This window comes from Urocampus carinirostris, chromosome 5 (assembly GCF_059441175.1).
Source record: "Urocampus carinirostris isolate Australia breed hairy pipefish chromosome 5, RoL_Ucar_1.0, whole genome shotgun sequence".
Lineage (NCBI taxonomy): Eukaryota > Metazoa > Chordata > Actinopteri > Syngnathiformes > Syngnathidae > Urocampus > Urocampus carinirostris.
The window spans coordinates 16,192,619-16,336,797 of NC_142353.1; the positions used below are offsets into that span (position 1 = coordinate 16,192,619).

The 144,179-nt window shown below is 40.1% G+C and overlaps 4 protein-coding genes and 5 pseudogenes across 9 annotated transcripts; 8 read left to right on the plus strand and 1 right to left on the minus strand.

The window, feature by feature from the left end:
- Nucleotides 1-3,883: 3,883 nt before the first annotated feature.
- Nucleotides 3,884-31,004, plus strand: rgmb (repulsive guidance molecule BMP co-receptor b). Its single transcript, XM_088335970.1, has 3 exons — nt 3,884-4,397; nt 19,452-19,969; nt 27,772-31,004. Exons 1-3 carry the CDS (start codon nt 4,280-4,282, stop codon nt 28,513-28,515), a joined length of 1,380 nt encoding a protein of 459 aa, XP_088192096.1. The 5' UTR covers nt 3,884-4,279; the 3' UTR covers nt 28,516-31,004.
- Nucleotides 31,005-33,556: 2,552 nt separating this feature from the next.
- erap2 (endoplasmic reticulum aminopeptidase 2) lies at nt 33,557-56,714 on the plus strand. 5 transcript variants are annotated; one of them, XM_088335971.1, is made up of 21 exons: nt 33,559-33,846; nt 38,718-39,025; nt 39,108-39,294; nt 40,210-40,379; nt 40,444-40,582; nt 42,689-42,823; nt 42,896-43,016; nt 43,083-43,237; nt 44,616-44,729; nt 46,345-46,476; nt 49,369-49,500; nt 49,623-49,691; nt 49,762-49,937; nt 51,097-51,176; nt 51,378-51,561; nt 53,040-53,196; nt 53,283-53,467; nt 53,546-53,707; nt 55,750-55,890; nt 55,966-56,047; nt 56,126-56,714. In XM_088335971.1, exons 2-21 carry the CDS (start codon nt 38,862-38,864, stop codon nt 56,270-56,272), a joined length of 2,832 nt encoding a protein of 943 aa, XP_088192097.1. In that variant the 5' UTR covers nt 33,559-33,846; nt 38,718-38,861; the 3' UTR covers nt 56,273-56,714. The 5 variants fall into 5 exon arrangements, 4 of the variants coding, with proteins under 4 accessions (XP_088192099.1, XP_088192100.1, XP_088192097.1 ...); XM_088335972.1 differs by having other exon boundaries at nt 33,559-33,817; XR_015850494.1 differs by lacking the exons at nt 55,750-55,890; nt 55,966-56,047; nt 56,126-56,714 and adding exons at nt 53,942-54,157; nt 54,243-55,723 and having other exon boundaries at nt 33,557-33,846.
- On the plus strand, nt 35,944-36,112 carry LOC148365588 (U2 spliceosomal RNA; annotated as a pseudogene).
- Nucleotides 56,715-63,249: 6,535 nt separating the features above from the next.
- lnpep (leucyl/cystinyl aminopeptidase) lies at nt 63,250-84,454 on the plus strand. Of its 2 annotated transcripts, none has more exons than XM_088335975.1 (22): nt 63,250-63,629; nt 66,877-66,992; nt 69,553-69,755; nt 69,854-69,965; nt 71,192-71,428; nt 71,754-71,944; nt 72,369-72,507; nt 75,393-75,527; nt 76,571-76,691; nt 76,763-76,914; nt 77,002-77,115; nt 78,392-78,523; nt 78,609-78,743; nt 78,855-79,015; nt 79,104-79,192; nt 79,300-79,483; nt 79,560-79,716; nt 81,592-81,776; nt 81,878-82,039; nt 83,019-83,159; nt 83,243-83,324; nt 83,393-84,454. In XM_088335975.1, exons 1-22 carry the CDS (start codon nt 63,602-63,604, stop codon nt 83,522-83,524), a joined length of 3,108 nt encoding a protein of 1,035 aa, XP_088192101.1. In that variant the 5' UTR covers nt 63,250-63,601; the 3' UTR covers nt 83,525-84,454. The 2 variants fall into 2 exon arrangements, with proteins under 2 accessions (XP_088192101.1, XP_088192102.1); XM_088335976.1 differs by having other exon boundaries at nt 66,877-66,971.
- Nucleotides 65,611-65,699, plus strand: LOC148365590 (U2 spliceosomal RNA; annotated as a pseudogene).
- Nucleotides 84,455-91,630: 7,176 nt separating the features above from the next.
- LOC148365591 (U2 spliceosomal RNA) lies at nt 91,631-91,802 on the plus strand (annotated as a pseudogene).
- A 208-nt stretch (nt 91,803-92,010) lies between these two features.
- LOC148365592 (U2 spliceosomal RNA) lies at nt 92,011-92,212 on the plus strand (annotated as a pseudogene).
- A 252-nt stretch (nt 92,213-92,464) lies between these two features.
- LOC148365593 (U2 spliceosomal RNA) lies at nt 92,465-92,633 on the plus strand (annotated as a pseudogene).
- Nucleotides 92,634-100,234: 7,601 nt separating this feature from the next.
- Nucleotides 100,235-115,341, minus strand: slc14a2 (solute carrier family 14 member 2). Its single transcript, XM_088335061.1, has 9 exons — nt 115,270-115,341; nt 111,754-111,919; nt 110,238-110,427; nt 110,022-110,150; nt 107,596-107,788; nt 105,955-106,102; nt 101,749-101,883; nt 101,630-101,679; nt 100,235-101,179 (listed from the first exon to the last, which is right to left on the minus strand). Exons 1-9 carry the CDS (start codon nt 115,291-115,293, stop codon nt 100,796-100,798), a joined length of 1,419 nt encoding a protein of 472 aa, XP_088191187.1. The 5' UTR covers nt 115,294-115,341; the 3' UTR covers nt 100,235-100,795.
- Nucleotides 115,342-144,179: the final 28,838 nt, after the last annotated feature.

The window sequence follows — 144,179 nt, forward strand, 5'->3', positions numbered from 1 at the left end:
CATGTAGGTTTTAGATAGGGGATGGTGTAATAATAGTCTTTATTTTGCAATAGCCTGTGGTCTATGCAGCCCTTTGAGACTCCTTGTGATTAAAGGCTATACAAATAAACATGACTTGACTTGACTTGACTAAGAACACATGTTTATTGCACTCACACAAGCAGCCACACATGAGAGTTCTGAGCTGAGCAGCTAAACCTGACTCCAGCCAAGCGATTGTGTACGCATAGTTGAGTCATGTTAGGGCAACACTACCTTGAAGAAACACATACGCTCATGATGCATGAAACATTTATGGCATAAATCTGTCAGTTGCACACACAAATGCAAACTACACGGTGAAGCTGAGAAAGAACTCTCGCCACAGGTACAAGGCGACGTGATGCAAATTAAACGTGATATAAAACAATTTTTAAAAATCGAAGCTTTGATTTGAAGCATCAAAATGTTCTAAGAAAAAATAAAACAGGTCTGACTTAGAATAAATTGTACTGTTCAGCGTGTCAGAACCCGAACAGACGGTAGACCCAAATGCTAACGTTTTGACGCGATTTGGCGATCGCTGGGCAGAAGAAGCGGGGCAGCCGAGTGTGATACCAGACAGGACGGGACAGACGGTGTCGATACCGGAAACAGGATACACGAGCAGGATACCGGACAGGACGGGACAGGCAGGATCGATACCCGATACAGCATACACGAGCAAGATACAGGTGAGGACGGGACAGGCGGGATCGATACCAGATACTGGATACATGAGCGGGATACCGGACAGGACAAGACAGACAAAGGATACATGATGCTCGAGCAAGATACCAGACAGGACGGGATCTATACCGGATACTGGATACACGAGCAGGATACCGGACAGGACGGGACAGGCAGGATCGATACCCGATACAGCATACACGAGCAAGATACAGGTGAGGACGGGACAGACGGGATCGATACCAGATACTGGATACATGAGCGGGATACCGTACAGGACAAGACAGACAAAGGATACATGATGCTCGAGCAAGATACCAGACAGGACGGGATCTATACCGGATACTGGATACATGAGGAGGATACCGGACAGGACGGGATGGACGGTATCGATACAGAATACTGGATACACGAGCAGGATATCGGACAGGACGGGACAGAGTCAAAATTCTTGCCTTGTAAGTGCAGAGGTTTGTGCCTACTCAATTGCTTCCTAATTTTGACTTGGTTAATTTTGGTTAATAAACATGAATATATTATTTTTGACTATTTGTATATATTTTTCCTTTTTTTTTTTTTACAAATAACTTCTGTACTGTAAAATATTAGTGAATAGACTGTTTGGCCAATCTGAGTGCAGAAAACAATGCACGATGCAAAGCCACGGAGTAGTGAAAGTAAAGATGTGCTCCTCGGTTCAAATCCCTGATGCCTGTGCTGAGTATTTTAGATGAGTGCTTCATGAAGCGCGGGTCGAAATGTGTGTTGATGACATAAGCGGTGACGTTTTATGCCACGCCAAGCAGATGGACCCAAGACATATCCAGGAAATAATTAGTTAGCTTCGTGTGAGGTCCGAAATAAAGGCATCGAAGAAATGCCCTCAGAGTAGAAAGTCTCCTTCGCAAATCACACAAAAATGCGGTTACATTTCTTTACAAACTTTCTGTCGCACATGTATGCTTCATATGTATGTTGTGAAAGAGTTATTGTGAAAGCAGGGGAATTTTTTTGCAAAAACTATTGTTTTATCTGACCGCCCTTTTTCACAAAGTAACACAGAAGACTTCATGATACACTCTTATTTTGTTACTCTCTTACACAAGCATTTTATATATTTTTCTGTCCACGTGATGGCGTAGTCAGGTATTGAATCATCTTGAAGTGGCACGTGTGTGTGTGGAGCATTTCCCTTGAGGGCTTTACTGCTTTATGGGGCTTCATTTTGCCATCACTAATTGAAACTGGCAGGGTCCGGCATAGCTCCCACCACCAGAGGGCCCCAACTGGCGTTTTGAACTGAGCAATGGTTTGTCCAATTATCACACACCTGTGCCCACTTACCCTGAACCATTAAAAATATTTTTTTTGTTCAGCTAACTTTGTAGCGTCCATTTTGTCACAGTCTGGCTGTCAGGTCTGGTTCTCTCTCTCTTCCCCTCTCATCTACCCTTGCCCTTTTTGGTCACTTCCTATTTTATTTGAAATGTTCATAACAATTCCCATGTTTCTCATGTATTCATTTGTGGTTCTGTGAAACTCAAGCATCAAGTATATATTTCTCTCAGCCCAGGTTTTCACCATGAACACAACATCCAGACAACTGTGAAAACATTGTTTAATGGGACATTGTTAGTCTAAGCCATAGGTCAGATCTTGGGCCCGAAATCGGCCCAAAGTGCATGTGTTGGCCTGGAGAGGGATGGGCGCCACTAGGATGTACTTTCCCAAGACACACCACAGGAAATGGTGCTCCTACGACCCTAGTGCTTAAGGGATCCACTCACCCACCACCCCGACTCTTGAGAAAATATGTATAATTGAAGGAAAGTAAACAATGTAACATGTTTTGTGAAGCCTCTCAAATTTGAATGGACTAGGTGTTGTTTTTAGGATATTGCAGGGGTGGGGAAACATTTTGAGTGGCGGGCTGCATTGGGTTAAAAATATGGCCATGGGACTGTACTAGAGACCTATCCATTTTTTCTCGTTTATAAATAAATATACATACAGGCAGGTTGAATTTATTTTTGTATTTGTTTTAATTAGACTGGTCTCATCATATTGGTTTTGAAACAGTTATAATGAAAGTGCAATAATACACCAGATCCCTGTTTTAAGCACTAAATTCCATATTTAGTTTTGTAGTATTACTGTTGTTGTGAAAGGATAGTGGGATTGCGGACGCATTCTAAAGGATGGGCTGGGCACCCGTATGTTGTGGCAGGGGGTGCAGTATTGTGCACTGATTAGGGTCAAACGTCTATCTATCTATCTATCTATCTATCTATCTATCTATCTATCTATCTATCTATCTATCTATCTATCTATCTATCTATCTATCTATCTATCTATCTATCTGTCTGTCTGTCTGTCTGTCTGTCTGTCTGTCTGTCTGTCTGTCTGTCTGTCTGTCTGTCTGTCTGTCTGTCTGTCTGTCTGTCTGTCTATCTATCTATCTATCTATCTATCTATCTGTCTGTCTGTCTGTCTGTCTGTCTGTCTGTCTGTCTGTCATCGACAGATAGATAGATCTTTCTCAGTTCTCTCTCTCTTTTTTCACCTTTTCTCTATCTATCTATCTGTCTATCTATCTATCTATCTATCTATCTATCTATCTATCTATCTATCTGTCTGTCTGTCTGTCTGTCTGTCTGTCTGTCTGTCTGTCTGTCTGTCATCGACAGATAGATAGATCTTTCTCAGTTCTCCCTCTCTTTTTTCACCTTTTCTCTATCTATCTATCTATCTATCTATCTATCTATCTATCTATCTATCTATCTATCTATCTATCTATCTATCTATCTATCTATCTATCTATCTATCTATCTATCTATCTATCTATCTATCTATCTATCTATCTATCTATCTATCTATCTATCTATCTATCTATCTATCTATCTATCTATCTATCTATCTCCCCATCTCCCCACCCTCTTTCTCTCCCCTCCCTCTTTCTCTCCCCTCCCTCTTTCCCTCTTTCTCTCCCTTCCCTCTTTCTCTCAATATTTCTTTTTTCTTCTGTTTTCTCTCTCTCTCTCTCTCTCTCACTCTCTCTCTCTCTCTCTCTCTCTCTCTCTCTCTCTCTCTCTCTCTCTCTCTCTCTCTCCCCCGCCTTCTATACCCCCTCACCTTCCCCCCTTCTCTCCCCCTCGTGCAATCACTGTGGGCGTGATTCCCGCCAGCAAGGTACACTCAAAGCTCTATTGATTTGTCGGAGGAGAAGGTGAGAGAACAGGAGGACAGATCTCGCCGAGCGAAAGACTTTCGAGCGCTCAAAGTGCGAAAAAGCCTACTCAACGCGCGCGCGCGGAGAACCTCAAAGTGTCGACGCGGAAACAAGTGAAAGCGAGAGTGCAGATCGCTCTCAAGAGTACTTTCACCCATTCGTCGAATCCGCGCGCTCACCTCCGCCCCGCGCCCGTGTATTAATGCTTCTGCTCATACAAGGAGGGTCACAAGGAGAAAAGAGCGAGAAGGAACCAAGTCGCCATCCCGACACCTTGCTCACGCTCCTCTTCGGCTTTTGGAGCTCGGCCCTCTCCCCCTTCCTGGCCCTGCATGGACGGGGATGGGGAGAGCCGGATGCTGCTGCAGCGGGGCTGAGCGCCTCGCCTCGTCGTCGCTGCTTCGCCGCTCCCGGGCGCTGCTCCTGCTCATCATCGCTCTCACCTCCGTCACACGCATAGGTAAGCACGCCTAAGGCACTTTTTCGGAATCTGCATAAAAACACAGCGTGCTTTTATCGCTTTTGAGACCCTTTTAATGGATTTTGTTGCACTCCTCCTTGACATTGGCGACAGCGCAAGCAGTCCCAGCCCGGATCGAGTTTCTCTGTGCATGCTCCTCTCTTGGTCTGTGTTCCTACTGCCTGCCCCGCGATGGCTTCTAGGCAAGATCGTTGCTAACGTTTATATTATTACATAACTGTCAACCTCCACGGCTCCATGCCCTTACAAAATCTTGTATTTTCCCTTACAAAATACAAAATAATCTTACACCATATTTTTTTCAAACGTTTTTATTTATGTAGTTTAACATGTTATATGGTACATGTGTTTCGTTATATCATAGATATTGTTAATTAACATTTTGTTGTGAGATACTGAGTTGCTCGACATGAATGAGGTTTATTATAAAAAAAGGTTAAAAAATTAAGTAGCTTGGACGTTCACCGTAGAAGGAAAAAATACATGCAAATATAATTAAGTAGAATTTTCTTATTTGAATGATGAATTCATTTTCTGCATTAAATTATTGATTAATATACTGATTAAAGGGATAACCACAAACCTGTCTTTTTTCATTTTCTCATAGTATAAACTAAGTATAAACTTCCTTTTTTTTCTCAACTTCTTTATACAACATAATAATTCGTAAAATAATGCATCAAACGGACTTCCTTTCACTACATAACTACCACATGAAATCCGAGGCTGCAGACGCATGCGCACAGTAGGATCAAACCGCTCGCTTCGTTTGCAACGAAAAAAAAATGATACCGAGACAGAGGGTACCGCGGCGAACTCGTTTGACTTGATCAATTTGCCGTTACATGATAGTCGGTGTATACCGGATGGTACCCATCATTGACAAATTTGCGTTTTCCGTACAGATTTTCTTGTTCGTCGTACACGTCTTAAAATGCATAATAAATGTACTTTGTACGGCAAAAACGTACAGGTTGACAGGTATGTTATTAGTTTATATAATTTTATATAACTTTTTAAATCATACCACTCAGCCAATTGCTCTCCTTATTAATGATTGCAATTCCCGATAATAAACCCTATAAATAGCCTACAAAAGGGCACACGCAAGAATCACTATATAGGGTAAAAACAAAGATAATTTGTGTCAACAAGATGGTTTTATTGACCAAACAAGCAACACAAACAATTATTTTAGCATATTTCTTAGTTCTTTCCCCATTTGGTGTTGCTTTTGTTCGTTCTTAGCATTATAGGATTTCACAGAAGTCATATGTTCTAGGGATGGTATGTAACAGAAACTGTCACAATTTAGTTTAAAATAAATACTTGATTAAGGATAAGATTTTCTAGTGTACCACGACAATACACGCAATCTACGATGGCGTTGTCGTCTGCTATAGTGACCAAACCAAATGGATTAGTCCAACAAAAAAAAACAAAAAAACATTTTCGTATGCAATAATTGTACACAATTTAAAACGGTCAAAAAACATAAAATACATGGAAAACGTACGGTATACGTTGACATGTATGCTAAATGCAAATACAAGTATCTACCAATACGGATATCAGGTGGTGATCGATGTAGTATTTTTGACCCAAAATAACCGTTAACATAGACCTAAAATATATGTGCCTTTTCTGATTATTTTTCGAGTGTATTCCTATTATTTTACTAAAACATAATTGTTTATTACACAATATATTTTTCAATTGTTTAATTGTTAACTGTCAGCATTTGGTTTCCAATCATATGGCCGGAAGTAAGGTTTCTTTTACCGGTTTTGATAGATTTTGTGAGTTCTGTGACATATGGCCTGGTATTAACTCAGTCCTTGTGCCTGCTATTGGTACTCACCCATTCAATAAGTAGAGATAGAGTAGTACCTGGGGGTAGGTTTGGCATGGAGGGAGGGGGACATGTCCCCACCAAAATCGAGCAATCATTGTTTTGTGCCCACCAATATTATGTCATCACTTAATTATAAAATCTGCTATGTCCCCACCAACGCCAAGACCAAACCTATGCCCATTGTATCGGTGCCAACACTGGCATTAATGTACTCTACTTGTGACGGTGGATTATACCTGCTTCCTGTGACCTCTAGCGGCCAGTTTCCAATAAGGAATTACAAAAATAATATTAGTATTGTCATTGATTTCACATTACTTAATGAAAATATGTTTGATTTATAGGCATTTATGGATATTTCTTTAACATTAACAATCTTTCTTTATGTATCCATACTAGGGCTGCACCAACGAATCGATAAAATCGATTTAAATTGATCATTGAAATTGCTAGCAAATTATGTATTCGTCGATTTTTTGTGTTGTGCGATTTTTGAGCCATTAAGCACATCAAATGAATGTAAATAAGTGCATTTAATTTCGTTGTGAAGTTATAGGGTTGTAGTACAGTTTAGGTCCGGCAGAGAGTGTGCTAAGACTGTTGAACATTACATCATTCCAAAACAAATTGACATGAAACAGTCACACACTATAATTTTAACAATTTTCAGGGGAACAGAATGTGCTGCAGAAATACAGAGAAAAAAACAGGAAATAAATTCATCCATCTGCACCGCTTATCCTCGGTAGGGTCGCGGGGGTGCTGGAGCCCATCCCAGCTATCTCTGGGCAGTGGGCAGGGGACACCCTGAACTGGTAGCCAGCCAGTCACAGGGCACACAGAGACAGACAACTCACTTGCTCAGTCACACCTAGGGACAATTTGGACCGGCCAATTGACCTGACGTGCATGTTTTTGGAATGTAGGAGGAAACCGGAGTGTCCGGAGGAAACCCGCGCAAGCACGGGGAGAACATGCAAACTCCTCACAGGTAGGCTGGTAGCTGGATTTGAACCCATGACCTCAGAACTGTGCCGCCCAGGAAATAAATTAATAAAATAAAAATAATAATGATGACATGTTTAACTACAGTAAACACAAGGGGCAGATACCTATGCTTATCATATATATTTTGCATCATATTCAACGATTAATCGGGGGTGTAAAAACGACCGATTCATCGAAAATAATCGTTAGTTGCGGCCTTACTCTGTACCAATGACTGCTCATGCATTCAGTGTCTAAAATGTAGAGGCAATGGAACAATCCCTGGCGGCACGGGGTCTGGGCAGTCAACGCGCAGCCCCACGGTGCAGAGGTTCAGGGTTCGAGTCCATCTACTGCAGCTTCCCCGTGAGGAGTTTGCATGTTCTCCCTGTGCTTGCATGGGCACTCCGGTTTCCTCCCACGATACAAAAGCATGCATGTCGGGTTAATTGTCCATATGTGTGATTGAGTGAGTTGTCTGTCTTTGTGAGCAACCAGTTAAGGGTGTCCCCTGCCCACTGACCGAAAATGGCTGGGATCGGCTCCAGCTACTGAGAATAAGCGGTGCAAATAATGGATGGATGGTACAATCCCTGAATATCAGTAGATATGGGTTCTTTAGAGAAGTAAAACCTTATTATATAGGGGCTACTTTGTAATGAAAACTCTGAAACAGCAAAACTAATGTTAAGAAAGAAGAAATCATAAACTCCAATCAGGACAAATAAAAGGTATTTCGATTAAATTGAAGTTGAAACTGTATGGAAAAAAAAACAATTTACGATCGCATAGATACGACAACATTATATTATTAAGTTAAGTTGAGGCACGTTAGCTCTAAATTAATTTTCGGACGCAAACAATGTATAGACAGGCTGTCACACGCATGCTCCCAATGTATACTGTTTGTCTTTTTTTTACAGCAGGAGAAACACATCCGTGTCTGAATAAGGACTTTAGTGAAAAGCACTTTCGTGCTTCCTGGGAGATTCAGGAGGTGTTTAAAATATATCATCTTGAACTTCAACACATGCCACCTAGCTTAAACCTGTTTGAGGTGGATTGTTTCATTCTGACAAACAAATGCATGCTTATTATGGTACAAAAAGCAGACTGTTTATGTAGGCACCATTCCTCTCTTTGAGAAGTGAGTGTGTGTGTGTTTTGCATGTGCAGGGGGTTGGCGGTCTGTGGAGCAGTCGCACCTTCTGTAATTAGTTTAACACAACTGAGGCAGCGGGACAAAAGCACTTTTGCACACAGCCTGGCAAAGGGGGGGACGCTTGCCTTTAAATGGAACCACTAGCCCCCCACCCCCTCGGCTTCACCTCAAAAAAATGAAAGCGTGTCATTCATTTGGCTAACAGAGCCTTGAGTTTTATTAACTTGTTCCTTCCATTTTGGTTCCTGAAATGCAGTTCTCATCGCCTCGCCAACCCAGGTTTCCTTTAAAAAGGAATGCCGAAGTCTTGTCTTCACTCTTCTGACTTTCCATGTTGCTAGTTCCTATAAAGCAGGGTTGCCAAATTATTTTTAGTTCAGGGGCCACATGGTCGAAAAAGCACTCTCGCTGGGGCAAGATTTGTAAATTTAAGGAATAAAAATGTGCCTTAGCTGTAGGGTTAGGGATCATTCAGAGGCTCACAATTTCATTACGATTCGTAGGTATGAGATTCACTTTAAAACAATTATTAAGGTGGGGTTTTTCCCTCAATGATTTTCCCTTCAATGTTTATCAACTGTGCATTTGAAAAAAAAAGGAAAATGTCAATTGAATTACTTTCCACTACAGTTCATCTAACTCAGGGAAACTCATGCAAACTGAAAAAAGTCAAAATTGCCTTAAAAAGTCTAATTTATGTGCAAATTATTTAATGTTTTAGAAGTGTTTTTTTTCCTGTTTTGATGTGCATTGATGCACACACGTGTGTACGCCAGGTCTTAAAGGGTTAATACGTTTACTTGAATTGGGTAACCTGCTTCTAATGTTCTCTGGTTGATAAATGGTAGTCAGCAAATGTAGCTACTGCAGTTGGATTATTTTGGCAACATCCATTTCAGGACATTGTTTGCAGCTCGTTTTCTCTAGAGCTTCTCTTAGCACTGTCTCGCAGGCCTGATATGGCACGTAAACCATAGTTCGGCTACCTCTGCTGTTAAGTTTCACAGCCCACAATCGGAAGCGATCCGGAGCTCAGGGTGAGAGATGGAGAGTGCACAACGAGGTGATCAATAAGCACTTGGGCTGCAAGAGGATGATGCCCGGAGATCCATGTTGGATCTCTGGGGAGTTCCAAACCGGCAGACAAAAGAAAAGTCTGAACCGATCTGGGGGGAGCGAATCGTTGGACCTCAGTGTGTTAGCTGCCAGCTGAGATATATTTTTTGGGTGATGGCAGCTATCCAGGAAAATCCATTGAAGATCTGAGGTCATACAAGGAACTCGAGGCTCAGAAAATTAGAAACATATTGATATTGTGTAAGATAGTTTTATTTGTTGTACTCAATATGTTGTGTATGTAGTAGGGTTGTAGTAAGATTCAGAGACAGGCACGGACGGTACATTCATAGAGTCTTTACTTAACTTCTTCCTCGGTAGTTCTCAAGCACAAGTACAAGGCTGCACATTAGTATACAGCGACATCGCAGGAAGGGGAGTGTATTACACGACACCACAAACCCTTACTTATTTCCTCTTCGCCATATTTATCCAAATCATATTCGGCAAGTTCATCCCCCTCATCATTTGTTGCTTTGTTCACATCCTCTGTTTCGTCGTCTGCTACAATACCGCCATCCTCATCTTGGTCGTCTTCTACTTGTTCACCCAATTCTTCCTTTGCCTCGTTTATAATACGTTGCAGTTCCTCTTCGCTTAGCTGAACTTTATCCGGCGTTCCCTTAGCAGCTCCCTGCTTCACCCACCCGACACAAGTAACCTGAGCGCTCATGATGTACGAAAATAACACTCTTTCTGCCTTACTCCACAAAAATGCGAAGTTATTCACCAACTGCGCAAGGATCTATCGTCCAATAAACCATGTAACTTTAAGCATTGGTGGGACTAGAAATACCTGAATCATATAATGTTGATTATTATTAATATTATTATTATTTTGTTCATAAATATCTATTAAATAATTCTAACTCAGCTTCCATTCATTGTTTTTCCCTGGTTCTGCTGCTGGCTATGGGGCTGTACTGGAAGTATCACAACAAAAATGTGAAGAAAAAAAATCTCTGTCCACTGATTTGGTCCAATGGACTTTTTCGGTCCTAAATCAAAAAAAAAAGAATCCTTTGCCAGATATATAACCTGACAGGTTTTACTTTCAGCATTAGCTTCTTAATGGAACAGAACCGCACAGAGAATTTGTATGACAGAGTAATTTAAATCTGCTTGAGGAAAGATAGGAGGATGGATTTTTTTGCATAAAAAAGGGGATTTTTGGTTGAAAAAATGTGGCCACATTTATAAATAATAGTGCAATTTTACGAGGATATTTATTACTGATGTTTTTAATGTGTGTTGCAGCTGTAGCTGCTGTGAATGTGTTAAAGATTAAAAATACTTATTAAGGGTAGGATTAAATCAGATGTAGCAATACTGAAGGCCTAGGTTTGCCATGCACATCCCGCCACAGACTTAAAGGAATGAAGAAAATCAGATTCAGAACGTAGTAAATAGGCAGTCTCCACCCAATTAAGGTGAAAGAAAGAAACACACAGTACGATTAATTGTATTGTGTTTTGCAACATGCAAAAATTACTTTGACTTAAAATAAAATGTCATATACGGAAAAAAGAAAACTACAAGTACTTCGTTGCCCTTTGTTTAGTGAGCCACAGTCAAATTTATTGATATTCGCTTAAAACATAACAGATGCTGTGTCAAAGAGGAAGGTCTAATACTCCGCATGGATTATAAAACAAAAGCAAATGAAAGAACACAAGATAAGCTTTAACATTATTAGAAAGCAATCGGCGGGTACCGATACTAACTTAGTAAGTCATTTCAACCAAGCAGGAAAAATAAATGAGAGGCCATTGTCAATAGTTTGATTCGAATTTCAAATTAACCACCATTTTCTGAGGGAAGGATTCGATTTACTGGTGGTCAGTGTTTCCTCTAAGCTGCGCGCGTGGGCAGTTGCGCACTGCTCGCACATTCTCAGCGCACAAGAAAATCTAGCCAGCGCACAAAAATGAGGGCTCAAAATGACTAATTAAGAAGCGACTTAAGTCAAAGTTACAGTGCATGAAGGTAAAAATACACGGGTTTCCCTGACGTCGTGTCCTAAATGCGGTATTTTGAAGTCGAACGAAGTTGAGTAAAGTTAGTAGAGTATGTCGAGAACCGGCTTCTTCGGCTCGGCTCACTAAAAGGAACCGGCTCTTTCGGGCCCCAAACGGCTCTTTGGGTAGTTTTTCCTTCTTTAATCCCAACATGACCAAATATTAAGTAAAATTATGCACAAAATGACTTAAAGGAAGGGGGGAATAGAACAAAAAAGAAAAAAATACCAAAATGAAAAAGTAGTGAAAAGCTGAGGAAATAAAGAAACAAAAGGAAGAGAAAAAAAGAAGGACAAATTTAGAAAAAAGCCAGAAAAAAAGAAAAGAATGAAATGTAGGAAAAAAGTAAATAGAGAACAAAAAGAAAAAAGTAACAGCTCGGAAAAAAATAAACACAATGAGATTTTTTAAAGGAATTAAAAAAAAAAGTAGAAAAAAACACAGAAAAAAGAAGAAAAGTTTGTGTTGCATTCAAATAATTTCCAATTATATCAAGTGAATCTTGTTGCCAACATTGTACTTCCACTAAAAATGTGATTAAGTACAGTTCTGTATCTTACAACCGACTAAATAAGCCCCCAAAAATGTTAATATTATGCGAAAAAATATATCAGGAAATAAAAAGAAATGGATATCTTGTGAAAGAATTGTAAGAACAAACGACGTTTGTAGGCCGTACAACCTTTGCAATAGTACATGAGTCAATTCATTAAAAAGAGAAAAATAATTTTGCATTGCCGGAAACTCTTGATGTCAAGTTTTGGACATGTTTGATAATTAACTATCTTGCCACACTTGGGATTATGGTTGCTGACTGTTGTTTCAAGCGTTGCTCACCGACTTTGTGTTAACGCTCACACCCGTGGAAAATTAGAGGGAACATTGCTGGTGGTATTGGTATACAATATCGGTTTCTTTTATTTCATAACAGTTGGGTATTGTTATCGATATCAGAACAAAAAAAGTGGTATCGTGGTTTCCTAATACATGCAGTAAATCAAAAGATTCTTGCTATTGCATGGGACTTAATGACCATCAAATTTGTTGTCTGTATCATTCTTAGACTCAGGTCCTCTACCAGAGGCCAGGGAGTTTGAGGATTATTAGCTGTTCCTTGCGCTCTTCTAGATTTTGGTTTACTGCCCCGAGTGCCCAAACCATTAAAATCTGCTCCAGCTGCTCTTTCAACCATTGATATTTCTTCAGTTTCTCGTATTCCTTCTTCCTGATGTCAGCATCAGCTGCGATCACCACATCTATTATCACCACTCTCTTTTGCTCTTTGTTCAACACCACTATGTCCGGTTGGTTAGCCAGGAGCTGCTTGTCAGTCTGGAAGCTGAAGTCCCACAGGATCTTGGCCCTTTTGTTCTCTGTGACCTTCTGTGGGATGCCCAACGGGATTAGGGTACTTCTATTCCATACTGGTTGCAGATGTTTCTGTATACTATCCCAGCTACTTGGATGTGCCTCTCATGTACGCTGATCCAGCTATCATCTTACACTCTGCCAGGATGTGCTGGACTGTTTCAGGGGCATCTTTGCACAGTCTGCATCTTGGCGTTGATCTACTCTGGTAGATTCTGGCCTCTGTGTCTCTTGTGCTTATGGCCTGTTTTTAGGGGTAAGATCGCAGGCCCTGGTCTGTATCTGGCATAAAATTCGGGCTCGGGCCGGGCTTCTCTCGAGCTGACTTTTTTTTTTAATTATCCACTCGCCGTGTGTCATGTGTTTCCTTTTCCTCGTGGAGGATTCGCATAGCAACATGGCACGCTAGTTGCGCGTGCTAATCCGCCCTCCTCTTCTCTGTGACAAACAGTGTTGTCGTGCTCATCAATACATGTGCACGGCACGTGTGTTCGTTGGCCAAAATTACACATTCTTCCTCCTGAGTCTTCAAAATTCAAATATGAAAATTCGGGTTTGTTTCGGGCGCTGTCCCTCAAATCAAGTTAATTTGGCTCAGACTGGGTTGGGCTTTGATACCTCCGGGCCAGGCCAGTCTGGATTCTGAGGCCCAATCTCTTCTTGTGCAGCCATGATGCTTGTCCTTCCAGGATGTCTGCTCCTCCTCTACACTCTCATCAGTGTTCTGATGCCTGAGACGTTCACTCAGCACGTCATCTTTTGTGACCATTTTTCACTGACCTACCAAGTGTGCCGTATTCCCGTAATTGTATACCATTACAATAGAAATGGGCAAATACTTATATTGTATTAGTATTGCTTTCTTTACTATTACATATGGTTATTAGAATTACCTCAATTCCAAGCATTTGTTCTTGCTAGTTTCTGAACAAGAAACAAATATGATTAGAATTAAAAATGTCCAATCATTTCATGATTTATTTTTTAAGAAAAAGTGAATGTAAAAGCGAAAAAATATGAAATAAATCAAATGCCATTTTTTTTTTCAAAGGAAGGTAGTTTTAACAATAATGTATAGGTAAGTTGTATTTGTATTATTGACTTCTCTTGAGTTCAGAACTCACTATCAACATCCTTGGAAAAAAAATAGAATCGAACATATTTACTGTACTTCTATTGTATTTAATCAATGACGCTTAACCATCAGTGTTGTCGGGGTATCACGTGCTGTAGTGTGTCTTGGGAAAGTATGGCCTGGCGGTCGCAGCCCACTTCAGACCATTTTTTTGGCTAGGGGTTTGCTTCCCCACATGAAACAGATAGTACTGGTTTCTATGGCTACCAGTAACAGGAGACACCTCCTGATCTGATTCAGATATAGCACCTTCATCATCTCGTCGCTGTTGTTTTTCAGTGTCAAGACACATCCCGCTCTTGGCTATCGTGGAATTATTGCTAATGATACATTTCAAGTTTATACTGTGTACAATTTGCATCTCTCTTTATTTTAAAATCATTTCAATTAATATTTACTTTAGAATGAATCTACATCTAAAAAACTAAACTAAAATTGGAACCTGTGTTTTCTGTCACACATTTGAATGGACACATTTTGTTTGGTGGTTTTCTATGTCAAAAACAAATAACAAAATACAGCAGACAGCCAAGTGGTCACATCCAAGGATCAACCACAGCAGAATTTATATTCCAAGTGTATTAGAATAGTTGCTAATCATGATGGCATCTACCTTTGTCCTTTGAATATAATCCTCATCGGAGTCCACTCTCGTGTTGCTCCATCACTCGACTTAATTCTAGTGCTGAAAGGCTGCTTTGTTAGTGTTACTACTGCTCCTGATAGTGATTCCTTCTCAAAGGGAATAAACCCACATTGATAAGATATGGCTATGAGGCTGTATTTTAACACCGCCTGCACACGGGAACCCGAGTCAGGTTGATTGGGCTTGGAACAATGTGTCCTCAGTACTCACTGTGCAGGACAGCTGTGTGTTTATGAGACCGTGTTTTAAGTACAGAGATCCCTAGGTTTTCGCAGTCAATGGGGTGCAGAAAAAAAAGTGAAAATCTGCAAAGCAGTGTCGCCCTTTTTTAGAGCAGACTTGCTGACGTACCGACTGAGAATCAGAGAGCTAGAGAGAAAAAGAGAAAGAGAGAGAGGACAAATTGAAACTCCTCGATCATTGACCGGTCCCAATTAGGCCCTGTCAGCTCTCCGTGTGTTATTTTTGCCATTGAGATCCTTTTTGGCTGCTCGCCCTTTGTTGTCCCATTAATGCATCCACCCGTGACCCAACATTTAGGAATTCTCCACAAAAACTACCAAAACTTAAAACGCATAACCTCTTGGTTTAATACAACGTAAACCAATATAAAGACATGCTGTCTTCAAAATGCATTATCTTGGAAAATACTGTAATTACTGATTTACTGATGAAATATATATAGATTTTGTACAAAATACATGTATGATTTCCTCACATTTTGCATGTTTTAGAGTTTGAGAATACCTTTAAGATATTTCAGAATGAGGTATAAGCAGTAGGGGGGCGTTCAGAGTGCCGTCCAAGTACTGGCCTCACCCCATAACAAACATGCATGAAGGCGTGATTGTGTGCCTGTTTCGTGAAGCCCAGATTGTTAACTGTTGGTGTGACATCCAAGGAAGTTGTGAATTTCAGCGTAAACAACTTTTTTCCTGAAGGTCCTTTAGGGGATCTATCCATCCATTTTATGTACAGCTTATCCTCAATAGGGTCACAGGGTGGCTTGAGCCCATCTTAGCTATCTTCAGGGCAGTGGGCAGGGAACACCCTGAAGTGGTTGCCAGGCAGTCACACGACCCTTTAGGAGATCATACCACTAAATGAATCTGTAAGCGTGCATCATTTTGTTCTTGTTCTTGCCTCTTACTGTGTGCATGGAGCTCCTCATTGACTGCAGAGCCCCTCTCCAATCAGACCTAATCTAATTGAGGCATGCTTTAACTGATGCATTCGATCGAGTCTCCGTCCCCCTTTCCTTTCTCCAATTGATGGCTTGAAAACAACATTCCAGATTTGACCTCAAACAAAATGTCATGCTGTATGGACAATTTTTTTGAGGCAAAAATAAGACAAAAATAACCTTCTTGTCTTCATGAGAAAATGAGGACAAACACATTTTTTTTTTCTGAGCAAATAAGATAATAATTTCAATGAATGCCAAATTGTTTTGATCCTTAAGTTACAACTTTTTTTTTTTAATAGGAAACAAAAGAATGCCACTAAAAACACAGACCGAAAAGGAATAGGCTGAAACTCATGCTTGTTTTTGTCTAGCCTTTTTCACAACATGGAAGATAGAAAATGTATTTAAACTTAAATAATAAACGGAAACCAATGAACAATGAAAGGTTAATTTTAATTCTCATATTTTCCAAAAACTTGTCTCTTGAAAATTGTTTGCCACACTTTCAATTCGTCATCGAGATCCTTACATAATTTCACTCCACTTACAGTGGAGCAATAGTTTTATTTTTGTTCTGAAATTTATTTTAACAGACTTTTTCTATACTCAAAAGGCCTATTTACATCCTTTTTTCTTTAACATATTCTGTTAATTTAAATATGTACCTTGTCCTGAAGAGAAAAAGAATACTAATCATAGTTTTCTTTATGCATTGATAAACCTTTTCATTTTCATGAGATTTTTTGGATTAAAATGATCATTATGTATTATTTATCACATCTCAAGCACGGCGGCATAGTGGTTAGAGCGTGTGCGGCACAGTTCTGAGGTCATAAGATTGAACCTCCCTGTGTGGAGTTTGCTTGTTCTCCCCGTGCTTGCGTGAGTTTCCTCCGGGCACTCAGGTTTCCTCCCACATTCCAAAATCATGGATGTCAGGTTAATTGGTCGGTCCAAACTGTCCCTAGGTGTGAATGAGCGAGTGTGTTGTCTGTCTCTGTCTGGCAACCGGTTCAGAGTGTCCACTGCCCAAAGACAGCTGGGATGGGCTCCAGCACCCCCGCGACCCTACTGAGGATAAGCGGTGCAGATAAAGAATGAATGAATGAATACCACATCTCGGTGATAAAAAAAAAAAAATCCTCAGCAAACAATTTTTATTTGAATAATTAGCAAAAAAAACATAATCTGTCATATAATGAGCATTTTCATTTAATACTTGCAAGTCGAAAAATTTGTATTTATTTTACATAACATGATTGATTGGCATCTTGCTGCTTTAGACACCTAAAAATCTCAGAAATTCTGGGCAAAAAAACAAGAAGAAGAATGTTTTTTTGATCAATTTGAGTCACCATAGTTTGTATTCTTCCTTGGGCCTTGTAGCACTCGTTTTCGATTCGACTAAACAATACAGCAAAGTGAGAAATGTACTGCTTTTGTTTTTGACTACTGTGCAAGTGTAAGTGTGTTATAAAAGTACACGCTGCAAATGTAAGACTACTTGTGCTTGTATAATGTGGCAATGACCTCAATTTTTATGGTACCTGTGGCCTTATCTTTTACAGTCCTAAGTAGTCCTAACAATTCTTCATTCTTTTCTTTCCGGTGCTCTTTGGTTTATTACACTTTGTCTTTATTACCCTCCCATGGCGGTCTGCGTGATTGATCAAAACGCTCTGAGCAGCCGGTGAGCGGCACGTTTCTTCTTTTATTATATTGCAACCAGGCGGTAGTTAGTGCATTTCAGAACAAAGCCAATTCCAAATCAATCATCCGAGTGGAGTTTTGCGCTTTAGCAAACTTTCCATTTCTGCTTCGGGACAGCCCGCCAACATTCTCAAGATCATCCCTCAGGAACCTTTTTCCTAGGATTGCAACTATAGTCGTCTTGTCACAGACTATGGCAACGATAGGTTAAATCAATGGTTCTCAAACTTTTGCAGATTGGCGCCCCCTTGGCTCCTCAGTGTATTACTAGTGCTTTGATGGGGGGGATTTTGTAATGTTTATTGTTCTATATTCGTTATCAATTATCCATTATCGGTCAATTCATAATTCACTACAAAGCCACAGGCCGAGACACTTGTTCTCAGCCAATAGGCCGAGTCAAGGTCCTAGCCACAGAGCCATGCAGCGATCAGTGCGAGGTTTGTTTACCTCCCAGTCCAATCGTAGATGCACCTTCTTCGTCTTTTACCTGTAATCCTTTTACATGCCGTGAAATTTTTTAAAGTAATGGTACAAATTACTTGTTTCCTCTGGACCTAGCGACGAAAGTAAATTCTGCAACGGGCGTTTTCTGTTCCACGTCCGCTTTGTCGAAACCAAAATAGGTCCAAACAAGTGATGTACCGCCCTTCTTCGGTACAAGCTTTGTTTCCTTCACGTTCGTTGACTCTGTCGAGTCCGCCATGACACTCAATGAGCTCACACGGTGGGTGTGGCATAGTGTGGTGCTTGCAAACTGAATCGCGTTTATTGGCTTGTGCTATTATTAAAACTTGCCTCTGATTGGTTGGCGCTTTTAAAACTCGAACAGTAACAATTGTGGTTGGCCAAAACTCCATCACTCACTAGAAGTGCATTGCGGTTTCACAACCGCACTACGTTCAAACTTCTGACTTACACTTCGGACTCCTGCCCCCCTACCACCCCCCTACCGCCTTCTTCTTCCTCAGCGCCCCCGTAGACCTTTAAACCGCCCCAAAGGGGGGCGGTACCACCCACTTTGAGAACCACTGGGTTAAATAATCCAATGATTATTCATTTTCTCATAAATTGAACATGAATGTGATTTAATTATGTGGAGAATGATAATTAACACAAGAAAAATAGCTACAATGAAAAATATATCTTTTATTGAACATACTGCGGATTCTTGCAAAAAAAAATAAAATAAAACCAATTAGGCACAGTGCGTGGTCATTAGAGAAATACAGGTACGTCCATAAATAAACCTCTGTCCATTTTTAGGACAAATAATTGGTAAAGTAAAAGAAGATAAACATGTTTATCCCTGTATACCAAGAACAGGTTCATTAGCAGCAGGGGAACAGTTAAGAAAACAAATATTATATGCATTTTGTGAAGTACATCCAGTGGCCAACTGCAAAATCTGTAATAAGAGTTCTTCATGATTCTCAACAGTTTGAAATTAATGCTCAAACTCTTTTTTATAGCAAAATATACATATACAAATAAAATGTACAATGCATGTCATCCATACTGTGTTGGCTTAAATGTTACTTACAGAGGCAAGTCAGACTCTGTTATGTTTAACTGTCTGACATGCTCTTTAAATGTTCGTGCCTCATTGATCTACCGCCATGAGCAAAACTTTGATGTTGATGCCGCTATTTCTGTATGTTTATGTTACTGCTCAAGACAGAGACACTATTGCGCACGAGGGACCCTCAGCAGAGATTATACTTATGATTCTCTTTGGGTAAAACAATTGAAATCACTGTCCACTTTTTCTATTAATTTTTTCTCAAAAACATTGAGTAATCGTTGAGCCTTACTAGGTCCCTGAATGTATTTTTGTGATTTCTCCATAGGTCATTGCCAGGTAATGTCCCCTCAGTGTCGCATCCAGAAGTGCACCACCGACTTTGTCTCCTTGACTTCTCACCTCACGCTGGTGGTGGACGATTTCCACACGGAATTCTGCAAAGCTCTGCGGGCTTACTGGGCCTGCACGCAGAGAACAGCCAAATCCTGCAGGGGCAACCTGGTCTTCCACTCTGCTGTGTTAGGCATCTCTGACTTGATGAGCCAGAGGAACTGCTCGCGTGATGGCCCCACTTCCACCACGCACCCCGAGATCCATCACGAGCCGTGCAACTATTACAGTCGTACTCAGCTTGTGCACGCCCACACTCACAGCCACGCCCAAGCCAGGCCCGGGTTCCTTTTCTGCGGGCTGTTCGGGGACCCCCACTTGAGGACGTTCAAGGACAGCTTCCAGACTTGCAAAGTGGAGGGGGCGTGGCCTCTCATTGATAACGATTATATCTCAGTCCAGGTCACCAATGTTCCGGTGGTATCAGGCTCCTTTGCCACGGCCACCAATAAGGTAAGAAAACTGCTTTTGTTAATTTTTTACTTGGGCGGAATGGTGCAATCCACTAGCTCACATGCGTGCGTCAAACTCAAGGCTCACAGGCCAAATGTGGCCCACCACTAGAGGTAAGATTGGGCCTGAAAAAGTCCATTCTGACGCTGGTCCTCGGGCATTAAAGCTGAGTCTTTTTGACCTTTTCAGGAGTCCTTCTTGATAACTTTATTATAACAATACTGTTTAGTGTATTCTATAAACGGACAGTGTCAGACTCCTTTCCTACCTTACTGCTTTTTTTTTTTTTTATGACGACTCCACCTTCTACTTTTACCCCCCAGACACACTATCAACAACATAGTGCTGGTAGACCCAGCATGTCAAACATACGGCCCATGAGCCGGACCTTGGATAATTCCATCTGGCCCGCTAAAAATGTCTTGAGTATGACGAAAAACAGGCACTAGGTCATCTCTATCAAGTCATGATTTTTAAAATAAATTCAATCCAAATTCTCACTCTGGCTGCTAGAGGGCAGTATAGGATAGATTCTCAGCTTTTGTAGGTCCAGCCTAGTAGTTGATCTGATAGAGCAGGGGTCGGGAACCTATGGCTCGCGAGCCATATATGGCTCTTTCTATGAATATCTATGGCTCAGAGACAAATTTGATTGCATGCAAAATTTCTCCATTCTATTCGAAATTTGAGTAGTTCGTCCTATACAGGTACACGCAAAGCCAATCCAGAACTAAGTCTTATGGCATTACTTCGCAGTATATATAGGGCACGTTTTTCACTACAATTTACAGTCAAGGTGTCACACAAAAAAGGTGGGAAAAAAACTCGTTTTGGCTGTACAACGCTAAAGAATCCTTTATATAAAAGTTCACTATATAATCTGTGTACAGTGTTCAGATACCTTATGATGAATCCACAGAACACACTGTAAATACGCCAAAACACCGGAAGAGAACTTAGTCTTTTGATTGGGTGAGTGGGAGGGATGGGTGGAGCCATGCAAAAAGCGCAAGCACTCCCTCCCATCTCTCGCCCTACGCCATCTGCGCCAAAAGTGAGCTCATCAGGCTCCCTATTTGCAGAATGTTGTGACGTTTTTACACAATAACAGCTTGCATCTGGTTTTGAAACCAATATGTATGAAAAAAAGGGTCAAAAGGAGTTTAACCGATCTTGAGTAATTGCAAGAAAGAGACAAGTTTAAAGTGGTATGTTTGTTGATTTTGGGACAGGGGCTCTGGCATTATTCTCTTTTCATAATTTTTATCAAATCATCAAAAATAAATGTGCTGAAGACTAAGCTTTTGTCTGGGGTGCGGGTTTAGCAATTTTGTAAATTTGTCTCATAATATATGGTGTGGCTCTTTCCCAAAATAAAATTAATATTTTTTGCTTTTATGGCTCTTTGAGTCAAAAAGGTTCCCGACCCCTGTGATAGAGTATTGCCCATGCTCTGCTAAAACTTCTTTTTTGTATTTATTTTTTATTTTCAAACCAGTACTACAATTCAGGCAACAATTTAATGTATCTCGTAGCTCCCACTTGAGTTTGTCTTGCGTAGTGAGTTGGTTCAGGCGTAAAAATGCATTCACCCAACAGTTGGCATTCAATGCCAAAACAAGGAAATATTTTTTTCCATTGTTTGTGAATAAATGTATTATGCTGAAAAAGGATCCTTTGTCATGCATGCTAACAATATGTATAGTAGGCTATAAAGTAGGCTGAATGATAAAGCATAATACTAGAAAACTATGATAAGCTAAACATTTCAAGACATTATTTTACTGATCCAGCCTGCCTGAGAACACAAAGTCTGGATCCTCCCCGGGAGCCAAACTGAGTTTGACATCCCTGCATTAGATGATTTTTTTTTTCTAAAATGTTCTTTCAACCTCTCAATGTGTCCTAGTTTTGTTGAAGTATGTTTTTGTGGATTTTGGGCGCCCGCCTCACAGGTGCACGTCCTACAGCTCGGTCTTGTGACTTTCACTTGTGACTGTTGTGAAACTTAACATGGTTAACGGCTCAGCATAGCCTGACCTCTAATAACACGGAGTGATATGTGTGAAAGGACCCACTGTTTACTGCTGTGCGTCATCTTCTCATTCTCAATGTGTATTTGTGAGTTGTAGAATAATAAAAAAGTTGCCCAAATGAAGCTTGGGACTTTGAAAAGGATACAGTTATGTGTCTTATTGCTTCTTTAATTTAGCCGTCACACATTTTTGTCTTCTTTAAACTACTTATACAGTGGTACCTATTTAAACGAGCTTCATTCGTTCCATGATCGTGCTGAAAGCTCGGAATTGCTCGAGGAACAAGCGAATTTTCCCCCTCAAAAATAATTAACTAAGTGTTCTGCTCCCGTCCTCCCAAAAGCATCCAAGTAAACCCTAAATAGCAATGAGACACATCTTACTCATCAGTAAAAACACATTCCAACAGCAAATAAACATAAAAAATTGCAGTTAATAAAATAAATAAGATGATGTCAACAAAATGAAAATGCGAGTTCATTATGAGCGCTGTAACGAATGTATGCGCGGGGTTACGGGGAAAGGAAAAGGGGGAATGGTACAAGAAACATTCACGGCAATCACATAACTGTCAACTTGTACCTTTTCCCTGTGTTTTATGTTTTTTGATTGTTTTAATTTTTGTACGCTTACAACAATTAAAAAAAAAAAAAAAAAGACTGATTATGTTTAGCCCAACTTTGTTTTAATCCAGATCACCTCGGTCACTGGTAGCGGACTACAACACTATCGTAGAATTCTAATATTGTCAAAAAATTCTACGTAGTATGTCTTGCTGTGAGTAAACAGGCGCCATGTTATGGTTGTCAAATTTACTATCGCCTAATAAGGATGATTTGCAAGCATTAATAAGGGGGGAACTTCACAGAAATTGACAGCTATGAGATCGAGAGACTGTTGATGATACGTATGCACTTACTATGGACTTAAAATGAAGGTTAACATACCCACAAAAATACAGCACAAGTTTAGTTTTTTTGCCTGTAGTAGTTTGCATCCGCAAACTGGACGAGTTTATGCAACTTATTGTAGTAAGCAGTCACGAGCGGGAAGCGGTCTCTAATTGTAGCCTCTGGTACTGCTCATGAACTGAATTTACCTTTGTATAGCAAACAGGATATTGTTTCAAATAAAACTCCTATACCGAAATCCTCATGTTTAGAGGTGCTCGTATAAAGAGGTTAGGACTGCAACAAATGGCTATTTTAATAGTTGAATTGAAACAATTAGTCGAATAATCGGATATTCATTATTTTTTTCTTAAGTTTAGCATAAAGTTGATTTAATTATGCAGCAAATGATAATTAACACAAGAATAATGGGTAAAATGAAAAATACATTTTTTATTAAACGTACTCCGAAATGGTACAAAAATTAAATACAAATGCACTAAACCAATTATGCAAGCTGTTTGATCAGTAGAGACATAAACACATCAATTAACCTTTTTCCATTTTTAGGGACAGTCAAATAAATAATACATTTAAATCAACTCAACAATTTTCATCCCTGTAAACAAAAAAAGGCAATTTTGCAGTGGTAGAACAGTATATAAAACTAATATGCCCATTTTGTGAAGTACATTCAGTGGTCAACTGCATAGTCCATAAGAAAAGTACTTAACAATTCTCAACAGTTTTACCAACCAACATATTTTTTTTTTTACATTTTAACAACTGACGTTTGTTCTTCAGAATGCATGCAATTAATTTTAAACCGTCACAGTGCGCTTAAGTTCTCTTTTATATCCAAATATCTATGTTAGAGGTAAGCCCAACTGGGCCTGCGGGCAATAAAGCCCAGCCCAAGCCTGACTTATTAACCTGATTAGATGGACCGAGCCCAAAGCATTTTATGAATGAGGGGGGCGATGTAGGAGAAAGAAAGCGTGACTTTGGCCGCATGCACGCGCCAACACCGGAACTGTCACACACAGTAGCGGGAAGGAAGGAACGAGGACCAGGCAGAGGAAGAAAGCGTGATTTTCGCCGACAAGTACACGTTGCACACGCAATCACTGTCTGACGCAGAGTAGTGGTAGAGGGCGAGGGTCGGACGAACACGTGGGCACTGTCGGAGAGTAGCAGGGGTATTAGCACGTGTTTGTATATTGCTGAACAAATCCACAGAACACATGACGAGTGGATAATTGGAAAAAGAATGCAAGAGAGAAGCCCGTTCCAGCCCAAGCCCAAATTTATGATTGACATCTGTGGCCCGACCCGAATTTCAGGTCAGGTTCAGGCCGGGTTCGGGCCCGGGCCTAGGACCTTACCCCTACACGCGTATAAAATGCTTAATGCATACCATCAAAACTGTATTGGCTTGAACATTACTTGAGTTGAGGCGAGTCAAACTCTGTTTTGTTTAACTGTCCGATAAGCTTTTTAGATGTTTGTGTGGCACCAATCTACTGCAATGATATGCAAGCTCTGCTTTGCAAACGTTACCAGTAGTCTTTTTATCAGCCTTATCCAGGCTAAAATTCTCCGGTACAACGATGTTGATGCCGCCATTTCTGTTTGTTACCGCTCAATACAGAGATACTTGTGCGCATGTTTGACTCTCAGCAGAGACTATATTTATGTAGAATAGAGGTAAGATATTAAGCCACAACTCGACCTGGGCTTCTCTCTCCCTGCCTTTTATTTTTCAATTATCCACCTGTAATTGTTCTTAGATTTTTTGTTGTTGTTGTGGATCCATGTGATCGATTCCATTCCCCTTTAGATCAGCGCGTCTGTGGGCTCGGCGCGTCAAATCGGCGGGGCGTCGACTAATTGTTGCTACTCTATAAGGGGTTCCACTGTACAGTGGAACCTCGGTTCTCAACCATAATCCGTTCCAGAACTCTGTTCGAGAACTGATTTGTTCAATCACCGAAATCATTTTTCCCATTAAAAATAATGTAAATTGTTTTAATCTGTTCCAACACCTTGAATGTTTACCATGAATGTTTAACGTAAACATGAAGCTAACCCAGGCTAATCGTACGTTCGCATTATCGTAATCTTCCGTACGAAGGATTACGCTAACATGAACGTGTAAAAATAAAAAAATCAGGTAGTTTACAAGTCATTTAGCACCACAAGTGGCTAGCGCTTTATTGGAAAGGGGGCTACGTTCCAACACCCTGAATTTTGGGCTCAATTCCAACACCCTGAATGTTTACCTCGAATCATAAAGCTAACCCAGGCTAATCGTACGTTCGCGTTATCGTAATCTTCCTTACAAAAGATTACGCTAACACGAACGTGTTAAAAAAAAAAGATAAAGAAAAGAATTATGAATAGGATTTCTTACCTTTGTGGTGGTCAGCAGAAGGCGCATGCTGTATTCCCCCTAGCAAGATCGGAAACTCGCACACCTCTTTCATATTTAGCTATTATGTCTTTCTTAAAGGCAATAGTTGTACGAACAACTTTTCTTCTTTCACCTGTCCTGCTTGCACCGACCTTCTTCGGAGGCATAGTTAGGGGCTAAAACACTCCGTTCACTGATATTAAAAGCGAAAGCAAAGAGGCAAGTGCGCACGTGATAACAGTTGGAGGGGTGGGGGCGATCTACACAATCTACACCCGTACGCCGCTCAGCATCGCACTCTAGCATACGCACTCACGCATTACCGGCGTTCGAACTCCGAGTTTTTGACCAAACGGCGAAGCAAGAATTTCTCGAAATTTTTGGTCGAACGCCGATTTGTTCGAACTGAGAGGCGTTCGAAAACCGAGGTTCCGCTGTATTAGTGATTCGTAGAATGGGAACAAAGTTGCACAAATGAAGTTGGGTATTTGAAAAATCCATTTTTGTGCCTTTTTCCCTCTTTAATTTAGTCCTTATACATGTTTGTCTTCTTTTAAACTCTTCTACTTCCACACAAGCAAATACACTTGCACACACGTGAGCACCAAAGCACAAAGAAAATAGTATGTATGCTTGCTGCAGCGTGGAGATGAAGGTTTGACCTTGTGTCAGAGGTGGGCCATGTTATTAGTCACAATTATTAGTAACACAGACACACATGCATGCTTGCAAACACACACAAGCAGAGTTGCAGCCCTCCAGGGTTAATGGGCCGACTGGGCTCATGCCTCATGGCTGTCATGTGAACAAAGACGCCATTCACCGGAACTAGCGATCACTGCAGCGCTCACGCCACACCCTTGTAGACACACCACCACTTCCACAATCCTGTGTGTATTGAGTTTGTATGTGAGTGTGCGTCTGTGTATGTGTGGCGGCATGTTTACATAGCTGTGTCGAATTGCAACTTGTTAAAAACTCATTTCGGCATTTCTTAAATGTTACTGTGTCAATATTGTGTTTTGAAAGAGTCTTGGTATGGAAACCTGGTGAGTTGAAATATGTATGAGAGGACTTTTGTAAGGCAAATCATACTTGCTCTTAGATATAAGATCGTACTCTCACTCATGCACAACTATGCTCTCATTACAGACACAGTCATACCCATGAACAAACACTACTATACTCTCTTATCGACCCTGCTATACTCAAACACAGACTACTATACACTCACACATATTACTATACTCTCATACACACAGTACTTTACTCGCTCACACATACCAATCCGTTCTCATGCACACATTACTATACCCTCTCACACATACCACTATACGCTCATACACACTAGCATACCCTATTACTATGCTGTCACACACATACATACACTATACTTTCTCACAGGTACTACTATAATGGGAGCAGTTTTAGGTTGACGTCTAACTGTACAACATATACAGTCCACACAGATCAGAGGGCATCGCAATGGCTACCAAACGTACCCAAAGTAAAACAACACAAATGTAAAACGCTAGGTGTGAAAAAAACCTTTAATACTAGCAATTTTAATGGTGTGTGAAAGAATATTCGTGCATAAGAGAGAGTAAAATAGGGTGTGTGAAAGTCTATAGTATTATGTTTTTGAGAGTACAGTATTATCACTGTGGGAGTATAGTAGTCTGTATGAGAGAATGTGTGTGAAAGCATACTAGTGCGTGTGTATAATAATATAATAGTATGTGTAAGAGAGTATAGTAGTGTGTATAAAATAGTGGTGTTTGTGCATTGCCGTCTGTATGATAGTATAGTTGTGCATATGTGAGAGTATGATATTAAATGTGAGAGCAGGTATTATTTACTTCACAAACAGATTGTCGAGACAAATACATTTGATGTAATATTTCTAAAGAATAGTCAGTATTATAGGTAATAATGTGGCGATCCTACTTAACTGTTTCTTTTTAAGATTAGTAATTTAAATCTGAATGGCATAAAAGAGCCAAATCATGATCCATTCAAAAAGAGGCTTGCTTGTATGACGTTAACATAAAAAGTAATTTTACCAGAGTTTCACCGATTAAAGGCATGTACATTCAAGCAGACACTGCAGTACACATCATATATTTACAAGTATGATTCTGTGTAGACTTGAAGATTTATTTTTTACCAAGTCACGGGTGTCAAAATCATTTTAGCTCTGGAGCCACATGCTAGAAAAACGAATCACACAGGGGCCAGACTAGTAAATTAATAAGGCATTTTTTTTTTTGGGAGACTCAAAAATGATTATTCAAGGATGTAAGATTGTATCTAACAACGCACGGCCCAGTACTGCTCAATGGTTGCCGACCACTTTTCTAAGATTCGTAACACCTGTGAAATGTTTTGCACCACGTCGTCTTCCCCATTTAAATACCGGTAGATTTGTTTAGTAAATGTCAGTCTCTCTCTCTGTCTTTCCAGATCACAGTAATCTTTAAGCCCTATGAGGGTTGCACCGAGCAAAGGGTTTACCAGGCAGTGACAGACAACCTACCAGCCGCCTTTGACGATGGCACGGTAAGCAGCGGTGACCCCATCCATGTCTCGACAGGGGCCGCCGGTGCTGCCGGCAAAGTGAGGGCCCTTTGGATCTCCGAACGCAGCCCGGGCCACCACGTGGAACTGCACGCCGGCTACATTGGCGTCATAGTGGTTGTCCGACAGCTCGGTCGCTACCTGACACTCGCGGTACGCATCCCCGAGGAGCTGGCTCAGGCCTACGACGCCACCCAGGACCTGCAACTTTGCCTGAACGGATGCCCTAGTGCGGAGCGCATCGACCGGAGCGGCCGCCTGCCCCTGTCGCCGCCCTCGGTGGGCCTTCAGTTCCAGCATCCGTACAGGCCCCGATACTCCTCACAGATACAGTTACAGAACTATGGCGACAGGCAGGTGTTCACCGTGGAGGGCGCCAAGGACCGCTGCCAGGAGCACCTGAAAGAGCGAGACATTTACTTCCACTCCTGCGTGTTTGATCTCCTCACCACTGGGGACGCTAACTTTACTGTGGCTGCTTACAGCGCCCAGAAAGACATGGAGAATCTTCACCCACACAGAGACAAATGGAGGATTTACCCAACAGGATCGGCCCAGCCCATCTTGATCTCCCAACCTTTTTTCCTCTTTTTCACCATGATTCTGCTTTGTACATTTAGCTTTGTGTAAAAGTGATAGCCGTGCATGTATTGATAGTTCCTATCACGTAATCTACATTCAGGCAACCTGGGTAATGGCTGCCATATTAGATGGGTACAGGTTTACCTCATTATTATTGCGATTGACCTTAGAAATAAAAGCAAAATGGCCCAGCATTGCCAGCCAATAGAGTGGTCGGTAGTCAAGACTGCAGTATCCAATTTGGCCACCAGAGAGTGTTAGAGACCCCAAGGAAGCAGACCACATAAAAATAGTTTCGCTAATTCAGGGTGTCTCTCTCTCCCCTCCACTCACCTGAAAGGGAACTCTCGTTTTGGCCAGGCTTTTAGGGTTTCTCTCTAGAATTCATTTCACCTGGGAAACATTGCTCTATTTTCTGCTAGGCTATACGGCGAACGCCAGAAGTCACATTGACTGTGATTGTCTCTTTGCCCTCCACTCACCGGGTAACTGGTTTATTAAAAAAAATAGTTACGTCTCAAAAAAATGACATATTACACCTTCCACTTTCATTTGAACATCCAACAAAATAGTGTAGTCCCGTGCCAACATCAAACCGCTTCATTTTGGACCCATCCAATATGGCTGAATGTTTACATTCAGGGATGTGCGTGATTTCACACAAAAACTATCGGAAGCCCCCTAGCAAGATGCTTTGCTGAAGAGCTTGATACTTTTCCCTCTCTCACAAGGAAGGTTATACTACACAACCACAGGGAGTCCTCGATGTACAACGTACTGAACCTTCATATTTTCGACATTATTCCTTATCCACCATTTTGTTCCCGACCCCGTAGTGTTTGTCGGTAAACCATCTGTTCCGGTTATATGATTGGTTAAACATATACAAGTTAAAAATAAAAGCTTAACAAATTTTTTCTCCTAGAAAACCTTCCATTCCAGTACAATATCTCCGGTACTATAGTTTACTCGTACACCGTTTTTTGTGCAACAGCTCAATTTTCCTCCAGGTTTCTCAAATTGATGGCTTTCTACTTACAAGCTCTGTCTAACACGTTGTTCTTGTACATAGCTTGATGAGTTTATTAGAAATTAAAAACACTACTATGTGTTTTGTGTGGTGAGCTTAGAGAGCGAAGAAAATGGGTGTTTTCTTCAATGCCGAAAAAAGCAACCAGTAATCTTATACACCAGAAACGAACACCTTCTTTGCTGAAAAGTAGCTTTTGTCTTTGTTGATGAAAAGAATTAACTTTGTCGCGTTTTGTCTAAAAAGCAACTACGTGTTCTTCAACACTTAAACATTGGAATTGTCTGGTTTTATTTTATTTTCTTTTTTTTTCAAAATTTACATAATTATTACTGAGGGCGCAAAAAAACTTTGTGTTTTATTCTTTGCATATGGTATGCAGAATGTCTGTCCTTTATGAAAAATATTTTGGCGTAAATTTATATAGGGAACGGTGAAATTGGCATTGCAGGCAATAAGTGTCCTATCACCAGCGTAAGGACGAAACTTGTAAATCGAGGACCCCATGCATTTTATAGTGTACAGTTGTGAACCATTACTACGATTTTGCCCGGTAGGTAATACATTGAGTCTTACTAAATATGTTAATAGTTTTTGGCTCTTTCTAACACAGTGCAAGTGCAAAGTGTAGTTATTTTTCCTGGTGATGTTTACCTCAAACCGAGGATGTTTGTCTTTATAGAAGCACTTTATTTACATATGTTGTTGTTGGGTTTTATGTTTTGCTTGTTAAATCCACTTCAGTGTTTCTTGCTCTTAAATCTGAAATTCTGTTTGAAAATACATCAAGATGAAACAAGCTGATTGTATTTGGTATAATGTTTTGAGTAAAATGTGAGCTGGTATTGTTTAAATGTGAACACCTTTCGTTTTTAAGTCGTCATTTCAACATGTTAGCGATTCAATTGTCAACTTCCGAGGATGTGTTTAAGTTCTTCTGGGAGTCTTTTTAGGAGTATTCCCACCGCTTTGGCAATAGGCTGCAATTACATTACCTGTAAATTTCATTGGTTTTGTTCCTCACTGTAGTGTTCGTTTTGAGCCAAAGACAACCAAACAAGTAAATCTTAAACCCGCACTTTTGTTTTACTTCTTTTTAAATATGCTGTTTTTAAAAAACTGTCAGGCGGGGATTTTTGTCAAGTCCTGAACATTGAACACATCCCTCTAGCAATTGTTGGAATCTTCTTTTATAACGTGTATTTAGAAACACTTCAACGCTAAAATGTGTGCTACTAAGTCATGTGAAATTTTCTTGAATTATTCCATTCGTTTAGCCATAAGCTCTCGTAAACGTTTTTTGAAACTGTTAGCATTTTTCAAGAGTGAATGTTACGTGAAGCAAGACTGCCGTACTTAACTTATTGAAAACCTGTTGGTTCCCCTATTGTTAGCTAAATGCTGTGTGAATAATTTAAAAGGTGTAGGCTGTGATTGTGCTGTCACCATGTGGTGTTTTGTTGCTTTTGTCAGTGTGTTATTTAAAGCACTTAAAAACATGGCGTAAAGAAAACATGCCTCCGTGTTTTATTTTACCAAACAAAATTCACAGTGTATTGTTTTTGTAAGGTCAGGTGAGCTCCAGATAAGATGTGATGTTATGTTTTGACACAAATTCAACTGACACCTGTCATATAAACTTGTCAAAACCATTAATTGCTGGAGGCACTTGCATATTTCCCCTAATCCAATTTTAGCATGAAGTCTCTCTCAAAATACGTGATTTTTTTTAATTTCACGAAATTGTTTGAGGGAGGAAAGCGTCTCATTCTGGTAAGTCATTGGCATGAAAGTGAGTGAGTCTTAAAATAAATGTTTCGTTTTCTCTGGAAAAAGGGATGTAAACATAAACATTTTGGGTTTGGCAATCATTTTTTTAACACTAAAACGAGGAAAGTGCATAAACAAAGTGCAAAACATTCTGCTGATTTGAAAAAGGTGAGAGAAAGGACGGATACCAGTATTTGGAAATGTTAGTATGCCGTTACAACGTGTTGCATGGATTTTGCCCAATTTTATCTTTGTTAAAAAGCATATATATATATATATATATATATATATATATATATATATATATATATATATATATATATATATATATATATATTTTATTTTTTTCATAATTTAAAAATACACAATATAATAAGCAACATTGAATTTTACTGGAAGTTGGGAAACAACAAAGATGCTCAAATAATAAATCCATCCATTATCTGCACCGCTTATCACCCATAGGGTCGCGGGGGTGCTGGACCCCATCTCAGCTGTCTTCAGGCAGTGGGCAGGGGACACCCTGAACTGGTTGCCAGCCAGTGCAGTCGCAGGGAACACGGAGACATACAAATCACTCGCTCATTCACACCTAGGGACAATTTGGACTGGCCAATTCACCTGAAATGCATGTTTTTGGAATGTGGGAGGAAACCGGGTGCCCGGAGGAAACCCACGCAAGCACGGGGAGAACATGCAAACTCTACACAGAGGGTTCGATCTCATGACCTCAGAACTGTGCCGCACATGCGCTAACCACTGTGCTGTCATGCTGCTTAAAATAAACATGAGAACACAAATTATGTTGTTTAAATTCTACATTAGGGGCCTCAAGCTTTTTTTTGGGGGGGGGGGACAGTATATTAAATTTATTACTTAATCATAACATCGGATAATAGATAATTATTTAGTTGTTGTAAATGCACATCATTTAAATCCACATATTTTAATGACATATTTACTTGCTGTATTCATATCAGTGTATTCTTTCACACCAGTATTTTCCCAGCAAAGGTCTTCTGATTGTCAGCCTTAGCATACAACCTTCAAAATACAGCTGCAACAAGTTTTAACAAATGGTTCTTGAATAAGATGTGAGTTCCTTTTGACGTTTCATGTTAAATTTTGCAAATCCAGACTCCTGAATATATATATATATATATATATATATATATATATATATATATATATATATATATATATATATATATATATATATATATATATATATATATATATATATATATATATATATATATATATATATATATATATATATATATATATATATATATATATATATATATATATAGTGGTCAACAATTTTCGATGCCCTTTTGATTGTGAGAACTGTCTCCTGATCAGACCGGCCCAGAGTACTCAGTTCTATCTTAATTTGGAAACTTTGTAATAAATATCCACAACTGCATTGCCTCTTACTAGCTCTATTCCTTCAAAGTCCGAATACTGTCCTCAGTCTGGTCCCGGAAAATACCACGCAGTGAGACATCGGAATGTCATTTGCTTTCAGAATTAATTTCATATATGATCCACCCGCCACCCCCAAAAAGACATTTTAGAGTGGTATTTTTTTTTTATGAATCCTGATACGGAACAACCTCACCCAGTCCCAAGTTTAGGGGTTTGAGACTTCTGTTGTACATACTGTGTATTGCTGTGAGTAAGTTGTGTTTGTAAGATGTATTATTGTTTAATAAGGGATATTGCAATAATTAGGAGCAATTGGCTGAGGTTGGGGCAGCACGGCGGATGAGTGGTTAGCGCTTGTGCGGCACAGTTCTGAGGTCATGGGATCAAACCCTCCTGTGTGGAGTTTGTATGTTCTCCCCATGATTGCGCGGGCACTCTGGTCTCCTCCCACATTCCAAAAACATGCATTTCAGGTTTATTGGCTGGTTCAAATTGTCCCTAGGTGTGAATGAGTGAGTTGTCTCTCTCCGTGTGCCCTGCGACTGGCTGGCAACCAGTTCAGGGTGTCCCACTGCCAGAGGACAGCTGAGTTGGGCTCCAGCACCCCCGCGACCCTACTGAGGATAAACGGTGCAGATAAGTGATGGATGGCTGAGGTTGACAGGTATGCAACATATATTTATTACTTTCAATAATTATTTTAATTTTGAGAAATCTCACTTGTCTGTCCAATGCCTCCACGGCATTCAATATTATTGTTGAATCGAGTGGGCTCGCGCACTACTGTCACGCGCTTTAGCGCCTTTTGGTGGTTCACGTGCGCATTGGTCGAATTACATTTCGAAGGAGCGGTGCATTGTGGGTTGTCTTTGTAATTCTGTTGTGACTTTCCACTCACCACCATTTGCAGCTTTTGGCCAAACAGAGGATTGAATGTTCGCACTCGGCAAAGGGCGTTTTATCCAAGATAACTAACGAGCTATCGTGTTTATTTAAACACACGCAGAAGCGCACATTGTCGTTTTCCAGCACCAACGCGCCTCCAAACGGAGGATCAAGGTACTACAGTGGGAGGAGAAAAAAAAGAAAAGAAAGTGAAACTCCCCGTCGTGCGCCAAGGTAACAGTAATAAAGCTCAACTGAATAAGGTAAAGTTTTCTTGCCTGTTTTTCTACACAACTACTAATAACTGCAAAGTTTATTTGAAAAGAGTTGTCGATCATCAGCTTGTCAGTATTGGACCTTCCTTTCTAAGCTCCTGCAGCTGTTGTCACCTCACACTTTTAGTTACGGGAGAACCTGACCTCTTTTTGTCTGCACTGACAAGCATGCAGCTTATCTTTGTTGTCTGCCCAGTTTAGTCACCCGAATTGGATAACCTTTCCACCCTCCAATCGTGACGCCTTGTTTGCTTTTTATTTACTCATGCGTCTTGATCACAATTTCCTTGTTTGCAAGCCGTGTCGTTGCAGTCTAGTATCAATAATCCCCCTGCGCTTGTTGTATCCCTGCAATGCCAAATGTGTCACACACTTAAGCATATTTAAAGGCACTTTTTTAAAATCCTACCTTCATTAGATCCTTGCTGTTGTCATAGTCCCTGGTTCTGTCTGAATAATCATTATTCAGACATTAATACTCATTAATGATCAATGATCGTTAATAATTAGAAAATTAGATGATTTAGTAAAAATTTTTACTGCACAACTGCTATTTAAGGTCAACATAAACATAGTGCCAGAAAACATCCATAAATTATTCATTCGGAAAGAGGGAACTTTAGGGGCTGTAGTGAATTCATAATCCCAAAGGTGAGAACCACCAGGAAAAGTATGTGTGTGTCTGTGTGTGGAGTCAAGCTTCGGAACGGTTTGCAGAACGAGCTCAAACGGTGTCCAACTATTCACTTGTTCAGGTTTAGATACAAAGGAACATTCCTGCCGGAATGCAGAGATGAGGAGGGTGGGTATGAGTGGTGCGTGAGATTGGGAATAGTGCGCGTAGTTAACTTCCGTGTTATTGTTGCTATTCTTAAATCATAACCGTTATTATTAATATCATTACAATTGTTGTTATAGCATTGGTATATTTGGTGGGGGAGATGAAGGGGTGGGTAATATAAGCATTTGCTTCTTACTACCCTCTTACTATGGAACATATTATGTAACGTTATTTTGTTGTTGAGTTATTGTTTTTGTTCTGTTTTTATTTTGATGTCCGAATAAAGTTTTCATTCATTCATTCATTCATCATGCTTGTTGTGCTTGCTTTCTTTCCCCCGATGCTTGAAGTTGACAGCACATTTTGTAATGTCACAAAAACTTGCAAAAAACAGCTACCAGGTTTTGGTTATTACATTATTAATCATTGAAGCCAAGACATTTGTGCTTCTGAAATGCGACTTCTAGAACCAACACATGATATTTCTTCTTTTAATTCACAGTGATGTGTTTACAATGTGATTGGCATCCCCATGCACCTTTAGCCATTGTTTTCTGGCATTGTTTTCATTATAGTCCCCAGTGAGCTGAAAACTATTCACTGGCTTACTTTACTAAACCTCTGCAAGATTCCAGAACTTGTCTATATGCACTGCAATTGACAAGCAACCAGTGAACTCATTTTGTAGCCCAGGGGTTGACAACATATTTGGCTCTTTTCATGAGTACATCTGGGTCGGACATTATCATAAAAAGGCCAAAGCTCGCTTATCTATAAATTTCCAAATATAGTGTATTTAAATAGTTGAAGCAAGACAGAAAAACATAAAAATATATAGGAAAAAGTTTCAACTATAGTTTACACTCACAGTGTTACACCAACAGACCGCGTTTCAACTGTACATCTTTATGGAATCCCGTATATGGAAACTCATTTAACAATCTATGTTCACTTTTGAGAAACTTTATGAAAACTCTCAGAACAAACTTTAAACACCTGAAAAAGCCAGCCAAGCGCATCGAGCAATTTGATTGGGTAAGCGATAGCGTTGGGCGGATCTCAGCACACAGTGCGCTCCCCTATATACTGGTACATCCGAATTGTTCTCATTTGCAGCATTTTGTGTCCTTTTTTTTTCTGAAAAGCTCTGCTCCGACCACTGGGAGGAACTCAATGTTACACACTGTCCCTTTAAGTAACTGTGGGAGAGAGACACATCTTGAGTGGTGTATTTGTTATTGGACACAGGCTCAGGAAGGTTCGATCCCATTATTTCATATCCATCCAGATAGATAGATAGATAGATAGATAGGCTTAATTGGTTCTAGTATTGTGTACTATCTATCTTAGCTTGGCCTTTACCTCTTGCCATGATCTTTGATTTTTGCAATCCGGAGATGGAATAAGAGCTTGCTCTGTCCACTCCACGCATCGGCCCGGTATTGCAGTACCTCCGGGAACGGTGCATTCGCAATGATCGCAGCAAGGCTTTAGGGCTAGGACCTTAACTTGGCCTTTTGGCTGAGAGTAAGTGTCCCGGCTCCTAGGCTTTGTAGCGTATTATGAACTGACCGATAACGGATAATGGATAATGAATAACGAAGATAGAACAATAACCCTTAAAAACCCCATCCATTATCTGCACCACTTATCCTCAGTAGGGTCGTGGGGGTGCTAGAGCCTAATTTTGAGTTTAAATGGTTCTCTGAATCAAAAGGGTTACCGACCCCTGTTGTTGCCAAAAGTAAACCAAGCATGCGCATGCTTAATAGCTCGATTGTTACTTTTCAATATGAAGTAGCATATACTAGTCTTGATAATTGCCAGCTGAGTACAGATATTTTTAAATTAACTATGTATAGAGCTGTGAATGGTAAATGCACTGCATTTATATTGCGCTTTACTCGCCACTGAGGACCTACAAAGTGCTTTACAATACTCTTCACACGTTACCCATTCACACACACACTCACACGCCGACAGCAGGGTCAGCCATGAAAGGCGACTACCTGCATATTGGAGGAATTAGGGTTTCAGTGTCTTGCCAAGGACAATTTGATATTTAGGGGCCGGTAATCGAACCTGCAACCTGTCAGCTGTAGTTTTATAGTTAATTGTTAAGAAATTGATTTCGACTGTTCGCTTAAGTATTAATATTTAGGGCTTCTTAGTGGTAAAGAAGCTCAATTAAGCTTAATTAAAAGAACAATATATATTTGAATAATAAGTTAAAATTATTGAACTATCATATAAACATGCATTTTTTAAAATACTTTTGGGTTGAGAAAATTGCATTTATTTGACATAGAAGGAGTCCCACTTAGAGGGAACTGACATGATTGTCCGCCATCTTGCTGCAAAGGGTACCCCCAAGAAACAAAAACTGTGTGAAATTAGAAGGTAATTGGTGCGATTTGGTCACTTTAAGTCTCCAAAGTTTGTATTACTCCTTGTGCTTTGTAACACTCGTTTTAGGTGGTCCATATAGCGACATCTAGTGTACAAATATTACACAGTGTCCTTTTAAGATGAGCACTGCAGAACATTTTGTTGGATGATAAACGTTGCATTATCAATTCACATAAATTCATGGTTCAAGTCAAGTCATGTTTATTTGTGACGCCCTTAATCACAAGGAGTCTCAAAGGGCTGCACAGACCACAGACTATGCAAATTACAGACTATTATTAGACCTTCCCCTGACCTAAAACCTACATGAGGGCAAGGAAAACTAAAAAAAACCTTGAGAAGGGACACATGAGATATTCCCCCTTTTAGAATGACCAGGCTGCAACTGATGTTGCCATAACAAATAATACACATATATTGTCAACGTGAGTTATAGGTAATTCATAAGCTATAAAATAAAAGTGTGGTTTAGCCTAGATTTAAACAGTTCCACGGAGGTTGCAGATCAAATCTCAGGGGGCAGAGCATTCCACAGCTTCACAGTTCCCTTAACCACCTGTGCTGTGGGGTTTTGGGGTTTTTAAGGGTTATTGTTCTATCTTCGTTATTCATTATCCATTATCCGTTATCGGTCAGTTCATAATACGCTACAAAGCCTAGGAGCCGGGACACTTACTCTCAGCCAAAAGGCCAAGCTAAGGTCTGTGCTTTGGGCAAGTACAGCATAAATTTTGCAGCGACGACGTTTTGTCCTTTGCTTTGTGACATATTAAAGGCTCAAAGGCCCTTTTCTGGTTAAGGTTTGCATTTTGTATATTTTTGTATCTGTAGTCAAATTATTTATGAATTTAATGAACAAATACCTAAATGGATAAAAATGAAATGGTTCCTTAAAAAATATATAATAAAAATGGTGGTCCCTTAAAACAGGCTTGGAGACTGTTTCATTCCTAGATCCAATACCACACTATACAAACATGCAAGACTGTGAAAATTATATATATTGCCTTTGTATAAAGTACAAACCAAAAATCTTTGCTAATTATTTCTGTATTGTTGTTTTTTTTTACTTTCTTCAGCCTTGAAATTGGCATCTTTAGAAAATAGACAACATAAATGTATCACTTTTTAGCCAAATTTGTTTCATATTCACCATAAGTGCAAAATTGAAGTTTAATCTCAAAGGAGTGGAATATTAATTTTTCATGGGTTGAAACTGCATTTGGATTATAAAAATAAAGATGTAAAGTTAGTATGCACAAATTAATGAAAACATGCAGGTTTCAGATTAGGGGATGTTGTAATGCACAATAATGTACATTTGCTTTACAACTCGGAACGTTTTGCGCAACTCAGAACTTTTTGTTTGCAAGGTACCACTATGCACTGTATGTCTATTTATCTGTCGTACTGTCTACATGTGTGTCTTAGTGTAGTGTGTCCAAGCATAGTGTTTTTGTGTTTTTTATTTTCTAGACAACGAGAGCTGAGAGAAACGCAATTTCAATTCTCTGTATTGGCTGCAGAATTGACAATAAAGCTGACTTTGACTAATTGTGGCCTGTGCAGTCCTTTGAGACTATCATCCACAATTAAGTTAGTAATTAACATGAATTAGCAAAAGACTAACGCATAATCTTCATTCTCCTTACTTTTTTTGTAATTTTAGGTTTAAGGTTCAAAGAAAAAAAACGTGGATGTGCCTATGCATGCAGTCAGGGGATTTGCCACCCTTCAAGCTCATTAAGGATTTGATATCCATACCTGCTTCTTGGATTTTTAATTGTGTTCACTCAAGGACATTTTACCTAAAATGATGTGGATGGGAATTTTAGCTCTACTCATTCTCCATTCATTTGTTGTTGGAGTGCAGCCCACCCAAATTTTACAGCAGGAACCAAGTCCCACTCATTCTTACAGAGAGCAAATGGAGACAGACAATCTGTCCTTCCCTTGGAGTCGACTTCGCCTGCCAAGGTAACCTCCCTTCTGTCTTTTCTGTAAAGGTTGTGGGTACAAAAACAACTGCCGGAATGTACTGTGTTTGTTTCCTTTTCAGTTATGTAATCCCCCGCCATTACCACATCTTGCTGCACCCCAACCTCACCAGTCTCCATTTCACTGCTTCAGTCAAGATCCAAATTGACGTGGAGAACAACACAAACTGGATCGTGTTGCACAGCAAGGGATTGCAGATCGCCAAGGCAACCATTTTGGACGAGAACCTTGCACACCTGTCTGATCAGGTAGCCAGTAAAAAAGACAAAGCCCCTAGTTTTGTACAGGGTTTGGCACGGTTGCTTGAAATCCTTGAAAATGCTTTTTCAAGGTTTGAAAAGTGTGTGAATTTTGGGTGAAGTGCTTCTAAATACTCCAAATTGTTGCTAGGTTTCTTTGAAGTCTGACCATGCATTGAATGTAAAAAATAAAAAAAGTCAGTTTAAAAGTGACGCCAACACACCTTTGTTAGTGGCTTCAAATTTCCTTTGAATTACTTCCTCATGATTAACAGCAGGTGACATCAGTTTGTATTTGGCGTCGTCATGTGAAGCTTCATTGCCCCCTAAGGGTTGTGCCCAAGAGGCGCAAGATGCAGAGAGGCTGCTGTTTTAATGAACTAAGGCTAGAAAACGTAAAATACAAACAATGGTTAAAAATTGGAAGAAATCCATGCTCAGCATGCTGCAAAGTATGCAAAAAACGGAGATCCAACAATTCACAATGCCAGAGTCCGCTCTCTCCAGTCAAATGAAAAATTATTTACTGAGATACCTTAACTATGATTTATTTTGCTAACTGTTTGCTACAGGCTACAACTTAACAGGACACTATGAAATTATTGTATTAGTGCGAGGATTACATATCAATTGTGGACATTTACTCTAGGCCATATGAAAAATAAGGGTAGCGTTTCCAAGTAGTAAATTTGAATGGGAAGAACTTCCTGCACCTGAAAATGTAAGGTACATATTCCTGTGATTTTTATCCAACATATGGGGAGAGATTTGTCTGAAAAACACATTTATTGGCGATTTACCCAAGATCTAACATGTTTTTTTTTTTAAGTCCTCAAAAAGTGCTTGAATTTGTGCATGAAAAAGTTGTACAAACGCTGTTTGCAGCTTGATTCTAAGTTAAATGACCAGCTTCTCTTGTTGTAGGTTCTACCTTGTCTTCATAACCCCGCCCATGAGCAAATTGGAATATTTTCTCCTCGTGTGCTCATTAATGGACAGAAGTACTTCTTGTACATTGAATTCGGGGCAAAGTTGTCAGAAGGATTCCAAGGTTTCTACAAAAGCAGCTACACGACTAGTTCGGGAGAGATCAGGTTAAGAGGATTTTTTTAGTATTAGTTTCATAAATACAATAATAAAGTTCACATTTGTTTTTAGAACCTTGGCTTCTACCCACTTTGAGCCCACTGGCGCACGAATGGTGTTCCCTTGTTTTGATGAGCCAAGTTTCAAGGCCAACTTCTCAGTGAGGATAAGGCGCAGTACTGAGCACATTACTTTGTCTAACATGCCCATTGTAAGTAAAGCAGCCTTCAGGCTTTTAACATCACAAGGAATATTGTGAAACTGCCTTATTTAACCTTCCATGATACAATTTTTATCATATTACAAGACTAAATGCTGCATCAAAGTAGCTGCAACAACCTACTGTTTTACTAGTAATCTGTTAGACACCTACATTATTTTTAGTTTGTGTGCTAAATCGGTTCATTTGTAATAAAATATGCAAAACCAAATTATCTTTCTTCGTAAAAGCAAACTGCTCCCAAAACTTTCTAACTCAAAATTGTTCACTTTTTTTGGTACTACCAGTGTTCTCGTTTGCCCTTGTCCTAGACGCATCATTTTTGCTGGGGCTGCATAGAGTCAAATCAACGTGCGTTGTTGTGAACTGAATAATCTTGATGTGATAGATGATTTGTGCTACCAATAAACTGTGATGATTAAAACTGAATGAATGTATAGATTTATATTATACATTTGTCGCCGATTTTCAATTTCAACTTCAATAACACCAAATTTTGGGGACCCATAGATCTCTGTTGGGACCCATAGATTTTTGAGCATGCGAGTCCCCGGGACCCATCACTTTTCAGAAGTAAAATGAACACTATACTACTACAAAAGCATTATCCTTTGTCCAAACATTAAATGTGGGGTGCGTCAGCTTTGGAGGTGTCCTTAAAAAGTTGAGAGTAGAATATTTTCTCGAATAAGTATGTGTTAACAATGCCCAACTTAGTTCAAAGAGCCCTTACTTGTATCCCCCTATCTGCTTTTATCTTACTTTTAGCTAAGCTTTTTGAGGGAATAGGGGCACAGGGGTGTGCACGTGGAAAGTTACTTATTACTTGGGTTTTGTTTCAGTTTGTTATTGGAGCATGAAAATTCTGAACTTAAGCAAAGGCTTACTTCAAATACAGTCCAAATGCCAATCCAAACACAAAGAAAAATAAATAACATTTTATTTAAGTGCATCTAAGAAATGTACGTACTTGCATGTGCATCATAAGGAGGACAGAGGTCGCAATGATGACACAACTCCATTAATTTGACATAAATACTTTCGATGGGTCAGCATTTTCTCGAATACAATAAAAAGTAGATTAAAAAACAAAAAGAATTAAAGACTAAAATCAATGGACTGACCAGTATTAGTGATTTTCTTACAATTATTAATTTGTGACCTACTGTATAATATTCTTAATGTACAAGTTTTCTTTTTATTGTAAATAAGCATCAAAATATTTCGTCTTAAATGAAGGCGAACATTTTAAATTGACAAATATTTACTGTTCACAGTCTAGTCATGTTTATTTGTATAGCCCTTAATCACAGAGTCTCAAAGGGCTGCAGAGACCACAGATTATTGTATACTATGGACTATATTCACACCATCCGCTGATCTAAAACCTACATGAGGGCAAGGAAAAACTCAAAAACCTCAGCATGAAGAAAATGAAGAAACCTTGAGAAGGGGCCGCTACTTTGTTTCATGATGAAACAGTTGAACACAATGAAGTTTAAACTTTCATGCAAATTTTGTTTGTAATGATGCATTGTTCAATCTAAAATTTGAGGGATTAGAGAAATTCTTAATGTAACTTTTATTTAAAGGATGGATTGATTTATAATCAATTCGATACATTATCTCATTTGTGCAGTCATTAGTTATTTTTAGGGACAATGCAATCTTACATAGTTACATATGCAAAGCTTGCAGTTTAAGCTAAAGTACATAAAAGTTATCAGGTGCTAATTTGCAACTTCCGCCTTTACAATGTAAAACATAAAACACATAAACTGTGTCACCAATCAAATACCCAAGGTTCATTTTGAATTGTAAAATTTGAGCATTACTAGTACTTGACAGACCCATACTATCACTATCAGATAAAAGGTAATGTTTGATGCTTGTAACAGTAGTACTCTTTTATTTGATTGAGTTTATTGTTTTACAATGTAGAATATTTAGAATATTGTTAGCAACCCACCATATTGTGAAACTTGTTATCGTGGTTTTTGAGGTAATGTGCCAGGCTATTCAGTTATTTTTACATACATTATAACGGGTTCATTTCAAAGGACATGTAAAAAAAAAAATGTTGTTTGGCTGTTTTAGGTCAAATCCGTGCAAGTGGATTATGGCTTGCTGGAAGACCAATATGCTCCAAGTGTAATGATGAGCACCTACCTTGTAGCTTTTGTGATTTGTGATTTCAAATCGGTTACAACAACAACATCCTCCGGAGTTCAGGTGTGTCCTTTGAAGAGAAGTTTGTGTTCCTACCAAATTGATCACTAAAGTTTTCTTACCTCATGTTGATAGGTTTCTGTCTATGCAGATCCGGGAAAATGGTCCCAGACACACTACGCCCTTGAAGTGGCAGTCAAAATGCTTGACTTCTATGAGGAGTATTTTAACATCTATTATCCCCTCCCTAAATATGGTACAGTCATTTTTTCTCCAACAATAGAACCACATATTATTTCACAATGTTCTCATCGTCTCTCAGATCTTATCGCCATCCCAGATTTCGAGATGGGTGCCATGGAAAACTGGGGTCTCACCACCTACAGAGAGAGCAGTCTGCTCTTTGACTCTCACACGTCATCTGTATCTGATAAACTGTGGATTACCATGGTTATTGGTCATGAGCTTGCCCATCAGGTCTGTAAAGGGGCTCTTTCAAAAGGTTCCAAATAACACTGAGAAAAAAAACCTATGTTTTTAATTTTGATCTATGCTGGTGTACATCTGTGGGATGTGTATTTTGCTGTTTAACTAATATGCCACAATTTTCATCAATAGCACAGATGAATCATAATGTTGTGCTTGGACCAGAAGTGGAAATTGTTTTGAAGACAATTTTAGTGGTGACTACAATTTCAAAAGGTCATCTCGCTATAGATGTCATTGCTTGCCAGTTAAAGTTGTAAAGTGTTGCTCTAAAGCAGTGTTTTTAACCAGTGTGCTGTGGCACACTAGTATGAGTTCAACAGCTTGACCAGTGTGCTGCAAGAAATTGCACTATTTTATCTTTGGGCAAAAGAATGCCATTGGTCAGTATACAGTATTTGTTTGCTTCCAGTGGTCAGCTGGGTATCTGTAACATTGGTATTAATATTAGTATGAGGGTGCAGATTACAATTATTTTCTTGTTATACACTAATCATTTGGTCATGAGGAAGTACGGGGATATATATTTAATCACTTATTTTGTTCTAGGAAGCTGTTCTAGAGTTCACTGCAAAAATGTGTATATTACATCAAAAAAGTGAAAATTTTCCACATATTTTGGATGATTTAAACTATTCTCTTATTTTCCCCAAAAAGTTGGAATGACAGATATTTTTCGCTCAAAAAAATTATGAAAATTAGGTTTAAAATGTAGTAGTGTCCCAAATGAATGAATGAACAACCTGTATCCCCTCCTGAGCCAAGGTACAGGCCACAAATCATAAGAAGAACTATTTGGTCAATTTAGGCAACATGATAATTTAACCTGAAAAAAACATGAAACTGGTGCCGTGAATGAATTTTTTTTTAACATTTTTTGACGAATGGTGTGCGTCAAGATTTCTTAATGAAAATAATTGAGCTTCTTCTCAAAAGGTTTGAAAATACTGTTCTATTGAACCACTCACAGGGTCCAAAAATGAAGTTAAAAATGACCATTTCTAGTCTCAGTTGACTCTTTAAGTGAAGTTCTTTCATCTGCCTGGATATAAAATCTCTTCTTGCAATTAGTTTCATCGATGGATTGGCTAGCCGCTAGCGCTTTTGATTTAACCACTTTGGGCAGATTAGATTTCATTGCTACACATCAAAGAAAACACCTGATTGGACACAAAAATAATACGCTACTGGAAGCAGTGCAGTGAAGAAAAATGCTACAAAATAAAGACTACCGTGGAGAATACTATATAACAATGTTATAGGAAAAACATTACAATTCCGATTTGTATTTATAATTGGTTGTTATTTGGACTACATTAATTATTCCATGCATTCCAGAAAGAGTTTATTTTCTCATTTTCATTTGCAGTGGTTTGGTAACTTGGTAACGATGAAGTGGTGGAATGATATCTGGCTGAATGAAGGTTTTGCAAGATACATGGAATACATCTCGGTTGAAGCTACCTACCCTGAACTAAAAGTGGTATGCGTGGTTTAACGTAACCTAACTACAGTGCAGTGAAACAGTATTTGCCCTCTTTCTTATTTCTGTGTTTTTTGCATATTTATCACTCACAAAACTGCAGTTTGGAAACTTTGATAGCATTGATTAGGGCACAAAAAAAAAATCAAAACTGATCTGGCCCTATGTGAAAAATTGATTGCCCCCGAATCTAATAGCAAATTGATTCACTTTTGGCAGCAATAACAAAAATCAAACATTTACGATAAAGCTGTGGATGAATATTGGCCAATTTTTCACTGCAAAATTGCTTCACATCTGCCATTTTTGATGGTTTTCTCTCATGAACTGCCCGTTTTAGGTCACACCCCAGCATCTCAATTTGATTCAAATCCGGATTTTGACTTGGCAACTCCAGAACCTTCTTTTTTTTTAAATTTTTTATTTATTTATTTATTCATTTAATTTTGAACCCTTCAGAGGTGGACCTGCTGGTGTGTTTCGGATCGTGGTCCTGCTTCATGATCCAAGAGCCCTTGAGTTTGAAGGCATGACCTTACGGACGGACGTTCTCCTTCAGGACTTTTTGGTGAACACCAGAATTATTTATTTTGTCAAACACAGCAAGTTGTCCTGGTCCTGAGGCAGGAAAGCAGCCCCAGACAATTTACTGGTCATGACGTCACCATAGGAAAAACACTAGCCAAAAATGGGAGAGTTCTCAGTAAAAATCGCCTGCTGTCACAAAGGAACACAAAAAGCCTACTCACATTTGCCAAAAAGCATCTTGACTATCCTCAAGACTTTTGGAGAAAACATTTTTGGACTTGTAAGTCAAAAATGAAACTTGAAGGTGTGTGGCCCGTCACATTTGGTGTAAAAGTGGCACAGCATTTGACAAAAAGAACATGATGGAAAGGGTAAAGCACGGTGGTGGCAATGTGATGGTCCGGAGCTGCTTCCCTGCCTTCAGGACCAGGACAACTTGCTCTGCTTGACGGAATAATGAATCCTGGTGTTTACCAGAAGACCCTGAAGGACAAAATCCAGACTTCAGTTCGTTGTTAGATCATGCAGCAGGACACCAATCCGAAACACACCAACAAGTTCACCTCTTAATAAAGGTTCTGGAGTGGCCAAGTCAAAGTCCGTATTTAAATCAAATTGAGATGCTGTGGCGTGACTTTAAATGGGCAGGTCACGCAAGAAAATTCTCCAATATGGGAGATTTGGAAACAATTTTGCAAAAGAAGAGTGGGCAAACATTCCTCTACTGCGTTGTGAAAGACTCTTTGCCAATTATCGCAAACGATTTCTGTTATCACTGACGGAGGTGGCCCAACTTGCTATTAGATTCAGGGGGCAATTAATTTTTCACAAAGAGCCAAATAGGTTTTGGTTTTTTTGTGCCTTGATGGATGTAATTAACATTCCAAAACTGAACTTTCTATTTCCTCGGGTTGTCTTTGTGTGATATTAAAATCGGTTTGATGATCGAAAACCTCTGTTAATCAATCACAAATATGCAAAAATCACAGAAATCTGGAAGGAGGCAAATACTTTTTCACGGCACTGTATAAGGTCAAGGCAACACTGCAATTTCAAAACAGAAAGCAGACTGTCAACTTTCTTCCAGGAGGAAAATCTGTTGCACATGTGTTTTGCAGCAATTGGTATTGATTCATTGAATTCTTCTCGGCCTATGTCCAGCACAGCTGAGAACCCCACTCACATCCGTGAGATGTTTGACACTGTCTCCTATAACAAAGTATGTATGGATTTTTTTTCTTTTATAAGCGTTGTGCTAATGTTCAGGATTACTAAAAACATATCAAAATGAAAGCACCCCATATCTGGGAAAGTTAATCTTTTCAGAGTGCTTTTTTACATCAAACTTGATGACATCTGATCCCTTGACATGTTACTGAGTTCATCATGGAAAATTCCAGATAATCAAATTAAGGAAATAATTAACTTCAAAGGGACATTGTATTGTGTAGTGCAACCAAAAACGAAAAAAATCTAGACTAAGGCGACTCAAAGTGACCAAATTGCCCCATTTTTCTTCCAAGTTTATTGTGAAAGCTTTTTAAAAATGTCTTTATCACTTACAATTTTATTAACAGTTTTCCAAGCAATATTAAAACAAAAATCCCACCCTAAACAAACCAAAAGACCAATAGGCAAAAGAACAGTTCATCGTGTAGAAAAAGAAGACGATAAAAAACCAGTATACGTTCCTTAAGGAGAATTATAGTGTTGGCACGATGAGGCGTTACAAATTGTGGATGTGGATAAAAGGTTCTCAGTTATCCCATCGCTCATTATTCCCATTCAACCCGTTCACCCTCCATCATCAACATTTTCCACATGTTTATGACAGGGCTATCTGAGCGCCTCCACTGTCTTAAACTTATCCACATGCAGGTCATTAATCCAGTCTTTTTAGAATTTTGAAATGAGTCCAGGTGGGGCTAAACTAAAGTTCAGTCTCCAAGAAGACATAGTCTAGGTCAGGGGTCGGGAACCTTTTTGACTCAAAGAGCCATAAAAGCAAAAAATATTAATTTTATTTTGGGAAAGAGCCACACCATATATTATGAGACAAATTTACTAAATTGCTAAACCGGCGCCCCAGACAAAAGCTTAGTCTTCAGCACATTTATTTTTGATGATTTGATCAAAATTATGAAAAGAGAATAATGCCAGAGCCCCTGTCCCAAATTCAACAAACAGACCACTTTAAACTTGTCTCTTTCTTGCAATTACTCAAGATCGGTTAAACTCCTTTTGACCCTTTTTTTCATACATATTGGTTTCAAAACCAGATGCAAGCATTTATTTTGTAAAAACGTCACAACATTCTGAGAATAGGGAGCCTTATGTGCTTACCTTTGGCGAGAGATGGGAGGGAATGCTTGTACTTTTTGCATAGCTCCACCCATCCCTCCCACTCACCCAATCAAATGACTAAGTTCTCTTCCGGTGTTTTGGCGTATTTACAGTTCTGTGGATTCACCATAAAGTATCTGAACACTGAACACAGATTATATAGTGAACTTTTAAATAAAGGATTCTTTAGCGTTGTACAGCCAAAACGAGTTTTTTTCCCCCCTTTTTTGTGTGACACCTTGACTGTAAATTGTAGTGAAAAACGTGCCCTATATATACTGCGAAGTGTTACTCTTACATTTAGCTTTGATTGGCTTTACGTGTACCTGAATAGGATTAACAACTCCGGTTTTGAACAAGATGGAGAAATTTTGCATGCAATCAAATTGGTCTCTGAGCCACAGATACTCATAGAAAGAGCCATATATGGCTCGCGAGCCATAGGTTCCCGACCCCTGGTCTAGGTGATTTTGGCAGAGTACATTTCAACCATTTTTCCATATATTCAATAATAATTTCCCATAAGAGAGCTATTTTAGAACATTCCCACAATGCATGAATTAGTGTACCTTTCTCATTGCTACAGTTCCAACAGAAATCATCCTTGTGCAGTCCTATTCTAAAAATTGTTGATGGTGTGAAATTATTATCCATTGATTATTTTAATTGGATACATTTAATTCTAGCTTCATAGTCCTCTGACCTGGAGAGAATCCCCTTCTATGTTTTTCTTTTTCTTTTGCCTTCCACATTTTTTTGGGGGGGTACCTCTAGCAGCAAGATGGCAGATAATCATGGCAGCTCCCTCTAGTTGAGGTTTATTTTATGTAAAATAAATACAAATCTCTCAACCTACGAGTATTTGAAAACAATTTACGTTTATATGATAGTTCATGGTCCAAATTGTCCCTAGGTGTGAATGAGCGAGCGAATTGTCATTCCCTGTTTGCCCTGCGACTGGCTGGCAAGCAGTTCAGGGTGTCCCCTGCCCACTGCTCGAAGACAGCTGAGATGGGCTCCAGCACCCCCGCGACCCTATTGAGGATAAGCGGTGCAGATAATGAATGGATGGATGATAGTTCGTGTATTTTTGTTTATTCACATGGTTCGTCGATCCCTTTACTTATTATTCAAATCGTTATTGTTTTTTTCAATGAATGATTGTTTTACCTTCAAGAGACATTCAATAATACACAATGTCCCTTCAAACGTCTGCTGAATTGCTATCCTTTATTAAAAAGTATGCATTTATTTATTTAATGAGATAACTTTGTACTCATGTTAAATGTGTTAACTTCAAGTAAAACATTAGACCTTGTTTAAATATAAACTTATTTTTATCCTTTTTGTAATGAATGTTGATTCATCGCATACCTGTCAACTTATACACTTTCCCCGTATTTTATACGCCCTTGATCATTTCAGATTGTGTACTTTTTATAACAATTTTTTGTATGAGAATACAAAACTTAAAACCACTTGTTTTGTTTTTTGTCAGACCGATCTTGTCTTGCCCATTCAATTCCAGATCGTCTCTGTCTCTGTTAGCAGACGACAACGTCATTGTAGATCGCTAACATTGTCTCTGTATTCTGTATGTCTTGCTGTGAGTAAATTGGGGCCGCGTTGTGTTTGTAATGTTTGTTATCGCTTTATAAGGGGAATTGCAACTAGGGTGAGAAATTGGCTGATGTTGACAGGTATGTCATCGAAGCCTTTGTCTGTAAAACCTAATAAAATGTGACTGTGTACCTTTCTGCACCTCTAGGGGGCGTGTATCCTGCATATGCTGCGCCGTTATCTGTCGGAAGACATTTTCCAAAGCGGGATTGTACGATACCTCCGCAAATATAGCTACCAAAATGCACATAACCAAGATCTGTGGGACAGCCTAGCCAATGTATGAAAACAAAGAAGATAAGAACAACTGAGCTCACGATAAACTAAACCGCAAATTATATACAAAATTGTTCACCCAGGGTGGACCGATGGAGAGAATTTGATCCATTTATTATTTTTCAGACTTGCTCAGAAGAGGATTTCCTTTCCGGAAAGCATTGTTACACCAAAGAGCAGCCCCACAAAAATTCTGTAAGTAAACTTCTGCTAAAAGTGCTGACTTTCATCAGGAAATTTATGGAAGGAGGTCTGTTTTATTCAGTACACGTTGGCTGGGGAACACTTGAACTTGGCTGCTATTATGAACACTTGGACCCTTCAGAAAGGTGTTCCTCTGGTCATTGTAAAAAGAGTGGGGCCGCGTCTGATGCTCCGACAGGTCCGGTTCCTGAGGACAGATCTGCCCTCTGACCCTCTCTGGTCCACATTGCAACAGGGGTGAGGATGCAAGGAATGCCATTCAGTATCGGGTTGCATGGTTTAAATGACAGGTGTTTTTATTTTAAACCCTTTCACACTAAACAACAGGCATGAATACCTCATATCTTGTCTTTGACCAATGGTAATGACTTTTAAAGGGACGATGTCAAATATTTAAATTTTATAAATATTGTGTATTTTTATAAAAATAGGTCATAGGTCGAGAAAGTGTTTCTTTTACGTTGTGGAATGCCTACCTAGAAGTTGCTGCTGTGTTTGTCTGGCATCTTGCTGCTACGCTTTACTCTGTGGCGCTTGATTATGTTCGCATTAGACCAGGGGTTATAAACGTGGTACCTGAGGGCACCAGGGTGCCCCCTAAGGAAATATGCAGTGTCCGCAGACCTGTTCTGAAAATAGCTCACCGGTGCTGGGTCATTTTGATTTTCCAATAAAAGGTTTTGAGTTTTTTTAGTGGTTGACTGAGTTTATGTCACTCTACTTAGTATATTCAACCTGAGAATAACATGGTGACAATATTGTAATAACATGATAAGTTGTTATTTTAGAAACGCATAACAAACTGTGCCTTTTACACTAATTTGGAACAAAAAGTAGCTGTCAGCTTGAAATAGGTTGGAGAACCCTGCATTAGATGAGGCAGTGTCATGTAGTGGTTAAATAATACACATTGGGGCTATAAGTTATTTTAATTCAGACTATTCTCAAGACCTCCTGTTGAAAAACAAAAACACGCTTCACCCAGTGTTCAGTGCATTCAAAGACCAGATACTTGGTTGAAACTTTCAATTATTAAAAAAAAGACAAGGTCCACTGGATGTATGGGGTTTATTTCAGTTATATTCCTAGTTTTTGACATCCAAAAACGTCTTTATTTTTCAGTTTTTCAAATGGGTTTTACTTGGAACCCGATAATATCAAGGCTGAGAAAACAAACTCACAGGGAAATTCCTATAGTTGTACGTAATAAAGCTTATACAAAAAATGGGAGAGGGTGTTGTTTGAAAATCTCATAGACTGTTGATTAGAGCATAATAGCACCACGTTGAGTTTGTTTTTAGAAACTAATGGACATTTTGAAATCGCCAACATATTCAAAAACTTAATTCAAATGCTCTATTCTCCTTTTAAGTACAGTATCTCTGTTTTTCTCTAGTTATTTATGGCATATCCCTCTGACATACAAAACGAATGCTTCCAGCACCATACACAGACACATGATGACAACACAGACAGGTAAGTAGGAGATGTTCTTTTGATTAAATGAAAGATCCAACATTTACTCCAAAATAAGTTCTACACAAAGATGTTACGAGGCCAAAGCAAAAACCTTATTTAAGAAATAGGCATTCTTGTCGCGAAATACTATTTATTGATATGCAAGCCACAGAAGTTCTTCTTTTACCATTTTATTTATATCTTCTGTGTGTGTTCCAGACAGCATCGACATCGGACACGAAGCCAACTGGGTGAAGGTCAATGTTGACATGAACGGCTACTATGTTGTTCATTACGAGGATGGTGGATGGGAGGAGCTTACGAAGGTGCTGAGAGAAAACCACACTGTTCTGAGCTACAAGGACAGGACCCACTTGATACACAATGCATTACAACTGGTCACGTAAGAATGAATACTTGTGTAGTGCATACAGGTCTCTGTGTTTTTGTGTTTTAGGTACAGACATATGAAGCAATTTAGCCACAACTTTTTTGGCAATTACAGGTGAAACTCACTTGGGTTATTTCTCTATCAGTTCTGCGGATTGAAAGACTGAAATGTTTGCCCATTCTTCCTTGCAAAACAAGTTAGGGGGGAAAGAGAGTGTTTGTGAACAGCAGTCTTCAGCACTGGCCACAAATTCTTGATAGGATTCTGGTCTGTACCACCTGGATAGGTTTGTGACCCATACCATTGTATAGCTTTATGATTTGGATCATTGTTCTGTTGGATAATAAATCTTGGTTCCAGACTCAGGCAATTTGTCAGACTCCACCAGATTTTCGTCCAGAATGGTCCTGTATTTTGCGCCATTCATTCATTTATTTTCATAACAACTTCTAACCACTAAGGTCAGGGCGGCGGACAAAAGGCTGTGGGCAACGGACACCGTGGACTGTCTCCCATCAATTTTAACCATCTTTGTTGTCCCTGCTGAAGAAGAGCAGGCCCAAACTAAGAGGCAACCACCACCATGTTTGACAGTGTTGATGGTGTGTTCAGTGTGATGAGCTGTGTTGCTTTTACGCTAAATATATCGTTATGTATTGTGGGCATAAAGTGACATTTTCGTTTGATCTGACCGGATCACCTTCCACATGTTTGGTTTGTCTTCTAGTCAGCTTGTGGCAAACTTCAAACAAGACTTATGATGATTTCTATTTGCCACTCATCCATAAATATCCAAATGTGGAGTGTTTGAAAAATTGTTGTCCTATAAACACACTTCCCACCCCAGCTGTACACATGTGCAGTTCATCCAGAGTGACCATGGGCCTCTTGGCTGAATTAATAACAAGTCTTTTACTTGTTCAAGATGAAATATTAGAGGAACGCTGGGTCTGGTTAGATTTGCATTAGTTTGATACTCCTTACATTTCAATATGATCACTTGCTCAGTGCTCTTTGTATTCCTTAAGGCTCTGACAATATGTTTGTATCCTAAGCCACCTTTAAGCTTCTCCACAACAGTATGACAGACCTGCCTGGTGTGTTCAGGGGTCCATCACAGTACAGGTTCATTTATACAGAGATTTCGTAACACTCAGGTCGACGACGTATCATCCTCGGTCATTTAGGACGACATTGGAGTCTTAAGAGATGCTCACTGAAATGGAGTAAATTTTCTTTACTCAAAGTAAAGGAGCCGAACAATAATGCATGCCCCACATTATTTAAAGAAAGATCTAAAATATCCAATTAATTCTGTTCCAGTTCGAAATTTTTCCCACTTGAAATCCTGAAATTTGGCGATATATTGAAGGTTTAAGGGGTCTGAATACTTTTATAAGCGGTCTAGAATATGGATGGATAAAAAGTCTGTGATTCGTCTTTTCATAATGGAACATAACCCTTAAAAACATGTGTGCATATATCTAAAGGGCAGGTTACATTCCACTCAGCAAAGCATTTGATTTGATTGATTATCTGCATCTGGAGCGGCATACTGGACCTTTGCTTCAAGGATTGGGCTACATGGAAGGTCTTTACCACATGATTGAAAAAGGCATTGATGTTGACCTGGTGCAAAACTTAAGGGTAAGAAGATGAGGATGTTTCAACACGTACCTGAAATATGAAGCATTATTTACGGTAAACTCTCTCTTCTGCTTGCTTTGCCACAGATTTACATTCTTCAGTTTTTCCGTAGTGTCATTGACCAGCAGACATGGAGCGACGAGGGCTCCGTGTCCACTCGGCGACTGCGGTCAGAAGTTCTCTCGTTGGCGTGCCATCTGAACGATACTCCCTCCCTGGATGAGGCACGCCGGCGTTTTAAAGACTGGATTGAGTCAAACGGCACTCTGAAGTCGGTCCATCTATCAACCTAAATTACATTTCTTCTGATACTTCATGACACCCTAACAAATGTATCCTCTCATCGCAGGCTTCCCACTGATGTGGCACAAACTCTGTATGTTGTCGGTGCCCAGGAGGATAGTGGTTGGGCCGCACTCTTGCACATGTTCAAGACGTCAAGCTCAGCTGCACAGAAAGACAAAATTTTGTTCGCTTTGAGCAGCAGCAGAGACGCAAATAAATTATTTAGGTGCGTTCATCAATTGTAACTTTGTTAAAAACACCATCAGAGTGATTTGATTGATTCAATGGTTGATTATTTGATTGATTACTTGATTATGAAATCAAAGGCGAAAATAGGACTAATGGAAGACATACAATCCACAAATAAACACACGGATCAATCAGTGAAAAAAAAATGGATATGAAAATAAGCATAAAATAAATTCATTCATTCATTATCTGCACCGCTTATCCCCGGTAGGGTCGCGAGGGTGCTGGAGCCCATCCCAGCCGTCTTTGGGCAGCGGGCAGGGGATACCCTGAACTGGTTGCCAGCCTGTTGCAGGGCACACCGAGACTCGCTCATTCACACCTAGGGATAATTCAGACTGGCCAATTAACCTGACATGCATGTTTTTGGGATGTGGGTGGAAACCGGAGTGCCCGTTGGAAACCCATGCAAACTCCACACAGGAAGGTTCGATCTCACGGCCTTAGAACTGTGCCGCACTGCACTCCTGTGATGCCCTGTAAAATAAATGTTGTTACTATGTTATTTCCAGGTTCATTATTTGAAGCAGGATTAAATAGACTCGGTCAAGCACTTGGAAAATTCTTTTACTACAAAATGACAATGACCCCGCACTGATAAGCTATTTTAGGAACTAGTCCGCACCACAGCTGTCCTTAGGGAGCATTACGTGGGAGACCCCTGCTGTAAACAGTCTATAATTTGGCAGTGTATAAAGAGGGACAGTAAGCTGACTTTACTCGATCACTAAACTGAAAGACTATAGTACTCATTTTAGAGAAAACTGAGTTGCATTGCCATTAAATATCCTGCTCATCTTTTTTCCTTTTCTTTCTGTTCTCCTTGTTTTTCTGTTTCATCTTGTTGTTCTTGTTATTGCTCTTATTATTTTTGTCTCATTCTTCTTTTCTTGTTCTTATTGTTACTGTCCTTATTAATTGCACATTACACTTGCAGCAAGCTGCTGCGTGTATACGCTTAGAGATTGAAATAAGAACAAGAAAGAGAATTGTCTTAATTGTCACTGATATCAACATAGTTTGCATTGTTTACAACGTGATTAGACGTGGCACTCTAGGATAAACATCTAATAAAGACTTTAAAGAGAAGACTACAAATACAAGAATGTTAAGATAATTGGGCAAAATTTGGCAAAATATTCACAAGGTACTGCTTGAAGAGTGCCCTTAGTTGTAAGTGCATCGGAACAAGAATGCAATGAAGAGTAACTTCAACTTTCAGCGTAATTGTCAAATATGCTATTTGAACAACATACAGCACAGATTCAATTACACCGTCTTCCCCGCTCTCAAACCTACAAGAAATTTGCACAATACAAATAACAAATAGTAGAAACGTAAAAAAACAAAAAAGTATGCATATGAGAATATAAAAATGTAAAATAAATTAATTAGAATAAATTAATAAGTACATAAATATCAGATGAACACCATCAGTCTAAGAGAATAAATCTATACCAGTTTTCCACAAGTTACGTGTACAACTCAGCCTAATGCTGGTCCGGAGCCTTCGATCTGAAAATGCTGGTCTACCAGTGATCCCAAGAGCCAAGAAGAGATCCGCAGGTTCGAGAGCATTCTCCATTCGGGCCCCGGTGCTGTTGAATGCTTTTCCCCTTGAGATTTGATCTGCAACCTCAGTGGAAATGTTTAAATCTAAGCTTAAAACACACTTCTATTCCATAGCATATGAATGGCCTATATCTTATGTTGATAATGTGTGTATTATTTGCCCTCATGTAGGTTTTAGATCTGGGGATGGTGTCAGTCTGTAGTTTGCAATAATCTGTGGTCTGTGCAGCCCTTTAAGACTCTTTGTGATTAAGGGCTGTACAAATAAACTTGACTTGACTTAATAACATTAAAAGAACATTGAATCTGATATACTGTTTAACTGGAAAGTGTACTAAAAACCTCGTATCACATTTCTACATGTCATACACTGCTACCACGTGGACGATTTAGCATTTTTACCTCCTGTACCATAAAATAATTCTAATGATATGTTTTGTATTTTAGTCTTTTGGACATGGGTTTGGAAGGACAGGTTATTCGACCCCAGGACCTGCCCACGCTAATCTACGGGGTGGCCCAAAATCCACAGGGACATCGCATCGCATGGAACTTTGTCAAAAAAAACTGGAGCACACTGGTTCAGAAGTAAAGAGATTTAAAGTAGAGGAGACGCAGCCAACAAATTGTTTAACGGTCTTATATCTGACACCTCATCTTTAGATTTGGGTTGGGATCATCCACCATTCGAAACATTCTCCTAGTGACCACAGGGCAGTTTTCATACCCAGAGGAGTACACTGAGGTAATGCATCACGATCAACGTTTGGATTGTCACTCGTGATTTCCAAATGACTTAACTACTTTTCCACCCTGCGTTTAGGTAAAATTGTTCTTCGAGTCAATCAGAGAATATACAGCTCAGGTCAAAGTTCCTCAACTTGCACTGGACAACTTACAGAAAAATGTTCGATGGATGCAGAGGAATTTGGAAACATTAAAAAACTTTCTGAGTGAGAAAAAAACTTGACGACGTAAAAGGAATTTTCAATAATTTATTTAATTCCGGAGGACAGTTCATGGTGTATGTATAGAATATTTTGAATAAAACAGTTGACCTAATTTGAGGGTGTGCATGTGAATACGGATGTGCTGGTGAACATTACAAAACATTTGTGCTCTAATTGTCACGGTCGCCATGACGACCAGTATGCCACGCCCCGAACTCAAGCTGAAGCAGATCAGCTGATTGCTGTTCTGCTTTTTAAGGCTGGATTTTGGGTTTGGCGGGTGCTGGTTCATTACTACTCATTCTTCACAGCCCCGGTCTGTTATGCCTTGTCCTGTTTTAGTCTGTTATGCCTTGTCCTGTTTTAGTCTGTTATGCCTTGTCCTGTTTTAGTCTGTTATGCTTTGTCCTGTTGAGTTCGTGCCGGAGGAACTCTGTATGGTTCTGTTTTGCCCCGGAGTATTGGGCGACTTTTATTTGTAAAATAAAACCTATGGATCGTCAACGCATTTGAGTTCTCCCTTCATGCCTCCTGCCTCCGTTCTGGTCCGATCACCCCTTCAACTTCGCCATGCTTCGTGACAGAATGAACCAGCCAACAAATAGAACTCAGCGAACGATCCCAGCGCGACTTGGGGAGAGCTGGAGAGCGCAGTTCGGCAGGCGCCTACTGAGTTGGCCTTCCCTGCCCGTTCGAACCACGGCCCCGCCCGTCGTGGCCCTTGCTGTGCCTCGAATGGGGTCCCTGGAAGAATTGACGCCTGCCTGTTCAACTCTCATGCCTGCCTGCCCGACTCCCGTGCCGATTGCCTGCTATTCCGTCTCCCCTGCGTGCCAGCCCGACTCCGACTCTGCTGCCCGTCGGGCCGACTCCGCTGCCCGTCGGGCCGACTCCGACTCCGCTGCCCGTCGGGCCGACTCCGACTCCGCTGCCTGCCAGTCCGACTCCGCTCCTCCTGTTTTGTCTGTTCTGATTTTGACTCTCTCATGTCTTGTCTGTTCTGATTTTGACTCTCTTATGTCTTGTCTGTTCTGATTTTGACTCTCTTATGTCTTGTCTGTTCTGATTTTGACTCTCTCATGTCTTGTCTGTTTTGATTTTGACCCTCTCATGTCTTGCCTGTTCTGATTCCGCCTGTCCTGTCTGAATCGCCACTCTGAACCCGAACCCCCTGAGTCTGACTCTTCTGAACCCGAACCCCCAGAGTCTGACTCTTCTGAACCCGAACCCCCAGAGTCTGACTCTTCTGAACCCGAACCCCCAGAGTGCGACTCTTCTGAACCCGAACCCCCAGAGTGCGACTCTTCTGAACCCGAACCCCCAGAGTGCGACTCTTCTGAACCCGAACCCCCAGAGTGCGACTCTTCTGCATCGGCCTGACCTGAGTGCGACTCTTCTGCATCGGCCTGACCTGAGTGCGACTCTTCTGCATCGGCCTGTCCTGAGTGCGACTCTTCTGCATCGGCCTGTCCTGAGTGCGACTCTTCTGTAGAGGCCTGTCCTGTTTATCTGTCCTGTTCTCGCCTGTCCTGTTTATCTGTCCTGTTCTCGCCTGTCCTGTTTATCTGTCCTGTTCTCGTCGGTTCTGCCTGTCTGTCATCCCCTGTCCAGTTGGCCACCAGACCCCCCCTGCCGAGCGCCGATTCCGATCCGCCCGACGCAGATGGCGCCTGCCTCTCCCCGTTCCTGCGTGTTCGGAGGAGGGAGCAGGGTTGCCCCAATCGCGATCGTCAACATTCCGGGGCGCAAGGTAGTAATTTTTTCTTTTTTGGGACCTCGGGAGCTGTCCCTTAAGAGGGGGGCTCTGTCACGGTCGCCATGACGACCAGTATGCCACGCCCCGAACTCAAGCTGAAGCAGATCAGCTGATTGCTGTTCTGCTTTTTAAGGCTGGATTTTGGGTTTGGCGGGTGCTGGTTCATTACTACTCATTCTTCACAGCCCCGGTCTGTTATGCCTTGTCCTGTTTTAGTCTGTTATGCCTTGTCCTGTTTTAGTCTGTTATGCTTTGTCCTGTTGAGTTCGTGCCGGAGGAACTCTGTATGGTTCTGTTTTGCCCCGGAGTATTGGGCGACTTTTATTTGTAAAATAAAACCTATGGATCGTCAACGCATTTGAGTTCTCCCTTCATGCCTCCTGCCTCCGTTCTGGTCCGATCACCCCTTCAACTTCGCCATGCTTCGTGACACTAATAAAATTATTTTCTGTGTCTTGTTACAAACAGAACCTCACTTTGTGTCAGTAAGTTTATCCATTTTCTTTATAACATTGTTGACTCTCCCTTTAAATAAATTATCTACAGTCGTTCCATTTTATCACCCTGGAGTAGATATAATATTGAATTTGTGGGAATAATTAACTACAAACAAAAAATCATTGATTACCCAAGATGGTACTTGGCCCTTCAGGGTGTGCATGATATATTAAAACAGGATCTAAAAGAACCCATATTAAAAATGTAGCAAATATTTCAGTAAGAATGTACGTATATATAATCGTATGCTTAGAAGGGTACACTCTAAAAAATGGTTTTGCTACTGTCAGAACCAGAAGAAACACTACACTCCAACGCGTAACGTTTCACACCAAGCTTTGAGGAATCAGGGAAGTCAGGCGAGGGGAAACAAACGACAGCAATCCGGTGCTTGCTGCGCAGGACAAGCAGGAAACCCTTGAGATCGGAGCGTGGTCTGAGGACGGAAACAATTCAGATAGCCGGGACGGGAGATGAAAGTGTAGTCGGAGGACGGAATCAAGTCAGGTAACCAGAGACAATCGGGAAGCCAGGGACGGACGAGCAGGAAACAGGACGGAACAGACGGGAGCTAGAGTCAAAAAGTGCTTGCCTTGCACGTGCCGAGGTTCGCTGACAGACTGACAAGGAGTGAATGAGAGTGATGTGTTTAAATAGGAGGGGAACCAATCAGGAAACGAGCAGCAGCCGTGGCTAAATGAGTTGGCACTGGTGAGGGCAATGGGCAAATCATGACATCAAGAAATTGTGTTGTTTTGTTTAAGGCGTGAAACACTGAGCCAAACAATAGACTGCTCCATTCCCGACCCATGTTTGATGTATTTTCTAATCATTCTTTCGCCATGTGTTGGTTTGACATTCGGGTTGTAAGACGGGTAAAAAAAGCGTTGGAGCTTGAAAGTTCAATTCAGTTTTTTTTTAATTTGAGCAGAATACTCTGGGCACAATTAGAAAAACAGAACAAGGCTGTATGTCATACGTGGGTTGTAAAAATGGCTAACAATCTCTTTTATACTGGGAGGACGATCCCAAGGACCGAAGCCTACGAAAGAAAACTAAGAAAGTAAGCTTAAGTGGAAAATCCCTAAAACAAGGAGTCTTTATCCAAGTTGGTTCTAATGAGTACATTTTCGAGCTACAAAATAATACATGGCTGAAATACAGATGCTCACCTACGTACGACCATTAGACTTCCATAAACTGGAAGATACGAACATTTTTTGGGGATGTCGAAAAATATCCGGACATTGATGTAAGTTTGATTTTGTATTGCGTGCACCTTTTTCCAAGTAAAGGACTTTACTGTAGTGTTCCTTTCCGCCACTACAGGCGTGAGGCGCTGTGAGGGGTCACCCAACATCCACCCCGAAGAAGAATTCTGCCTCCTCTTCCTAGTTCGTGGGTAATCAGTCTATACTGTATCTCCAGCGCGCTTAGAACTTTGCCGTTTTTATTGTTTAACATCTCGTGCATCCATTCAATATGGTTGGTGTAAAGTGTAATGAGGCGAGCTGTTTCATTTGAAATGAAAGTGGAATAAGAAAGCTTGATGCGGTTGAGAAAATGGTAGGATCGCTTTTTTTCTGCCACTTTTTACCACAGAGGAAGAAGTTCCTAACTGTTAAAGCTCATCTTCCAAAAGTAAGTTAAAGTTAACTTTATTTATCTTTATAGAGCATATTATTTTATGAAATGTTTATTTTTTAGTACAAAACTGTGAGAGACAGAACTGGAGTAGTCGTGGAACTGAGCAAGCGTGTTGATAAGAGAGTACTCGGTTGGTTTGGGCACATGGAGAGGATGGATGAGGAGCAAATGTTGAAGAAGATCTACAGAGCAGAAGTAAATGGAAGGAGACCAAGAGGAAGGCTGCGATTGACGTGGATGGATGGTGGTATGAGTGCAATGCATGAAAGAGGTCTAAATGTAGTGGAAGCTAGAGCTCTTGTTTGTGATAGAAAGGAGTGGAGAGGTGTTGTGAAAGAATAGTGGGATTGTGGACGCGTTTTTAAGGATGGGCTGGGCACCCGTATGATGCGGCAGGGGTAAACCAGTGAAAGCTGTCGGGCCCTGCTGTTGAACAAAAGAGTGTGTTGTGTCCCCCTGACCCGAGTGACATGGCCGCTTTCTGGTGTCCCATTTCATCTGGAGGGACGAAAGCATGACCAACTTGGGTGCCGAGATGCCTAACTTGTTTGGGTGTTTAGGCAATTGGGTTGGCCATGGTCCAAAAATGTTTGTGGGTTTTTTGTTTTTTTTTTCTATTTATTTCCCTTTTATTTTCTTTGTTATTGTATGTGTGTGTCTTGCTGTCGGTCACCCCTCTTGAGGGATATGACCAAGGTAGATACAACAAAACAATACAGGTTACTTATAAAAGCCTTAAACATACTTATATAAACCATAAACATATAAAATGTAGAACTGAAACAACTTACGAACAAATTCAACTTACCAACGATCGTCTGAAACGTAATTAGGGCAGCGTCTGTAATGGAAAATCTCAACTATGTAAGCAAATAAATAAATCATGAAGTAGAATTTGACTAAATGAACGGAAAAAAAGATAAGCGACTGAGATAATGAAGATGTTCTAAATAAAGTAATCATACAATCAGTGATGTGTGGTGAGGTTCGAGTCGGGTGAAGCACAGTCTCCAAATAAATGAACCTACATCGTATTAAACATTTGATTGGAAGAGTAGGAAAGCAATATATAAACTGTAGCATAGAAAACACGTTTTATTGTTTTAGAAATACAGTCTATTTGCTGCTCATTTTTAATCAAAATATACAATAAAGAGGTAATCACCCATTATGTAAAAAAGTCCATGAAGTGAGAAAAAAATTGGATGGATGACTTTCTGTTAGCTTACTCATCCATCCATCCATTATCTGCACCGCTTATCCTCAGAAGGGTCGCTGGGGTGGTGGCGCCCATCCCAGCTATCTTTGGGCAGTGGGTAGGGGACACCCTCAACTGGTTGCCAGCCAATCACAGGGCAGACAAGGAAAGACAACTAATTCGCTCATTCACTCCCAGGGACAATTTGGACCGGCCAATTAACCTGACAAGCAGGTTTTTGGAATGTGGGAGGAAACCTACGCAAGCACCGGGAGAACATGCAAACTCCACACAGGGGGTTTTGATCTCACGACCTCAGAACTGTGCCGCACACGCGCTAACCACTGCTCCTCCGTGCTGCCCCTAGCTTACTCATATTATCACTAATTCTATTGCTTCGGGCTGAGGTGTGCGCCAAAACCTTTGTCTCACTATTGCCCACATGTGTGCCTCACTCTGTTTTTGCAGACTCTCAGTAATATGTTACGTACTAACGCTGTTGATAGGGCGCCACGGCCGGTGAGTGGTTAGCACGTCAGGTGATTGGTTAGCACGTTTGTGGCACGGTCATGGGTTCACATCCAGCTAACACAGCGTCCTCGTATGTAGTTTGCATGTTCTTCCAGTGCTTGCATGGTTTTCCTCTGGGAACTCCAGTTTTCTCCCACATTAAAAAACATGTATGTCAGGTTAATTGGCCGGTCCAAATTGTCCCTAGGTGCGAGTGAGCGAGAGAGTCGTCTGTTCTGTGTGCCCTGCGACTGGCTGGCAACCCAAAGATGGCTGGTATGGGCTCTAGCATCCCTGTGACCCAACTGAGGATAAGCGGTGCAGAGAATGGATGTATGTATTAATAGGCTAATATTCATAATGAATTGTGAAAGTTCGGGGATTTGAAAATATAAACTCAAAAGTTGTAAAAAAACAACTTTAACACTGAATTAACATAACAATTTGATAAATTCTTAATTTTGTATTCCCATGGGACAACCTTACCTGTCTCCACATGACTGGGCACACTATATAAATGCAATAACACATCTCTTTCTCTCTCTCTCACTCTCACTCTCTCTCTCTCTCTCTCTCTCTCTCTCTCTCCTCTCTCTCTCTCTCTCTCTCTCTCTCTCTCTCTCTCTCTCTTGCACTTCTCTATTCTAGAGATAATATATTACTATATCTAGAATATACAAATATCATAAATACCCTTCTAAAATGCATTTTAAATTATAAGTCATGGATGGCAGAGAACTTCCTACAGCTTTAATGGAACATAGGGTTATTCGATGTGTGGACAAAGTTATGATCAAAGCCATTACTGCCATCTAGTGGTGATTTATCATACTAAACCATTCCCAAAGGCTTGATACTAATTGATTGGCTGTGCCAAAGCCTTGAGAATAGATTTTTTAACGTTTTGGCTGGTGATGATAAAATGAATCCTTATGAACCAGAGACGTTTTTCCAACTACATACGCTCGTAGGGGCTTGATTTCCTTATGTGCACTGAATATTTATATCACACACTTTAAGCGTCAATTCGTTGCCTTAAAGTGCTTTACGATTAAAGTTAGATTTTACGTCCTTTGGTGATTTCACAGGGGCGTGTGATGTTTTTGTAAACACCGGAATGGTTTTAAAAAATACGGATAAGACAAAATGACGCACTTCTGTCGGATCCTTAGTATATTTTATTTTCTGATATACGTTCACCCCACGTACACATTCCGTGCGCGCATGCACAGATAAAACGAAGCACTATCAATGAAACATCACTTTCCATTGTCATTTTTTAAATAAAGCCTTTGCAGCTGTAAAACGTAACTTTTGTATCACGAATGACGTCAGAAGTTGATTTTCCGGCTCAAGCCACGCCTTTAACTTGTAAGCCAATAGGGTGCAAGACCCGGGTAGCTGTCAACAACTGTTCGACGAGGAAACCTTCTGCGATGGTTGTTTATTACACAAATATCGTTTCGAAACAATCACCCTTGTGCGTTTTTACTCCCATATTCTGTTAGGAAGCGAGACCGTGCAAAGAGTTGCACCCCTTGTAGTGAATTAGTTACAAACATGATAAGTTGGCTAGTTGCATGTTAGCGACAGCTACATAGCGTTAGTGTTGTCAGGACGAGCTACAGACCAACGGGAAGGCGGTGTGGTAGCGTGCCCTGCCATTTAAAATAGACATTTGTTCGGAAACTGTTCACATTTTCTGCTCCTTGTACAAAAGAAGTTCCTCTTGAGCCTACAATGGATCCCTTTGACTACAACAGTACAGGTAAGAAAGTACGAAGGTAGTTACTCTAAGGGCGGTGTACAGTACGTGACAGTTATGCTAACAGCAAGCATGCTAATAATAACCATTCATTGTGTGTGACTTTGAGCCGCGGACACCTTTTGCAAGAGGTCAGTTTTACTTTCTTGGCAAGATTATTGAAAACTAAACAAGCAGTTGACATTTGAAATGCTATCAAAACAAAGTTGCACTCGTCATTACTATTTAAGGTGTGATATGAGCCGCATTTAGTCATTGCGTGTTGAGGAGAGTACAGCTTTGAGAAAACAGGCAGTTGATTAATAACCTCCGAGTTAGTCTTGTATGATAAGATGTTATCGATTTTTAATAATTTAAGAGGTACAGACCAACATTAAACGTCACAAGTCAAAACATAACATTTACGTTCAAGTTACACAACATTCCATTGTGATTTGGGTTCAAGTTAACCTGGGATTTTCGACAACAACACAACCTAGTATATTGGAACAGGGCACCATAATAAACACATTCTAATATTGAGACTAAGAGTTGGCCTCTTGGCTGCAGTTTACCAAAAAAAGGGTTTACTTTTTCTCACTACTGTCTTTGGCAACAACGTATTGAACATTGTTTGCATCGAGATTAAACATGACACTCCATAATTAAAAGAGAAGATTAATATAAAAGGAGGCAGGAGTAGTTGCAAGACAGTGCTTGGAAATAGACTTAAGTTGTAAGTGCATCGTAATCAGGGGCGTAGTTTTGACATGGACGGAAGAGAAATGTGCCTACCAATATAGAGCAATAATGGTTTTATCCCCACCAATGTTATGTGACCACTTTAAGAAATCTGCTGTGTCTCCACCAATGCAAATACCAAATCTACGCCCTATGTGAATAATAGTGCAATGGAAAATTGTGTATCATATCATTGAGCAGCAACAAAAATCACAAATAAGAAATTAAATACAGTTTTTCTATCCAATACACATTTTCCAATACATCTGGCAAGATATATATATATACATATATATATATATTTTTTTTTTCAGTCTTGCACACTTGTTTCCGGTGGTGATGAATCTAATCTGGTGGTGATCAACCTCTGTAAAGAAAATAAATCGCGTACGTTCTTCAAATGTGACCAAATTATTGTATTCTGTTTATTCATTCTTTTATCCTATTAATTGTCCTTTCACGTTCATTGTTAAAGCGCTTAACACAGTAAAAGCTTAGTACTTAATTCTTTGTTGTAATTTTTAGGTATACAGTACATGATTATTTAATGCAGGCAAGAGAAACGTATATTGCTCCAAATATTTAATTTACTTTTTTTTTTTTTTTCAATTTGGATTTACAAATTCTCAAGCTTTAGTTGAGTAAGCACTATTATAACTTCTGCAATCAGGCCAAAAGTTGTTCCTTTTTTCAGCATATATTTGTACATTCTCCATACGCCGATACTATACACTACTCATTAAATATTTACTTGCCTATTAATAGTTATTTATGGAGTCAGCGTGAGGCCTAAAGATTCCTGTCTGGCATAACTTATAAAGCTGTACTCTGATTCCTCAACTTTAGACATCTGCCTTTGCATTTAGGGTAATATTCATTGAACCATAAGTGTGTGAAATACCAGCCTCCTTCATCTTGCCTGTTTTTTACGTTTCAATGCAGGCAGTTAGAAGATGTCAATTTTAGCACAAACCGCTAAGAGCAGTGCTGGTCAGGTCGTGGTTACAAAGTTGTACACTATCGATGACGGTGCATTCGCAATTATCGCAGCAAGGCTTTAGGGCTAGGACCTTAGCTTGGCCTTTTGGCTGAGAGTAAGTGTCCCGGCTCCTAGGCTTTGTAGCGTATCATGAACTGACCGATAACGGATAATGGATAATGAATAACGAAGATAGATCAATAACCCTTAAAAACCCCCAAAACCCCCCCCGGCTGTTGTTTTTGGACTGTGTACCTGATATTCAGTTACAATTCGTACTGATAGTAGATTTTTGCATTCCGGAGATGGAATAAGAGCATGCTCTGTCCACTCCACGCATCGGCCCGGTATTGCAGTACCTCCGGGAACGGTGCATTTGCAATGATTGCAACAAGGCTTTAGGGCTAGGACCTTAGCTTAGCCTTTTGGCTGAGAGTAAGTGTCCCGGCTCCTAGGCTTTGTAGCATATAATGAACTGACCGATAACGGATAATGGATAATGAATAACGAAGATAGATCAATAACCCTTAAAAACCCCCACTTTGTGTTTGCTGTTAAAAACGTAATATTGGAATATAATATTGTGAATGTGCTTAATTGCTGTTGAGATTGTCATGATTGTTTTCTGTTTTTAGTGTCAATAAATTTGTTCAAACCAAAAAAAAAAATAAAGTTGAAATGTGAAACAAAATGTAATATATGTTTGAAACATGAGCAGAGAATAAAATTCCATTCCAGAGAATTTGATGTAGACAAGGCACAAAGTGTGCTTCTGCACAGTAGGCAAGTTCCGAAAATGCATGCTTGTGTAATTTGTAGCTGCATGTGACAAGAGCAGACAATAGATTGTCATTGATTGTTCTATTGTTTTAAACTCCTAGAGCCACTGCCTTGACAGCATGCGCATAAGGAAATTACAAATTTCTAGTTAAATTCAAATAGAGTTCTAAACATATGTCCGATTAAGCAGAAGGAAATGCTGCAATAGCTTAAATCGGGAAACTAGATTGCATATACCGGTAATCAAAATAAGCCCTCTAACAATCATCGGTTTGTGTCACATTTAAATCCTTGAAGTAACGCTAAACAGTAGCAGGTGGTAAAATTGAGACTGATAATTTCTTTACCTATAATTGACGTTGCAGTTATACATATATTTGCACTACATCTATCTTAAACATACGATAATTTCAACTAAGGCAGGCAGCATCACATTAAGAACAAGCACTGATTTATCGATCAAATAGCTCAAGAACATATCCGCACCCCCTTTCTGACTGGCGATAGTCTGTCGAGAATAATCAAAATTAGCGTGACCTGTTCACAACTGAAACAGAACAGCTTTGTGTTTTGTGTAAACTGGAGGTTCCCTTGAAAAAATTCGGGAAGGGCTAATAATTGTATAACAAGAATGGAATGCTGTGGAACATCCTCCGGTGTCAGCCGTGGAAGACATTGAAGAAAATAAATGCTGCAGTAATGTTTTACAATTTTTGTAATTTCCTCTTGAGAGTCTTTGATTTCATATTCACCCACTTCTCCATTTTGTAGAGCATGCAAACCTTCCAAGGAACATGATTGAGAACAGCATGTTTGAAGAGGAGCCTGATGTTGTGGATCTGGCCAGAGATGCTGCAGCATTTCCGGTACACTCAAGTCCTATTAGTGTACGCTATTGCATCAATCACCACACTAATGAGTTCTATAATAAAATGAAGTTCTAATCAATAGGAAAAAATATGTGATGCACCAAAGACGCAAGAGCGGAACCGAGATATGACGAGGGAACACTGTACAATGAAATTATCATTTTAAAAATCTACAATGTCAACATTTGCTAAATCGTGAAATCAAAGCTAGGAATTAAGAATTTCAATTTAATTATATGAAGCTGTTGCTAATTATGCAAACAATAGTTACAAACCCGTGAATTTGTGTCATCTAAGCCAGTGGTTGGCAACCACCAGGCCCAAGAACCTTAAAATAAAACCTCAAAGTTATAAGCGTAGCTTAACTTGACTACAGTGGCTTGCGAAACTATTTGGCCCCCTTGAACTTTGACCTTTTGCCACATTTAAGACTTCAAACATAAAGATATAAAACTGTAATTTCTTGTGAAGCATCAACAATAAGTGGGACACAATCATGAAATGGAACACACTTTATTGGATATTTTAAACTTTTTTAACAAATAAAAAACGAGAAAGTGGGTGTGCAAAATTATTAATCCCTATTGAGTTAATACTTTGTAGCGCCACCTTTTGCTGCGAATACAGCTGCAAGTCGCTTGGGGTATGTCCCTATCAGTTTTGCACATCGAGAAGCTGATATTTTTGCCCATTCCTTCTTGCAAAACAGCTCAAGCTCAGTGAGGTTGGTTGAAATGTGTTTGTGAACAGCAGTTTTCAGTTCTTCCCACAGATTTTCAATTGGATTGAGGTCTGGACTTTGACTCGGCCATTCTAACACCTTGATGTGATTTTTGGTGAACCATTCCATTGTAGCTTTTGCTTTATGTTTTGGATCATTGTCTTGTTGGAAGACAAATCTCCGTCCCAGTCTCAGGTCTTTTGCGGACTTCATCAGGTTTTCTTCCAGAATGGTCCTGTATATGGCTCCATCTATCTTCTCCAATTATAACAATCTTCCCTGTCACTTCAGAAAAAAAGTAGGCCCAAAGTATGATACTGTCACCACCATGTTTGACTGTGTGGGGATGGTGTGTTGAGGGTGATGAGCTGTGCTGCTTTTAGTCCAAACATAACGTCTTGCATTGGTGCCGGAAGTTCGATTTTGGTCTCATCTGACCAGAGCACCTTCTTCTACATGTTTGGTGTGTCTCTCAGGTGGCTTGTGGCAAACTTTAAACAACACTTTTTATCTTTACGAAATGGCTTCCTTCTTGCCACTCCACCATGAAGGCCAGATTTGTGCAGTATACAACTGATTGTTTTCCTATGAACAGATTCTCCCACCTCAGCTGTAGACCTCTGCAGTTCATCCAGAGTGACCACGGGCCTCTTGGCTGCATCTCTGATCAGCTTTCTCCTTGTATGAACTGATAGTTTAGGGGGACGGCCCGATCTTTGTAGACTTGCAGTGGTCTGATTCTCCTTCCATTTCAATATTATTGCTTGCACAGTGCTCCTTGGGATTTATAAAGCTTGGGAAATCGTTTTGTATCCAAATGCAGCTTTAAACTTCTCCACAATGCTATCTCGGATCTGCCTGGTGTGTTCCTCGTTCTTCATGATGCTCTCTGCGCTTGAAACAGACCTCTGAGACTATCACAGTGCAGGTGCATTTATACAGAGACTTGATTACACACAGGTGGATTCCATTTATCATCGTTAGTCATTTAGACCAACATTGAATCATTCAGAAATCCTCACTGAACTTCTGGACAGAGTTTGCTGCACTGAAAGTAAAGGGGCTGAATAATTTTGCACACCCACTTTTTTGTTTTATTATTTGTTAAAAAGAGTTTAAAATGGCCAATAAAGTGTGTTCCACTTTATGATTGTGTCCCACTTATTGTCGATACTTCATAAGAAATTACAGTTTTATATCTTTGTTTAACGTCTGAAATGTGGCAAAAGGTCACAAAGTTCAAGGGGGCCAAATAGTTTCGCAAGCCACTGTATCTCGTCACTCTATTTTTACTCACTGTGCTAGTTGTACAGCATTGTAATGGTGCATTATGGGAAAACAACATTGTACAACGTATTGTGGGTAAAAATAGTGTAATGATAAGATAAAATGTATTGCCTTTTCCTATGTTAGCCAAATTTTATAGTGGTCTCGTGATTTCACATTGGATTTAGACTTATTATTATTGTCAATTTGATCGTAATTATTACATTTATTATTGGGCCAGGCTGTGAGAATATTGTCAGACACTAAACCAGTACGTCGTACAGAATAAGTTGCAGTCCATCTGATCAAAGTAGGTTAGGCCCAATATATGAGTATTTTTTTCTTTGCACCAGCTGTGAGTGGTAGGTTTGCATTCAAACTGTTTAAAAATCAGGTATTTTTTTCTGAAGACTTTGCACAATATGTATTTTACAATAATACTTTTTAAATAAGCACTATTATTTAAAAATAGGGGGGAAAAAATCTATAAAACTGGAGGTTTCATATTTAGGCCATTTCGTCCAGGTCTGTTATGCCGCACTTCCTTAATTTTGGGTCCATTAAGCTAACCAGTATGCATTCTGCTTTCAGACATTCCCAGCTTTGGATCCAGATGAAACTGTGTACGAGCCTCGCAGTTCTCGGCTACTGGTGCGAGGCTTAGGAGAAAACGACGTGGACGATGACGAAGAAGATTGTGAGTCTTCAGCACGACTTCTGGGCATGTCTTTCATGAACCGAAGCGCCACCCAGAGATCCAACGCCTCTCCTTATGTCAGACAGTCCACACCCAGGTAATTGTATAATGTTTATTATTGACTTGTCACAACTAGTGCTGCCCGACTATTTCGGTCTACTGTTGATAAAATTGGCTACTTGTCGTTTGTCCTAGATCATGTTCTGCCCCGTCAACACGCACCATGGTTGTTTGTGTGCTATTTTTGGTCATAGTGGCTTCCTTGACCATGGTATTCTACTTCATGCCTGGGTGCAACTTTACGAAGGTGAGACAATATTTTAGCGAGGTTTCACACTGCTGCCGTTTCTTCCGTTCCCGGCTGAAGTTGGACTTTTCTCTTCTCCTCTTTACTTTTTAAGCCTCCACTCGCATCAGTCTATCAAACAGCCTCCAGTTCCAGTCGCCTCCAATTTATACGTCATCAGGTTGAGTCACATGAAAATAAGACGTCGTTATAGGCAGACACTTGATTTGTTGTCCCAGCAGCGCTATAGAGTGAACTTAACAGTAGCAAAAAAAAAATTGGGTTTCAGTTCTGGTCATTCACTCCCTTGCTATTAACCGTAGTTATTTGTGTATAATGCGTACTTGTATATAATGTGAAAAAGATAATAAAACTCATACAAATCTTTATGAAAAGTTTACTTTTTCTCAGCTCAAACTAAGCATAGTAATTGACAAACGTTGAATATATGCTGCCATGATAAAATATTTGTAAACTATAAACAGAATACTAAAAGAAAATGTAGATTTTATTTTTTAAATGTCCTTTAAAGTCCAATTTATCATAAAGTACACCAAAGATGTGTTTCCTGCATCTAGTTATTTTGCGTTTATTTCTATCTTTTTGACAATTTTCTGTTTTCTCTATTGTGTAACATTTGTCAAATGTATTACTGGTCGTCTAGTGTTCAGGTTTCAGCGCTTTCACTGCCGCAACCCTGGTTCGATTCTGTTGCTTCCAATGTTTTGCGCTCAGTGATATTTTTGACTGATCAATAATTGCACAAATACGATAATATACTACCGTAAAACATTGTGTAAAACGCACAACCAAACTTTGAGTTCCTTTTATAGGTTAAAAATATGCGCGTTATACACGAATGAATATGTCAGATCTTACTGAAGTACGTACTTGATGTCATGGTTATGTCTCGCGCCACGACTACCTCTGTGGCTCTGCACGTGTGCAAATTGTCTTACCATGCTCTGGCCCACCTTTCCTAAACTTGCCCGATTATGGTTCCATTCCTTGCTCAGGCATGGATCAATTGCCCTAGCACTACTTCTTCTAAAATCTGGACATCAGTACAATGGCTCTAATGTGAGTGCTGGGCTTAATTTGAATATACGCATGATATTTGTATTGAAAAAAAAGTTCTGCACTACAACTTACACCCACATTCCAAACTCGTGCATTGAATTTGAAGGGAATAATTAGAAGAATGTCAAGCACACTTGAATATCCACAAATGTCTTCCATTTTTGCAGAAGGGATGCCCAAAACAGAACACGACATCCAACGGTACTGACGGTGACCTCTTCCCTTGGGCACAATACCAGCTCCCTCGTAGCATTCGTCCTCTCAGCTATGAGCTCACCTTGAATCCTGACTTGAGCACCATGGTTTTCAGCGGTCACACTGTCATCAGCATTTTTGTACTTCACAACACCAAGCGCATTGTTCTGCACAGTGCTGATCTCATTATTACAAAAGCTACATTCAAGGTACAATTTAAATAGTTCCATGTTGCCAAATGACTGGCTTTAAAATGTAGCGCTATACAGTGTGTGTCTTGCATGAGCTGTCGAGCGCTTTTGAGTGATACCGTATGAATAGGATGGGGTAGTATCAATCCTTTGATTTTAAAAAATCGCATATGTTTTGTGGGAATTTCTGAATATGTCAAAACTTGTGCTAGTGCAATATCACATATTTTAATGCCTGTTTCCTATTGAATTCTGATGACATTGTATACCAGTTTAAATTAAACAATATATTTGCAGATATGTGTCAGGCTAGTTGTTAATGTGTGCCTTTTTTCTGCTCCAGCTTGGTGATGGGCCAGCCAGTGAGGTCACAATACTAGAGAACAAGCCAAGGGAGCAGATAGCTATTAGGTTCTCCGAGGAGCTGAAGTCAGGCCAGCACTGTGTGTTGACTTTTGAATACTCTGCTAGCCTGTCGACAACATATGATGGGTTCTACAACAGTTCCTACACAGATTTGGATGGGAAAAAAATGTATGTAAAGTTGCGGACTATAAAGAAATGTTTTTTCTTTTACAACCACAGTCTAATGGTCATATAAGCAAAACACATATATTCAAACTGCCCACCCTAATGAGATTAGTTACAGATTGAAAGAAGGAATAGGGAAGTCTTTATGGTGTAACATTGTAAACAGTTACTCTACAGGTTTCCCTACAACTTTCCTGTAACTACTTGGTGGCTATCACATTCGTATGATGTTTTCTTGCTGATATTTGTAATTAAGCTTTTTCTCCTCAAAAACAATTTTTTCTTTCTTGTGTTTCAAACACATCAATTAGAGTGACACTTCCAACTATTTTTGGTTTACCATAATATTTGAATAATATATCCAAGTCCCAATTTCACTATAAAATGCAAATAAAAACATTTCTGTTTGGACTCTCCTTTTCCTTAGGGTCCTGGCTGCTACTCAGTTTGAGCCATTATATGCGCGCAAAGTGTTCCCTTGTTTTGATGAGCCTTCATTTAAGGCCACCTTTCTGGTGAAAATCAACAGGAAACCAGAGCACATGACACTCTCCAATATGCCCAAGGTACTTTGACATTATATAAAAGGTATTATATCCATCCGTTTATGCTGATTGTTTAAAATGTTGTCAGTGGTGGTGGTTTTGTGGAAAGGAAAATTAAGTACAGACGCTGCCCTACTTCCGGAAAATCGTTCAAAAGTTGAATTTGTTCGTAAGTTGCTTCAGTGCTATATTTTGTATGTTTAAGGTTCATATAAGTATGTCTAAGGCTTGTATATGTAACCTGTATTGTTTTGTATTCAAAAGTAAACATTTCATAAAATAATATGCTCTAGAAAGATAAATAAAGTAGAATTAAACTTACTTTTGGAAGATGCGCTTCAAGAGGTCCTCCGGGGTAAAAAGTGGCTGAAAAGAAAGCATTCCGACCATTTTCTCAACGGCATCAAGCTTTCTTATACCACTTTTATTTTAAAAGAAAAAGCTCGCCTCTTCTTTACACTTTACACCAACAATATTGAATGGATGCGCAAGATATTAAACAATAAAAACGTCAAAGTTATTAGCGCGCTAGTGATACAGTACACATAGTACTGTATGTTTAAACACGAACTGGGAAGTAGAAGCCGGGTTTCTCCTTCGGGGTGGATGCTGGGTGACCTCTCACACTACCACCACACGCCGGTAGCGGTGGAAACATGTCAAGTCAAATGTATTTATATAGCCCTTAATCACAAAAATGTCTCAAAGGACCGCACAGGATTACAATAACACATTTACCTGATCTTAAACCAACAAAAGAAGCACTACAGTAATGTCCTGTACTCGGAAAAAGGTGCGCACAATACAAAATCTAACTTACAGCAATGTCCGGATATTTTTCGACATCCCCAAAAAAATGCTCGTGTCTACCGTTTTACGTAAGTCGAATGGTCGTAATTAGGGGAGCGACTGTACATTGGCTTGTTCCTGGCTGTAATAGGTTTAGAGGATTTTAAATAGAAGGAGAGGTGTTAGACCAAAATATCACTAATTTCTCTGCATGGCTTTCTTTTCATCAACCAATGACTGGATGCAAGGTCTATCTGTGCAATATTATAAGTAGCAAACTGGAAATGTTTTTTTTGCCATGGGTTGAAGATGATATACTATTAAATGTAAGATATTACACGCACAATGAACTATAAACATTTTATTTTTTGAGATTTCAGTTATCAAAATTAGAACGTTATTAGGTTTAAAGACAGCCTTTTTCATTTTGCTGAATATATCATGTATGAGTGGCTAATGTTGTGTAGAGATGATGGACAACAGTGGAAAAGTGTGGCAGGCAAGTCAGTTGTTGTTTGCAGATGACACAGCGCTTGTGGCTGATTCTGAGCAAACATTGAGAAGGTTGGTAACGGAGTTTGGAAGAGTATGTGATAGGCGTAAGTTATGTGTCAATGTTGGGAAGAGTAAGGTGATGAAGTGTTCACGTGATGGAGTGGGCATGGCGTTAGAAATAAGGTTGCATGGACAGGTGCTGGAAGAAGTCGAAAGCTTTAGGTACTTGGGTTGTGATGTGGCTGCAGTTGGTGGAATGGAGTGCGAGGTATTGCACAGAGTGAATCAAGTAAGCAAGGTTTTGGGTGCTCTGAGGAGAGTGATGAGCAACAAGAGTATGAGTATGGATGTTAAGAGGCGACTGTATGAGAGTGTGATTGTGCCGACTGTGTTGTAGGGTGCAGAGACTTGGAGCCTGAATACAGATTTAAAAAGGAAATTGAATGTTTTTGAGATGAAGTGTTTGAGGAGTATGTTAGGAGTGACAAGATTGGATAGATTGAGAAATGAAATTGTGAGAGACAGAATTGGAGTAGTCGTGGAACTGAGCAAGAGTGTTGATAAGAGAGTACTCGGTTGGTTTGGACACATGGAGAGGATGGACGAGGCGCGAATGTTGAAGAGGATCTACAGAGCAGAAGTAAATGGAAGGAGACCAAGAGGAAAGTTCCGATTGACGTGGATGGATGGTGTTATGAGTGCACTGCAGGAAAGAGGTCTAAATATAATGGAAGCTAGAGCTCTTGTTGGTGATAGGAAGGAGTGGAGAGGTGTTGTGAAAGGATAGTGGGATTTTGGACACATTTTTAAGGATGGGCTGGGCACCCGTATGATGCGGCAGGGGTAAACCAGTGAAAGCTGTCGGGCCCTGCTGTTGAACAGGAGAGTGTGTTGTGTCACCCTGACCCAAGTGACATGGCCGCTTTCTGGTGTCCCATTTCATCTGGAGGGACGAAAGCATGACCTGCCGAGGTGCCTAACTTGTTTGGGTGTTTGGGCAATTGGGTTGGCCATGGTCCAAAAAATTTTGTGTATGTTTTTTTTTTTTTCCCTTCTATTTTCTTTGTTATTATATGTGTTTGTCTTTCTGTCGGTCACCCCTCTTGAGGGATATGACCAAGGTAGATATAAAGATAGACATGATAGGAGCAGTGACAGCTTTGTTATGTGTACCTATTTATCAGTAGAGCTAAGTCTGTGAATATTTATAATATTTTAGGTGTATTCTGCAGGAGCAGCTTAAAATGATGTTTTCTAATGAGTTGTTGAGAAACATTTGCTAAAAAGGCTGTTTCACAAAAGTCATACTAATGACTGCCACAGTGGGCAAACAAGCCAAAACATTTTTGTACATTTGAAATCCGTGATACAAAAATAAAGAAGTCGCCAGAATGTGGTAGAACTGCACAAATAAAATAACCACCTTTTAACCATTTTAATTTTGCGAATCAATGTTATTGCTATTGTTTCTGCATGCCTAGTTATGAGCTTTCTTTTTGTCTTGATATGCTAATCGGCATCTTTGTCTTTTCAAACGTTCTTTAAGTTCTTTGCAATATCTCAATATCCTAGGAACATTAAAGATATACACTCCGTCTCTATATTTCTGTTGTGTATCTCAGGCAAAATCTACCCAACTTGAAAGTGGGCTCATGCAGGATGAGTTTTGGAGAACCAGTGTCAACATGAGCACATACTTGGTGGCCTTCATTGTTGGTAACTTCACCCCCGTCACTAAAAACGTCTCTGACACTTTGGTAAGGTTGATTATTTATTTATTATTTATTTATTTATCTTTCATGTTTTTGATTGATGAATTCCTTGCTGTTTTGCGGTTTACGTGGTTTATCGTGGTTTCGCTACTTTGCTGATTTTTATAATGCATCGTGTTCTGCATTCTTATTGACTAAGCAGTCGCCCTTGCCCCTTTTCTGTCTGTGTCTGCCTGTGTCTGCCTGAGCGTCAATGACTGTGCGGTCTCTGTTATACACATACGTTAAACAGCTTGACAAACCTATGTTATATATGTGCAAATATTTTTTAAATTCACATTTTTCTGAAAGCCATCATGTCAATGAAACGCTCTGGGCTGACAAAAGCACTGGTGGCCGGGGAAAAAAGGCAGAGGTCGATAATTTTTATCGCTAACAAAGTTAAACTTGCTCTGAAGCAGCATGTGGCTCTATGGCGCTCCCTATTGGCTCCCTAGCACCTTTTAGATAATATTTGATAATGGAAAAGATATGGTTTCTGTAGAAGGGCAAACGGGACACATTCTTAACGTTTTCCAATAAATATATCTAGATATAGTATTTGTTTCCCTCCTTATAAGACTTACCTAAAGCTTTTTTTTGCTCCAGACAGAGTTTGATTTGTTTTTTTTTGGTCCAACATTTTATGTCGACCGGAAGGTAAAACGCAGGTTTCCATAACGTCCACAAAAAAACATGTGAAATACAGTGTATTCTGCCTTCGATCATTGCAGTTGTGCAGTAAAGCAGCATGATTTAAGTTTATAGTCTGACTGTGCAGAAGTTATTTGTAGTTATTTTTTTTAAAAACTTACAAAGCACTGTACTTTTATTTGTTATACAAATACTTTAGGATGTAAATTGGGTTTGTTGTTTGTTTTCAATATTCAATAGAGTATTTAATAAATCAAGATTTCTACTTTGGGGGTTTTGACTATTGAGAGACCTTTTTGAAAAGAACCCATGTGAAAAATGAGTGATTACTGTATTCCTATTTTATATCATTTAAATTGACACCCAGGACACCTATCCTGTTTTTGTATTTTTAGGTGTCTGTGTACAGTGTGCCACAGAAGAAAGAGCACACTGAGTATGCCCTGGATGCGGCATCTAAACTACTGGAGTTTTACAATGATTTCTTTGAAATGAAATATCCGCTTCAGAAACTTGGTAAACTTAATCTTGTTTTTGATCCACTTTACTTTAGAAAACTGACTTTAATCTTACTTTTGTATCGTCAGACCTGGTTGCCATCCCAGATTTCCTGGCAGGAGCGATGGAAAATTGGGGTCTGATCACCTTCAGAGAAACCACCCTGCTGGTTGGGGGCAACTCCTCTTTAATGGAAAAACAAGTTGTCGCTTCAGTCATTGCACATGAGTTGGCTCATCAGGTACTTTTTATTTGTTTTCTCTGTTTTGCCCACGGTAAGTAAATAATCACAATTCTGATGCATTAATGTAGTGCCGATGTGTTCTAGTGGTTTGGAAATCTAGTCACAATGAGTTGGTGGAGTGACCTCTGGCTTAATGAAGGCTTTGCCACTTACATGCAGTATACATCTCTGCAGACAGTCATGCCTCAGCTTGACATGGTAAGTCAGCTTTAGTGCTTAACAAAGTGCTAAACCCCTTTATCAGAACAACATATTTGGGTTTCCAGTGAGTTTGAAGGCACCATGATGCCAAAACCTCTCTATATTAGCATCTTGACTAATTTACCGTATTTTCCGGAAGCTCAACCAAAAAACCCGAATTGGCCAGAAATTTTAAATTGTGCCTTATAATCTAGCGGGCCTTATTTACTGGATACAATTCGAAATGCATATTTATACTTAAATGATACTATATATGATAATTGTTCAGCCTTTGAAAAACATATAGAGTGGTCTTTGAGTGCCTTTGTTAGCATGTTAATTGGACAGACATCCTTGTTACCAATGTTGAAATGGTTTCTTAAAATAACCAAAAGGCATCAATAGTATTTCATTTGTCAACTAACTTCCAGGCCTCTATCAATTATTTGAGGGTTTTTCTATTCAATAGTTTGTATTTATTAAACAGTGTATGTTTTAGATGGTTTTGATGAGTTATTTCTAAAGAAAAAGCATATGGAAAAAACACTTATGGCGGTTATCTCCCCCAAAAAACATGTATGTCCACAAAGCTAAAGTCCCTTTGAACAAAACAAAAACAGAAATACTAAAGTTATAAAACAGCAAAAGGCGTGGACATTCCATGTTAAAATGCCGTAAGTTTAGGTGAAGTTATTTCTAACACCAATGAGTAAACAAATAAATATAGATAATATTTGGTTCCAAATAACATTTTGCTAGTGTGAGGTCACTGTTCTGCCTCTGAGCGCCCTCTTGGTTAACATGTAAATAGTTTATTGATAAAAGAAAAACAGAACTTGACGGCAGCGCGGACGCAGACTTTATAATGCTCGTTGTTGTTGCACGTTGTTTGCTTACTGTCTAGCTGGCAAAAAAGGGATACTTCAAAGTGAGGACAGCACATTAACCCTTTATGAATTAATTAATGATTTTTCGTGGTAAAACCAGATATAATGTTAATATGTGTTTGAAAAAAATAATTATTTAAATGTTGATGTTTTTAATGCAGCCCTAGCTCCTACTGTAGTTTTAATTTCCTGCAACTTATAGTCCAGTGCGCTTTATAAATGAAAAATTTATCTGTGACTATTTTTGGGGGGGTGCACCTTATAGTGCGGATAATATGCTTTATTTTTATTTGACTGTGATTGTTTAGGTTAAGTAGCTTTTATTTGTGTTATTTTCATTACAGTTTGTTCATATTACCTGATCTTGCAGTATTTGTCATGACATTACGTTTTATGTTGTTCTGCAGGGGAACTTGTTCTTAGCTGTTCGATTTAGAGCATTGGACAAAGATTCCCTAAAGTCCTCCCATGCTGTGTCCACGGACGTCAACACAGCAGATCAAGTGCATGAGATGTTCGATTCTGTGTCCTATCTGAAGGTGCACTTTTACTCTAATATTTCAAAGACAATTTTCTATTGATTGTATAATTCCGACTAGAAGGGAACAATATTTGATCTTTCAGGGGGCTTCCATTCTTCTGATGTTAAATGCCTCTTTGCCTGGTGACCAAGAGTTCAGAAAAGGCATCATTCAGTATCTTAAACAGTTCTCCGGTTTAAACTCTGACACTGACGACCTCTGGAACAGTTTAACCGAGGTGAGTGCATTGTTTTTATTCTGGAATTGTATTTTTAGTTGTACCAAAATTAGGAAATGGCCCAAAGAAATTTGACAATTTAAATTGCAAATCTTTATTTTTTTTTTCGAGGTGGAAGTCTCTAGTCATCATCCAAATGTATCAGAGATGATGAGGTCATGGACATCGCAGAAAGGATTTCCTTTGGTAACAGTGTCACGTAAAGGTGATGAAGTGACCTTAAACCAGGAGATTTTTCAGGTCACTACAGACACTGCCTCACATTCCTTCAGGTGAGCTGCATCCCTCTTCATCCTGTTCCCTCTCCTCTCCCTTTCTACTTTGAGTAATGTGCTCATTGATTTTTGCCCTCTCTCTTAGCTTGTGGAACATTCCGGTTACATTTGTAAATGATACCTGTAGTTTGGCCCCTGAGTGCAGACAGGTGTTCATGCTGAAGACCAAATCTGGTAAATGACAATAATCAAATGACTATCAATAACTGATTAATAATGGATTCGGTTGCGAATGTTTGCATGTGTTATTATTGTCACACCTTTGCACTCTGTCTTCTTAGGAACTCTAAAGGTGCCAGAAACTGTAAAATGGCTCAAGTTGAACTACAAGAGCACAGGCTTCTACATTGTCGACTATGGAAATGAAGGCTGGGCAGCTTTGGCAGATGCTCTGTCCAACAACTTCCAAGTTCTCACACAGGAGGATCGTGCCTCGCTAATCCACAACATCTTTGCGCTCTCCCAGTAAGTTTGCTAATTAAATACCCTCCTTACTGTAGTATTCTTCCTCGGATGTTCACAGTCTTTTGCATTAATTTAGACTAGGGCGTGTGTCCTTTCGCCAAGTCCTCAGCTTCCTAAATTACATGCCAAAGGAAACTGAAATTAGTCCTGTGAGCGAGGCGTTGTTGCAGCTGAACGCCATCTACCAAATGCTGCTCAAGAGATACGAGCAGGGCCTGGTCGCCCGCCTGAAGGTGAATTCATATTTAACCCAAAGGGACAGTGTGCAATATTTATCACCTAATATCTGTAAAAAAAATACCGTATTTTTTAAAACTATTGATTATAAAACTAAGCAAGAATACATAAACTATATCGAATAAATGTGCTCGTAGTCCAAGAATTTTGCATTTATTTTAAATTGCATGAGCCTCACCTAGAGGGAGCTAACATAGCTGTCCCATTTTGCTGCTACTGCTACCCAAAAAACCCAAAAACCTCACGAGGCTCGGCAAAAAAGAAAAATGGCGTGGTTGAGTGTCCATAGCTTGTTTTCTTCCTTGTGCTTTTTAGCACACGTTTATGGTTGCCAGACACAGTTCCGCAACATATAGTGGTCAAATAATACATACTACCCCTTTATTTTGACCAAACAAAATAAAATAGAAACAAGCAATTCTTTTTAAAATCTTTCTGTGAAAGGTGATAGAACAAATAGTTTAGTTTTGCTTTTTTAAATATTTTTGTGCTCTGGCCCAGAACATTTTCAATTTGAGAAAAGACAGGAGAAAAACTCTTATCAATTAAAAAAAAAAATACTTAAAAAACTTTAATATCCACAGCTGAGACTCCGGCATTGAATTAGAAGTGGTCATTTTCGTTCGACCAATTATTATTAACATTATTTTAGTTACAGTATAAGCAATTTATTAAGATTTTTGTATGTAAAAAAAGCAACAGATATATTAAATTATTAGTAGTGGTGGCAGCATTTATTTTTTTAAATATCCTGACCACATCAACAATTGTTGATATGTGTCTTGAAAATATGTATACACTTGCTCTCGATCAGGGCTGTCAAACTCAATTGCCTAAAGGCCAAAACTTTAATCATACCTTTGGTCACAGGCCAGGCAGGATTGACATTTATTGAGAGACTAAAACTTGACCTTTTTAAGTTACATATTGATTAAAAACAGACAGGAATATTATTCCAGAATAAAATAAACTTAAAAACATTAAATAACCTAAAATACTTTGCTCTCCATAAAAAATATCTGTTGTCAAAACTACAGAAATTTAACATATGAAAAAAATGGAATTTTGCGCTTTTCATTTCGGGATTTTGCGTTGATGAAAAACATCTGCTGGATTTTCATATTCTCCTTTAACTTTTCGTATCTTCTGCTCTGCATTCAGGTTTTTATAGCGTATCCTGATGTTTTCTCTCACAGTGCCGTTTTACAATAGATACCTTAATTACAGACACATTAGCTCCACAAAGACGATGCACCGCTTTACCGGCAATGTCGGTGAACATATTCAGCCTTCCATCGGTTTTGGATGGGCCTGTTTTCAGAATCAACTTTTCTCTTGGCCATAGTGGGGATTTACCATCCTCGTAATCGTCAACAACAGCTTTTCTGCGTTCAGCCTTTTGTTACATCTTGATAAGCTTCAACTAACGTTTTGGGGAGTCTTGCGGCGGCAAGGCCGCCAAATCGCTGCATTATGGGATCTGTAGTTTGAGAGTTATTAGCGTTTCATATAGCTGGACCATTATAGTAGATGTATATAGAATGATTACTCGGGATATAATGAATGTGGCCCGCGGTCCGTAAGTTAGACACCTATTTTTTAGATGGTGGATTAGAATCAATAGAACTGTGTTGAAAGGAAAGTCTAAGTGGTATTAACTGTACTGTGGCTAGGTGGGGCAAACGATTTATGCACCAGTTATGTAACAATTCAATCCTTAAAACATTTAAAAGCAGTTTTCCTGTTCACACTTGCAAGTGTTTGCTTTTGTTTTTGGTTTTGAGACCTCGAATGACCTTTTGAATGCCCAATTTTTTTTTATCTTAATAAACATTCATTTAAAAATAAATTTTTCCTGTACATATTTGCAGACATATATTCTAAATCAGTATGGTGCATTGATGGAGAATCAAACGTGGACTGAGGAGGAGAGTTTACCCAAACAGAAGCTGCGATCGGCGCTTTTAGACATGGCCTGTTATATGGGGCAAGAAAAATGCCAGCAGAAAGCCAAAGACTTGTTCAAACAGTATGTCCAGTTTAATGCCACAATCCAGTGAGTAAAGGTTTTTGTCCCCCGATAAATGATAGAATTGAACCAATGGAAGTAGACCTGACCGAAATTGCGATAATGACTGAAATGTATTGCTTTTGTAGGATTCCAGGCGATCTGCAGGAAGTTGTATTTAGTGTGGCAGCTCAGTCCAGTGCAGACTGGGAACGTCTGCTCACCATGTATCATTATGCGACTTACGACTCGGAGAAGGAAAAGATGCTACGGGGATTAGCTTCGATACAAGACACTCAGAAAATTGTGTGGTAAGGATTGTGTATAGCTTGAACCAACATTTTCACAACACACTTGCTAACAAGCTGTTGATGGTTAAGAGCAGGAGTTGCCAAACTACGGCCTGCGGGTTGTATCACGCCTGCCAACGGAATTGATCTGGTCTGCGAGAATAGGCTGGCAAAAGCATAAGAGAAAAAAAAATTAAACCCCTTCTTGTCAAAAAAAATGACCTGCAGTTCTAAACATGTCCAGCTGATGTCCCCAAAGCCACGCTCCACTTCAAACCACCCAGTGTAGCTATAAATGCTGACTACTGTTTATCAAACAGAGAACATTTATTGAAACACCCATCCAAGTGTTGTTTTATTGAGAAAATAAGTCTTTGTTTAACTTTTTAATGATCTGACAGCAGACCTTTGGTAAACAAAGATGTGTCTTTACAATGTTACCAGTCAGTGATACATGTAATGCCACATATCATTGGGAAGCCTAAACTCTTTGGTTAAGATGAGATGACCATTTTAAAATATACTCATCATAGAAACTTTACAATATGTCTAAAACAAGATGCCTGAAAACCATAAAGCCGGCATAGTTCACCTGGTTACATTCACAAAAGTGCAGTGAATCCAGCAGTGAAAAATATTTACTCCAAAACACACGATATTGCCGACAAAATAAAAAAAATAAAACGCCTAAAAGCATGCCTGCATTGTTTAATGTTTGTTGTTGCTTCATTACTCTCCCAAAAAAAAAAGACTCGTAAAATTATTTTCAATACTCTGAGCTTTTGATTGACATCGTTCTTGTCCAATTGCAAGCTCTTTTTACGGTCCTTAGCCCGTGGCCACCTATGATAAAATACATTGATCAGCTGTTAAAAAACAAAAACAAAACAAAACTTCTGGCCCAGCTCCTGTGCAAATGTTTTCAAACCAATACGCGCCGCGACTCAGTTTGCCCACCCGTGGTTTGAGTTTTTGAGCAATGCTACTTTGTTGCTTCTAGGCTTCTCAAAGCAGGTTTGGATGGTAATACCATCAAAGTGCAGAACCTTCCCTTACTCATCAAGATCATCTGCCAAAGTTTTGCTGGCAACTTGGTTGCTTGGAGTTTTGTTCAAGACAACTGGAACCAGCTCATCAAAACGTGCGTTGCAGATTTGACGGGAAGAAATAATTTCTGAGTACCTGTAAACCAAACCGAATTGTAACTAGTGGTTTTGCTTGTAGGTTCCCCATTGGTTCATTTTCCTTACAGTCAATCATCAAGTCAGTCACCTCTCAGTTCTCTGCACAGTCGCACCTTGACCAGGTATGTACTTTTATCAGGAGATAAAAGTTTAGTCGGTGTTGTCTTATCCGGTGTTGCGTGTCGCACAGGTGCAGTGTTTCTTTTCCAGCCTGAATGACGGCAGTTTCCAATCGAGAAGCGTGCAAGAAGCTCTAGAGACTATCCGACTGAACCAGCGATGGATGGAGAGGAATCTCCCTTCTCTGCGTAAATGGCTCTAATACACATTGGGCACTGCTTCGATTTTCGCCTCTCCTCGCTGCCCCCCGTAACAGTTTAGGCGGCTAACTGGGGTACGTTGTCAAGACGACCGCACAGATTGCACTTTTGTCTCCTAGCTGCGCTTATCCAGGCCTGAGGTGACCTGGATCGAGTAAACTGGGGCACGTGAGATTGTATCTAGCTCAGGGCAAATCTGATTGTATCTGAATCAAACACGTCGGACCTAAAACACTCCTCAGTCCTCACACTTGAAGCTGTCGACCAAACCTCACATCAGACAATCACGTGCTCTATTTGGCTTTTCATGTCAGCGACTGTGTGAGCTGTTTAATGGCTGCTACCTAAAAGAGCAAAAACATGTCAACACTACAGTGTTCCCTGTTCATAAACCGTGATTGTCTCTTGGTTTAAATGTGTACAGAAAAAACCTGAAGTGTATAAAAATGGTTGGTCGACTCCCTCCAAAACAATATTCATTTTATGTACAGTAGATGGCGCCGTGTACCCCTCTACTACCTTCAAGCAACCGACTTGTTTTAACGATGCAGCACACTGGATACAAATGCGGGTTGCGTTTCGGTCCACAACTTCTTTGATATCCCGCAGGTTTATGGTTGTGAAAATCTAGATTTTTTAATGTAAATAGTTCGGTTGAGCAGTTAAAAGCAAGCAGCTATTTTGGTTGTGCCACTTTTAAGTAAATGTGCTTGACTCTTTTCTCCGTTTTGATTTTAGTGTTTCTTTTGTACATAGGGTGTTTAGAGAACTTAATGATAGTTTGATCAAAGCTTTTTACTGTATATGTTGGATATGTAACCCTGCGGCCAGGTCTCTTGTGGAGATCTCGTGTGTATAAGGGCCCATGTATTTTAAAGAATGTATATTCTGGGTATTTGTCCATGTCTGCCTGACATAAAGATTTGAAGTTACTCCATCTCCATAATCTAAAGCTGTCAAACTATTCATCATCTTGACATGAACCACTCCACACCTATTTTCCATTGTGTATTTCTTGACAGTTGCTCCTCTTATTTAGTTGACTTTCACACACCCAGGGCTGGAGTGGGCCTCTTTTTTTCTACCCAAGGAACGGCTCACTTTACTCATAGAACCTGCTTTTTCCTCTTTTTATTTATCGTCTATTTTCTAATTTTCTTTTTATCCCCCAATCTTTTTTTGTCTTTTATTCTAGCATTTTTCTTTTTCTCAGTTTTTTTCTTGTTTTTGCTTCCCTTTTCTCATTTCATTTGCATTCTTTTGATTCTTCTAGCCTTTGACTTCTTTTTTCCTGTTATTTTTTACCCCTCTTTTTGCTTAATTTATTTTATTTCATTCTTTTTTATTTTTATTTAGATTTATTTGGCTTTCAAAGGTAATTCTGTGCCTAATGTATGTAACAATAATGTTTGATATTGGGATTAAAGGAACAAAAACAATCTTAAGAGACTTTTGGGAGCAGAAACAGTCGGCTCCTAAGTGAGGTGAGCCGAAAGAGCAGCTTCGCAATGAAGAGACTGAATTCCCATCACTACGAGCTTTTTTTCAGTCACTGCTAAATTCTGCAAACATTCAGCACAACACACAACCGAAGACACAGGAATGTCAGGCAATAAGTGCACTTTTCTATTTCTTTTCCTGGCTATTTTAGCTCCAACTAAAACATTTCTGCTTTCCATCAAACCTGACTCATATTAGCACTCCTCTGTGTTAATTTACTGCTACAGAAAGGGAGAATGGTTGTGGGCCAAACAAACTTAACATTTGTGAGGGGAGAATTCCCTACACTGTAAAACCCGTCTCATTCGCTACATTGGGGTTGCGCTGAATTTGGACAAATTGCTGACTAGAGAATGAATGCACGGGTAAAGTTAATTCGTGCAAGTCACAGTTAAATGTTAAAATTATTTTAGATATCCCAAACTGTACCTTGACATGAGCCGGCCATTTGGGAAGCCTCAGGTTCTTCCAGATTAGCCACTCCGGCATTGCACACACCTTACATAAGTTCCTAGAAAATTGTACACATTGAGTAACCTCTAGACAAAACATAAGTTACGAATGTAACTACGGTTCTAAGAGTCCCGTACGACTGGCTCGTGAGTGCTTCAAGCACGGAATTTCATGCGCAGTATGGAAAATGCATACCAACATTTTTCACTCCATTGTACCTGTCTCACTGGGAATGTCTATAAATTGCCATCTTGTTACAGGTGAGTCACCTTCAGAATCTTACATAAACACGAGGATTCCGAGTGATAAGATGCTCTGGCGGTTGCACATGACTCACAGAACCATAGTCACATTCAAAACTTTCATTCTATTTCGTCCCTACCGACCACCCGAGGCAGTGCTTTAAGCATGGAAAAACTAATACCAACATAGTCACGAGGACTCCTAGAAACAAAACTCACTGAGAAGAGCCTCAGTTCGACCAAAGACCACGTCGAGCGGTGTGAGGGAGCCTACATCAATGCTCCAGAACCTAGCGAGAGTGCTAGGCAACGCTCGAGGCAGCAGCACAGATGGGAGGATACCACCTTCAGGACGGCTCAGGAAGTGGCAACGGCCCTGGTAGATGGGCAACGCAACCCTGAAGGTGGCGGGCGTCCCCAGGAGACTTAATAAATGCAACAGTTCAGCGGGAGTAGCGCCACTCAGACCAAACTCCAGACAAGCCGCCACAATGAACAAAAGACGAGCAAAACTCACAGTCATGGTTTTGTAGCAGTGCACTCACTGGGGACAAGTGCCCCACCCAGACCCTCCCCACCCAGGGGACGCACAGCAGCCCATTAAACATAAACGTGGGCCAGAAGGCGTTTTGGGACGATTTCGGCATTCGGCCACGGCAAGACCGCAGCACCATCCGAGCGCCATTGCAGGCAGACTGGGCCAGGGGATATGGTGTAAAGACCGGCAACATTACCACCGAGCAAGCAGAAGCTCAGCCCTACAGGAAACTCACTACAGCCCAGCTTCAGCAAGCACCACAAAGGTAAGCCAACAGGCCATTCGGCACTAGCCAGTGACCCTAATATGGGACACAAGGAGTAGCACAAGGACGAAGCCGTTGTGTGCGCCGACCGAGCAGACAGCACTTTGGCGCCAAGAATAGCGTGTCGAGCTGGTCGGCACAACCACCTAGCACCTAACCAGGCACCTTGGAGACCCAACACACAAGCAGGTGGGACGCCAAACCTGCCTCCTGGTCAGGGTATTATAGCCCTACAGTTGGCAACAGGCCATGGAACACCTAAGCACAGCTGTCAAAGAAGTGACAACCACATACAGTGTGTAACCCAACCTACAATGCTCCCCCTGGGCACCGACTAAAGAAGTCAAGTCATTTTTATTTGTATAGCCCTTAATCACAATTAGTCTCTAAGGGCTTCACAATTTATTACATAAAAGACGTTTAGGTTTTTCGTATGCTGTAGAGTAGAAGTGAGTTTTAAGCCTAGATTTAAACATTTCCACCGAGGTAGCAGATCGGATCTCAGGGGGAAGAGCATTCCACAACACCGGTGCCCGGATGGAGAACGCTCTCGAACCAGCGGAACACTTCTTGGCTCTTGGGATCACCAGGAGACCGGCGCTCTCGGAACGAAGGCTTCGGGCCGGGACATAGGGGGAGATCAGATCTGAAAGATACGAGGGGGAAAGTCCATGTATGATTTTGTATAGTAGTAGGAGAACCTTAAAATCGCATCTTAGGCTAACAGGGAGCCAATGCAGGTTAGCCAAAATTGGGGTGATGTGATCGTACTTTCTTGTCCTTGTTAAAAGCCTCGCTGCAGCATTTTGTACCAGCTGAAGACTCTTGAGTCTGGTCATCGGAAGACCGGAAAGTAGTGCATTACAGTAATCGAGACGGGAGGTAACAAACGCGTGAATTATGATTTCCACATCTGACTGAGAAAGTATAGGACGAATTTTACCAATGTTACGGAGATGGAAGAAAGCGGTTCTAGAGGCAACAACCAGCGCAACCAGGCTCAAAGTATCATCCATCACCACGAACGAATGACCACTGAGCAACGTGGGACTTTGCCCCGAAGACAAAAAAGGCCAGCGCCAGCCACGCCAAAGCGCTGACGGACCAGACTCACTTCATACGGCCAGGTGCAGACAGCCCACCAGAGGAGAAGCTGAGACCACAGCAATAGCAAGGCGGACCGCACACCTCCTTGGCAGCACAACCCAAGACCCACTCGGCTGGGGTGACACAGTTGGCGTGGGTGCCCTACCCGGCGGTGAGAAAACACCCACAGCAACAACGTAGAATCAAACAGGGACATGGCAGCCGGAAGACATTGGGGAGGCAGTCATGACAAAAAAAAACACTCGGCTCGCAAGTAGTCAAACCAGGAAATAATCTAACCAGCGTCGGCATCGGCCGCAGTGGTAACGCGGGTCTGGCCGGGTTTGGAAGCGGTAGCCCTGAAGCTAACAGGAAGCTGGCCGAACAAAAAAAATTAAAATACAGCCAGCAAGCAGGCAAACGGGGGAATAATTGAAAACAGCTCCAGCATTGGTCCCAGTGACAACACAGGGCTGGCTGGGATTAGACGCGGCAGCATCGATGCTAAGAGGGAGCTGGCCAAACAAAAAACACACAGCCTGTTAGCAGGAAAACTGGCAAATAACTAAAAACAGCGCAGGCATAGGACCCAGTGACAATGCAGGGCAGGGTAGGGGTTTAGATGCAGCAGCCTCGATGCTAACCAGAAACTAGCCGAACAAAAGACACACAGCCTGCAAGCAGGAAAATCGGGGAATGATTGAAAACGGGGACAGCATAGCACCCAGTGACAATGCAGGGCAGGCTAGGATCGGATGCAGCAGCCTCGATGCTAACCAGAAGTTAGCTGAGCAAAAAAAAACGCAGCCTGCAAGCAGGAACCGGGGAATAAATGTAAACAGCCAGGACTGGACGCGGTAATCCCGAAGCTAGCGATCAACTAGCTGAATAAAAAACATTTACATGCTAGCAGGCAAACCAGGGAATAATCAGAAGCGGCGTCAGCATCGGCCGTAGCAACCACGTGGAAACACTGAAATCAGACCCTTTAGCCCCGATGCTAGCTGGGAATTTACATCGGGCTAAAGGCGAGCCAGACACCAAGTTGCAACTGCGGCATGTAAACAAACCCTGGGCAGCTTTCGAGGACGGAGAATAATCAAACAGCTCCGACAAAAACCGTCTCAAGGCTAATAACAGTAGGAATGGCAATAACGCCAATCCCTTCAAGCTAAGGAAAGCGGTATGCACCTGCCTCTCGAGAAAAAAAAAGGTGACTCAACTGTAATAAGACGGGAAATTATAGACATTCCTAATTAGACGGGTGTGATGGAGTAACTCATTTTAGTATGCAATTCTCAAACTGCAAACTGAAATTCCGTACTTGTAACACCGCCTTTAGCAGTTGGTAGGTTTGAAATAGAACCCTTTTTGTACGTTACTTTCCATCGCATTATTGTTGCCGGCAGCAGCTCAGTTGAAAGATTTGGTAGCAAACAAAACAGAAGACTTACTAGATCATGTGACATAATTGTCTTATTCCCTAAGCACGTGCTTGCACTGGCTGGGGGATTTTGGCAGTTATTTTACCTGCCAAAATCTGACTCCCCTGCTAATATGGACCCTGTTTGAGGTATATACTTGTGACTTCTAGGGTAACCCTTTGTGACATAAATATGTCAGCACAGTGATTTTGAAGGGTTTCAGACGTTTCTCATAATATTACTATAATTAGTAATAATGATAATAATAAAAACAATCTAGCTTTGTCGGACACCTATTCAGTAACACATCACAAAGTGGAGACATTCCTTTGTAGTTGGATCCCAAAGCCAAAAAAACATGTTAAGTTTAAAGTGTGTCTTACTTTGCAAACAGTTTGGGCAAGGAAGTCCGATGTTAAATGAAAAAAAACCCGATTTGTTTACGCCGCGGGATTCAATGCAACCAGGGTTTCATTCACAATAAAAATACATTACATATGGCTATCATAGTAGAATAGAATAGAATAGAATAGAATAGAATATACCTTTATTGTCATTGTTACAAAATGGGTTAACATATTGTGACAACGAAATTGGGCATTTGTGTACAATTAGTTGTGATCGTGGATATCATAGCGTACATTGACGTTGGTGACTTTTGCATCCGCGTTAACAAACGCATTTTGTAGAATACGATCGCGCTTTACTGTTTTAATAAACGCATTATATAGACTATGACCGCTTAATTGTTTTAATTAGCTCGCCTTATTCTTTTAATAAACTTATTATATTGAATACGATCGCTTTTGTCGGAAGCGCAGCAGAATGCGCGTTCACGCGAGGGGGGGAAGGATTTTGCGGGGGAGGGTTGGACACAGCGCGTTTTAATGTGTCCGCCTTTTCAGGCTCCTCCGTTGAATTCATGTTCATGTTTCGTCTCGTAATGACGTTTAACACTTGACGTGCGAGGTACAACGCTCCCGAGGCATAATGCACAAACAGCACGGTCATCTGTCCATGCTGGCTAAAAAGAACGAGATTCGTTCATTAATCGCGCGCCGGTGTTTCTGTGGGTGGGTTAAAACACAGATCTCTCCTCTGCGAGGCACCGCGCAGACACACGCTCACTGTAAAGCCGCTAAACAACATTGCGCGCAATGAAAATGTCAAAATTTCAGGTAAAAATGCGCATGTAAAAAAAAATCACTATTACTTTGCCGTTCGCTCGCATGCCACTGGTTAACACCTGACCGTGTCATAGCCTAGACCAGGGGTCGGCAACCTATCGGAATGCACTTTACAAAGGTGTGATGATAAAATCAGCTCAAATGCTTTTTCACATGTTATCTGCACCACTGATGCTCTAGTGCAAGGGTGTCAAACTAATTTTAACCTGGGGGCCACACGATAGAACAAACATTCTTTCGGGGGCCGGACTAGTAGATTGAGGAGAAATAAAAAACTGAGAAAGACATAAGAAAAAGATAGGGAGAGAAAAGAGAGAGTGTGGGACAAGAAAAGGGAGAAATGGAGAAAGAGAGAGAGAAACAAAAGAGAAATAGTAAAAGAGGGGGGTAGAAAGAGAGAAAAAAATCCAAAGAGAAAAAGAGAGGAGATGAAAGAGGAGCGAAAGAGAGAAGGTTAGAAATAAAGATGGGGAAAGCAAGACAGAGAGAGAGAAAAGGAAAAAATAGAATAGAATAGAATAGAATAGAATATACCTTCATTGTCATTGTTACAAATGGGCTAACATATTGTGACAACGAAATTGGGCATGACACTCCAGTTTTACACATTCATAGTGAGGTATGAGCAAGAAGATTAAGGAACAGAGAAGATAATGTTATAAGACACTGGGTTCATTATTGGAAGTCGAGTTAGCTAAACGAAATTCAAAAATCACAGCACACAGCCTTTCACGAGAGTACTAAGGCTGAACCACGGCCAGAATTTTCTGGCCGTGAAGCAGATGCTGTTGAGCGCTGTTGGACGTTTAGAGACCGCCATATAGACGAGATAGAGCAGTGCTTTACTCGCGGTCGGAAATTTTAACGTGGTTGGCCGCGTTCAAAACTTTTGAGCTGCTCAAAAGTTTGAGCACGTGTTAAACCGCGTGCCGCACACGCGGTCAACACGAGGAAATGACGCGGAAATGGCGCGCAAACGACGTGCTCTGGCCGCGGCCAGGGCGTGCTTACACATGGGTAGGACGGGAAATTTCAGCGGGTAATCGTGGGTGGAGCATGGTAATAGCATGTTTTGCGCCTGTATCGCGGTGTTATTACGTGAAATTAGCGTGTTACGCGTGTGACAGTCAAACGCCTTTCTCCGCGTATAAACAGCGCGAATGCCGAGCATCAGTTGTGCTCGTGACGTCAAGGGGGTGAACATGGATCCCCGTCAGCGTAGTTTCTCTTCATTTCGAATAAATCTTTCGGTGCATTCGCAATGGTCGCAACAAGGCTTTAAGGCCAGGACCTTAACTTGGCCTTGTTTTTGGACTGTGTACATCATATTCAGTTACAATTGCTAGGTCCTTAGCTTGGCCATAAAAGCTGCTTTGATGCTAGGTCCTTAGCTTGGCCTTTGATGCTAGGTCCTTAGCTTGGCCTTTTGGCCTTTTAGCAAGGCTTTGATGCTAGGTCCTTAGCTTGGCCTTTATACTGCTCTGTAGCTTTGATTTTTGCATTCCGGAGATGGAATAAGAGCTTGCTCTATCCAATCCACGCATCGGCCCGGTATTGCAGTACCTCCGGGAACGGTGCATTCGCAATGATCGCAACAAGGCTTTAGGGCTAGGACCTTAGCTTGGCCTTTTGGCTGAGAGTAAGTGTCCCGGCTCCTAGGCTTTGTAGCGTATTATGAACTGACCGATAACGGATAATGAATAATGAATAACGAAGATAGATAAATAACCCTTAAAAACCCCTTTTAGTGATTAGGATTCTACACTTCAACCGCAGCAAGGCATAGAAGCTAAGTACTTAGCTTGGCCTTGTAGCAAAGCTTTGATGCTAGGTCCTTAGCTTGGCCTGTAGCAAGGCTTTGATACTAGGTTCTTAGCTTGCCCTTTGAAGTCACAATCTTTGATTTTTGCATTTCGGAGATGAAATATGAGCTTACTCTGTCCACTCCACGCATCGGCCCGGTATTGCAGTACCTCCGGGAACGGTGCATTCGCAATGATCGCAGCAAGGCTTTAGGGCTAGGACCTTAGCTTGGCCTTTTGGCTGAGAGTAAGTGTCCCGGCGCCTAGGCTTTGTAGCGTATTATGAACTGACCGATAACGGATAATGGATAATGAATAACGAAGATAGATCAATAACCCTTAAAAACCCCAAAACCCCTTTTGGCCAACTGTGGTTATAGAATTGTGTACTAAATTTGATGCTGGGTCCTTAGCTTGGCCTTAGCTCGGCCTTGATGCTAGGTCCTTAGCTTGGCCTTTGGCCTTGATGCTAAGTCCTTAGCTTGGCCTTTTTTGTACTTTCTATGAAGTCACTATCTTTGATTTTTACATTTCGGAGATGGAATATGAGCTTGCTCTGTCCACTCCACGCATCGGCCCGGTATTGCAGTACCTCCGGGAACGGTGCATTCGCAATGATCGCAGCAAGGCTTTAGGGCTAGGACCTTAGCTTGGCCTTTTGGCTGAGAGTAAGTGTCCCGGCTCCTAGGCTTTGTAGCGTATTTTGAACTGACCGATAACGGATAATGGATAATGAATAACGAAGATAGATCAATAACCCTTAAAAAAACCCTTTTGGCCGAGAGTAAGAATCCCGGCTCCTAAGCTTTGTAGCGTCTTATGAAATGATCGATAATATATAGTGATTAAAGAAGATAGACCAACAACACTTTGTTTGTCAACGCGGATGAAAAAGTCACCAACGTCAATGCACGCTTCCAACAGAAGCGATCGCAGCAGAATGCGCGTTCACGCGAGGGGGTGGATGTGTTGCGTAGGAGTCGGATTTGGGCACAACACCGGCTCGGGAGCTTTTATACCCGTGGTCCACACGAGAGAATGACGCAGAAATGACGCGATGAGGAAGCGGAACAGTCGCCGGCGTCTTTTTTCCGGCCATACCACAGATGAACGGCGGGTTGGCCAAATTTGCGCATTTTCCATCCCGGGCAACCACGGGCAAAAAAAAAAAGCAAAATTTTAGCCGTGATTCAGCCGCAAATGTCTGTGTGACCGGCCCCTAACATTATATTCGTATGAGGTAGTGTTGGCACGAGTTTTCAGTTTTTTTGTGCGGTGTCTGTTTGAGCAGTGAACAAACATAGTGCAGACAGCATGTACGTGAGTACCATTTTACATACGTGTGAGGTAGTTTTTTTGCAACAGTTTTCAGTTTTTTGTGCGGTGTCTGTTTAGGGTGGTAATGGCTGTGGGGAAGAAACTGTCTCTGAGTCTGTTCGAAGAGAGCAAACGAAGGTAAAAAGACACAAAGAGAAAAATACAAAGAGGAACGAAGAAAGACAAAAAGAGAGACAGAGAGAGTGAAAGAGAAAGAGATAGAGAGCTAAAAAAAAGGGAGGGAGAGAGAGAGAGAGGGGGGGTACAGCGTCTTTATGAGAGGCACTTGGCTTTGGCAACATCAAATGGACATATTTCAACCTGCAGCTCGTTTTTCTCTTGCGCTTCCCTCAGCAATATTTCGCGGGCCGGATTCAATCCCCTAGCGGGCCTGATCCGGCCCGCGGGCTGCCTATTTGGCATCCCTGGTCTAGTGCATCTGATCTCGGCAGGAACCAGGGTGCTCTCCTAAGGACACCTTAGGGGCCTGGGTACCTGTTCTGAAAATAGATCACCTCGCTGGAGTATTGTGATTTTTGAATTTCGTTTAGCTAACTCGACTTCCAATAATGAACCCAGTGATAACATAGTAACATCATAATAGTAACATGATAAGTTATTCTTTTAGAAATGCATATCAAACTGAGTGCCCTTTTGCACTTATTAGTAACAAAAAGGAGCTGTAAGCTTGAAAATGGTTAGAGACCCCTGGTCTTGTGGAAAGTACAGTGGAACCTCGGTTCTCGACCATAATCCGTTCCAGAACCCTGTTCGAAAACCGATTTGGTCGATCACGGAAAATCGTTTTTACCATTGAAAGTAATGTAAAATCATTTTAATCCGTTCCAACACCCTGAATATTTAGCAAGAACGTAAACATGAAGCTAACCCAGGCTAATCGTACGTTCGCGTTAGCGTAATCTTCCGTATGAAAGATTACGCTAACATGAACGTGTAAAATAAAGCAAAAGTATTATGAATAGGATTTCTTACCTTTGTGGTGGACGGTGGGGAGAGAAAAATCATCAAACGTTTTTCAACCTCTTCCAAAACTTGCGGCAGTTGCTTGCTTACAGCGCTAACTTCCTTAGCCGCATCACTCGATTTCACAGCCTCCTTATTCTTTACTATCGTACTGATAGTAGATTTAGCCACGCTGTATTCACTAGCAAGATCGGAAATTCGTACACCTCTTTCATATTTAGCTATTATGTCTTTCTTAAAGGCAATAGTTGGACGAACAACTTGTTTTTTTTTTCACCTGTCCTGCGTGCACCGACCTTCTTCGGAGGCATAATTAGGGGCTAAAACACCCGTACGCCGCTAAGCATCGCACCCTAGCGTACCGGCGTTCGAACTCCGATTTTTTGACAGAACAGCGAAGCAAGAATTTCTCAAAATTTTTGGTCGAACACCGATTTGTCCGAACCTCACAGGCGTTCGAAAACCGAGGTTCCACTGTAGATGGTGCCCTCATTACCACGACTCGAGTTTGAATCCCGTTGCACACAATATATTGCCATTAGGGCCAGTGATAATTATCAATTATGCAATCATTATTGGTATACTTTTCCAATCTTATCCACCTTATCCACTTTCAATTTTTCGGCCAATGGGGTCAATGTACCGCGGCCGCATTCCAGTCTCAAAGTCACGTAATCCTGCTGTTTACTGGCATCGCTCTGGCATTAAAAAAATCCGCCAAGCATAGCGAAGCGTTCTTCTCTATCGCCAATTATTCTCTTTTTTGAAAGCTTTTACTTTCGTTAACATATTAAAGTACACGGAAGTATTAAATGTTGCTCATAGATGTGACAACAATTATAATGTTGTGATGACATTATGATCGGGCAGTAGCTCAGGAGGTAGAGCGCTCGTCTTGGCATCAAGGGATCGCAGTTCGAATCCCGCCTCCTCCGTGTTACATGTCGAAGTGTCCTTGGGCCGACCCCTGATCTATAGCCAAGGACAAACAGACAGGGCCCTTATCTTCATTGACGCAGAACTTCGCAGAAAGTTTCGTTGTTTCTAGGTATTGGTGTGACGTTAAAGGGGGAACTCTATCAAAATACACGCCAATGTTGTTGTCCGTCCAAATTGTGCTAGTTTAAGTTCTCAACTTCTAGTTTGTATTTATTTAATTCTATTTTTGTTGTTTTGTGTTCTATCCAAGCTTCTTCAGTGGATGATTAGTCGAAGAAAAGTCCATAAATCCAAGTCAAGTCAAGTCACATTTATTTGTATAGCCCTTAATCACAAAAATGTCTTAAAAGACTGCACAGGATTACACCATGGCCTGATCTTAAACCAACATGCGGGCAAGGAAAAACCCAAAACCTCAGCGTGAGGAAAAAAGAAACCTTGAGAAAGGGTCTCACAAGTGGTAATCCCCCTTCCAGGATGACCAGGGTGGGATAGATCTAGCCTTGAGTTACAGTACTCAAACAATCCAAAGTATATGAACTCAAAACAGTAAAAACAATTCACCTAAAGTGTGTGTAGCCACCCTTCAGAATAACTAAACAAGGTTTTTCATCCGTTTCCCCTAAAATGACCATCTAAAAACGTTCGTGGTGCTCCAAAAAGGCGAAACGACTTTTAAAAAGAATAAACTCGGCTCTTTAATTTAATTGGTCATTAAAGAATAATTTATTTACCACCCATATTTTCTACAGTGGTGTTAAAATCAAATCGAATGGCAAACATTACCATATTCTCAGGATCATTCTGTGGTCTTATGTTGTTAAGTGACCACTTTGCCGCTCTTTTCTTATTTTGAGAACATGACACACTGGAGCAAATTTCAATTATTTATTTTTTCAATTTATTACTCCTTAACACCAGCTCTTTTTTTTTTTTTACAAGTTTGGCTCGGGTTGTTTATATCATTTGCAGAAACGTTCAGTCTAATTACTGGGTGGATCATATAAATTTATGAAAGGAGGCAAAGTTAATTAAGCTTCAAAGGTAGTTTGAGGCAAACAATTATGTTGCCGCGCACTGTTTTATGATGTCGTTAATGATTAACCTTCAAATGAATTATCAGATCATTTAGTTTCCACTTTTAATAATCTGCTGAGTTAGTGAATATGGTGCAAGTAAATGACACAATCAGAAGAGAAGTTTAAAGTTCGCACGTGAGCAAAATCAAGCACATTTTAAGCACTTTCAAAGCCATATTTCCAATTTGTCTAGCACCATCAAACGAAAAAAATCGGTTTTGAATTCTGTATTCTGTAGAGCCACAAATATATCTGTGACTTACATATACATTTTTTTTGTCTTGTTTTTGCAGACATGTCTTTATCGAGACATTTGATTTTTCAATCTCGGCTAAATCGCAAATATATTTGTTTTTGAGACAAATCTGGGTGTTGGGCAATGTTCCCTGTAATTTCCCACGGGTCCGAGCGTTCACACAAAGTCGGTGAGCAACGCTTGAAACAACAGTGAGCAACAGCAACCCCAAGTGTGGCAACTAACTCATTATCAAACATGTCCAAAACTTGACATCACGTTACATTTTGCTAAGTTTCCGGCAATGCAAATTTTGTTTTCATTTTTGAATGAATTGACTAATGTATTATTGCAAAGGTTGTACGGCCTACAAACGTCGTTTGTTTTTACAACAATTCTTTTACAAGATTTCCATTTCTTTTTTTCCTGGTATCTTTTGTCGCATAATTTTAACATTTTGGGGGGCTTATTTAGTCGGTTGCACGATCCACAACTGTATTTAATCACATTTTTTAGTGGAAGTACAATGTTGGCAACAAGATTGACTTGGTATAATTGGAAATTATTTGAATGCAACACAAACTTTTTCTTCTTTTTCCCTGTTTTTTTAATTTTTTTTTAAATTCATTTAAAAAAAATCTCATTTTGTTCATTTTTTCCTAGCTGTTACTTTTTTCTTTTTGTTCTCTATTTACCTTTTTTTCTTTGTTTCTTTTTATTTTCTTTTTGTCTGGCTTTTTTGCTGAATTTTTCCTTCTTTTTTCTCTTCATTTTGTTTCTTTTTTCTCAGCTTTTCACTACTTTTTCATTTTGGTATTTTTTGTTGTTTTTGTTTTATTCCCCCTTCCTTTAAGTCATTTTGTGGATAATTTTACATAATATTTGGTCATATAGGAATAAAGAAGCAAAAACAACCTGAAGAGCTGTTTAGGACCCGAAAGAGCCGGTTCCTTTTAGTGAGCCGAAGAAGCTGGTTCTCGAAAAACTCTACTGACTTTACTCAACTTCGTTCTACTTCGACATTGACTTCAAAATACCGCATTTAGAACACAGTGTCGGGGCAACTCGTGTATTTTTACCTTCATGCACTGTAACTTTGACTTAATTCGCTTCTTAATTAGCAATTTCGAGCCCTGATTTTTGTGAGCTGGCTAGATTTTCTTGTGCGCTGAGAATGTGCGGGCAGTGCGCGATTGCGCGCGCAGCTTAGAAGGAACATTGGTGTTGGGTAAACGTTGCAGGAAGCACTTCCCATTACAATACACCACTGGGAAACACTACCTTAATTCTTTCATCTATCTCTCTATCTCTCTATCTATCTATCTATCTATCTATCTATCTATCTATCTATCTATCTATCTACCTTGGTCATATCCCTATAGAGGGGTGACCGACAGCAAGACAAACACGTACAATACCAAAGAAAATAAAAAAGGGGGAAAAAATTGCAAAAACTCACACATGTTCAGACCATGGCCAACCCAAATGCTCAAACACCCAAACAAGTTAGGCACCTCGGCACCTAAGTTGGTCAAGCTTTCGTCCCCCCAGATGAAATGGGACACAAGAAAGCGGCCATGTCACTCGGGTCAGGGTGACACAACACACTCTTTCGTTCAACAGCGGGGCCCGACAGCTTTCACAGGTTTACCCCTGGCGCATCATACAGGTGCCCTGCCCATTCCTTAGAACATGTCTAAAAATCCCACTATCCTTTTACAACACCTCTCCACTCATTCCTATCACCAACAAAAGCTCGAGCTTCCTCTAGATTTAGACCTCTTTCCCGCGGTGCACTCATAACACCATAATTCTTTCATGAGACATGATATATTTCCATAATTGATACATAATCCTTGCACTAATACACTTTTCATTGTGTCCTGTTTTGGTGTGGCATGCACCTACCTTCTTGGGCATGAACCACAATACCGTAAAACCTAATGCCAGCTGACGTTATTCAGTGTCGGTGACGGTTTTTGAGCAGACTTATTGAGAAATATGGCAACAATTTTAAGCATTTACTAGCACTTCATCCAAATTCAAGTGCTTTTCAATCCTTGAAAACACAATTTTAAAGTTCAAACATTTTCAAGGATTTCAAGCACCGGTACGAACAGTGTTTATGCAACCGATTTATTTTTCATCGTAACTCAGTGCTCAAGAAAAGCAACCTGGAAGACTAACTGCTGGTTTCCTTCTACAGAGCCAACCTTACCAAGCCCAGAAAATCATCAGTTGCTCTAACACTACCGCAGCAGAGCCGACAACATTATAAAGGACCTCTCTATCCCTGGCCACCCCACCACCTCTTTGACCTGCCGCCCTTTGGGCAGACACAAAAAGTTAAAGGGACAGTGTGTACCTTTAGATGTCACCATATCGTGCAGTGCAACTAAAACAAGTTCTACAGAGCACACGGAACAATAAAAATTACAGAGAATCAAAGTCACCAAACTGCACCATTTTTCTCCTCATTTTTCTGCCTTGCCGTTTGTAGAGACAGAAAAAAAGAAATGAGAAGAAAAAAAAAGAAGTAAAAGGGGAATATCGGACAATGGGAAGAGAAAAAGAAGTCAAAGAAAATAAGGAACAAAGACAGAAAAAAGGAAGAAAAAAAACACAAACACAATAAGACAAGCAAGAAAAAAAGAAGGAAAAACAGGAAAAAAGACAAACAGAGCGAAACATAATAAAAGAGAAAATGGGGATTATAAGGAAAAAAAGGCTTAAAAGCAAGATGGTGGACAAACATGCCAGTTCCCTCTAGGTAAGCCTCGTGTTATCAACTTCAACTTTCAACTTTATCATACAATATACTACACGCAAAACATACAGCACATATAAAATTACTTCCTCTTCCCTACATGCAAACATGAAATTGTTAAGGCACAATAATCAAACAACAAGGTAAAAAAAACTCATACAAAACAATACACAAGGTTTAGAATTTAAAAACATATTCAAAGTATAAGCAGAAATCTAAATAAAGCAGTTTTGCATTGATTTGGCAGAAGGCAGAGAGGTGGAAGGGGCAAGGCAGGGAGATAATTCAGAGTTCTAAGAGTCTGATGGAAGAAACTGTCCTGCTTGTTCTTGCTCTGAGACTTTGCAGTCTTTTCACTGATGTCATCAGGTTGAAGAAGTTATGTAATACAAGAAAAAAAATTCTCGTCCTTCGAGTATTCTAAGATGCACATTTCTAATACAGTTCATATATTTCCGCTTATAATTACGATTGATGGCGGCACGGCGGATGAGTGGTTAGTGACTTAACCCCACAGTTCGAAGGAGTCAGGTTAAAATTCAGCTACTAGGCCTCCCTGTGCAGAGTTTGCATATCCTCCCTATGTCTGCATGGCAAAACATGCATAGCAAGTTCATGAGTAGGTCCAAAGTGAACAGTTGACACCCAATTCAGGGTGTCCCCTGCCTACTGCTTGAAAACAGCGCCCCTGTGACCCTAGTTGAGGATGACCAGTTCAGAAAATGGATAGATGGATTCACACCCTCATGTCTTGTTTTTGGGGGAATATTCTGGGATTGTGTTGGACGCGATAACATTTAAAGCTTAAAAAATGCTGAAAGGTTTGGCATTTATGCAAACCTCACCGGACGTCACTGTTCGCGTGTGCATTCATACCAGACAACGACATGGCACTCTGCTTTGATTTTCATTTATTTATAAAAACACTAACCCCCGCAAAATTGCTCTGGGGGTTGTATTAAGAAAATATTTCACACGGCATGAAGTACATAACTAAAAAAAAAATAATAATCAAGACCACTGGATAAGGGCATTGAATGAAAGTTACAAAAGGTTTAAAATACAGGGTTTTAAGCAAGCATAGTAACAGTACAGACCAGACGTGACATGTTATTCCCTTGCAATGCCTAACTTCATGATAATATGTACAACCTTTAAATTGCATGCAAGTAATAAGTATCATTGGGTGGCAGTTGGAAAACGCCCTATTTTGTATTCCTTCAAAAATCATGTCCTTGATCCTTCAGAAGTTACTATCCGGATGTGTAGTGTAGTTATGCATCCGCTCGATAACTCACACAGTACTCACTGGCATGCAAAATGACGAGGGATTGTGTTTTGGGCGTGGACCAACTCTTACAGAGTTGGAATGGAACGAGTCAAAATGAGAATTTCAGAAGTCAATCCTAAATAAAGTTATGACATTTTGACAAAATGGTCCTCTTTTACTTTCGATTATAAATTATTCTCAAGTCCCTCAATTGTTAATGTGGTTTGTTCCTCTCCAGTCTGTCTTTGTTCTCTCTCGGCTTCGGGCTGTAAAACTCGAAGTGTACTGTTGCCTTCTTCCATTGCGCTGAGGGCGAGCCTCAGTTCTTCTTTTTCGTCCCGAATCTCCTTCTCCTCGAGAGCTTTCTGCTGCTCCTCTTTATGTTTTCGCTCTTCCTCCAGCTTCTCCTGCTTCTCCTCCTTCTTCATTTTCCAGTACCAGGCCAGGTTTTTTTCTGGATAGACCACTTTGGCTAGTGGAAGCTTAAATATTTTTTTTGTTTCTGTGGTGATGAGCAAAAAGGTGAGCGCAGAGAGACAGAAGGGCCATGTGCAGGCTGGGAGACCAAACTATGGCGGAAAAATTGTTTGGCACTCATTACTGAGGAAACCTGAATGATTTTTTTAATATGATATCAATCAGGCATGAAAATGGGTCGTTGGTTCAAAAGGTGAGTAGATTGTGGAGGAAGAATGTTCCGGTATACTTTACAACCAAACAATATATTGTTTATTATCTTGGCTAAATTTAGCCTCAAGTCGCTTGTCTCAGTTACTGTAGGGATTTATTCCCTATATCTAGCTTGCTTCTGAACAGGCTAAGAAAAAGGCGAAGCTCATCCCCAGAGATACATCTGGCAATTCTACTGTATCGCATGTGAAAAATTCTTAAACCCCTCTACCCCTATCAAAACATTTGCTCCTTGGATTTACACAATTCCGGTAGGTCACTTTTTTTTGCTTCAAAACGGTGAGGGATTTTCATGCCTGATTGTTTCATGGTTTATTTAGAAAACTTACCACGGACATGATGTTGGAAATGGCGGAGCCAAGGTATGCACAGAAAAAGCCTGCAAATGGGAAATTTGATTATAAAGCATGATCAAACCTCAAATATTAACATGGCAATGCCAACTCACCACAAGTAATGGCAAGCAGGTGCACTTGCCAAGTGAGAGCATAAAACATTCCACCAATGGCGATGCATGCCAGCACGCAGTTGTATCCCCACAGGCCAAAATAAATTGCGCCAAATGGAGCTGCCAAAGCCAGGCCTGCACAGCAAAATGCAAATCACAAAAAACCTCTGATGACAACAACATTTACTTCACCCTCTTGCAACATTTAACATTGGTGGTTTTAAAAAATACTGATATTGCGTAAATGAACGCTCTGTAACCTCGTCCTACCTCGAAGATGTGGAGGTGTTAGGTATGGACCGTGTCGACAGTTGTTAAGAAACATTCTCCCAGTTTCAATGATTTTTCCCTTGATAGTCTTACACAGATGGTCAGTCGGGCCAAACAAACTACTTGTTGATCCGTTTCCAGCTTTTTGATGAAGGATCTGTTTGGGATCTGTTTGGGATCTTAGGACCATCAGTTTTAAATATTATCAATATATCGTTATCCTCGGGTATTGTTCCTGTAGCCTTCACGTCTGCCGTCATCAAACCCACACTTAAGCGACCTAACCTTGACCCAAAGAGCCAAGGTAATTATAGGCCAGTGTCAAATCTGCCATTTTTTTGCAAAATTACTTGAAAAGGTCGTTGCACAGCAGCTAAGTGACTTCATGTCAGAAAAAAACCTCTTTGAAACTGTCCAGTCAGCATTTAGGGCAAATCACTCTACTGAAACAGCCCTTGCTAAAGTACCCAATGATCTCCTTTTAGCAATAAATTCCAGTGCCTCATCAATGTTACTGCTGCTGGATCACAGCGCTGCTTGGATACTGTCAACCACAACATATTACTTGTTCGTCTGGAATGCATTGGTATCTCAGGAACTGTACTCTCGTGGTTTAGGTCCTACCTGTCAGACAGGATGCAATGTGTTAACTATGCCAATCTGACCTCTAAACACTCTAATGTCCCCTGTGGTGATCCACAGGGCTCTGCACTTGGCCCCTTTCTTTTTAGCTTCAGCTTGGTGACATTATCCGCAAGTATAATATTAGTTTCCATTGCTATACAGATGACACTCAACTGTATGTGCCACTGGAGACAACTGGACAGTTAAGTTGTAGAAATCTGGAGGCTTGCCTTACTGAGATTCAAAGATGGATGGTACTTAATTTTTTACTCCTTAACCCAGAAAATACTGAAATGTCGATTATTGGTCCAGCTCATTGTCGCGAGTTGCTTTCAAACACTGCCCTGAACCTAGACAAATGTATTATCACTTGGTCAAATGTCTAGGTGTTATATGTGATCCTAATCTGTTGTTTCAGTCACACGTGAAAAATATTACTAGAATAGCTTTCTACCACCTCCGTAATATTGCGAAGATTCGTTCGATGCTGTCCCAATCAGATGCAGAGGTTTTAATTCATGCGTTTATTACTTCTCGGCTTGATTTCTGTAATGTATTGCTTTCTGGTCTCCCGATGTCTAGCTATAAAAGTTTGCAGCTGGTTCAGAATGTGGCAGCTCGACTTTTGACTAAGACAAAAAAGTTTGAGCATATTACCGGTACTCCTGTATTGGCCAACTTGCATTGACTCCCAGTCCAATTAAGATTTGACTTTGAGGTTCTCTTATTAACATACAAATGTTTGCATGGACTTGCACCCTCTTATCTCTCTGATTTGGTTTCCCCCTATGTTCCTGCACGGAGCCTCCACTCGGAAAATGCCGTTCTACTTGTGACTCAGAGAGCTAAGAAGTCTGCAGGCTAGAGAGCATTCTCCATCTGGGCCCCGGTGCTATGGAATGCCCTGCCTCCGGAGATAAGATCTGCAACCTCAGTGGAAGTTTTTAAATCTAGAATGAAGACACACTTCTATTCCAAAGCTTACGATTGATGCCCACCTCATATTTTGTATTGTCCTGTCTTTTTCCGACTGCCTGCCTGGTGGTGATACGAAGTAGAAAGACGATTTGAGATGAGTCAGCGGACCAGCGTCTGACTTGAAGCATGTCAACGCCTGCGTTGACCAGCTGGCAGAGATGGGAAGCTGCGTCGTGGCCGTCATAGACTTTCTGGACTAGTTTACAGGCTGGGGGCGTCGTTGCTGTCATGCACTTTCCGGACAAATTTTCAACATGGTACCTAGTGTTTACTATGTTTGTGTACTGTAATGCTAAATCTATTTCATCCTGGAAGCGGGATAACCACTTGTGAACCCTTTTCAAGGTTTCTTTTTTCCTCACGCTGAGGTTTTGAGTTTTTCCTTGCCCGCATGTTGGTTTAAGATAAGGTAAATGTGTCATTGTAATCCTGTTCAGTCCTTTGAGACATTTTTTTGATTAAGGGCTATATAAATAAATGTGACTTGACTACTGCACTTCAGGGATATCAAACTTAGTCTGGCTCTGGGGCCAGATCTAGACTTTCGGTTCTGAGGCGGGCCCGATCAGTAAAAGAATATTAACTCAAAGTATTTAGCTTTGTTTTTTCAGTATTTTCATGTAATTTTATCTCATTTAAGACCTGTTTCTAACCTGTCCTTTTTTCTAAGGTTTTAGGGAAAATGTTTCTCGTCCTTTCTTGAGGAAAACTCTGTCCTTGAGAAGTTCCAATCCAGGTTTAGATCTTGTCACTATTTAGGGTGCACAGTGACAATTGCTCTGTCCATGGATGCTAAGCACCCTGTTGTTTTTGTGCTTCTCGACCTCACAGCAGCCTTTGACACGGTGGACTATGCAGTCCTATCATGTTTAAGTAATTATGTCTGCATCCATGACACTGTATTAAAGAGCTTTTTCATATTTATCCCGTAAGACCTTCTCGGTCACGCTAGGGTGCCCCTTTCCTTTTCCATTGCCCCCCTCTCTCCCTGGGGTGTTCCGCAAGTATTAATTCTTGGCCCTATACTATTCTGGTTGTAAATGTCTATTGGGTCAATTATTGCCAGGCACAACCTTTTTTTTTTATTGTTACGCAGACGTCATACAAATCTATCTGCCCGTAAAGCCAAACAATAACGATCACTGTTTTTTGTTTTACTGTATTGTTGATATTAAGCAGTGGTTGGCCCGAAATTCTTTATTGAAACAAAAACAAATACTGTGATGGCCGGCCTCTGCACCCAGTCATCTAGGTTGAGTTCAACCTTCAGAGACCTCGGTGTGACTTTTGAAAGTCACCCCGTTTCGACAAGCATAACAATGTTGTCAGTACAAACTTCTTTCAGCTACGTGTTCTAGCAAAAGTCAAATTGTTTTTAAACCATCCTGGCTAAGCTCGGTAGGTAGGATTACTGTATTGCAATGCACTTTATGTTGGCGTATCACAGTCGCCTATCAGTCGCCTTCAACTTGTGCAGAACCCTTCTCCCGTCTTTCAACCAACACCAGCAGACTTTTGCATTCTCTACTGTTTTGACTCCCTTCATTGGCTCCCTGTCCTTTTTAGAATTGATTTTTTAATGTTTGTTTTTAAACTTCTTAACAGCCTTCCCACTTATTTATCTGAGCTTTTAACTGCTCGCAATCCTGGCAGAGGTATGTGGTACAAGGACCAACTCGCCCTGGAAATACGCTGGTCAAACACTGGGGTGACCGAGCCTTTTCTGTCGCTGCCCCCAGGATCTGGAATCAGCTCTAGGTCGAGTTGCGTCCTATTTCTGACCTGGGCCTTTTTGAATCCAGGCTAAGAACGCAATTCTTCAGGATGGCTTTTAATACTATTTAGAATGAAGTTGCTTTTTTATTTTATTTTTTTATGTTATTCGATCCTGGTGTATTTTTATTGTTTTATTGTCCTTTACTGTTTTTAATTCTGTTTGGTTTTTATTTTTTGCTTCTCTTTTTTACTGTAAAGCACTTTGGTACGCTGAAATAATTGTTTTACAGCGCTGGTTAGATAGAGTACATTCACATTTACATGTTTGGCATTGAATATGCCAACTGGTTTATTTTAATAGTTGCAGTTTTATACCTGAACCAACACACCACGCTATACAAACTCAAAACTTTTGAGAGCATTTGGTTTGCATTCATTTAAAAAAAAACATATCTTTTGATAGAAATGACCTTGAGACTTGCTTCTTATTTTAACATACTCAGAAACATATGGCGGGCCGGATAAAATCATCCATAAGGGCGCATCCGGCCCGCGGGCTCAATGTTTGACAGACCTACTGTATTTGCTTGGTAAAAAAGTGTGCATCCCTGAGCTTACCAGAAAGCATGCCGATTGTTGAGCCTAAGACAGCATGGGCACATGTGATGGGGGAGGAGATGAAGAGGGAGAAGATGAAAATGCCTCCGGTCCAAGGGTTGTCACAGCCATAGACCTGGCCTACCCCCACAGGCACAGACATGAACAACTGAGGAAACATTGTCAAAGATTAAGAAAATCAACCCAGGTTGCTTAGCTCTGCAAGGGTTAGGGAAATGGGGTGTTAGTACCAGTGACATGCAGTGAGGGGAGGCAGGTGAAGCTGTGCCTTAACTGTCATCATGGATTAATGAAATAATAATATTCAAAATATTTGAGTCCAGACTACAAGCCACTATGTTTTTTCTACCTTTTAAACGCTGTGCTTCATAATACGATGCGGCTAATCTTCTTTTTTTTTTTCGCAAGGTGGATGTTTACGAGGGTGTCGGCCATGACTAAGGAAGCATTCTGGGCCCTTCCAGAGGATCTCCCCAGCTGCACTCTCCGCCCCATCCTGTTATGCGGAGCTATGACTCCCTACACTGGCCAAATTTTCGTCATCTAATTAATGACGCGTATGAATGGAGAAAAGAGATTCCCACTCTCCTTTATAAAGTCAGAATGAGATCTTGGCAGAATCAGTGGGAAAATGTCTAAGAAAAGTAATACATTGCACTGCAATTAAGAAACTCATTTGCAGATTATGCCCGCAGCTTTCAATCTTAATCAACTCGCGCAGGAGTTAATAGTAATTCAATTGGCATTAACATAGAGGGAGGAGTATGTCAAAAACATTCTCAAAACAAAACTCAACGGACAGAAATGATTAAAATTCAGAAACGCCTACAATCGAAACAGCTTGTATACATGCACAGCCATGCGACTGATCTTGAGCTCTCCCATTCCTTGCGCACAAGACAAAGTGATGAAGAGGAGACCGAATATTGCTACTGCTCCTCAATTTATACGACTGACTGTAAGACGCACATAAAAGTTTCTTCAAACTGTGCAGCACCCTATCGTGCAGTGCGCCCCGTGACTCGTGTAAAGCAGCTGTTAGAGACCAACTCGGAGGTCTAAGTGCTGGGTGCGCGCCTTCAAGACTTGGAGGTCTTGGGTTTAAGCCTTTGCCTAGTCAAAACTTGTAAATATTATGCCTTATTCCGCATTGGCCACAAGTTTTCCACAAGCAGATGAGGACACGGTACGTCAATGATTGCGAAAGCGCCCACAAATGCTTACGGCCGAGCACAGGGCTGGGTAACCCGGTCCTGCAGAACCGCACGTCCTGCATGTTTTGGAGGTTTCTCTGCTCTTCTTTCTTATTTCACTTCACAGTTTTTAAATGTTATTTTTCAAAATTGCTGAATTTTCACATTATATTATGAATAGTAGTAATCCAATGAATATGCGATGTATTACTGTGCTGCAGATGCAGAGTGAGGAACACAGTTATCTTGCCTCACGGAAGAGTGCAATAGTGAGACAGTGGATTAAGGTAAATGAAGGTAAGAATTTTTTTTTCCACTGCTGCACTTGATATATAGCTTTCTTGTTTTCCCAATCAAATGATGATTAAGATGTAGATTAATTGATCTGTAAACCTGCTTCACCAGACACGAACCGCACGTCACTGTTTAGTACTCTCTTTGGGATTACCTTGGCAAGATCGATTTCCTCCCAGGTGATGTTCGGCTGCTCAGTCCGAGGTTGGAAGAGAACTTGGGGAAAGTGGTGGTTGTAGTGGCCTGTGGCCACCATGTGGAGGCAAACAAGGATGTTGAAGGGCAGCGTGAAGACTGGTAGATCCCAACGACTGTTAATGGATGCCAAGGCACTGGACAAAATGGGGCTGAAACAAAACCTCACATTTTTTTAAGAGTCTTTTACAATTGGAAGCTGAAATTGAATTGCCTTTTAGCTGTAGTCTTTTTATTCGGGAGATTTCACATTCACTTTGATGAATAGGAATTAGTAACTGTACATGCACAAGACTGACTAATTAAGCATCGTTACCTTGTACATAGTAAAAAGGCCACTCCTAAAAAGCAATGCTTCAAAGACACCATTGCCACCTCTCCTTTGGAGGAATGTATTTTGTGTTGTTTTTTTTTATCGGTGTATGAGTGTATGTGTGCACATTCTAAAGCGCTTTGCAAAGTCCTCAGTTACTTGAAAAGCGCTATATAAATGCAGACCATTTTCCATTTTTAATTCTTGCATCTTCAACAATATACCAGCTAATTCATCTATTTCACAATTCTCTAGTTAGATTCCACTGTTGTGTTTTTATTCATTCATTCATTTATATGTCAATTCTTTATTCATAGTACCTAACACATGGTTGTGACTTGACGTGTTGGGACTACCTTCTTGGGATTTCCTCCTGAAACGCGTTCAATCAATTTTAATGAATCAGTAGCTAGAACTATATGAGGAATCGTGGTCTTTGCTGGCGGGAATGGTGCAAAGCAAGGGTGGTAATAATGTTTTTATTTGGGATCTCAATGTGTGTTTCGCTTTGTTTGTTTGTTTGTTTGTGTGTCTGTCCACCGAGAAAAGGGGGAGGGGTTTAGATAAGACCACAATCTTTCACAGGCAGTCTGGTATGTTACCCCAGATGTGAAAACTGCCACAATAAAGCTGACTAAGCAGCTTTTATAGAATGACATTCTGCTCTCCTAGCCAGAACAAGTTTGACCAGAATGGCAATCTTTTACAACCAATCAAGTAGGTCACTCTAAAGGAATGCCCCTGGTTTCTCGGTCAACGTGCATGGTGCTCTAAAGGTCCAAATCTAATCTAGTCCTTCATTCAAGACAAGTTAAGTCATGTTTATTTGTATAGCCATTAATCACAAAGAGTGTCCAAAGGCTGCACAGACCACAGATTATTGCAAACCACAGACTATTATTACACCATCCCCTCATCTAAAACCTAAAACTTACATGAGGCCAAGGAAAAACTCAAAAACCTCAACATGAGGAAAATGAAGAAACCTTGAGAAGGGACCGCACATGAGGTAATCCCCCTTCCAGGTTGACCAGGCTGCAATGGCTGTTGCAATTACGAATAATACACAGATATTGTCAACATGAAATATAGGTCATTCATATGCTATCGAATAGAAGTGTGTTTTAAGCCTAGATTTAAACAATTCCATTGAGGTTGCAGATCAAATCTCAGGGGGAAGAGCATTCCACAGGACTGGGGCCCGAATGGAGAACGCTCTCGAACCTGCGGATCTATGTAGTGATGGTAAAATGAAGCCCCATAAAGCAGTAAAGGATGCTGGAAAATGCTCCACACACACCTAGGAGCTTCAAGTAGATTCATTTCCTCGACTACGCTATTATGTGGACAGAAAAAAGTATAACGTGCTTAGTGCATGCAAAAATACTAAGGTGTAAAATATGCTCTGAATCCCAAAAATATATTTGAAGAGTGTATTAGGAGAGTGTTTTGAGGTTTTGGGAGTCTGGGCATTTGGGTTGGCCATGGTCCCAAAAAATGTTTGTGTGTGTTTTTTGCTACTTTTTCCTTGTTTGTGTATGTGTTTGTCTTGCTGTCGGTCACCCCTCTCGAGGGATATGACCAGGGTAGATAGATAGATAGAACAGCGTAAGAGTGTATCATTAATTCTTTTGGGTGACTTTGTGCTTATGCAACAAGTGAAAAAGTAAAATAAGGAGTTACAATAAAAAGCTTATTCAATTGTATTTAAAAAATAACATTTTTCCCTGGATAGTTACTTTCTGAGTAACGTGCTACTTTTGCTGTCAGTAATCTGAGGAATGACTGGGTTACATTTTAAATGAAGTAACATCTTAGTGTCCAACGCTGATGAGCAGAACTTGTAGTCTGTAACTGACGATAAATCTAACCTTAAATGCCCAAGTTAGACACTTCAATCAGCCTCTTATTTGGCTCGCGTACCACGTCAAATATATCATGAAACCGGTCTGGTTAAATTTTGTGGATGATGAAGATATACAATTCTTGGCACGTGAGAACCATACCTGGATGTGTTTCAATACTGTTTTTTTGACTTCAGCCTGTCAGCAAGTAAAGTATGAAAATCTTACCACATCATGGACATGAATATGTTGGGCAGCAGGAGCCACCAGTACCAATCGCCCGCATTTGAGAAGACAGCCATCAACAAGCCTACGAGGATACCGTTGTAGCCGTAAAGTCCTGCAGCAATTGCACCCCTAGTTTTACACAAAAACATCCTCTATTTTAAAAAAATACAGAGAGCTTTCAGAATTTCAACACTAATGCTGACTGTGCTCACAAACCTGTTTTGTCGTAGAACTAGGGCTGAAATTGTGGCAAAAAGAGTTCCCACAAATCCGTTCAGCGCCCACCAATAATTCTGCAGGATGAGGCCGGCGAAGATAATGAGGCCACTCAGCGGGTTGTTCACAAACATGACCTGAGCAGCACCACGTAAGACCCAGTCTAGCAACTGGAGCAAGAAAAACTGTTCTGGAAGACAGTGCAGGTATCATTTTGATTTTATCTTATGTTTGCCCAAATATTATGATACCTCAACTATCATGCCAAGTGTCACAGGTGATCTGGAGCATATCGTGGCCTACTTTGATAAAGAGGCAGAGATTGACCTACATTTCAATGAAGCGTTGATATTAAGATAGAGGGAATCCTCGTTAGCATACTGTACATTATCCGTTCATTGAAAAGTGAAGGAAGGGTTTAAGATTCAGTTCAATGAAATTGCATCTTTTAAACCTGCTATCAGTTTTTCTGCATTATCGTCGTGATATTGGTGGTCCATAATATTACTTAACAAGATCTTTTGAATTTCTTATAATATTATATCTTATGAACTTTGAACAACAGTATGCTGATTACAGGTGTTTCACAATAAATCTGAATATTCCACTTACAATCTACATTTTACGTTTTTTTGTTTGTTTCTTCCTTGCTCTCTGGAAACAATGCATTGTATAGAACATTTTCACATGTCCTGTGAATTTATGGAGTGAGATCAGACAAGATATTATTTACTTCTTGTTTCATTCACTTGTTACCACACACCATTAAACGGTCTTTACTTTGTTCTAAGCTGTGTTCTGATCAATTGTTTGGCGGGATGCTTCGAGTCTTATGAAACCACCTGCAGAAGCAAGTGTGGACGAAGGACTGGTGTGAACTGGAGCCTTGGGAAATTTTCCATTTACTTCTGTGTTCCACCCCTTTGGTATATGAATAATCACCAGCCATTTTGAAAGCACATCATTACAGCTGTGTTCTGTACTCACAAGCCCAGAAGATTCAGTTTTTTTATTTCTTTTATGTTGATTAAGACTTTAAACTGCTCTCTCCCATCTCATCTGGTCTCACCATCCAGATGTTGATTTGAATATGCAAGTATATGGAAAATAATCTCCTCTCTCAATAACGATGTTCCTTGTACTTTAAATGTATGGAGTGGGACCAGACCAGATGCAATGGGACGTGATACTAGGCATACAAATTAGTGAGCCATGACGGCCCGACAAGAGCTAGTGAATATTGCTAGCTTATCCTTACACAATAATATATTTGATATTATGTCTGAAGACAGTACTTGCTCGTATGTAAATTAAACTGTGGATATACAGTTCCATAAAATTATAATTTTGAAACATGGACATAATGTCACGCTATTCAAAATATAAATACTGTATATCATACAAATCATCCATTCTTTTCAGTAACCAGATTATGGTATTATGGAGCCCTTCCCAGCTGATTCCTTTCGAAAATATTTGCTTCTTTGTAATGTGTCAACCATTGGGGTTAACTTACTTTCCATCCACTTTGCAAAGATGGCCATATCTCCTGAGAAGTAGGAGATCCCCATCAGGAAACGAGCCTTGGCCTTCTGCAAGCACATAGGTGGCGCCTTCTTGGTGGGCACATCTGCCTCCTTCTCACGCTGTAAATCAAGTTGTGCCATCAGGGGTTGCAATTCCTGCAACGGTTAAACATTTCTCTGTTAAGTTGTACAATCGGAATTAATCGCATTGTATTAACTTTCACTGATTCTATCATTTAATCAGATTCCTTCTGGAAACAGAAATTTTGCTGATTGAGCTTTCTGATTCTATCTTTTTACCTGTATTTTCAGCTCTATAAGCTGCACACCCAAAAACCTTTATTGATATTTTCTTTGTATATATTTAAGGCGCAGTAAGGACTATTTTAGGATCTGGTATGCCTCCTTCCTTAAGAGGGCGCCAACCAGGTTTGGAACTGGGCAGAGGTATGTCCAACCACCACACACCTGTTCCTAATTATTCTAACTCTTTGTAATGACATTTTGGGCAGGACACTTTGTCAAGTTTTTTTAATTCCACTGTCATTGCTACATCAGAGTTCGGACATTTTGTCAGCTGTTTGCGCCCATTTGCTTTTTTTGTTACTTTGTACGTGTCACGGAATGGAAGGGGTGACCGGACCAGAACGGAGGCAGGAAGGGAGAACTCAATTGTGTGACGATCAAAAACTTTTATTTACCAAAATAAAAGTTGTCCAAAACTCAGGGACAAGACAGAACAAACAGGCTTTAACAAAAACGTGCAAACACAGGCTTCTTCCAACTCAACTAAACAGGACAAGGCATAACAGAACGGACAATGTGTATACAATGAGCCAGCACCCGCAAAACCCACAATCCAGCTTTAAATAGCAGACACGCAATTAGTTGAACTGCTTCAGCTGGTGCCCAGGGGGCGGGGCAGACCGGTCGCCAAGGCGACCATGACAGTACGTTGCCATTACACTGCCACACCCTTTTTTTATTTGTTTCTGGTTACTTGATTGGACAGTTTGTTAGTAATTATGAATACCTGCATTTGTTTGTTACTTTGTTCTTTGCATCTGCTTTTCCATTTCTGACTTTGTTTCTGGTTTGGACATTGTCAGATTTGATTTTGTTAGAACATGTCTTCTGTTTAGTGACCCTTGTCTGTTTTTTGCTTTGTTCCTGGATTTGTAATTAAATACTATCCTTATTTTGAGCACTCCTGCCTCAGTTCCTGTTGCCCTTCCTATCGTTCTAACATGCGTGAGTTGCACAAAGAAGTACTCTATTTGTGCAATAATTGATCAGTCAGAATGTATCATTGATCCCTATTGCATAACATTGGATGCAACGGGAATCAAACCCGAGTAAGGGCGGAAAGCATGCCATAACCAAGAACACTAGGGATACTAAAGACAAATGAAAAAGCATAAAGTTTTATCTCATAATCACATTATTTTTAGTCGCGGTACCAAATTGTTGATGTTATTATTGCAGGGGTGGTGAACAAGTTTGGCACAAAGAGCCTAAAATTTTAACTGTGAGAGTCAAAGAGCCACACCGAGCACTGACCGGCATTAGACGTAACCTACGCAGATGATTGGCAGTCAGTTATGTGTCCGGAGCAGCATAAAAACAACAAATCTGCCAAATTAATTTAAAAATATTATTTCTCATCTCATCTCATTAGCCGTACCGCTTATCCTCATTAGGGTCGCAGGGGGCTGGAGCCCATCCCAGCCATCTCCGGGCAGTGGGCAGGGGACACCCTGAACTGGTTGCCAGCCAATCGCAGGGCACACGGGGACAGATAACTCCCTCACTCATTCACACCTAGGGACAATTTGGACCGGCCAATTCACCTGAAATGGAATGTGGGAGGAAACCGGAGTGCCCGGAGGAAACACACGCAAGCACGGGGAGAACATACAAACTCCGCACAGGAAGGCCGGTAGCTGGATTTAAACCCACACAGAAGGTTCCCACAACCTCAGAACTGTGCCGCACACGTGCTAACCACCGCGCCGCCGTGTTGCCCAGATTATACATATATATTTTTTTAATTGATCAAATTTTATTAAATCAAAATTATTGAAAAAATAAATAAAATGAAATAACCCGACCAGTCAAAACATTTTCTGGGTGATGAAGTTCCAAGAATTCAGAGACTTCATGGAATTTTGCCAAGACGACAAACTCCGCACAGGAAGTCTGGAGCTGGATTTGAACCCACGCAGGAGGTTCCCATGACAGGAACTGTTCCGCACATGCGCTAACCCCTGCGCCGCAGTGCTGCCCAAAAACGTATTTATTATTTATTATTAACTGCGATGGATTCAAGTTTGTTTTAAAAGGGGAAAAAACTAAACATGAAACGAGGCAAAAAGCCACAGTATATAGAAAATATGATGAGGCAAAGAGCCGCATTCTTATTGGACAAGAGCCGCATGCAGCTCTAGAGCCGCGTGTTCGCCACCCCTGTATTATTGGGTCGAGCTGCAAGAATATTGTCAGACATTGGACTTGTCTGTGGTACAGAAAAGGTTGAAGACCACTTAAATACATTATTGTACTGGCAACTTGCAAAGTCTGTACAAAGCGCACAGGATTCTGAACTGAATGAAGAAAAAGCCATTGAGAGAAGTAATTCAGTTGTCCTGAAAGCATGGCTGTACATCATAATGTGATAATAAGATAAGACATCATGCCTTTTTATTTGTATACCTAGTGCAGTGTTTTTCAACCTTTTTTGAGCCAGGGCACATTTTTTTACATTGGAAAAATTTTGCGGTATACCACTAACCAAAAATGTTGTAAAATGACACTGAACAGTATGTTTAATTGCAATATAATTTATAATACCCCCAGTTTTTACAGCACAGACACTTGACAATGACATCGTATTTGCAGAAAATGAATCACAAATGTTTTATTAAATTCAAAATTTTAAAAAGTGACATTGGATAATATCTCACGGCACACCTGACGAGCTCTCACGGCACAGTCCTGTGCCGCGGCACAGTGGTTGGAAATCACTGCTCAAGTGGATAGGATCAGGCGCTTGTCCCACCGCGATCTGGGTTCCATTCCTGTTGCATTCAATGTTATATAGATGTGGTGCCCATACAAGTGCCTTCAGGTTCGATCCCCGTTGTCACCATAATAATACAATAACATTTATTGACTGAGCAATAATGGTACATAGATGGTAAAGCTTACCCAATTTTACATACAAGGTGCACCAGATTATAAAGCGCACTTTCAAATTACTGGCCAAATTGGGGGTTTTGGTTGCGCATTATAATCCGGAAAATACAGTAATCCTTTTTGCCAATTTTAGGCGTATCATTTCCTTCTTAGAATTTGTGCAAAATGATAGAAATGAGATACGAGCTTAGTGCCTATAACCTTGATCCATTGAAAAAAAAAGTTGGTAAGGAGTAGTTTAGGTATATATTAACCCTTTTATTTTCAGAAAAATGACTCAATCAACACTTTTATTATTGCAATTCTCTTACCTTAGTCAAAAGTGATCCTGGCATATGCTCAAATGGTCGATAGCTTCATGTCCTAGAGACTGTCCTTGTGACAAAATGTTCCAAATGTTTTTAAAGCCTTGCATCGAAAAGCAACTCCTACTTTTCTTCTCCACCTCTTACTTTTCATCACTGTCTCCATTTGCTCATCCCTCGCCGCCTAATCTAAGATCATTTCCGCCCCTCCCGCATCCTTTCAACAAAATATCTTCAATAATGAAGCAGTACTGTAGTCACTTTTGTTAGCTTTGTTGAGGTTGCAATTTACAGATCATTTTCAACAATAACTCAGAGGCATAAGCCAACTAAACAGCTGCTTAGGGTCACCAAGAGCAATTATCTTATATACAATTAGATATATCAACTTTTTTGTGTGTGAGTGATGATTATTGATATGTACTAGCAAGTATATGTTAATTCACAAAAGATATAATAATATGATGTTAACATGGACTAGTTTCTGTTTAATTGTTTTAGGTACCTCTGTTCATTTACATATGTATTTAAGTAGTACTGTATTTGCAAGATTTTAAATCCAGCTTTTGTACATTTGTTGTTGCAGGTAATTTCACACAAAAATATTTATTCTACTTTGTTTCATGAACTTCTGTGCATTTAAATATTTCTTAGAGTATTTGTTTTTAAATGCGGTTTGTGTGCATTTGTTGTTGCAGTTAAAACAAAGATTGTTTCTGTTACCTTGTTTGAGGTACCTCCTGTGCATTTATATATGTATTTAAGTATTTGTTTGAGTTTAATTTAGTAATTTAGTTTTTACATTTGTTGTTGTATTTAATTCAAACCAGAAATAGTAAGGAGGATTGGGTTTGCAGTGAATCGTTGGTTTATTTTGTCACAAATAAATGGTCTGGATGACTTTCAGTATCCCATTTTGTACTCACTTTTAATATTAAATCAACCCCTTATAGTTGAAATTCAAATTATAAACCATAAGTAAAACATGCCTGGCTGCCCTTCGAGGTTTTATGTATTCAAGTCAAGTCAAGTCATATTTGTTCGTACAGCCCTTCATCACAAGATGTCTCAAAGGACTGCGCAGGATTACAATTACACCGTCCCCTGATCTTAAACCAACATGCGGGCAAGGAAAAAGTCAAAACCTCAGCACGAAAAAAACAAGAAAACCTTGAGAAGGGTCCTCACAAGTGGTAACCCCCTTTCTAGGATGACCAGGGTGCAATAGATTTCGCATTGGTTAACAGCACACAAAACAAAGTGAACTTCAATAAAATAAAACTATGGATAATATGTTAAAATGTGTCCAGGAAATGCATGATTGTTGTCAGCAGATTTTTTTGACTGACTTAACAATAACGGTACAAACATAGTAACGCAGAAGTGGGTAGTAACGGAGTATATTTACCTGAGTAAGTTTTAGGAAATTTTGTACTTCTAGGAGCATTTTTAAATACTTTTAGTTGAGTAAATTTGTAAAGAAAAAACGGTACTTTTACTCCTCTATATTAGGCAACATTGAAGTCGTTACTTCGTTACTTAATAAACCCCTTCCACATAAGTACGTGTCTGGCAACACTCAATAGACAACACTCAGAGAAGTGCAAGAGAAAAACAAGCTGCAGGTTGAAATATGTCAACTTGATGTTGCCAAAGCCAGGTGCATCTCACAAAGACACTGTACTTGCATTTATTTCTCTCTCTCTCTCTCTCTCTCTTTCTCTCTCTCTCTTTTCCACTCCTTTTCTCCCACTCTGTCTCTGTTAACTTCCTTTTTTATCTCTTCATACCCTTCGCGCTTTCTTTTCTCTCCTTCTGTTCGCGCTTTCTTTTCTCTCCTTCTGTCTTTCTATTTCTCTTTGGATTTCTTTCTTCCTCTCCCTTTCTTTTCCTCCTCTCTCACGACTTTTTATCTTTTGTTTCTCACGCTCTCTCCCTCTCTCTCTTTTTTGTTCTTTGTCCCGCCTTCCCTCCTTTTCCCTCCCTCCTTTTCTTTATCTCTCTTTTTCTTTCTCTTTAATATACTAGTCTGGCCCCCGACAGAATGTTTGCTCTATCGTGTGGCCCCCGAGTTAAAATGAGTTTGACACCCCTGGTCTTGACGGAGACCTCCGGCAGGCGCTACCATGTTTCACCAATCAAATGTAGCAGCCTCATCACGTGACCCCATTCAACCTCAGCGTTGGGAAACATTGTTTAAACAGATCGAAAATGTCGCTTAGCAATACCGAATATGAAAACACAGAAAAGGAGGTGTTCGAAAACCTGCTCTCACATCCAACGCGTGTTCCCCTTAAAAAAGGTGCCAAACACCAGCGACAGCATCCAATGTCTCTGTTGTTTGCCCTAAATGAACGGAGATTTCTGCGTTCAAGAATTCAACATCGAACTTGAGGAAACATGTAGCGGTCAGTTTCCTAAAGTCTCATTTTATCTTTACTTTGGTTTTATTTGCTATTTATTACTTGCTTGTTTTATTATTGTTTGATATTCGGTTTACAACGAACTGGGGTGTCCTGAAGGCTGCTTTAAAGTGGAATGTATTACTATTGTTATGATCCTCAACCATGCAGCGTTTTTGTTTTGGACTTCCTGTTTAAAAAAAAAAAAAAAAAATTCATTAAATACGTACATAAGAAGGCTTTTTTACTGTGCTGTATGCGCAGTGCATATACATTTAGCCTTACACACACGTGTATGTATATATATATATATATATATATATATATATATATATATATATGTTTGTTGTTGTTCTTAATTTATGAATTTGATTAATCCTATTTTTATTTTATTATTTATTAAAGCACATGAATTTACGTTCATTAATTTAATCTAATTCTAAATTAAATGTACTTATAGTTGATTGGCTGACTTTGATAATTTGATGATCTGATCTGGTGGTTTGAATAAAAACCAATAAATACGACGTTGCTATGGTTACTCATTACTTGAGTCATTTTTTTACCAGTTACTTTTTTACTTTTACTCAAGTAAGTATTTTGATTACTACTTTTACTTCTACTTGAGTAATATTATCCTGAAGTAACAGTACTTTTACTTAGGTGAAACGTTTGGCTACTCTACCCACCTCTCCGCATACCCAATTTTGTACGCGTATAAGGTACACCTGGTTTGGCGATTTTTTTCCGTGGTCAGTAAAGGAAGTTGCTCAACTTTCTAAGTATTAATTTGGGAAAAAAAAATCTGCAAATCTTTTGTCTGCTTCCCTGGCCTTCTTCACTGTAGATTCCAATCTAACTACAACAGAAACATCTCACATCTCACATCTAGTGCTTCAGGTGTATTCATAATGACAGAGTAGGACCTGGAATGAGTTATAGTAGTTATGCAAATGATCATGTAAAAGAAGGGGGGGGGGTGTAAGTATGCCAAATAAACCACTCAGCTGTCACTCACTCATCTTTATTAATTTACGGCGTACAAAACAGCAAAGTTTCATTCCTCTTCCTAGAGGACCTATTATACAATACCTGAAATAATAGCAAGGGGCAAAATCTCAGGGATGTATCATGGGTGTAGAACTCATCTGGGCTCAGAGGCCACATGGTAGAAAAAAATAGTCTTGCGGGGCTGGACTAATAAAGAAAGACAGGTTGAGATATATATTTATATATCCATCCATTATTTGCACCGCTTATCCTCAGTAGGGTCGCGGGGGTGCTGGAGCCCATCCCAGCTTTCGGACAGTGGCCAGGGGACACCCTGAACTGGTGACCAGCCAGTCGCAGGGTGCACAGAGACAGATAAGTTACTCTCTCATTCCCACCTAGGGACAATTTGGACCAGCCGATTCACCTGAAATGAAAGTTTCCGTAACGTGGGAGGAAACCGGAGTGCCCGGAGAAAACCCACGCAAGCACGGGGAGAACATGCAAACTCCACACAAGAAGGTTTACTAACCACTGTGCCGCCATTATATGAGAGAGAGAGAGATAAATACAAGTGCAGGTTCTTTGTGAGAGGAACCTGGCTTTGGCAACATCAAGTGCGAGCGCAAAAGAAGGTTAGATGGAAAGGAAGAAAAAAACAGTAAGAAGGAAGAAAAAAAGACAGAAAGGGACATGTAAAATTCCAAAAATATGAAGTTGAAAGAGAAATAACTTTAAACCCGAATATATGTAACCATTCAACATATTTTTAATTTCTATTCCCAGGAAGACAAGCGAGGCACTGTCTCACCTGCCTCCTTAGCTGACTTGCTTTTCATTTTTACTTACTTTTTTCTTGTTTGGGAAGTGTTAATGCACAGCTTTTTATTGTAAACTGCCTTCTTAAATCCAATCAGTGCAAACTATTTCATTTTGTGGGTTTTATTTCCTTTTCCAGCCCATGATATTGGGTCCCAAAAAATGAGTGATAATTGAAAGGAAAAGTGGAAAACAGTGACAACAACGATAGAGTCGAGATAAGTGAATATGTTCTTCTCCATCTGCACAATCCTTTCATTTGATACATTTGAAAGTAGAATATTGGTGTGTGAGTGTGTGTGTGAATGGGTAAGTGTGAAGCACATTGTAAAGCGCTTTGGGAGGTCTTCATTGACTTGAAAAGCGCTATATAAATGCAGACCATTTACCATCCAAACTTAATAGTCCAACCCTGTGGGATTTTTTTTCTAGCATGTGGCCCCGAGCCCAAATGAGTTTGACACCACTGATCCAGAGGTGTTTTTATAGAACATATTTGCATAATAGTGGGAAGGAACTCTACACATTCTGTGCCTTGTTGAAAAAGAAAATCTGTTTGGAGGACATTTATAGCCAATGCTCAGTTTTAATTAAAAATTGTTATTGTCTATTGATGTAGTGGGGTTATTACCATTTGGATATTCTCACATGTGCCTGTTCAGTTTACAGTTCTTCACCTGGCTCAAACATCCAAAAACATTCTTTGAAAATTAAGTTTTTCATTTGTGTGAAAGCGTCCATGCAATTGTTTAATAATCTCCACTTTTATTGACTGCCAACCGGTTCAAGGTGTATAAACAACCTCAACACCACGAGGGAAGTTGGAAAGAGCATATTTTTTGATGCACGTGTATAATTGATTCCCTTCTCTAATCGTTTTAGTGAACAATTAACGTTCTGTTAAAAGCTTAACACGCTTTAATTGTCAGTTACCCACATCTACATGGAAATCCTCATGTCAAACACATCCTGCAGTGTGAAGAGAAAGAAAAGAACAGCAAAGGCAAATGTGACAGGATTGAGATCCGGATACAATTACCTTTGAATGCATGTCCCTCTTATGTGCCACAAACAAAGTATTTGTCCAAAATGGTTGTGTCCACTATTTAGACAGGTCATCTCCACTCACCAAAACTTTTAAGTTTTTTTATTTTTTTTTTTATTTTAGTGGTCAGTTAGAAATGAATGGTAAATCCCCTTGTGAATGATTCCACTGCAGGAGTCTCCAACCGGATGCCTGTTCTGAAAATAGCTCACCAGTGCTTGGTCATTGTGATTTTCTAGTATAGTTATTTTTTTAGTGGTTGAATGAGTCTGTTTAACGCAATATCCAAGAATTAACCTGGTAGTAACATAGTAAAAACATGATAAGTTGTTTTAGAAACGCATATCTAAATGGTGCCCTTTACACGAATTGGTAACAAGAAATACCTTAGTTTGAAAAGGGTTCGAGACCCACAGACCACGTGACCCATCTTCAAGAGCTATGTTTATACTACTTTACCAGCAAATTTCCTCCAGTGTCTTATACTTTTAAAGCCATCATGAGAAGACAAGGTGAACCATATTATAAAGATACTCTCACAAAATGGACAGAGAGATATGACGCGAAAATTTCAGACATTAATGCGGTGGACCCGTATGATTTAGGGAAAGAAACAGTCAACAGAGATTATGTAGATTTGCCTTCAATACAGTATTATCATGTGTACTATTATCTTGTCCAGGCCACAAGTTTTTGCATATGTTCCACAAGCTTTTATTGTGCATATTTGGTGAATTCATGCAGAAAAAATTAACAAGTAATAATTTTAAACAATAATTTTGCAAGGTCATTGAGGTCATTATTTGTAATACCCTTTATTGTAGTTTAATTCATAACTTGTAATGCCATGCTAAAATCGTGACGCCTTCTTGTGGTGTCATATTAATGGTTAATTGCCGAGTTTTTTTTGTCTTTTAGGTTACCCAATTTGCCTTTTATGCCTTTCAGGTTACGTAACTCCATGTAATAGTTTACATCGTTATTTGAGTACAGATGTGATCATATATAACAAAGACATGCATTACCAGTTTTTAACTGCTGTACAGCATCTACATATTATTTTGGTGTGCTTTTACTTGTTTAGCTAATGCTACTTCTACTGTAAAAGCACAAGGTTTTGTAACTTCCACTTGGCAACTGGAAAGCATCTTATTTACCACCGCCTATGACGGCAGATCCACTACACGCAACACTAAATATATAACGTATGTCAAATTTTAAGATACTTACCTGACACATAGTGTTTTGAGAAAATCCATGCATATTTTGAGAGAGCTTCATTCCTGTTTATCCTTGCTAGCCATAACCTCCTCGGTTGTTTTTAACACTCGCGGAGTCTTATGACTGCTGTTTGGTAAAAATCCGAACTTTACTGAACCTCCAGCGCGTTTCGAACAACCGTTGATCCGACAAGAGAAAAACATTTTTATGTCATAATCTTGGGTTGACTCATGTGCCGATAACATGCCATCAGTAATGGCGCCTAGTCGGAAAATACACTAGATGTTGTGACGCCATATGGGAACTAATCACAAAAAAAAGTTGTGCGGAAAAATATGTAAGAACATTTCTTTTGCATATATTCCAAGATGGGGAATTCATATAATTAAAAATGTATATTTATATCCAAACTTGACAAATCTTACGGAAAATAAATATATATATTTGTACAATTAAAACACACATGTATTGCCCCCATCCTGCAATAATAATAATAAATATAGATTTGACTTAAAAGCGTCTTTCAGGATACCCAAGGTCGCTGTACACAGAATATTACAATACAAAAAAAACACGGGTAAAACAAAAAAGTAGCAAATGCGAAATAAAAACAGAGTTAAGTTTAAAAAAGGTTTAGTTTAAAACCGCACCATTTCAAAATAAAACGCAGGACTTAATCTGAAGCCAAAAAAGGGTTTCCACAGTAACCTAAAGCAAAGCCCTTATTATTATTATGTCATGTTTTGCATGTGGACCCAAGTGTAAAGAAGCCGGAATGGAGGCTCTATCAAACGGACCTTCACCAGAACAGGGAACAACTGAAGGCCCTTGTACGTCCCCGCCAAAACAGGGCCAGAAGCAGCCGAGTACTACTCTCCTGGAAAGGGACCTTCTTGTCACTGGGGTTTTAGCAGTCAGAGTTCCCTGCCGTTCCCTGCTAAAGCAAGCACCTGAAGCGGCCGGTTGACCTTCATCTCGTCGACAGGACAGGAACCTTCTCGCCCGGTTAGGAAGAAGAAGCGACCAAGTGACCTTCACTTCACCAACAAGACAGGGAATCAAAGCTGCGCTATGCGAAAGCTTGTTTGTTGATTACCCTTGTTGTCTTTTGTGTTGAGGAACAAGCTATCCGAAGCAAGGTTTGACAAGCTTCTGCTCTTCAGATACTGTACTTGCACTGGTTTGAGAAGGGGTAGGATAGTCGGGTTGGCTGATTTACACTGCAGTGTTAAACACACTTAAGTGTGTATTTTATTGTTGAACTGTTTACTTTTGTTGTGAAAAAAAAAATGAAGTAGCATATGTCTACTTGACCAGTAGTCTTACTGTGATTTATGATGCAGAGGGAAACTCAATTCATATTGTTTTACCATCGACTTGTTGGGATGAAAATATTTTAGTTCATTTGCCAATGTCTACTTGAGCAGTTGTCTCAGGTTGTGAGAGTTAGATTTAATGTATTAAACTCACTTTACATTGTTTTAGAGCCGCAACTTACGATTATTTTTATAATCGATTAATTGGATTTCTAATTTCTCTCCTATTTATTCAAATATTAAAGTTTTGGACAGATGGATGATGGTGCACAAAACAAAATATTCTATGATAAAAAACAATACAACAAATTATAAGTGTTTGTCAATTGACTTGATAATAAAAAATTCAAATAAATGTATGCCATAAACCTGCAAATATGTAAGATACTCTTTTCCTACCACCTTATCCACAGATCATACTAACTTTGGACCTATCATACAAAAAAGAAAAAGCAATACATTTCAATTTGTGTAGATTTTTTTATCCACACCAAAAATAAATAATCAAAAATGTAAATAAACTTTTCAAAATGTTGTCAACAAATTTGTTTTTGTGGGTTACATTTTGGAATATGATAAACATTGCCAATATGAAAAATATATTCTAGAGAATTTGCCCCTTGAGTAAATTTGTCAAAAATGCCATAATTCTTCTTGTTCTTCATCTTTTTTCTTTATTTATCTTATACTTATGTTCTGAATGTTTTTCTCTGTATTTCCATCTTTTCCATTGAAAATAGTTAACTTTGTTTAATGATGAAACAGTCAAAACCCTACAAATTTGAAACTTTCATGTGTATTTTGTTTGTGGATGATGCAATGTTCAAAATGTAGAATATGAAAAATTTAACAGCTTTTTTACAAAAACCTTTTTGACGCCCTATGTCGGACCAAAGCAGTACTACAATTCCCAGCGTCACAACAAAATGGTGTGCACTCCAATTTGCATTGACTCAAAGGTTTTGGTGGCAGCATGGCGGTTGAGGGGTTAGCTCCTCCGTGCCACAGTTCTGAGGTCATTGACCAAACCTTCCTGTGTGGAGTTTGCATGTTCTCCCCGTGCTTGGGTGGGTTTCCTCTGACCACATTCCAAAAACACGCATTTCAGGTTAATTGGCTTGTTCAAATTGAGCAAGTGAGTTGTCTGTCTCTGTGTGCCCTGCAACTTGCTGGCAACCAGTTCAGGGTGTCCCCTGCTAACTGCCCGAAGACAGCTGAGATGGGCTCCCAAACTCCCGCGACCTTACTGAGGATAAGCGGTGCAGGTAATGGAGGGATGGATAATCGTTCTTGGTGGCTCATAAATAACGCGATACAACGAATCGAGGATCGAATTTGTTGCCAACACTTTTAATCATCTATTTTAATTGATTTTGTTGATTTGTTGTTGCAGCACTATATTGTTTACTACTGTTTTTTATTTCATAACATGTTTTACTGGTTATTTTTGTTGCACTTCAGGTGTAGGATTAATCTGTTGCTGGTGAGGTGCAATAAATATGACATGGTTCTATAACACAACTATCTGTCTGTTCTTCTCTATTCTTACTCGAACACTGTTCAGAAAATTTCTAATTCTTTAACAAACAACAACTTTTCTTTTTAAGTAACCGAAATAGTTACTTTCCCTGGCAAGTAGTTACTTTTACTGTAGAGTAATTTAGTTACTAACAGTTGTTTTTGAAAGAAGTAGTGAGTAACTATAATTACTTTTTAACGTAATGTTCAACATTGTTCATTGCTAAGGTTCCACTTTTTGTTGAAAAGACATGTTTCCATTGTATATCATTTGTTAAGGAAGTATTCCCTTTCTTTAAGGGTTAGTTACCGACAGGCAAAAAATATAGTTGACTGCAAAACGCTTTTCCCTTATCCAACACGGAAATCAAAACAAAACAGGAAGACAATCATCTCCGGTGCCTTGGGTTGTTTATGACGCAAGCCTTCTAACGATACCGTGACCAAATAGTCTTAAAAGGGAATCACATGATGCACGAGCTCTGGCTGACACTGACATCTGGTGAAAAATACAGGCAGCTCACTTTTGTTTGGGTTTCTTGTTGCTACCTGGGCTGTAGGTCTTCCACAATGAGCTGAAACATTCCTTGGGTTCATTCCTCAATACCTCAAACCAGACACTCTAGAAAAGATCTCGATTAGATTAGTGGACTAGATGTACTTCTTTGTTCTACGTGTTGAAAGATCCACAAACAATAAAGGGCACATGCCTGACAAAAAGAAAAAGTAATTAGTTACAATATTTAAAAATGTATTGCATTGCCCTCACAAAAGTAGCGTGTTACTCTCAAAGTAACTATCTCGTTACAAATAACTGCACGTACTCGTATTGAAGCTACTCCCCTTAAACTGCCTCAAAAAGCCACATCATATAAGAAATGGAAGAACATGTGTACACCAACCAACTGAAGAAGTGTACCATTTATCTCTCTTGGCTTGTGCATTCTTGCAAATGACGAGCTGAGACACACCATTGCCATTTTGTCGGATGGGTTCAAATCACTCAAATATTTTCTCTTCCATTTCTGGTAATGTTTAAGACGTTTTCTTTTTTTCTTCTTCGGGGATGGTGTTGCAAAAATAGTTTCCTAATAAAAAGACCAAAATTTAGCACTCTTTTACTGTAAATTCTGTACTCACGTTTGTCCCATTGGTTTCGTTGTTCCTGTCCTAGCCACCCTCTCTCCCTACAGACTGACTACCATTTGCTTCTGGTGAAACACAACCTAATATGCGGATATAAACTGACTCCCTGGTTTCAGTATTTTATTTTCTAGTTGTAAAGACGTCTTAGATATGAGTACATGACTATTCGTTTGGAGGTATTACGCGCTTTAGTACTCAACTTCGCTACCACAACTGTGTTCAACTGTATTCAACTTTTTTGGTGTTTGATATTCATGACCTACAGGAACAGACTAATGCGGTATTATCTTACACAAACATGTCCCAAAACTAAAGAATCTGGATCTTTCCGAACCATAAAATGTCGTGATTACTGATTAGGAGCACCTGCGGCTGCCCCGTTGGCGCCAACAGCCACGGGACCTGATTGGCTGTTGGACTCTTTTTAAACTCCCGTCATCCGAAAGGAACCTGTCAGACCGTCTGCGAACCTATACTCTCAGCTACGCAAGCTTTTGTACTCTCCGACACTATCCTGCCGTGTTTCCTGCCTGATACCTGTTGCCGACCTCTTTTCTGGACCTGTTTCTACTTTTGCTCCTCTGTCCCGGCCATCGACCTGTTTTTCTCTCTGCCAACGACTACCCTCGCTCGACACGGAAGTGCCACTTCCGCGTTCCTGCTCTCTGCTACCCGTGACCGACAATAATCGGATCGTGGATGCAAGCACTGTTCTCTTTCTTAATAAAAACTGAGTAAAACGAACACTATTGGGTCCCGTCTCGTTCCTGGTCTGTGACAAAAAACCCTGGATGACGAGCCAAGTTCGATCTCTCCTCACACAACGTAACACCAAAGTGGACAAGGCCTTTTACTGCATGCCCAGGGCTGACCTGAAAAGAGGCGGCCTAGACGAAGAGGGTTGAGGATTTGCCACAAAAAACCCAAGGTGGATGTGGCAGGGACTAGGAAAGATCACACACTTCGGGGATCACAAACTGACTGCTGGTGACTGTTGGGGCTGATGCTTCACTGGCAGAGGATTTAAATAATGTCTTTGCCCGCCTTTATGTTGACAGGCCACCAGCAGCCACACCACAGCAACTTGGAACCATTAGCAGCCCACTGGTATTTCAGGAGCATGAAGAGAGACTTGTCCTGTCAACTGTGAACCCCAGGAAGGCAACCAGCCCGGATGGGGTACCAGGGAGAGTACTGACAGACTGTGCAGACTAGCTGGCTGAAATCTTTGTCAACATCTTCAACTGGTCTCTGTCACAAGTTACCATTCCACTCAGACCCAAGACCTCCCCCATCCTACCTATCACAAAGAAGTCAGCCTCAATGATTACAGACCTGTTGCACTTGCGTTTATGGTCATGAAGTGCTTCGTGAAGTTAGTGTACTAGCACATCAAATGTTCCTTACCTCACACATTGGACCTCATCAGTATGCCTACAGGGAAAACCGCTCTACTGAGCCATTGAAAGAAACACCAGAACTTTGTCAGAATTATCCTCCTGGACTTCAGCTCTGCGTTCAAAACCATCGTCCCGGATATCCTGTTGGAAAAACTCTCCTACCTGGGGCTCTCCTCCATCTTCAGCTGGAGTATGATCTTTCTCTCTAACCTCCCACTCACTGTGAAACTCAGCCACCACGTCCCCCCAAGTATGTGTCTTGTGCCTTCTACTGTTCACCATGCATACCTAGGACTATTCACCAACCAACGAACACAATTGTAAAGATTGCTGACGACACCACCCTGGTGGAACTCGTCTCTGATGGAAATGAGATGGCATACAGGAAGGAGGTAGAAATTCTGACAACGTAGTGTTCAAATTCTTAACTAATACTCAACACCACTAAATCCAAAGGAGTAATACTCAACTTTAGAAGGGATAGCACAGATCGAGCCCAACTTATCATGTGTGCAAGAGCCCACTCCTTTAAACTCCTGGGCTTGCACATCTCTGACAACCTCTTTTGGTCTGCCAACACCAGGGCGGTTGTAGAGTAGGCCCAGCAGCAAAACAACTTCCTGAGGGATCTCAGGAGGAACAACCTGGAACGGAAGCTGCTGGTGTCCTTCTACAAAGTCAGAGTGGAGAGCATTCTGGCCCACTCACTTGTGGTCTGTTTGGAACACGCCAGCGGACAGGAAAAACATACAGAGAGCAATCAACACAGCCCAAAAGATCATTGGCTTCACCGTGCCCAGTTTAGATACCGTAGCAGAGCCATCAATATGATAAAAGATATATCCCACCTCTGGTAGGCATTACAGGTCCCTCAAAACAAGGACAAACAGGTTAAGAGACAGCTTCTTCCCTAGGGCCATAACCCCCCTTAACAAGCACACAAAACTGGGAAAACATGTCATGTGACTTATTTTGTTTTTATTTCCTTTTTTGTTGCTGCTAAATGTTATTGCACAAAACCAGGAAAATGTATTCCTTGTGACTTTTTTTTTTTTTTTTGCTTAATGTTACAGCGTTTCTTTTTATTGCACTATTTTTACTGTGCTCTGTAATTTATGAATATTGGACTATTATTATAACTTTGGCCAATCTTTGAGCACCAAATTGTAAACAATTTTTCTGGCTTTTATCCTGATGGTCTTTTGTTTACCCTGGAGTGCCGTGTTCAGTTTTGTAGCATACAACGTTTCCCAGCGTTGATATCACTGACAATAAAGACAATTTAAATCAATTCAGTTGTATTTTGTCCATATAAACACTCCCATCATCATTGATGGATTCAGCGTTGCGTTGCCGGGAGAATGAGTGAAAAAGAAATCTCCAAAGTACACAAACCATTTTATTCCATGGCCTGCTTTTAAAAAGTTGTGGAATAACGCACCGTGTTGGAACGACAGTTGAGTTACAAAATGTTATCAATAACACGTTACAGTACTCGGTACCAAGAAAAATGTCCCTTTGTAATGCTTAACTCCCAACACTGGCTGCAAATCTCCATGACCTAGACCTGCTCCTTCTGTTTTACTTATTCTGTGTTTTTGTGCGTGTGGTAGGGGGCTCCAGCTCCAGTTTATGGAACTTGATACTAGATGACTCCCCATCACAAGAATGTGAGTTTCCTTCTCTCGCAGCATCTGGCTAGACGCCCGGCCACATCTCCATCTGTGTGTGTTTGCATGCAACTTGGTACTATTGGCCCCCTTTTCCAAGCCTCTTTGGGAACACTGGGAGATTCTTTGTGTGTTTCTTCGTCTATTGGCTTTAAGGACCTTTGCAAAACTTGTGTCAGTTTTGTTTTGTACCATGATGAAAAGTAGAAAAGGACATGTCTCTTTTTCTTGGGGTATGACTTTAGCATATATTTCGTTACAGAAATATGTTTGAGAAAGATTTATCCAATTTAGGCAAATGAAATAGTAACACATTTCTTCTGATACAATATTTAGAGGTGGATGGGTGGTTAGCCCTACAGTGCAGGGGTTCAGAGTACAAATCCAACTACCGCAGCCTCCCCGGGTGAAGTTTGTATGTTCGCCCTGTGCCTGCGAGGGTTTCTTCTGGGCACTCCGGTTTCCTCTCACATTCTCAAAAAACATGCAAGTCAGGTTGATTGGCCAGTCCAAATTGTCCCTAGGTGTGAATGAGCAAGTGAATTTTCTGTCTCTGTCTGTCTCTGTCTGTCTCTGTCTGTCTCTGTGCACCCTGTGACTGGCTGGAAATCAGTTCAGGGTGTCCCCTGCCCACTGCTCGAAGATGGCTGGGATGGGCTCCAGCACCCCCGTGACCCTACAGAGGTGCAGATAATGGATGCAAGGACAATATCTAGAGTAAAATAACACAAAATTATTTTATTAGATTTAAGAATGGAATCAATAAATGCCGAACTGCTGTTTGTTTATTCAGGTATAATTTGATTCCACATGTGTCTCTTTAGCGCCCTGGTGTCTCCGTAGAGATTTTCAAAATGGAAACATTTATGTGTGGGTGAACTTTTTGAATTAGTTTTAAAATAAGGTTGTTGAGGCATTTATAAGACTCCATACAATTTTCTGGGGGTCCCTTACTGCTCTTTCTAAAATTTGGGGTGTCATGGAGAAATTAAAAAACATAATTTTTTTTTAACTAGATCCTAAGGAAAATAACCTAATGAACCACAGCAACTTTCAAGTGCTGTGGACAGCTTTTTTTTTACTTGTGCAGTCAGGGGAGGCATTTGAGGACTTGCCTCACCTATCATAGTGGACATTTGTAAAAATAGCAAATGGTTCTACAGTATTTATTCCATTGACCATAGTTATTTCTCATATAACTTCATAATTAGGGATTTTTTTTTTTTTAAATCGCTGAATTTTCATGTTATATCTTAAATATTTTTGATACAATTGGTATTTAACGGACTACCTAGTTGAGTGTCTGCTGATGCAAAGTGAGGTTTGCAATTCTCTTGCCTCATGGCAGAGCGCGGTAATGAGAGCAGGCTAACAAGTCAAGCAATCCAGTCATTTTTTTTTTTTGTTGCACGGACGTTTTTCATAATGGAAGATTACCCATCGATCATTTTATCAAAGAAGAGCTGCATGAGTTTAGGTAATGCAATAAAAGGTTTTCTCCCTATGCTACAGTTTGTATATCACTTTTTGCTCTGCCAGTCAACTGCTGAATAAAGTGTAAATTTGTTTATTTGTAGATCTGACTGTGCCTTACCAGAAACAAACCTCACCGCATGTCACTGATTTAAATCTAACTGGTCCCTTCTCAAGGTTTCTTCATTTTCCTCATGTTGAGGTTTTTGAGTTTTTCCTTGCCCTCATGTAGGTTTTAGATCAGGGGATAGTGTAATAATAGTCTGTGGTCTGTGCAGCCCCTTGAGACTCTTTGTGATTAGGGGCTATACAAATAAACATGACTTGACTGTATATCATGTACATGGGAAATTATGTAAAAAGGTGAGGACAACTTTGCATCTGCTTAAAAAAATCTAAAAGAAATAACATTGCTGTACGATTACCTTTGAGAGCTTCTCTGAAGTATTCCAGTTGATTGATTGATTGATTGATTGATTGATTGATTGATTTGCAACTATTGCAGTATGTAGTCCTTCCTTTCATCAAAATAAAGCTGTTGCTGCAATTTCAACTAAATGATCTCAACGGTGCTCAATGTGTTTATAAGTGTAATGCCGCCATCTCACCAAAGAGAGCAGCAACGCTCCACTGCCAAGACTGTTAAGCGGGCTTTCTCCAGGATTACAAAACAGAATAACAAGTAGGATAAAAAAACAACACTTTTTCCCAATTGGAATAGATTGTACCGGCGATTGTTTTGTGTGTGTGGGTGTGTGTTCTTGTCTATCTGAGGACCAGAACGCTATTTCAAATAACCTACAGTAGAGTGAGTACATTTTTGGAAAGTGAGAACATTTTACCTGGTCCCCTAGACTCCAGATTTATTTTGAAGGTCAAAGACTCGAATTTAAAGTTGAGATTGCAATCGCATTTTCCATCTGTTTAGTGTTACAAAATAAGTTGTGATGGTTTAGTTTGGAATAAGGGGCTAGGAAATGGGTTATACAGTGGCACCTGTTCATACGACCTTAATTCCTTCGAGGATTGTGTTTTTAGCTTGAATTGTAAAGAACAAATGTTCTCAATGACGGCACGGCAGCTGAGTGGCTAGCACGTCCGGGGCACCGTTCTGAGGTCTTGGGTAAGAATGCAGCTACCAGTCTTCCTGCGCGGAGTTTGCATGTTCTCCCCATGCTTGCATGGATTTCCTTAAGTTTCCTCCCGCATTCTAAAAACACGCATTTCAGGTTAATTGACCAATTCAAATTTTCTTAAGGTGTAAATGATTGAGTTAGTTGTCTGTGTCTCTTTGCCCTGTAGCTGACTGGCAACCAGTTCAGGGTGTCCCCTGCCCACTGCCCAAAGGTAAGTGGCATGGGCTCCAGAAACCCGTGACCCTACTGAAGATAAGCGGTGCATGGATGGATGGATGGACATTTTTCCACCTAAAAAAATACTTGAAAACTAATTGGTTCGTTCCTGTCCTTCTAAAAGCATCCAAGTGAACTTTGAATGGCTATAAAACAAGCCGACCCAATGACTAAAAACATTCAAATAGAGACATAAACACAGTAAGATAAATAAGATGATATAAATGAAATGTGAGTTTATTATGAGCATCTTAACATGGAGTAAGTTTGCGTAACTGAGGTTTATGTGAAATGTTGAGGGAGGGGGGATTGCAAGGAGTGACAGAGATCTGCATACCTACAAACTTATACACGCTCCCAGTATTTCAAATTGTGCATGCCATATACAAATTTTCATCTGAAAGTTTTTTGGGGGGAAAAAAGGAATTGATCTTGCCTTTCCCATTTCGGCTCTTATCCGTATCGTCTCGTTCACTGGTAGCAGACAACAATGCCATTGTAGATTGCTAATATTGTTGTGGTATTCTACACGTATGAGAGACCGCTTACAATGTACACTCAAAATTAAAGTTACTGTTACTTTAAAGAAACACACACACACAAAGAAATACAGAATTTTCTTTTGCCTGTTGTATTTTGGATGTGCAAACTTGCACCAGCGGACGCTAGCGGTGAGTGTTTACGAGCGTTAAGCGGTCTCGATCGGTCTCTTGTTGTAGACTCTAGGACTCCTCATATCTGCATCTGATTTTTGTTGCTGATGAAAATCATCTATCGAAATTGTTTAGAGGTCCTCGTATAAAGAGGTACAACAATTGTAACAATGGATGTCTGGACAATAGCACAATCATGCTTGTCAACTGTATGTTATTTTTTTGCTAAAATATTTAATACTATTGTATACAGATATACAATTTGATTTCAATTCAACATACAATTTTTATCCTACCTCAGAATAAAATTATTTTATTTGATTAATAGCCGTTCAGTGATTTGGACACCTGCAAATTATTTTGTTTAGGTAAACGCCGTTTTCTTCAGCCATTGTTCACAAAATAGTATTGATAACTTGAGATCTTGCATTTACGCGATTACTGGCGCTTAATTTGGTCTTTGCGGTGAGGAGACTATGCCCCAACCAACTACAAACGGCCATGCACAGGAAGTGACCAGACTCTCCAGCTGTGTAATAATGATTTGAAACCCCAAAAGATTAATGATCTGCATCTGTGTATCATGTTCATGCCAGGGATCAGTTTACTGCGGGTAAAATGAAATTCTGCCCGTTATACACGATTATAATTATCATAATAATTATATTCAACCAGTTTGAGAACTTTATTTTAAAAAAACAGGAACTCACTGGTCACAGGACCATCCTCTGTGACCTGATCCACTTTTAAAGCTTGCATACAGCTTTCTCCCCCTATAGTTGTTCCGGCTGACTTCGGACGTGATCGAAATTTGGGGAAGGCCTTGCCCAGGGACCAACAAGGCCAAAAACCACAGCCTCGTTGACCCAGCCAGGAAACATGGCAAAACCAAGCCATGGTTCTCCTTTTCCCTATCGTTCGACTGAGGTATGCATCCAAAGGGATGGAGAGACTATTCTGAGGAAATGGGAGTTTTTGCCATGCATAACTAAAGGACTGTGTCCGCATGAGTACTGGTTTTCATAGGTTGAAAAATCAACCTATGAATATTTTATTTTAATTCATATTTATATAACTACATTTTTTTACTTATTTAAATTCTTTTTTTCTTAACTAATGAAGTTTTTCACCATGATGGGGCACTAAACAATACATTTTGTTCCTTTAATTCCCCAGATCAAAAGTTTTGGAAAAATACATTGATGCAATCATTTTTGTAGCCAAAATAAATGGCAATGTGATATTTTGGGGATTTTCTCGTTTTGTTTTGGTCGATAATGTTAAAGTTGGCAGTTGCAAATGCTATGTCTCTGATTATGGATTCCCACAGTGTGTACAAATGTGTTTGGGTTGTAATTCTGCAATCGAACTTAAATAATTAATTTTAAAATCATTTTCACTTAATATAAGTGTCGCGATTGCCCATTGCCCTCACCTGTGCCCCCTCGTTTGGCGCCAGCTTCTTCTCATTGGCTGATTGGCTCCCCTCCTGTTTAAACTCAGTGCTCTTATTCACTCCTTGTCAGTCCGTCAACGAACCTCTGCACTTGCAAGGCATGCATTTTGACTCTGTTCGGTATCCTGCTCGTGTATCCAATATCCGGTATCGATCCCGTCTGCTCGTCCTATCCGGTATCTTGCTTGTGTATCCAGTATCTGGTATCGATCCCGTCTGTCCCGTCCTGTCCGCTGTCTTTTTTGTGTATCCAGTATCCGGTATTGATCCCGTCTGTCCCGTCTTGTCAGATATATTTTTCGTGTATCTGGTATCGATCCCGTCTGTCCTGTCCTGTCCGGTATCCTGCTCCTGTATCTAGTATCCGGTATCGATTAAGTCGGTCTCGGCCTGTCCGGTATCCTGTTTGTGTATCCAGTATCCGGTATCGATCCTGGCTGCCCGGTCCTGTCCGGTATATGCTCGTGCATCCTGTATCAGGTATCGATCCCGTCTGTCCCGTTTTGTCCGGTATCTGCTTGTATGTCCGGTATCTGCTTGTATCTGGTATTGATCCTGTTTGTCCTGTCTGCTTTTGATCTTGTCTGCCCATGGCTTCCTGTTTTGCCGCGCCTGACTTCTCTGTCTCACTTCTTTTACCCAGCGATTGCCGTATTGCTGGCGGTTATGTTCCCGTGCATAACTGCCCCGTTTCCATAAAATAAAGCTTGATGTGAAAACATTACGCGTTTGGGTCCATCGTCTGTTCGGGTTCTGACAATGAGCTTGTTGTAAAGGATTTACATCAGGAGATAATTTCAATTTCCAGCCTTTGGATGTGAAAATGGGCTTTTAATAGTGCTAAGTTAAAAGTTTAGTAGACATCTAAAATGAGGAGAGAATACCAATCAATGGATTTTGAACTTGCAAGGCGAATGGGGAGGGATGCCAAACCTCAGATCAATGATTTAACCTGTCCTAAAGGCCCTTAGCCCTATCTTTTTAACAAATCTTTTGGGTTATAAAAGCAGATCTGCTGATAGTAAAATCGAAAAAAACGTGCGCACCAACAATAGAAATTACGAACTGGCGTCCTTTGCAATCTGTTTTCCAGGTGTCAAATATGAAAAACTGAATAAACATATCAAAGAGCATGGGGCGAGTAGGAAATGGTAAACACATTTAATATATTTTATTGTCAATGACAATTATTTAAATTCAATAATGGTCATCCTTGGGCAGCAGTGTTAAACCTCACCATTGCGTGTAAACATAGCAAGGGGAACAAAGAAAAAATGCAACAGATTTCAATTTTACCCTTCTCAGCAGCCAACACTTCTGGTGTTCATAAAACAAATGTTTGTCCATTCTGTTGCGCTATTAATCTTGCAAACTGTTGGGTTGGCAGCAAAAAATCTACTTTGGCAGGCGCATCGTGGAGATTTTCTCTTCTTAAGTTAGCTGCTGGATTTTGTTTCTCTGCAATTTCGAAAAAGTCCCATTATTATAAACCCGGTTATGCATTTAGATATGTGCTTATGCACATGTGTGTGCAAAGACACAGGTTCGATTGTTCAGTCAAGTTGAATCTCACTCGCATTTTTGTTTATTTTGCCAAACTCACTTCCCCACCGCCCTCACTTTCTAGTGACATTTTTATTCAGTGCACAGTATGTAATCAGTGTTTACATGCTTGCCATCCATCAATTATAGCGTGCACAGCGGTCCAAACAAGATCGAGAGAACTTTAGAGCCTAACTAAACATATTAGAACAACACGCTGATTAGAGTCAAACAGTCTGGAGCAAAGGCAAGATTGATGGAAAATCTATCTTTGAGCGGCGGAGAGCAACGGGGGCAACACGGACAAAGTCAAAACAGAGAGGAAGACCTCGACGCCAACTCTTAGCTCACACAGAAAGGAGAATGGAAATCAGACGGAGAAATTGAGAGCAGACCAGTGGAGATGAAGAGAAGGAGAAATGAGAAGGAGGGAGAGAAGACAGAAAGTGGTTGGATGATGGCTTCCAGCTGCATGGCGTTCCTCCAAGGCAACGTGCACACGCACAAACACTCGCATGCACGTACATAAACACACTTGAAGTCAGAAGATGATGACCATAAGATAATGTTGCCCTCTGACAGTCTATATTAGAAACCGTGACATGGCTGCTTGCACGAGACGACAAGCAATTTCACTTTGCCGTTGGCTCTCTAAACTTGGAGAGAAAACAATTGGCTTCTTAAAGACAGTGATCATAAAGTTTTTCCCATCCTAAATGTAATACATTTCATATTACAGTGCAATGTTATCTCAAAGCAACATCCTGCATTACATGTTTTCATGGTGGTTACATAGCAAAAATAACCTGTGATAGGCACAATTCATAAAGTAGAAACTTTATTTTCTCCACACATATTATACAACTAGATACTTTATTAAAGTACCAAAAAACACCGGGCTATGAACCGATACTTGGCCATAGGTTATTTAGTTCCGGGCCGCACAGAAAGACATAAAATTTGCCTTCCTTTAGTAAAGGTTTTACAGTAGTATATTGTGTTTGAGCAATAATTGATCAGCCAAAAATGTTGCTTAGCCAATGCGACGGGAATCAAACCCGGATCTCGGTAATAGGAGCGCCAAATCCCAACCACTCTACTCATAGGGATGTAGATGACGTAGGAAAAGGCATTCCATTTTATTTAATCACCTATTTTTACGCAGCGCCATACTGTTGAATACATGGGGCCATGATTAAAATCATTTACTGACAACGTAAACAATGAACACAATAACAATATAAAGATTACAATGTTTTTATTTTATGTTTTTCAAAGTCATCACTAGATACAACAAGAATTGTTTCCCTATTTGTTTCCCTTCTTTTTTTATTTTGTATTCATTTGTACAGTATCTTTCAGGACGACTTTCTGTTTACTTCATTTTATAACATATGTCTTGGGTACCATGAGTAAAAGAGTGTGAAGATAAAATCAAATGCCTTTTCCTATGTCATGACATCCCTGGTGGTCCAGTAATTACAGTGTGTAGTTATGATTATTGTTATTATTATTATCATTATTGTTATTTGTATCATCATTAGTATTGTTATTGTTGTTATTATCATGGTTGTTGTTATTATTACGAATGTTATTATTAGGCCAGGCCGAGGGAATATTGTCAGACATTAAACTGGTCCGTGAAATAAAATACTATATATTTAAACAAAAGAACAGACCATTTTTCAGACCCAAACGCATGTTTCAAAAATGAAAGTACTATATGAACAACAAACAATTTATACAGACAATCATTGTATCGTAACTAGCGAAACTGTGAAAAGTAAACAGCGTTATAGCTAGGGATCACTGTATCGTGTTATCATTTAGCCTAAAAAGATTTGTACTTTAAAAGTTGACCCTTCACATATTTCTTCTGGGAGTAATTATTGACCGGTGTTTTGTTTAACATGTTCAAAAGTCTGGACCCGTAGCGGCAATTTCGTCAGCTCCCTAAATGATCATATAATGCTAAATCAGTATTTTAAAAATGCATGATTATATAATGTTTATGTATTTGTGCTTATGATTTAAATAAATATTGTTTTCTTTTAATGAATGTTGTTTTTTTACCATTGGCAGGCACTAAATAAGCCACATTAGATAGATAGATAGATAGATAGATACTTTGTTCATCCCCGAAGGGAAATTCACATTTCCAGCAGCATCCCTGAGCTGAGAACAATCGAAACAATCGAAAATAACACGGGAGCTGCTGGAGTGGCTGCCATTCGTGACGGCGCCGGAAGAAAAGATTCAATTTGAATCATGTACAAACAAACAAACAATTGAATCATGTACAAACAAACAAACAAACAAAATATAGCACCCTAATACAAATAATACATTTTCATATGCAACACAATAAGCTTACATTTGGTGATCAATTTAACTGAAAGGGCTTACCTGCACAGACGTTCCATCTGAAGGGGAAAGTTTCCAAATGGGGACCCTCGAGTAGACAGATCGAAAAGTAAAGAGCGTACGTTGCGACTGTAAAAGATGTTGGTGTAAATTCACTTTATCAGCAGCCCAGCAAGGGCTTGGCTAAGTTAATGAGTGACACCATTGAGCTGAACGCCTGGAAAATGCAACATAATCAAAAAAAAGAAGCCACAGCAAAGTTTTTGGGACACTTGGGTTTAATTTTCCCATATCCCTTTAAGATAAGGACTAACAGGCTCAAAGATAACTTCCTCCCCAAAGCCATCACCACCCTAAAGAAGCTCGCAAGACTGAAAAATGTATATCTTGCCAGGTGCATTGCAAGAAGGGTACTCATATCTTAGTTATCGAATTATTGCAAGATGTTATTGCACTACTTGTCAGAACCAGAACAGATACAGGACCCAATCGCGTGACGTTCTCACACAAGCCTTTATTTTACCGGAAATGGGGAGTCATGCACGTTAGGAAGCCGGTCTGGTGTGGAAAGACAGGAAGCCACGACGAGACCGATTCCAATTGCCTGAGTTGATAAGTTAGCTGCTGGATTCTGTTTCTCTGCAATTTCCAAAAAGTCCAATTATTATAAAACCGGTTATGCATAGATGGAGTCGATACCGGACAGAAAGGGACAGACAGGAATGACAACAAATCGATAACTAACAGGAGAAACTAGAGAAAATAATAAACAGGACAAAAATAGACTGAAACAAAACCGGAACCCGAAATAAAACAGGACAAAAATAAACGGGAACAACACTGGACTAAAGAAATCAACAGGAAATCGGGACCGAGTCAGAACCCACGTCTTGTGGGGCAGAAGTTCGTTTGACGGGCTGACCCTGAAGCAAGAGAGCGCTGAGCTTTATGTAAACAGAAAGTCGATATCTCAATGAGCCGCAGCTGGCACCACACGGGCGGGGCCAACTGGGCGCCATGGCAACCATGACACTACTTTTCATTGCATTGTTTAATGCACTATTTTTCATTGCTATTTTATTACAAGTCAGACCATCCTCCAAGCACTACTCCACACATATTTTTCCCTTTTTGTCTTGACATTCGTTTATGTTATTTTTCTCATTTTTCACGATCAGAACGGAATCAGGACCCAATTGCGTAACTTTTACCACAAGTTTTGTTAAAAGAAAGAGGAAGGGCTGCGCCCACGATACGGTGCCTGCTGGACCCGGGAAGCAAGTCGCTCTCGCAATCGGATTGTGATCCGAATACGGAAGTGGATCTTACACAGCGGGCAATGGCGGTGTCAGGGACGGAAAAAACAGGTCGATAGCCGGGGACAGGAGAGCAAAAACGTGGTCGGGGTCAGAAATGGGTCCTAAGCGGGACGAGAGAGCAGACGTGGTCGGGATAAAAATCGGGTTGTAGCCGGAGACACACGGGGAGATCAGGAACAGGCAGCTGGAAGAACGGGTGCAAAAACGGGACAGGCGGGAGTCAGGGTCAAAAAGGCTTGCCTTGTATCAACAGAGGTTTGCAGACGGACTAACAAAAGGAGAGTGGCAGGACCGGGCTTAAAAAGGGACAAGGGGCCAATTAGATAGCTCGCAGCGGCTGGCGCCAAATGAGCGCGCACAGGTCATTCAAATCGGTAATCATGATACTTTTGGACTCTATTACAGGGGTGGTCAACACAGTCCTTAAGAGCCACATGTCCTGCATGTCTTTAGAGTTTCTGTGCTTCGATACAGTTGTTTCCAATCACAGGGATTGTTATAAAGCTCCCACACAGTTTGTTAATGCGCTAATAAGTTGCTTTAGCTGAGTTGGGATGAGAAACCTCCAAAACATGCAGGACATGCTTCTCTTAAGGACCGGTCACCCCTGCTCTATTACGTGTTTATCCTGGAGTGCCATGTCTAATCTCATTGCAAACAACAATTACTTTGTTGTTATCAATGACCCAAAAAAATACAATTCTTATTCTAATCTTGCAAACACAGATGTAATTGTGATTTTGCTAGTGTTTGCTATGATTGCCTGTTTGCATCCAGTCAACTCTGGGATTATCCCAAACAAGGGACCTGAAATTACTTGAAAATAAACACACAAAAATATGAAATGTAAACATTTGCCGACCACCAATTCCGAAACTCGAAAAGGAGCATTGGCAAACTCATGGGGCCCGTATGGCGCAGCGTCTTATGCTCGCTGGTGTGCGTTTGACATCTGTTTGAAAGCTAGTAAATTAGCAGGTTTCCTAAGCGCCACTCGAAAATAAACTGCTCACCCACGGTGAAACATAACCACACAGCCATCGCGCAAGCTGACATGAGCATTAAATAGTCAAAATGGGCGTAAATTACGCTCAGACGAGTCGCAGCCTGCGCAGCACATGACAGATTAATGCCGACGCTCAAAAGTTTACAACATTCAAACACTGACAACAAATAAAACATGGAGATAAATGGTAGGAATACTATATGTGGCCTTGGTGTTTTATCGTGGAAATGAATGGATCACTTGTCACTGTCTTGTTTAAGAAAGGGCATTAAAATGTCACTACATCGATTATCAAGTGATAACAGTACATAGATTACTATCATTACGAATTAGCCCAATTCAAAGACATCAGTCTTTAGAAATACAAGAAGCACGTTTAAGTAACTAAAGACAAAATTGTTTTTTGGCATATATGTATGTTTAGGGAGGTATTTATATTGAAAAAAAACAGGTACAACTCAAACACCAACATAAAACCACTTGAATAAAAGGAAAATCTAATACTTGACAACTTGATGTCACTGTATTGTATAGTGCAACCGGAAACTAGTGTCACAAAGTACAAGTAAGATTACAAACTACAGAGACTCAAAGTGACGATTTTTTTTGCCCCGCCTTTTCCAAGGTTTTTTGTTTTGGGGGGTATCCGTAGCAGCAAGATGACAGACAATCATGTCAGCTTCCATTACAGGAGCCTCATGTTTTGTAAAATAAATAGAAATTTTTCGACCTACGAGTGTTTTAATAAATGCATGCTCAAATGATAGTCCTTGTGTATTTATCCTTCAAAGGGACAGTGTGTATTATCTATTGCTGCCTAGTGGTTAAAAAAATAAACTCCATTATAAAACAATTAATATTCATTTGAATATTAAGCAAAAAAGATGATTTTAAAACTAATATTCATAGATATAAGGATTTATTTTACATAACACAATCCTCACAAAAAGCAGCTGACATAATTGTTTGCCCTGTTGCTGCTACGGATACCCCACAATCTTAAAAAAGCTGGGCAAAAAAGAAGTAAAATGGTGTGTTTTGGTCACTTCGAGTTGCCGTAGTTTGTGTTCTTCCTTGTGCTTTTTTGCACTCGATTTTGGCTGCATTACATAATATAGGGACATCTAGTAGTCAAATGAAGACTAAAGAAATAGGGATGAAACAGCCTTTTTGCCCCCAACATGCTTGCTTTTTTAACATAAGCTAAACAGAAGCTAAAAATGTTAAGAGAGATGCAGCGAGTGCAGATAACAAAGGCGCGGAAGAGTTTACGCTGTGCTTTATTAAAATAAAAGTAAGAAAAAAATGTTTTTGTGTACGTTTATTCAAAGTTTCAATAACTTTGAATGTAGGTGTACAGTAACTGCTTACATATGATCGACAGTCTCTCGTGCTCTGTCACTCCTCACACACCACGCATAACCCACCACTACTTTAGCAACCACCGACTTCCTCCATGGTAAGAGCTCATAATAAACTCACATTTAATTTTGTTAATAACATCCTATTAATCTTTTTTTTGTATGTTTATGTTAAATTACTACTTAAATTTGTTCTTAGTGATCAAGAAGATTTACAGCTATTCAGGGTTAACAAGGAAGCTTTTGGGAGACCGGGTGGACATTATTTATTTTTCAATTATTTCATATCGGGAAAATTCGCTCATTAGCCATTCAATATATGTGCACAGTCCGGAAAAAATTGGGCTCATATGCAAGTGTATCACCGTATTTAAAAGCACAATTGGAAATACAAACTACAGAAACTCAAAGTGGTCAAACTGCACTATTTTCACATTTTTTGCCAAGTCTCGTGCAAGCTTTTTGGGTACCCTAGGAAGCAAGATAACGAGCAATTATGTCAGCTCCCTCTAGGTGAGGCTGATGTTATGTCAAATAAATGCAAATTTGTTATCCTACGAGTATTTTAAATAATGCTCGTTTATATGACAGTTTATGTATTTAGCTTATGATTTAAATCAAAACTCGATGGCCTTGGGGGTATGGCGCCCGCCCCAAGACTGGGAGGTTGTGGTTCAAACCTCGGCCGAGTCATACCTAAGACTTAAACATTGGTACCCGTTGCATCCCTGTTTGGCGTTCAGCATTAGGGGTTGGAATTGGGGGGTTTGGTCTCCTAATGACTCCCAACACATCAGTTGGGATGAGCGAGGGGGCTGGGAATCCCCTCCTCTGTATCAATCTCCCAAAAAGAGCCAGAAATGACTCTAGCCACCTCCCACTAGGGGATATGGCTGCGATATATAATGATAATAATATTTTTCCATGAATTCAGTTTTTCTTACCACTAGGAGGTGCTACATAATACACACTGTCCCTCCAAGTCTGTTTAGAACAAAACCAACTAAACGCAGATCATAAGATGTCGACACTAATGAGAGAATGAATCAGTAAAAAGCAAATCAAAAATTATGATTGAGATTAACGCCTGTTCAATATTCCCTCTAATTTTCCACGGGTCTGAGCGTTCACACAAAGTCGGTGAGCAACGCTTGAAACAACTGTGAGCAACAGCAATCCCAAGTGTGGCAACTAAGTCATTATCAAACTTGTCCAAAACTTGACATCAAGTTACATTTTGCTGAGTTTCCGGCAATGCAATTTTTTACTCCACTTTTGAATGAATTGGCTTATGCATTATTTATGTTATTTTTCTCTTTTTTCACGACCAGAACGGAATCAGGACCCAATTGCGTAACTTTTACCACAAGTTTTGTTAAAAGAAAGAGGAAGGGCTGCGCCCACGATACGGTGCCTGCTGGACGCGGGAAGCAAGTCGCTCTCGCAATCAGATTGTGATCCGAATACGGAAGTGGATCTTACCCAAACGTCATTTGTTTTTACAGCAATTCTTTCACAAGATTTCCATTTCTTTTTTTTTCCTGGTATCTTTTGTCGCATAATACTAACATTTTTGGGGGCTTATTTAGTCGTTTGCACGAGAATTGTATTTAATCACATTTTTAGTGGAAGTACAATGTTGGCAACAAGATTGTCGTGGTATAATTGGAAATTATTTGAATGCATTTCTTTTTTTATTTAAATTCCTTTCAAAAAAATCTCATTGTGTTTATTTTTTCCAAGCTTTTACTTTTTTCTTTTTGTTCTCTACTTGCTTTTTTTCCTTTGTTTCTTTCTTTTCTTTTTTTCTGGCTTTTTTCTGAAATGTTCCTTCTTTTTTCTTTTCCTTTTGTTTCTTTTTTTCTCAGCTTTTCTCTACTTTTTCATTTTGGTTTTTATTTCTTTTTTGTTCTATTTTCCCCCTTCCTTTAAGTCATTTTGTGCACAATTTTACATAATGTTTGGTCGTGTAGGGATTAAAGAAGCAAAAACAACCTGAAGAGCCGTTTGGGACCCGATTTTTGTGAGCTGGCTAGATTTTCTTGTGCGCAGAAAAGCTCTGGGTAGTACGCAATTGCGCACACACGCAGCTTAGAGGGAACATTGCGCTGGATAGATTTTCTTGTGCGCTGAGAATGTGCAGGCAGTGCGCTATTTAGCACACGCGCAGCTTAGAGGGAACATTGCTCCTGTCCTATCAAACATTTTCTTTGGGCATCAAGTTGAACCTAAATGAGAAACTTGGGATCTCTCAAGAATTGTGTCCGTTTCACTTTCTGGTGTCTGACTAATTGATATGCGGCTAACACTTGAAGTTCCACTGTAGGTCACTCCCAGGCATCTTGATAATTCCTTAACAGCTCCAACAAGGCTGGAGATGCTTAATCCCTGTCATGAGTCTATAAATCCGACTGATGTTTGACATTCTCACAGCTTCCTGCTCTCTCTCCCTCCAAGCTTGCTTCTCGCCTCAAGGCTTTGTCCACTTAAGTCAAAACATTGGCAGCTCCCATATTTTAATTTCAATCTGAAAACTGCCCCTTTTCCCCCCCTTTCTTTTACAGCTAGAGCTCATCTGTTTTCCATGTGACCGTGACCGGGGGAATAATGTCATTAGGGGCGAAGTAAAGATGAAAAAAGAAAAACATGGATCAAATAAGGCTAGCGACGGTGGCGCCAAAGATCCCCGACGCACCCAAAGCAGCATTTTGCTTCAAGGCAGATGGTGCATGGAGGCTTTGGAACGCCATCTTCACATGTGAGCAAATGATTATCCGTGACATTTCAATACAGCCTTTAGTCCAAGCTTCCGCAAAGGCTTCCCGTTCCTTTCAATCTAATGGAGCGCCTCCTTCACAGGGCT

Bases quoted from the DNA above. Each gene is read 5' to 3' on its own strand.
- slc14a2 (XM_088335061.1), bottom strand. From the start codon at position 115,293: ATGCCAGGATCACTTTTGACTAAG. The intron at 101,680-101,748 runs GTGAGTTGGCAT...TCCCATTTGCAG, and splicing joins CCTGCTTGCCATTACTTGTG to GCTTTTTCTGTGCATACCTT. The intron at 101,180-101,629 runs GTAAGTTTTCTA...TTTCCGCCATAG, and splicing joins TTTCCAACATCATGTCCGTG to TTTGGTCTCCCAGCCTGCAC.
- erap2 (XM_088335971.1), top strand. From the start codon at position 38,862: ATGATGTGGATGGGAATTTTAGCTCTACTCATTCTCCATTCATTTGTT. The intron at 46,477-49,368 runs GTATGTATGGAT...CTGCACCTCTAG, and splicing joins ACACTGTCTCCTATAACAAA to GGGGCGTGTATCCTGCATAT. The intron at 56,048-56,125 runs GTAATGCATCAC...CCCTGCGTTTAG, and splicing joins ACCCAGAGGAGTACACTGAG to GTAAAATTGTTCTTCGAGTC.
- lnpep (XM_088335975.1), top strand. From the start codon at position 63,602: ATGGATCCCTTTGACTACAACAGTACAG. The intron at 69,756-69,853 runs GTAATTGTATAA...CGTTTGTCCTAG, and splicing joins GTCAGACAGTCCACACCCAG to ATCATGTTCTGCCCCGTCAA. The intron at 81,777-81,877 runs GTGAGTAAAGGT...TTGCTTTTGTAG, and splicing joins CAGTTTAATGCCACAATCCA to GATTCCAGGCGATCTGCAGG.
- rgmb (XM_088335970.1), top strand. From the start codon at position 4,280: ATGGGGAGAGCCGGATGCTGCTGCAGCGGGGCTGAGCGCCTCGCCTCG. The intron at 4,398-19,451 runs GTAAGCACGCCT...ATTTCTCCATAG, and splicing joins CACCTCCGTCACACGCATAG to GTCATTGCCAGGTAATGTCC. The intron at 19,970-27,771 runs GTAAGAAAACTG...CTGTCTTTCCAG, and splicing joins TTGCCACGGCCACCAATAAG to ATCACAGTAATCTTTAAGCC.